The 111,653-nt window shown below is 39.2% G+C and overlaps 2 protein-coding genes across 4 annotated transcripts; both read left to right on the forward strand.

Moving 5' to 3' along the window:
• The first annotated feature begins 5,353 nt into the window (after positions 1–5,353).
• On the forward strand, positions 5,354–73,469 carry MERTK (MER proto-oncogene, tyrosine kinase). 3 transcript variants are annotated; one of them, XM_087717625.1, is made up of 19 exons: positions 5,354–5,563; positions 10,719–11,157; positions 12,449–12,549; positions 15,427–15,600; positions 19,292–19,378; positions 26,346–26,461; positions 32,446–32,629; positions 34,824–34,975; positions 42,928–43,081; positions 46,736–46,892; positions 55,388–55,473; positions 57,389–57,484; positions 59,850–59,930; positions 60,707–60,799; positions 61,996–62,114; positions 66,898–67,007; positions 69,324–69,483; positions 70,812–70,948; positions 72,766–73,469. In XM_087717625.1, exons 1-19 carry the CDS (start codon positions 5,494–5,496, stop codon positions 73,265–73,267), a joined length of 3,018 nt encoding a protein of 1,005 aa, XP_087573751.1. In that variant the 5' UTR covers positions 5,354–5,493; the 3' UTR covers positions 73,268–73,469. The 3 variants fall into 3 exon arrangements, with proteins under 3 accessions (XP_087573751.1, XP_087573753.1, XP_087573754.1); XM_087717627.1 differs by having other exon boundaries at positions 46,769–46,892; XM_087717628.1 differs by lacking the exons at positions 5,354–5,563; positions 10,719–11,157; positions 12,449–12,549; positions 15,427–15,600 and adding an exon at positions 18,859–18,907.
• A 5,980-nt stretch (positions 73,470–79,449) lies between these two features.
• On the forward strand, positions 79,450–102,972 carry FBLN7 (fibulin 7). Its single transcript, XM_014052335.2, has 8 exons — positions 79,450–79,760; positions 84,010–84,169; positions 85,258–85,428; positions 88,472–88,594; positions 89,390–89,527; positions 89,972–90,109; positions 97,435–97,573; positions 100,849–102,972. Exons 1-8 carry the CDS (start codon positions 79,677–79,679, stop codon positions 101,219–101,221), a joined length of 1,326 nt encoding a protein of 441 aa, XP_013907810.2. The 5' UTR covers positions 79,450–79,676; the 3' UTR covers positions 101,222–102,972.
• The last annotated feature ends 8,681 nt before the right edge of the window (positions 102,973–111,653 follow it).

The following is a 111,653-nucleotide window of genomic DNA, read 5'->3' on the forward strand; positions in this document are numbered from 1 at the left end:
GCTTTGTGTTATGTAAAGAAACATCAAATAATTCCAAAAATTAAATATGAGTGAAACAAACTCCAGAGGTTGTGTGAGAGCACACCTCATTGTTGTGTAGCCTCTGAAAATTGCATAAGAACAGAGTGTGCTTTTGAATAGCTGTTGCTGGATGTTGGTGAATATTAATCTGTCACTCAAAACATGATAGGCATGCCATAGATTCACCATCACTGCTCTAGGATTTCTTACTAATGAATTTTTATCCTTGATGAACAATTTATGACCTGCTTCTCAAAATATATGGGTAGCAACCCATATGTTCACTTCTTCCAGGCAAATTTTCTATAGCAGTAAAAGCAATGGAAACAATCATGAGAAAAGAAAGCAAGGTTAGTAACAAAGCAACACTGAACTGAAAGACTCAATCTAAACCAGTGTTTCTTAAGGTATGGTCCAAAACCCTTTCATGAGCTCACAAAATCAAAATGATTTGCCAGCTTGCGTTGGAAAAAATAGAAAATTAAAATTTCATCAAACAATTCTGAGTGAATGCATCAACTTTAAATGCATATCTAATTTCAAGCATTCACTCAGCCATAAACCAGTGACGTGCGGTGAAGCTTATGGCTGGTGAGGCAAAAAGAAAAAAAGTGGCTTGACAGTGGGCAAAAAGAGATTTAAAGGAGGAGAAGCTACCGGGAGGGGGAGGGCCGGTGCGGGGAGAAGGACCAGTAGACGATGCGGTGCTGCACAGGCTCCGGGATGAGCTCAAACCGCTCCTCCACCCGCTGGAAGGGCCACTTCTCTGCCACACACTGCGCCACGATGTCCAGCAGGGAGTCCGGGCTCTGCGTCTTGCTCAAGGGCAACACTCTGAACGCGGCATAAGCCGCGGCCAGGGCAGAGGGGAAAGCGGCGGTAGCGGAGGTGCTGGGCTGGCTGCAGGCCGGGGCAGCGAGCGGGCGGCGGCATCGGCAGCGGTGTGAATGTCAGCCTCGGTGGTGGCGGTGCACTTTGCATCACGGGAGCCGCCAAGTGCCTTTGCTGCAGACCCAGGTCAGCCCAGCACCATACCCGGGTCTGCAGCAAAGGCGCTTGGCGGCTCCCACGATGCAAAGTGCCCCGCCGCCACCGATGCTGCCGCCCGCTGCCCCGGCCTGCAGCCAGCCCAGCAGTTAAGTCTGTGGGCTTTACTTCTCAGTAGCCCCATATTCGCTTACCATGTTTGTTGGCCATAAATTCCCAAGTGGCTTCCATATGCAGATTGCTTTAATTTCCCATGTCGGGGGTGATAATAACAATAATGTCTTAATGCAGACTTAATCATTCTTAAGGGAGAGTTTTTGAAATAAGAGACCTCTAAGTCTTCTGACTATAGATGGTTCTGCTCTTGGCGGCTCCCACAATGCAAAGTGGAGAGTTGAACTTGCTCGGAGCATGAACTTTTCCAACACAGGCACGTTTTACAAGCAAGGCTCCTGCTGCTAGATTGTGCAGTCGCTCAACTGCAAGGCATGATTCGCTGCTCCCAGATCAGGAGGCGGGAGAATCACGTGCCTCCTTTGCATACGAAATTTTTCGGTTTTTATCCCTTGCTTAACTCTTAAAAGGCAAAAAATTCCTTATGCAAAGGAGGCCCATAGTTCTGTAGCCTCCTCCTACAGTTAACACTAAGCAGACTCAAAGTCACTGTGACTTGGAGTCTGGAAGCAACTACCTTGGCCTTTTTAATTATTTAAAAAAAAATTCTTTAAAATTCTTTCCTTTTCCTTATGACTGGTGAGGCCACGCCTCCCCTGCCTCCAGTGACTGCACGTCCCTGCCATAAACCAATAAAAGAAATCTTTGAATTTGTCTATCTTGTGCCTTGAGAAGAAAATAGCCCAACCCTTAAACATTAAGACAAACATCCCACACCCAACAGATCATGAAACTGAAAGTCCCAATCCTTTCATTATCTTTAGCAAGCCTTGTTATGTTATAAAGATTAAAATACTATAAGGAAACTTACAGCATCTCTCCATATTTTTTCACTTTCCAAGTTGTATCCATTGCTTTCTTTGTTCTGGTCCTTTGCCAAGTACCCCTAAACCACTAAGTCTTTTATAGATTTTGTTCAAAATTGTGCACATAAACTAGAATATCTGTATTTTGCCCAGGGAAATTCTTTGCATCACCCACTCTGAAAGCTTCATTTTTCTTTTTACCGTACTATGGTCTCAGACACCCGTAGAAAAATGTTTTCCTTAAAAACACTAAGTAATCTGAGTTTTAAGGGATGGGCATTCCTTTTGCTTTTTTCCTTGGTACGTGTCGGGGAGTTTCTTCAGCCTATCTATTTATAAAGGATGAATGCTAATTCTGTGGTAATCATTTACCACAGACTGTGAATATGATCAGAAATTTGAACTAATTCCCCAAAATGTTCAAAAATAAGTGCATTGTTTGTCACACTTTTGTGAAAAGCTCTCATATTCCAGCATCACCTATACAAACAGGTACGAAGAGAGTGCCTGCTAATGTGACTTTCCAAATGCATATGGTCTTTGCATAAAAGCTGGTTAAGTTTGGTTAAAAAGATCATATTATCCCCACATGATTTGATAAACTGTTGCTTGCTTAAAATCAGTGTACATTACCACTTCAAGATAGCTAAGATGAAGAATCTGACCAGCAGAAGGCAACTGTTTCCTTTGGTAATGTTGTCATTATCATTATCATCATCATTATCATCAGGCAACGGTAACAATAAATTTATTGTTTTTAAAGAATTTTCAGATTCCAGTACAACTACCAGGATGATTAGGGGACTGAAGACTAAAACATATGAAGAACGGTTACAGGATTTGGGCATGGCTAGTCTAGGGAAGAGAAGGACCAGGGAGACATGACAGCAGTGTTCCAATATTTGAAGGGCTGTCAGAGAAAGGAAGGAGTCAAGCTATTTTCCAAGGCATCTGAAGGCCAGACAAGGAATAATGGGTGGAAATTGATCAAGGAGAGATTTAACTTAGAAACAAGGATAATTTTTTGACAGTGACAACAATCAACCAATGGAACAGCTTGCCTTTGGAAGTTATGGGAGATTCATCACTGGAGGCTTTCAAGAAAAGATTGGACTGTCATTTGTCAGAAATGGTGTAGGGTCTCCTGATTGGGCAGGGGGTTGGACTAGATGACCTACAAGGTCCCTCCCAACTCTGTTAATCTGTAAACTACTTGGGAATTAAAAGAACACAGGAAAACGGGCCTAGTTTGGAAAGAAAAGGAAAGGGTCACCGTAGGTTTTCCAATTATTTTGTTAACTAGATTTCTCATCTGTGAGAGCCAGCATGTCAGCTTACTGTCCCTGCCTAATTTTCTAAAAAGCAAAACAAAACAGGGGGAGGGGAATTAAAGCATAAGAAGAGTACTCAATTACCCCTTCTCCAACTGCCTTTTTCTGGTTGAAACTGCTTTTCTCAAAATGTGCATTTCTCTCCTTATGGTACAGATTAACTCACTCAAATAAAAAACAGCCAGAAAGGAAAGAAGAAATTCTGAGGAGGATCAACAGCCCCCACCCTCCATCCCTGCATTCTGTGCTTTATATTTATTTTTCCCTCCCTCTGTTTCAGAGGAACCTGGCAGTAACATATGGCTGCTGCCATCACGTCTAGCTTGGTCCTTCCTTGCTAGCGGCAGCAGCAGCGTGTGCCTTTTCTTAGCTGCTGATTACTTCAAGATGTTAAACTGTTGCTGGGGCCAAAGGAGAGAAGCAGAAACTCAATACATTGCCAGAAGTACAGCTTAGAATAGATACTGAATTAGAATATATACTGCACATTTTTTCAAAAACTTAAAAAAGAATGTATTGGTTTCCTGTCCTCATTTTTATTTATTTGTTTTGACATGCACTTTACAAGGCCCCATGTTTTTGGTGTTCTTCTATTTTAGGAGAGAAAGATATGTATATCAGCAACTATAATAAAAGAGTCTTGGAACCCCTAAAATACTAATATATTTATTACTAAACCAAAGATACCTAATCTAATGCTAATGTAGCAAAATTATAGCAAATCTTTCCCATCAAAAAGTAAATAAGTTCAGATCCTATGAAAGTTCAGGTCAGATTTAAATTATATGTACCATTAATAAATAAATGTGATCATGTCTCTCATTTTCTCCATTCACCCTACCATCCCATTCCCCATTTTATGGAAGAATAAACATTGTGGATTGGGTCTTTAATGTGAAAGCTGAGAGAAAGCTTTTAACCATTTACTCCCTGGTGGGTTTTCTTTCTCGATTAATAATTTAGATTTGAAAAAAGTCAAATCTTTTTCAGGGGACTTTTTAGAAAGAGGACAAATAGAGCTCAAGAATTAGATTCTGGAGAACATTGATTTGTCTAACAAGTCTCACTTGAATTATTTTATAGTTATCTGGTAAACTTTTTAAAAGATGGTAGCTAAATTATACATAATGTATAGGGCAAGGTTTATAGCTCAGTGGAGAGCCACATTCTTTTTATGTGTGTTAGATTAGGAAGTATTATGATATATCCAAACTTCTTATCCTCAATCTTTCAAATCTTTTTGATTGCAAAGGCTATTGCATGGATTCAGTTCTGCTTCTTTTAAATTTCATATAATCCAATTTCACATTAAAGCTTCATAAATTCTAGATAATTCAGAAAGCCATATAGGTTTTTAGAAAGATAATATTTTAGCGGATATCAGGTTATAGAGGAATAATTCTCCAGTTATCAGAGGAACTGTAGAAGGAATCTAAATAAAACCTATTAAATCCCAACGGTGACTTAAATCCCATCATTTTATCTCCAAAACTATAAAAAGAATAGTTGAGATTCAAGAGTTCTTTATAACACCATAGACTTTCATCTGACCCGAAAATGTTTGTGCATAAACCTGCATAGAGGATTTTTAAAAACTTGGGAAATGCAAGTAACATTTCAAGGTTCATTTCTACAACAAACTCAAGGGTTGTTATAGAAATGAAGATCCAAAGATTAAAGCTTGACAAAGCAGTTCAGTGGTTTGCATAGCCCCGTCTGCTGTTTTCTGCAATCAGACTCAGAGCCTTCAGAATTCTGCACCCGGATCCTTATCATCCTTCCCCATCAGTCCCCATCAGGTGGCTACATCTCTCTCACTCTCTCTCTCTCTCTCTCTCTCTCTCCCAATCCCGCTATCCCTATGGAAAATTCCTCCCCTTACCCCGTCAGTGCCCCTACCCCCTCCTCCTCTATCCGCTCTCAGCCGCAGGGCAGGCCCATCCCATCCCGCGTAACCCACCTCTCGCCACCAGCAGCGAGTTGGAGGCGGGTCTTTCTCCTTGGACCCGCCTCTTCGTGAGTTGCCCGAGAACTTTGTTTTGGGCCAGCAATCTGGCTGGAGGGAAGTTTTGTGGCGGCAGCTCAGCGCCCGAGGCGATCGCGGGTCGGGGGTGGTGAGAAAAGAGAGCCTCAGAGTGCCCGGATCGTATTCCGAATAAGCCTGCCTAACCGCCATGGAAGGGTCTCGGGGGCTGCCACTGTTACTGCTGCTACCGCTGCCGCTGCTGGCCTCCACCGTGGAAGGTAAGGCGTTCCTCCCGTCTGCTTGGCTCCCACGGGCGGGGCGCGAGCAATTCTTTGGTCCCCCGTTATGGAAGTGGCGATGGGGGTCCCTGGATCCTCCTTTCCGCACAGGTGGCAGAAAGGCACTGTGCCTCACCGGGGGGGGGTCCTGAATCTCAAGGGGCGCCCCCAAGAGACTTCCCAAAGTGTGTTTGTGGGGGGGGGGGGTAGAGGACTGATGGGTCGTTATCTGACACCTGCAATTATACAAAGAGAAAAGGCTACTAACCGGTCCTCTCCGCAGAGGCTGGTGGACGGAATATGCAGGGATTTTAAAAACACCCATAATGAATGTCTATGGAAATTCTCACTCATCCAGGTTATGGTTGTCCCAAATATGTTTTTTTTTCCTCCAAAAGGCAGCTGGACTGTCTTTTTCATGAGAAGTGAAAGTTCTTCAAGAAAAAACAAAGTCCAAGATGCCTTTTGGAAAAGCACCTTTAGGGCACCCGTAAGGAATGCTGATTTCCATTTCCCACGTACCAAGTGTTCCTGACTAGTTTCTAACGCTGAGACAGGACTATGCCAGAACCAGAAAGCAAGACGTGGGTTTTGTCTGAACTCAACGAATTCTGAAACGCTTCCCAATACTACGGGGAGCCAAGTCCAAATGGAAACCTCAATTGGAGGGGCGCGATAGTTTTCTGGGGATGCGTGGGGCGAAAACAGCTGCCTGCCTGGCGCCTCTTTTCCTTCCTTGTTCTCTGGATGAGGCTCTAATTATCGGGCTGCACTACTTAGCCAGGCGCTGTATAGAGTCCAGCGGGAAGCGGGGAACTTGAATCCTCCGTGAAGTTATAAAGAGGAAGCTGGCATCTGCAGACTAAGCCCCCCTGAAGCCTGTCTCCGGGATGACCAGGCTGAAGCTCTTACTTAATACTTCCACTTCTTTATTCGAGTAAATATTCAAAAAGGCAGCTTAATCAGTAAAGGACAATGGTAGATGGGGTTATTGAAGAGTGCTTTGTTTGTGTCTATTTTGAGTCAGACAAATTTATGCCTCGGTAAGACGAATTCTGTGTTTAGAGAACCATTTGGTCAGGGTGAGATATGTACAAAGATAATAATCTGTAGTATTTTAAATTACTTGTCATGACCGGCAGAATGTCCTAATTAAACAGAGCTGATTTAGATTACAGTATTTTTTTATTAATGTTAGATCATGCACAAATAAATACATTCTATAAACTGTGCTTGCATTGATTTTATTGCTAGCTTTTCTTATAAAGATACTAGGAATAATGGATGTGTCCCACAGTGATGTGTTAAATGATAGACTGTATAGGAACTCTGGTTCTAAATCTCATAAAATTAACTTCTGCTCAGTATTACCAGCTTATAAAATTATTCTCACAAAACTTTATTCTGCATTTCTTGGATACAAATGTGACGAGCTGGAATGGTAAAACATGTACCAAACCTGCATTTAATAATGCATGGATGCAAGAAGACTGTGATCCGGTACTGTTTTTGGCATGGTTATAGGAAATGCATGCCAGCTGGTAATGTGACTCATCCCATATCTGAAGAAAAAAATGCCAAAGAAAAATATAACAGCATTAAAAGGCTAATCTACAGTAATCTATTTTGGGGATAGGAGAGAGCTATTCCTAAAAACCAAAACGAATTGATTCCTTTGGTGTGTGCCTTGAAAAAGCCCTCTGAAATAACAGTAATGAAATCTGGAGTTTGGAAGTGAAACTGGAACCTGTGCTTCTTCAAATCATAGAAATGATTTGGTTCCCCCCCCCAAAAAAAAATCATTGTAATGATTTGTTAAGCAAGTTCCCCATGGATTCCTCCCTAAAGGCAAAATCCATACTTCCCATTCAGTGAGGTGTCTGCACAAATGGTAAATATGCCAGAGATGCTTTGTCCATTCATGCTCTCTAAAGGCAAAGTGCCTGCTAGTTCTCCTCTGAAGACATCTTCAAGCAATGCCCATGTCCCGGTAAAGTACAGTGACACAAGCTACATCTTCAGTCACCCCCATTAACCATGTTAGCTGACCTGATTAGAGTGGGGTCCAGGACTATGTGGAGGTTCATGATTTGCCTGTGTCTGGTAAAATGTGCTTATTTAACTGTTGCTTAACTGCTATTGCTTCAAAAAAGGAAATCAACCCCCCCTTTTAATTAGACTATCCCATCTTCAATATTTTCTGTCTTATTAATTTCTGTTCCATAAGGAAGGTAAACTATTACTATATAGTCATGGACAAATCAAGAAAAGTGATAATGCCTCTTTATACTGCAATAATAAGGCCATACGTGGAATACTGCAAACAGTTCTGGTCACCATGATACAAAGTAAGATGCTGAGATTTTAGAACAGGAGTCCCCAACCCCCAGTCCATGGACTGGCAGCAGTCCGTGGCATGCCAGTAACCGGACTGCGCAAAGAAGCAAAGCTTATCTGTGGGATGTAGGCAGCCTGCGAAAGCACCGGCAGTCCAATCCATGGAAAACCTCTCTCCAGAGAATCGGTCCTTGGTGCCCAAAAGGTTGGGGGCCTCTGCCTTAGAAAGTGTGCAGAGAAGAACAACAAAGATGATAAAGGGCCTGGAGGTTAAACCATATGATGAACAGTTGAGGGAGGGTGGTATATTTACTTATGAAAGAGAAGAATTAGGAAAGACTATAACTGTTTTCCAGTATTTGAGTGGCTGCCCAGAGAAGAGGGACTGACATTGTCCAAAGCACCAGAGGGAAAAACAAGAAGTTATGGCTGGAAGCTTGTTAAAGAAAGATCCAACTTAGAAGTAAGGAGAATTTTCTGACATTAAGAACAATTAGTCAGTGGAATAAATAGTCCACCCAGACTTGTGGATGCTTCGTCAGTAAAGGTTTTCAAAAAAAGACTGGACAACTAATTGACTGGGATAGTATATGGTTTCCTGCCTTGAGCAGGGTGTTGGACTAGAGGACCTCTGAAGTCCTTTTCAGCCCTATGAGTCTATATTCTATGTTTTAGTTTTGTTAGTTTTCCCTTCTTTTTTGTCTGCAATTGTAGTGGGGCTGTCAGCAAAAATATTAAGGGGAAGTTATGCCAGTTTCATTTTTCTTTAAATAAAAAAACAGTCAAAATGCAGTAGTATTACCGTTTCCCTGAAAATAAGACCTCCCCAGATAATAAGCCGAATCAGGCTTTTGAGCGCATGCGCTAAAATAAGCTCTCCCCTGAAAATATTGCAACACAGCAGCAGCCATGAGGTGACCACGATTGCTACCTCCTGCACCTCAAAAATAACAGACCTCCCCAAAAATAAGTCCAAGTACTTATTTCGGGGGGGTCAAAAGAAAATAAGACCCTGTCTTATTTTTTGGGGAACACGGCAGAAAGAAACAGGCTGAACATAATCATATTTTTAAATTTTGAATAAGGTGATATGATAACACAGATGAGATCACATCATGTGATGTGATGTGATCTCATCTGTCCTATAAATTTCACTTCTTTTTTTAAACTCTAAAGTAAACCCTCCATTTCCAAAAATGGGCTGTCCCAAATCCAGAAGATAGCCTTGCTCCAGAGCAAAATAACAATGGGGATAGGTGAGATTAGTTTTTGTACTATGTATGCACATATTATTGAATGAGTCACATGTTGTATCTCCAAACAAGATGAGATATTAATTATACACTAGAAGTCAGCTGAAAATACAGTAAAGTTTTGACATAAACTTTAAAATCTGTACCAAGCCTTTAAAAAGAAGATATATTTGGGACAAATTCTGGGAAAACAAACGTTCAGAAGATCATGGATTCTGAAAAATAAGTAAAGATATGCAATTAATGTGAAAAGAAAGGCAAGTGGGTGCCTCTTTTTGGCACCTATCTGGCTCCTCTGCATTTTGGCAACATTTAAGGGAGAAGTCTGTGACTTTGGAAGGCAGATGAGGGAAAGTGCAGTTAACTTTTCTGTAAAGAAAAGTTAAGATTTTCTTCTGTTAAGATTTTCTGTAAATGAAATTTGCAAATATTCAGGGATTAATCAATCACAGTGTTTGGGTTTAAAACAGTGAGTTAGTAGTTTCACACAGGCAGTCTTATAGAAGTCCTATTTTGGGAGCAGGAATGATTTCCAATTTCATGCCTGCTTCTCTTTTGACTTTGTGAGAAGCTGGCAGGAAACATTGGAAATCACAATCACATGACCATAGTAGCGTGGCAGTGCTGCAGTGGCCACAACTTTGCCAATAGAACTGGTGTGAGGATCCCAAAAATTTCATTACACAGGCGTGAATGGTCCTGGATTTTATCAGCATTCTTTAAGTTAGTGGAATTAAGGCCCTTGATTCAAAAATTATTGTGCTATCGTGCACCGTTTGGAATAATTAAAGGTTACAAACAGATAAGCAGGCAAGAGAGTTTTAGTACTATATAGATTACCAGCATCTTGAACTGAACCTGCAAGCAAACTGGCAACCAGTGTAGCTCACAGAGCAGAGGTGTGTCGTGTGCTGATCTATGTGCTCACATGCTGTGCTACTACATTTTGAACAAGCTGAAACTTCCAGATGCCCTTCAAGGTCAGTCCCATGTGGAACACCTTGCATATTTGTCCTGTGGAACTTTAGTTTTGCTGAAGATTATATTTGCTGTTTATGCTGTGTTCAGAACATTCATATGTACAAATGCCCTGCAATCTACAGCCCGTTTCTTTGTGAGAAAAAATGTTAATAAATGCTTCAGATGCTCTTGGGTTTCTGTCTGTTCCTATATGTGGGTAATATATTTTCTAAAATGAAATGAAATAAACAAGCAAACCTCTAGCAAAGTACAGCAGTCGGGACCTTTTCTTCCATATCTCAATAGGACGTTAACTATCAGAGACACTCATGGATTAATAAAGGCCTTCACACAAACTTCCCCCACAAAAGCACCCTAGGTGCTTAGTAATAATTGTTCACATCAGAAAATAATCAAGGAAAGCAATACAGAAAAAAAAGGATACTTACAAAACTATTGTAAAAGAAACTACTACACAAATACAGAACCAAAATTATTTGGTTGAAATATGATGACGACAATATTTGGAGATAATATGGAGGGCAATGTTTTTGAAAGTGAACATGAAAAAATACAGTGATAAAATTATACCTCTTAATTTACAGGTCTAGCTAGTGGAAAAGGAGAAGCAAAGGAATTTGGCTTGACAACATCTACCAAGTCATATTTACATGAGACGGACTCGGTAGGTGTACAACCACTAGCCCAGTCTTTCCCGGCCTGGTTGAATCATACTTCTCTAGTCGATGCATTGTCACCTCCTATGGATTCCAGGCTTCTAAAGATCAATACAGTCACCTCATCAGGAGATCATGCAGGTCGTCTTCTCCAGTCAATTAAGTTTAATCCTACAGGAGGAACTATACTAATCGCTGAACATATGGATATCAAATTTAATTGCTCGATCAACGTTCCCAAGTCACTGGTCAAGCAAGACTTCCCACCTATTACCTTGTGGAAGAATGGGAAGGAAATTCTTAATGTTGGCAGCCACTATTACCAGTTTGACGATTATGAATTAACCACCATGAAAGCTGCTTTCAGGTAATCAATGTTTATTCCATTTAATTTTAATTGTTAACATTTTCTGGAGTTAAATAAATATGGAATGTTAGAATCCTAAGAGTAACCTGTTACTTTCCTTCTTCTGACCTGTTATAATTATGTCTCTTCTTCAATGATCCTAAAATCAACTTATATAGTTGCCTCCAGATATATTGAGACTATCAGACACTTGCTGGCTAAGAATTCTGAAAGTTCACATACGATACATTTGAAAGGCACATCAGATTTAATTTTAGGACTATTGTAAAAGAGTCAAATGTGAAACAAAATGGGGACAGTGTGTGAATTGATTTCATTATTTCCTTATCTGGAATTGTGGAACATTTATTTCATGAACATGCTTGAGATATGATTGAAGAGATTCAGAAACTACAACGCAGCAGCAAGTGTTCTCTTGCTAAAATATTTCTGTACCTTATGGGATGAATGTAGTCACTGCAAAGGAAATATTATCTAGAAATGTATTTAGAGAGCTTCTAACCAAACACAACATCCATTACTTTGAGTTTGGATTGTGTGAGCAAATACCCCCTTAAAATGCCCTGTGGGAATGACCTTGGGAGATAAGAAGAAGAGCTGTAGCCTAAACAATGGTCTGATAAACAAAATACAGATCTGAAGGAGGACCTTGTCTCAGAAGAAACCTTCCCTAGTTTTTCGGAGCATAAAAGCGAGGGATGGGAGAGGTACTTTCAGACTTGCAATGTTCAGTTAATGTAACCTTACAGTAAGGACAGACCTAATGGTCTTAGGTGTGCTTCTTATCTGGACTATTTCAGAAGGCTAACAATCCTCCTTTATTATCCATACATCTTTCCCCTCACTATACATACTAAGCAACATGAAATGCCAGTCCATGGGATTCATAGAATAACAAGTTCATCCCAACCCATGACCATGTTACTCTATCTTGTTACTCGCCCTAGCCCAGGAGGCTTTCTGAAGACCACATCTTTAAAACTCTTATCTTGCTCTTGCTCCTTTAGCACAGCTAATGCAAGTTGCAAAGTCCATTTTGGGACTATGAAGTATGAGGATACACCCCAGTATTCCCAGTTCTTGGAAACATTTTTAAGTGCTGAGAATGCTCTTTTTAAAAAGTTCCAGAGTTATTTCCCTTGTGGCTTGCCTTCCTACCATATTTATTTTTAATGAATCTTAAAATACTGCAGCATTTATTTCAGTATGAAGAAGGAATACCAGAGTCTTGACTAAGTCACAGAGTGAACATGATGGCCTTATAAGTCTTTTTTCCCCTTTTCTTCTCTAGTATACCCAATGCTCATCATTCTGATAAAGGGTCTTACAGCTGCAAATTGACAATTGAGAATGAAGAAATTGAATCAGATCCTATTTTGGTTTTGTTGGAAGGTAAGTTTAAATCGGGAATAAATACTTGTTGGCTAAAGTTGTGTGATTTTGCAAAACCATCTGACAGTGATAATTCCTAGAGAACCAGAGGTACAGAAGAAATAGATTAAAATAAGACAGGGAAATTATTTATAGAATAAATAAGGAGGTGGCTGAGGCACTTCTCATCATGCTAACTCATTGAAGATATTGACTGTCTCACACACACTCTCCCTCCCTCCCTCTCTCTATCAGCTTCTATAAAATAAGTAGGAATTGACTCCTCCTTGCCTCCCTACATAGATGCTACTTACTACAACTTCTAACATCCCGCATTTTATTTTATTGTCCTGATAATTGTAATTTAGCATCATCTGGGAAAACCCCATATTTCTCACACCAGTTCTAGATGGAGATGGGAGAGAAACTCTGCAGGCAGACAGTATTGTTTTAAATGCAAAAAAAAAGGATCATTACTACATTCTCATATTCTCCTTTGCCAGGGAAGAGATGGTTTAGAAATATAGTGGTATTACCTGAATGATAGAGATTACTTTGATTGCCCCTGAGCTATTTTTATTCTCTTAGACAACATCATTGGTTACATACTGGTTAAGAGAATGGAGACCATTCTCTTCCCACTTCAGTGAGCAAGTAATTAATGCATCTAACATGTATTTAAAGTACACTTCAAGCTCATTTCTGTTACAAACTTAGAAATCACAGCCTTGTTAGGTTAAATTGACTTCAAAAGCAGCCTTGGGGATTTTAACATTTATGGATTCCAACTTCCAGAATTTTATAGATAGCATTCTGGTTAGAGTATTTGGGGAATCTACACATCTTAAAATGGCTGAGGTTGAGAAAACTGACTTAAAGTAACTTTTCTCAGGCTGGAGCCCTACAAATGTGTTTATTGACTGGGAATAGTGGAAATTATAGCTCCTAATGCATCAGTTTGAAGCTGTTGGGGAGCCTTGGGTTGGGACATCATGGTATTACCGTATTTTCACCCATATAACCCGCGGGTTATATGCGGTTTTTACATGCACAGCGCCCCCCTGCGGGTTATATGCGTGGGCGGGGTATACGGAAGATATTTTACACGATCGGAGGCTTGCACAGGCTTCTTTCTCCGTTTCTTCCCCCACCCCGATCTCAGCTGTTTCCTTCTCCTCCGTTCCTTTCCTCTTCCCCAGCTTGCGCAGGCTTGTTTCTCCGTTTCTTCCCCCACCCCGATCTCAGCTGTTTCCTTCTCCTCCGTTCCTTTCCTCTTCCCCAGCTTGCGCAGGCTTGTTTCTCCGTTTCTTCCCCCACCCCGATCTCAGCTGTTTCCTTCTCCTCCGTTCCTTTCCTCTTCCCCAGCTTGCGCAGGCTTGTTTCTCCGTTTCTTCCCCCCCCATCTCAGCTGTTTCCCTTCTCTCTTACTCGTCGCGGGTTATATGCGTGGGCGGGGTATACGGAAGATATTTTACACGATCCGGAAAACCCGCGGGTTATATGCGTGGGCGGGTTATTTGCGTGGGCGGGTTATATGGGTGAAAATACGGTACATTTGATGATTTGCTCCAATATTGGGCAGAAAGATTTATCACCAATCCATGAATTTTCCACTTCAGATTTGCTGTAATAAAAAGCCAACAGCTAGTATTTGATGTTAGAGCCACGGAGGCTGTTGACCTGCACCACAAGATAATTGACTGGGCACATCTAGACTGAGTGAAAAAGGCCTTGGGGAATCACTATGACTCCCTTTCTTAATGCACAATTTCCATCTAAGTAGACAGAATTTTTTAAAAATTTCTATGGTATGAAAACAGAATAGAATGTGGATGGCAGTATGAGTCAAAGTCTTTGAGTCTTTATAATCACTTATATTATCTATTAATTAAAATATGGAGGCAAAGAGGAAATGTTCTAAAGTAGGGCTGTCAAACTCCCAGCCCGATGCATCATGCACTGGCCACGCCCATACCCAGTTTAGCGAAGGGGGGAAAGTCCTGATATGTCACGTGATGCCACCGTGATGATGTAAATTTGACACCACTGTGCTAACGGCATGCACAGGTTTTAGATTTTATACAGGATAAATCCTATCTGAAATTGATATGGATAAAGAATGGGAGTAGCAAGATTACTACCCCATCCTGCTCAGTTGCTTAATTCTTCCATGCAATGCAGATTAGCGGAAGTTATTTTGACAGTACTATTTTTGTGCTTAACTTTCAACTGCTCCTATCCATTTTGGCTGGTGCACTTAACTTTGTTGTTAATAAATCAATAAATAAAAATACAACAATTAGTCATTGTGCTGAGTATCAAGAATCTTTCCTTACCCTGTTTTTTAACTAACTCACCATTTTTAGAATATGTTCATCATTTATACGTATATGTATATATTTTCTTATGTGATTTTAAAAATTTATGTTTAAAAATACCATAATGGAAGATTACTCTATGAAACATTAAAATAAGCCACAACCTCCTTTGCTCTTGCTTGTTTTAAAATGGCATGGTGGCGGGAGAATTCTGGGAGTTGAAGTCCACATATCTTAAAGTTGCCAAGTTTGAGAAACACTGAACTCTTGTGTTTGTCCCTTGATCATATTAAGGTTGCTCCTCTATGAGACTGGACAGATATTAAATATGGGACTTCTTATCTCAAGTCCAAGACCTCTGAATGACTTTGCAATGAGAAATCATTGTACTTAATGCTTAAAGCTTAATCATATAAGCCCAGTCTTTCCAATCTGAGGAAATCCAGATGTCATGGTTTACAACTCCTGTCACCCACAGTTCTACAATGGAGAAAGCATCATGGCTTGGAGAGGCCACTGTAGTTCTACCTGTCTCTTGTTTTCAACTTCTGAGTAGTGCTTTTACTTCTGCTGCCTGCAGGACTGCCACATTTCATTAAGCAGCCCCAGGGGCTGAATGTTACCCGAAATGAACCGTTCAATCTCACATGTCATGCTGTGGGGCCTCCGGAGCCTGTTGAGATTCGCTGGCATTGGAACAGCAACCAAATCCCAAAGAAAACTGACATTTCTCCATCTGTGCTGAGCATGCCAGGTGAGTTAAATCCATTTGTCCTGCCGCAAATCTAGCATGAACGGTTTGCTATTTTGCATTGGAACAGGGGAATGTTAAATATAACTGAAGCGTGTAATTGATCATATAGTTGAGTCCTGGACATTCATTCTTGTTTATAAAATGAGCAGATTAATGATGCATTTATTTTAAAAGGAGTAGCCCAAATGGACTAAAACATTTTTTTTAAATTGCCTATTGCTATAGGGAGTGATTTAATAACAGAAAACTAAGAGTGTTTTAGAGCAATATATGTGTGTGGAGGCGTGTGCACATAATGGTATAATATATAGTACCTATTGTGTGCAGATGGATAGATGGATATTTTACATTAAGATGATCCTAGATTTAATTAGTGATGTGTCATAGTTAAAAAAACTAAAAGGATATTTACTATGTGTCAGATTAAAAAGTTGTTTTAAGATGGACAGCTGTACAAACGTTAGAAATCAATCAATCTTTTAGGCTTTTATATTGAATCCATTGGTAGATAATGGATTTAACTAATACTTTAACTAGTGATGCTACTACTATCAGAGTGGGCATTGGAATGTTATGAAAGCTGCTCCTTCCCCAGAAGACAACTCCAAACCATCGAGGCGGGCAAGCTGCTTTGGAGGCGGTCATATTTGCAAACCGAGATTATATTTAGCAATAGCAATAGCAATAGCAGTAGACTTATATACCGCTTCATAGGCCTTTCAGGCCTCTCTAAGCGGTTTACAGAGAGTCAGCATATTGCCCCCAACAATCTGGGTCTTAACTGGAGCCCGCCCCAATGGAGGTCCTAAAAAGGATTGGAGAAATAGCTGGGCAGCAGACAAGGAAAAGGAGCAGATCTCCTCACTTGGGTTGAGGAATCCAATATTATTGGTGCCGAACAAATTGAGTTTAAAGCGGGTTGTGCCACACTGGATCACTGCTTTGTCCTAGCGCATCTGGTCGACAAATATACTACTATACCAGGTGGCAAACTCTTCACTGCTTTCATCGACCTAAAGTCAGTGTTTGACTCAGTCCCTAGGGGTCTGTTGTGGTCAAAACTGCTTAAGAATTCTATCGACAGATGTTTATTGTTCTTAATTAGGTCCTTGTACAATCAGACCTCCAGCCAGGTCAGGTGTGGTCTGCAGGGAGAACTCTGTAATCCTATCCCAATTAAGAATGGAATAAGGCAGGGATGTGTTCTGGCTCCTCTTCTGTTTAATATATTTTTATCTGACCTGACCGGTTACATTGGACATAATTGAGTCCCACGCCCCGAAGCTGACAACTACAAAGATCCCGCTTCTTCTTTACGCTGATGATGCAGTTCTCCTTTCATTGTCAAGGCCAGGACTGAAAACCATTTGGCTATTAATTATGATAAATCGAAGGTATTAGTGTTTACTAGAGCCCGGAAATTGTATAACTGGGATATCAGTGGCAATGCTGTTAAGCAGGTTTTCCATTTTAAGTATTTAGGTATTCAATTTCAGAACACCGGTGCCTGGACTAGACACCGAACCCAGGTGTTGAACTCGGCCTCCTGTAGTCACCAGCAGATTTTAAGATTCTTTTATACCCAGGTGGCCAGTTCATTCCTTCTGCCCTACGTATTTACAAAGCCAAGACGTTGGGCCAAACCCTTCACGGTATTCCCATATGGATACGGGGCTTCAGGTATTGCATTGAAAGAACCCAGGCTGCTTTTCTTAGAAAACTTCTGGGCCTTCCCCCTTGTGTTGGTTTTGCCCCGATGTACCTGGAACTGGGCATTCGATCAGTGGAATGTATGGCCTGGATTAACACCTTATATGGTGGTTTCGGGTGCTTTTTCTGGCAGTTCCTGGCAGCTATCTCTCCCTGGCATTTGCAGACTCCCATATTTCTTGCTGGGAGAAAGAACTGCTGAAGAAACTACATCTGCTAGGTTTTACAGAGGATGCCTTGGGAAACTACGGCCTTAAGGACACCCAATTTAGGGTAGTCCAAAGGCTTGTGGACATTGATTTACAATATCTACGAGCCACAGCCAACAAAACTTGTTCCCCCCTGACTCTCAACCAACTTAATAATTATGGATTGAGGATGGCTTCCTATTTTTATACTTTAACCATTCCCAAGTATAGAAGAGCTTTTTCCCTAGCTCGCTTTAATGGCTTGCCCTCAGCACTTTTGGATGGTCATTTTAAGAGGCTATGCCCTTGTGACAGAGCCGAGGTTGAAACTGTGGAGCACATCCTTCTATTTTGCCCCATGTATAACGCAGACAGATCTAAGTTACTGTCTCTTCTTGAAATCGTCCCTTCTAGATCTAATGGCTGTAATTTGTTTGTGTATTGCCTTGGAGATGGCTCCTCATACATCACCTCTCAGGTTTCCAAATTCTAAATTTGATAGAGAAATAAATAATAGAGGCTGATAGAGGCTGATTCTAGGATAGTTAATTAGTAAATTTGATTGTGGAACAGTTTTTCTCCCAAATGTGGGAATCCGATGGAAAGTAAGATCTTGTGTAACCATAATCAGCAATTGACAGCAGGTTGTCAAATGAGAGCCTTTTCCAGCTCTCTTAAGTTTTGAAGCCAAAACTTTTGCTTTGCATTCTTCTTGAGCAATATTCTGGGAAAGAGATTTTGTGTGTAAGCCTCCCAGAATTGCCTTATTGAAGAGATGGACAGCATATAAATTTAATAAATAACTAAATAAGTTTTGTTGTTGTTAGGTGGAGATGGAGAGCTATGGTTTTAGACTGCACATAGAGGAAGGAATATATATATATATATATATATATATATATATATATATATATATATATATATATATATATATATATATATATATATATATATATATATATACACACACACACACACACACACACACACACACACACACACACACACACACAAATACACACACACCCTTGCACTTTAACTCATACCAAAAGTAAATCTAATTTTTAAGAGCCAATTATAGTCCTTTGCTGAGTAACCTTTTAAAAACTAACAGCTGAACTTTATAGTACCAGCTGAACAACTTGACAAAGTTGCAGTAAAATCACCCAAGAAAGGCAGGGTTGGAATGTCAAAGTTAAAGTTTTGGCAGTTAGAAACTGTTTATATGGTTTTAGTATATTTAGTATGTTAATTATTAACTTCAATGCACATACTTCTTTTTTTGGTACCAAAAACTAGCATGAAAGTTGCAGCTCTGCCTCTTGCTAGATTACTACTGAAATTCCTGTGGTTTACAAAAGGTTCACAACATTGTGTGCAGACTGTGCAAAAGAGGTTAGCTATGTTGTGTACGTTTCTTTCTGAATTCTTTGCTGTAATTGGTTTGCTGAGCTTTTCCAAGCTTTGGCATGGCTGTGGCCCAAAGTGGTAGCATAAGGCATTAAGATAGCTCTGTCAAATAATTCAGTTATATTTTAGGTTTAAAAAAATCCCTTAAAAAAGAATGAAAAACAAAAAGAATCCAAGCTTTCTCATAAATGCTACCCTTGTGGTTAGAGAAATGTTGTATTTCCAGAGAGATTTGCTCAAAATGTAAAATAACATTTGTTTGTAATCTTTGTTCAGGAAAGAAGCCAAATAAAGTTATAATTGATATTATTGTGTGCCATGATCATGTTTTCCCACTTAACCACATTCTCAATTTGTATGTTTGTTTTAATTTGGGTTTGCAGGTCTTAATGAAGCTGCTGTTTTCCACTGTGAAGCTCATAACAAGAAAGGATTAGCAACATCATCTGAAGCCCGAATCAATATAAAGGGTCAGTCTTATGTGTGACAGTATCTTTCTCATTCTAAAATTTTGTTAATGTGCAATCTGGAAAAAACATGTTGCATTTCTTGTTGAGGTCCACTGCTCTTAACTATAATTGTTTCATAACTTACCCTGTAAAGTTTCTTTTAAATTAAATTTTTATTTAAATGTATCTTCCAATGTTTTTGACAAGGAAGGGAGACATATGTATTTTCTATAAGAGGGGTTCTATAAAAGTGAGAACAGTGTTGTACTGTACTGAAAAAAACCTGTCTTTTTAACTGCTTTGCATTTCCCAAAGGAATCTGGTCTACCTGAAATGTACAAGTCAGATTCAGGAAGTGTGGAAAAATTCAGTAAATACTAGCAGTGATTTCATAAAATTGTTAAGATGGAAAATATTTTGTGGCTTAATTTATTCTGTGAATTAGGCCTAGACTAGCTTTTCCTAAGCTGTTACCTTTCAGATATATATTGGAAAAAGAAGGCATGATCGTCAAATAACTAATTGAAAAACCTTAGGTGTTCCTTTGAAGTTTCAGGAATTTGTTACACTTGTTATATTGGGTTTCCGTACTTTCTGTATTAGCTATACTAAAATTTCATCTGAATGTTCAGAGATACTATTAGTAGCATGAATGGATACATAGATTTGGCTGGTTTTGAACTATTCTGGATATTAAATAAATTGATTTAGTGTAGCCTCTTCTAATAGTATACACTACAATGTATGAGTTGGATCTCTAACTCCCAACATTTCTAGCCAGCAGGCCTAGATGTTAGGAATTTTGAAGTCCTAAAATATGATTAGAGGGTGATAGGTTGGAGAAGGCTAAGAAAGATATTTTTCCAAATATCGAACCTGGATAAAAGTAGATCATCCTACCCCACTTCCTAGTCGCAGAACTACGTAGGAGAATGTTACTTTTTAAAAATGCATTATTAAAATTCACTCTGATTTGTTTTAGAACTTTTTTCAACAATAAATTAAACACATTCCTTTTCCTCCATCTTTGATCTTAAGGAAAATTAAGAAAGAATATGACCTTATGGTAAATTGTTCTTTTTGGCCATAGTAGTGTGAAGTTTCCGCTGTTCGCCCATGAGGCCAATGTTGAGAAAAGACAGGAGACAAATTTTCTCGGGATGGAGCGACCCAGATTGGGGTCTGAGAGCCCCTTTTATTGAGATAGGACAAAGGCAGGAGGAGCAATAACATGTGATAAAAAACAGCCTGTAAAAGTACAATTTCTAATCTACTGCTTCAGGAAAGTTCTCTCTATATATGGTCAAATCCTGGGCGTCAATGGTAGGGCACATCTCAGAATGTTATGTTATGCATTATCAGGATGTTATGGTGTTCTCGGAGCCAGTTGTCTCCTGTGTGATTCAGCGTGACCCTGCAGGCCCTAGTATGAACTAGGCCATGGAGGACACACACCTGCACAAGGAACTATATTAAAACATCTCCTACTTTTTTATTTTCTTTTTGTCAAAAAGACTTTCCCTCTTCATCTGACAGGGCTAATCACAGCATTCTACACATAAACCAATAGAAAATCACATCATGGCAAAGGGTGGGCAAAGGGGGAGTAGAAAGGTATAAGCTGCATGGCATTGGGAGGGAAAGGGCAGGTGTGGGAGTAGCTGGCTCACATAGTTCATGTTACATGAGGCTGCATAGTGAGTCCTGGCCGTTTAGGCCGGAAAGATGTTTCTGGTGCGATGTTTTTGCATCCCTGTGTATATGTGTTTCAGACAGCAGAAACTGCCCTGCACACACACACCTGGAATGTTTTCCAACACTGTTTTTGTTTTAAAAGGCAGCGTCTCCTTCTTCGTCGCTGGGCATGCGGAAGGGATCTTTCCCCAAGAAGGGGGTTGACTGTTCATGTAACTCCATGTGGTTGACAATGTGAATGTTCTTCTGTGGAGCCAAGCTAGAGAGTATATTCTTACACATAGTTAATAAAGAGGGTAAACATTGAATACAGCAACACAACAGTATCAGCAAAGCAACAAGGGTTATAATGGTCTTGACAGTACTTCCCAACCAGCTAACATTTGGTAACCAAGAGGTCATCCAATCCCACCAGGAGTCCGAGGCCTTATATGTTTGTCCAACTGTTTGAACGGTATCATGTAATTTGTCCACACTGGTTTCAATTTCTCCAGACTGGTTCAAATAATGACAACAGGTGGCATTCAACCAAACACATAGTAGGGGGATCTGCGGCGAAAGACGGGGCAGCCGGTCGGGGGAGTGGAGGGTGCTCTGCCCTGTTCTCCAGGTCAGAGACAGAGACAGCCTCAAGCTGTGGTTCCTGTTGGTTGGTCATGGTCAGGCTGCTTCTGTGTTTGTGTAGGTGGTTGTATAGGTGGTTTTGGCAAATATGGTCTTACGTGCCGTCCTGGAATCCAAAGAACCTTGTCTTTTAGTTGGATTGCAGCGTAGTTCCTTTCCCAGGAAATCGGGTCAGCAGGTCCTCGCCACGTCAAGTCAGGCAAGCAGCGATAGTAGACAGGTGGATGGGAGGTGTCTGCAGTAGGTGGAGCTGCAAAATGACGAGTCGCTGCCGAGGATGGTGGGCTGCCGGTGTGTTGCACTGCTGGGAGGCCAGGGGGCATTTTCCCCTATTGCCAATATATCTGTCCAGGGCATGTTTTAATGTCTGGTTGGCGCGCTCAGCCAACGCCTGACCCTGGCTGTTATAAGGAATGCCAAATTTATGCACAATGCCCCATTGGTTACAAAAGGCAGCAAAGGCTGCACCTGTGTAATTGGGGCCATTGTCTGTTTTTAATTCTTTTGGGCGTCCCAGCGATGCAAAAGTCCGAATACAATGATTAATAACATGTTTGGTGGCTTCACCCCTTTGGGGGGATGCCATAATGTAGCCTGAATATGTATCAATGGAAACATGTAAATATTTCCAAGGAGCAAATGGAGGATATTGGGTAACATCCATTTGCCAAATTTGGCAACACTCTGTCCCCCTGGGGTTTACCCCCATAGGGAGAGGGTTTGCCTGCTGGCTACAGGTGGGGCATTGTTGAATAATGGCTGATGCCTCCACCGACGTAAGGCCAAATTGTTTTATGAGCGCTTTTTTATTCTGGTGAAAGTAAGAGTGGCTATCCCAAGGTGTGATAGCAGAACAAACATTGACATGGGGTGGGGGGACTGATGCCGCAGCGTCAGCAACATCATTGCCCTCCTGGAGAGGCCCAGGGAAGGGCTGATGACTTCAGATAAGGGAGACATGGAAAAAATAACAGCGAGAGGAGACAAGACCTTGTAAAGTGAGAAACAGAGACAAAAGTTGTGAATCAATAGAAGAAGAGAGATAAGACTCATACAAAGAGGTTATAATCTGAGTCACATAAAGACTATCAAGAATTAAGTTAAACGGTTGTTTGTCAAATAACTGAAAGGCCAAGATGGAAGTGGCCAATTCATCTCTTTGAGCAGATTTTTGTGGCTCTGTGAGCTGGGTGTGCCATGTACCATCCTCCTGCCAGGCACATGCTCCCCGATGTTTGCTCCCATCGGCAAAGACAGTTATAGCGTCTTTGATAGAAAAAAGCTGTTGAAGGAGGCTTCCACTGGAGTGGAAGGGCTTTTGTAATTAGGGCTGCTCTTGGGGAATCAAATTTGGATTGGGGAGGCCGCACTGCAGCGCTCCCATGGGTTGGAGAATTTTATTAACAGCCCACAAATCATGCAAAAAACGCCATTTACCAGATTTCTTTTCTATAACAAACACAGGGGTGTTATAAGGTCTGTGGGACATCTCTTTCCTCTTTCTCTTTGTCTCTCTCTTTCCCTCTTTTCACGTTCTCTTTCCCTCTCTCTGTACTCTCTACTGCCCAACCTGTCCCCATAATTTACCTACTAAATAGGCGCAGTTCCCTTACTGGATCCTTCGCTCACTCAAACACATACACACACAAACTTACACATGCACAAAACCATATTTCTCCATTCCAATTCGGATCCTATAAATCAATTGCTCTGTGAAACATCTGTGAAAAGAATTCCAAGGGCTTCCCGGGGGGCCGTGGCCTGCAGAGGCCCCGTATCAAACCCATCCCCTCCCTTTAGCTGAGGGGCGGTAACATTGTTGGACAGACCCTTGGCAATCGCCTTGTTAATCTCTCTAAGGTATTCGGAGGTCCAAATGGCATACTGAGAGGGGGTAAGAAGCATGCCTGACAAAAGGGTTTGGAACAGTCCCTTGCAGTATGGGGATTGCACCCCATAGGTGGAAACGGCTTGCTTAAGATCTTTAAGAGCTCTATAGGGGATTGAGATATAATTAGGCACAACCACCCCAGCCGCATTGGTTTGAAAGGTTACGGGGAAACAATCCTCTGCCAATTCCATGTCCCCTTGATTGTAAGCATCGCGCAGAGCGTCTTGGAGAGCGCTACGCCACACTTGCGGGGCGGGGGAAGGGGCGGAAGGGAGAGGAGAAACCTTCTCTTCCGGAGGGGCTGGGGGAGTTGGAGAGGCCTCGGAGAGGGCCATCGCCTGGCAAGCAGGAGAGGCGATCTCCTCGTAGCGCGGGGGAGATGTTGCCGAAGGCTTAAAAGCAGCCCCCTGCATATCTTCCTCATGAATTTGAAAGCATCTTACAAGAAGTCTCCAAGTAGTGAGAACTTCCGGGGGGCTCGAGGTTCCTTATGGAAATAAATTCCCAATTGGAGCCATAAGGAGACTTTAAGAGAGCCCCTCTCTGGGTAAATGGGACAATTCTCATAGATGTAAGCCAATAGAGAGAGGAAATGTTTTTTCGGGGGAATGGGAAGCGGATGGCCTGTCGCTTGAGAGATTGCAACAGACGATTTAACGATTTCCCGAAGCTCCTGCAGGTGTGCAGTCTGAGCCTTCGAGAAACCTGAGCCCATACTCACGATTGGGAGGGTGCTCCGTTCGCTAACGGCAGGCCCTGGTTGCGAGACTTTGCCAAGTCGGGGATGAGTGAAAGGCTGGTGACACAGGAAGATCACGTCGGTCACGTTGCATCATGTCAATCACGTCGCATCACATCAATCACGTCGGGGTCACCAAATGTGAAGTTTCCGCTGTTCGCCCATGAGGCCAATGTTGAGAAAAGACAGGAGACAAATTTTCTCGGGATGGAGCGGCCCAGATTGGGGTCTGAGAGCCCCTTTTATTGAGATAGGACAAAGGCAGGAGGAGCAATAACATGTGATAAAAAACAGCCTGTAAAAGTACAATTTCTAATCTACTGCTTCAGGAAAGTTCTCTCTATATATGGTCAAATCCTGGGCGTCAATGGTAGGGCACATCTCAGAATGTTATGTTATGCATTATCAGGATGTTATGGTGTTCTCGGAGCCAGTTGTCTCCTGTGTGATTCAGCGTGACCCTGCAGGTCCTAGTATGAACTAGGCCATGGAGGACACACACCTGCACAAGGAACTATATTACAACATAGTAGTGTATAAAGTCTATTTTCGATGCAAATAGCATCGAACAGCATTATACTGTCCAAACATTCATTTATACTGTTATTCCCCAAATAGCAAATAGCATCGGACAGCATTATACTGTCCAAACATTCATTTATACTGTTATTCCCCAAATAGTCCATCCTAATATTTTTTCATTTATTTGTTTCTGATTTATTTTGCAAGCTTGTACCACTACTATTATAAATCTGATAAAATTAGAAATAATTTTGAAAATATAACAGATACAGTAAATAAATAATAAAAGATAATAAAAGATAAAATGATCAGAAAGCGTGAATGCAATAATACTGAGTCCTATGTAGGTCTGTGAAGAAGCAAGTTCAATTTAATTCATTTGAACTTAGTAAGTTCCACTGAGTTAGCAGAATTTATATATGAGTAGGAATTTTAAATTTGTACACCTGTTAGATTCCTCCTCTTCTTCTCCTTCTTCCCTTTCTTTTTCTTTCTTCCTTTTTCTTCTTTTCTCTTCTTCTTTCCTCTTCTTCCTCTTCTTCTTCTTCTTGCCTGATGCACCCCTCCCAACCTCATGTCCTACAAATGCATTCGGACTTTGACTATACTAGCTGGGAATTATGGGACTATATCTGCCCTTGTCACGAAAATAACAGAAATGTAAAAAAAATATAAATAAACCTCATAGATTGAAATATATTCATTAATAATATGTGACAGTGTAATGGTTGGGCTGATGGACTTTCAGTATGCTTTATTTAATATAGTCATATTTATTGATTAATTAAATGTATATATCAACATCTCACTATCAAGCAACATATAGAAGTGATCTTAAGTTTGTAATCCTATTCTGTTAATCAGAAGGAAAACTGATTGAACTCAGACTACCTTTCTTTTCAGTAGATCTCTACAGGACTGCACTGTTCATTATTTGTTTTACATTTTTAGTTGGAGGGTTTCTCCTACAGGATAAAATCTAAGTTAAAAGTCAAAGTCCCGGGTAAGGGCAGAGTTCAGTTTTGGTAATTAAGCAGTCATGTTGAACTTCCCATACTTTCCTGGCTGGGCTATCTGATAGAATTGCTGGAGTAGCTTCCTTAAACTTGAATGTGTTGTGTATCATCCCCAGATAGCACATGGACTGGGGAATGAAGGTTATATTCCAAAACAACTGGAAAGTGCTTGTGTGGGGTTGGCTCAGTTAGGATACTGGATTTTTGTCAGATAAGGTTAGGTAGATCCCCACAAAGTTTACTGAATAAGTTTGGGGATCAGCCCAACTCAAGTTTGTTGTAAAAAGTACAATGAATAAGAAAGCTGCATTCATCACCTTGAATTCATTGAAAAAAAAGCTGAGAGAAAAATCAATATAGAGTAAAATGATATTGAGGGGACCCATTGAATCCAATATGCTTTCCAATATGTGGCAAATATCCATCCCAAAGATTTTCTGGACAAGCTGACAATCACAAAAGATAGAATTATTTATGAATATCTTTTTGTTTCTAATGCAGGGCTTCCATCTCCACCTATGGAGGTTCATGTTCTGAGCGCAAGAGCCCACACAGTGCTGCTATCCTGGGTCCCAGGGTTTGATGGTTATTCCCCTTTGAGTTCCTGCAGTGTTCTGGTAAATAGAAAATCATATTTAACATTATTGTAGTGCTTTTTGATGTGAAGTTTTATATAATGCTTACTTTTTTCTGTTTTTAGCAACAAGACTGCAGAATAAATAATTGGTGAGATTCTCCTGAGTGTATTGGGATTGCACAAGTGGTGGGATTCAGCCAGTTCGCACCACTTCGGGAGAACCAATTGTTAACTTTCTGAGCAGTTTGGTGAACTGGTTGTTGGAATAAATCATTAGGGCAGAGAACTGGTTGTTAAATTTATTTGAATCCCACCACTGGATTGCACTCTTCTTTTTGCTAAACCAGCCTTCCAGTCCCAACAACCCCAGTCAGTGAAACCAAGGGCCATCTTTTCTTGGAATGGTGCAAGTTATGATCTAGGGAGAGAGGAGGTGGGGAAAAGCTGGCTTAGTTAATGCAAGCAACTCCTCATCCTGAAGGATTGAGATGAACATTGATAATAGCAACAACAACAACAACAAAATCTTAGCAAAAATAATGAAATTCCCTGACAGCCTTCATTCCTTTATCCTTTCTGTTAAGAGGGGATGAATTCTTACGGAGATTTCATTAGTCTCGACTATATATGCTAGAAGGGAGTAGGGTTTGTTCTCTGTTTATGTACAAGCAATTTGCCCTGTCAATGTTGGTGGGAGTGTTTATTAGTCTGTTGTTTATTGTCTGATTGTTTGTCTGAGTTAGTGATTCCTGAATTGGGGTATTGTTAATGCTTGTAAACAATAGCATAAAAAAAAAGTAAAAAGACCAAAATGCCGACAATCAACATCCAGATAAATAGAGATTAACATGAGGATTAATACCAGACCAACAATCAAACAGTCCTTGGCAAGATATGAACAGATGTAGCTTTTTGCTGCTATTAAAGAGGACAGGTCTGTAGGGATCCCTCTCCCTCCAATGAAATTGAAGGCCTTCAAATGCTGGCCCTCTAGATGTGGATTCTAGTGAACATCATGGTTGAATCCATGAAAATGAAGCCAGGGCAGCTATTGTGATGTTGATCCATCTCTCTTCTCATCCTGTCTACTCCCAACAAGCATTTGCATAGGATGGAAGATGTCAACTTTTGCGAAGTCTCTGTATTTTTTGGAAACTGTGCCCCATTCAAGAGATCCTGTTTTCTTCTTCCCCTTTAAATGCTTTTGCTTCTTGCCAGATTTTTTTTAAAACCACATTGTCTGTGGGGGCATGTTGTTTATGCTGGCTTCCAAATGCCCTGCCTTTTTCCCACTGCTATTGTGTTCATTAGGCTGGTTTTAACTGCATTCCACATTCTGATTACTGGATTATTTGCTGTATAAGCTCTTCGACAAATGAATTAATGAACTTTTTGAACATCTATCCATTCTGCTTTTGTATTCTATCTATTCTACAGGATTCCTGTAATCATCAAGGGGAGGGGGAAACATAATCTAATGTTGCATAACCTTAGGCAGTGGCCACTTAACAATTAAATATCTCACAGCGGTGCTGTGTACATTTTTGTACACAGTCTAGCCATGTCAAGAACTGTGGGCTTCTGTGTAAATGAGTGCTACCCAATCATTTTTATTTCTACTGAAAAGTGGGAGACTTTTTTCTTTTGGCTTCTCTGAAACTTCTGGCTTCACAGTAATTGTTCTTATTTGTGACATTCCTGGAAGAGAGGGCTGCTTAACTTAAGTCCTTGAATTCCATTGGCTTCTTGTGAACTTAATCTAATTATAGATTGCCCAGGATTACAGCTTTAGGGTTAGGCCAGATTTAATCTCAGTTGCAGCGCTGCAGACTCATAGAAACCAATTCCATAATTTCACTGGGCCTACAGTCTGGATAACCCAAGTTTGATTATAGTTCATAAATGATAAAGGGAGAAGATATTGCTCGTATATTTTGCCTGAAAGGAAGCAGAAAGAAGAACAATTCTGACAATGTAAAAACACAGCAGGTATTTGTATTTGTTACTGTTCTAATCTCTCTCTGCCCTTATAGAGCTGTGCAAAGAAATATCTTACCTTTATAACATTTCTTTTTTTGAGAGAGACTACCTCTCCAGGGTCACCCAGTACACTAGAGGTATTAAAGGAGATTAGAATGGTTATGGTTCATCCAATATTATAGCTTTTACACTGTAATAGTGGTAATAATTGACAAATCAGATTCCCTAGTGTACTCAGAAATTATGAGCTTTTAGAAAAGAACATTTTGTGCACCCTGTGGCAAAGAAAACAATTGTTATATATATAGGATCCAATTAGATCAACAATATAATCTTACATCGTGATGCTCAAATTACTTCGGGGGTTTGATTACACATATTTCTGAGTAATATATAACTGAGCTTTTAACTCCAGATACATCCTTTTGGAATCTGAGTTAGGTTTTTGTTTTAGGACTTATCACTTTGGGATATTTGCTGTGTTTTTTTTAAAAAAATTCTCATATATAATTTTTATTAATACAGAGTAAAAACAATACAATCTTTAAGTTAAAGATAAATGAAGAAAAGTAATAGTAAAGTGAAAAAATCCTTAGTGTCTTCAAATATGGCTGAGAAAAAGATTTTTCTGAAAGCCTGGACTGCTGCTGATTAGTTGGATTAGCTAGTTAGCAGTCTAGTTCACTATATTGTTCAATGGCTTCCTACTGTAATACTGGTTATTAGCTGAAAAGTATCTCCAATCTCTTGATGTTAGTTGTACTGTGAGAAAAGTGTAAAACAGGAGTGTCAAATTGGATTTCTTTGAGAGCTGGATCAGGACTGTAGTTCTTCGTGGACTGGCCAGGGGATGGGACAGGATGGGATGGATGCCTCCTGCAGCACCCTGTCAGCCAGAACAGGGCATGAGGGGCCTGTGCATGGCCCCCACTCCCTTTTTGATGTGGATGGCCTGCATCAGTTTGCTGGCCAAAATGGGGCACACCTCATTTTCAGCCTGGACAGCTTCCTACAACACTCTGCTGGCCAAAACGGGGTACAGGAGTCACATGGTCCCCCTGTGTCCCATTTTTGGCCTGGATGGCCTCCTGCAGCACTTTGCTAGCATCTCCCCCGCACCCGATTTGGCTGTTAGAGGAACCGCAGGCCGGTCCTTTGCTATTTCCAAGTCAGTCCCACGGGCCAGATTTAAGCACCCAGTCTCTTGGGCCTTGAGTTTGACACACCTGGTCAAAAACATCTGAATACTACATTTGAATAGTTTGGACTAGAGCCATAAGGCCATTGCTCCTTATTTCTTTTGTGATTGTTTCTTGACAAATGGAAAACTCCAAAAAGTTGACAAAGTAAAAATTGTACAGTCACTTCCGCAGAGCAGGTTTGTAGTCTTCACCCTTTGAGATCATGCTATAGTTTTAAATAATTGTTTCATGCTGCCAAGGAAGTGCCTTCCCTTGTTGATAGCCAGGCCGCATCAGCATTTCCTGAAACGTGATTCATTCCATTAAGAAGCCAAGCCAAATGTTTTCCCTTTTAGTACCTAAATAAAACTTAAGGAAAAATTTCCTGGCAAATTTATGTGCAGGTGAACCTGACTTTTCAGTTTCCTGTGATATAGGCACAAAGTCCATTGAAACTGCCCTCATTGCCTTTTAACTCTTCTGAATAAACAGCTTTTAGGGACTGTCATAGCTGGTGGAAAATGCCTTTCTTTTCCGGATGTCATCATGTTGCTGGTATTCATACTGCATTGTTACTAAAGCTCTGGAAATAGATTAAAGAGTTTTTTTTAAAAAAAAATCAGCCTCATTCCAAATATTAATATTTTATATTAACTATTACATGCATAAATGAAAACTATAGGAATATAATTCTGAGTCAGAAAATATTAAAAATTCCAAAGTTAATTTTTAAAGCAGTGTTTGTAAAACATTCAAAAACTGGACTATAATTACTTAAATGTTGATGTTGGGGTGACTTTAACGCCCATCTGAAAGCTCATGTCCCCCCAGTGATAGAGGCACTCTGCCCCCAAGAAACCCTCCAGGCCATAAGTCATCTGACTTCAGCCATTCTAAGGATGAATTAACAAATTTTGCTGGCATTCAGTTAGCCCTTCTAGCAGCCCAACACAACAAGATACTTCTTAATGGGAGTACCCTAGGTGATCTGGCTGGCAAATTTACTTTTAGTTCCTTACGTGGGAGTAGTGTTATTTATTTTGTGCTGATATCTCAACGTTTAAGAGAGGCAGTCGGTGCTTTTTATGTGGACTGCCTTACGGAGAACGACCACTACCCCCTGGTTACAATTATTGAGCTTTTTTCAAATATACATCTCCCTAGGGGCCCTCAGATATTAGATCCCTATGTAGCCTCGTACACAAGGAGGATCAAATGGTCTCCCAATACTGAAATAAAGTTTCACTCCTTTTTACCATCTCCGGAGTGTCACAACTTGTATAATCAGGTACTAGCAAGTAATGGCTCGGAGATAGTCTTGGCCTTTGAATCACTAATTAACAGTGTCCAAAGGGAGCTTGGAGCCATCTGTGGGCCAAGTGGTCTATATCAATCACGAAGTAATTCTTGATTTGACAAAGATTGCCTGATACTTAGGAACCAGATTAAACGGGTTTACCTGCTCTACGGCAACCGAGGGGACTAACACCCACCAGAGGACTACTACCGCCTGAAGCTGGAGAACAAAGGATTAATTGTTAAGAAAAAGAAAGCTAAAGAGAGAGAGAAGTGGGACTGTTTTGGTCTGTGACTGTAAATAAATTATGTATGTATGTATGTATGTATGTATGTATGTATGTATGTATGTATGAATGTATGTATGTTTTAAAAGGTATCATGGTTTAGTTGTTATGTTTAAATCAAGTAATCTCTTCCATCTCCTTTTTTACTTGGGGGAAATTAAAAGCCAAAGGTATATTTATGACTCTTAGAAATGAAACAATAAAAAAATAAGAACATCTGGTTATAATTACCTCTCCATTTACTTGCCAAAGCATCTCACAGCACTGTTGAATGCCCTTTATGCTTTTCTTTACAGAGGGTACAATAGTATTTAATGCTATTATTTATTGAATGCTGCAAAGGCTGAAAAGAGACTGAATTGAAACGGTACCTATTTTTATGCATGCTTAAATGCATGTGTGTGTGTGTGCGTGTTCTCAGGAATAGGATTGGGAATCATGTGAAATGTATCTTCCCTTATTCATTGAGACATTGAAATGCCTATAAAAGGGAGCAAAGCTGATTTCCACTGCAAGTGGGAGTACAAGTCAGTGCCATCCTTTGGCTCTCTGATGATCTCTATAGTCAAATCTGATTGACTAAACAATTATATGACCTTGCCTCACTGACTATGTTATTCCTGATGGCCTTGTTGTGTCTTCTGAGAGAATGGCTTCCCTTACATTATAATAATATGAAACAAATTGCCAAATGGAGTACAGCAGCAAGTAAAAGGCAATGACTTTGGGGGAATCATAGAGAACCTAAATATATGAACATTTTGGGCTACTTAGAACTTTTCCTTCAAAACAATTTCATTCAACCTAATCCCATCCTAGTCTTTTTGACTTTAGTTCTAATCAGCTTTTGTAAAAATAAGCAAAGCTTAGATTGTTAACAGCATTACTTTCATTTACTGGCTGAGTTCTACATCATGGCAGCATTCCAGATAGGTCTAGGTCAGAGTGTCAAACTTGCGGCCCGCGGGCCAGATGCGTCACATGCTGGCCCTGTCCCCACCCAGTTTGGCGAAGGGGAAAAAGTCTCAATACGTCACGTGACGCTGCTGTGATGACACGAGTTTGACACCCCTGGTCTAGGTCATTCTTTCAGTTCATCCAGTGCTCATCATGGAGGAGTAGACTTTGCTACTTTTTGTCATCAAAATGATTTCAATGAGCCCTGGAAAAGAAGGACTCCTCAGCACCTTCTTAACACTGAAAATTAAGCATGGATAATTGAAGAGATACTTTCAGAGCACTCCTTCCTTAACGTATTTGTTTAACATTTTTTAAACTAGGTAAAAGAAGTGGATGCACCAAGTAACACTTCTATGATGATTTTTAACACTTCTATACCACCGCATCAGTATCTTATTCAGAATCTATCAGCCATGAAGGATTACAACATCGGTGTTTCTTGTAAGAATGAAGTAGGATGGTCAAGTCTCAGCCCTTGGATTACGGCCAGTACAACTGAAGGAGGTAAGATATATCAACAAGGCAGCATGATGGTAGTGGACAGAGGAATAAAGGATCATTTTCCAGGATATTTGTAGTAGGTCAGCTAAAATTTCTGATTTCTGGTTTAACAGTAAGCCCCTTTCTTCCTGCAATTTACTGAGATAACGATAGGGGCAAACAAAAATAAATGTGGTATGAAATGAGACAGATGCATATTCCAATCTGTACAAACAAATCCCTGGGCTGATTGAATGCTCAGAGGCACTTTGTTCTATAGAGCAGTATCCTCCTTCCTAGCCACATTTTTACATTTGATTACAATTGGTGGCTCATGCCAATGAGATCACTGGCAATAAGCAATGAGCCCCTCTTATTCCCATGCCTGTGCCATTTTGTTAATACAGGGCGGGGCATAACCTTTTCCTAGGGGGTCACAGCAAGATCGACAGCAGTTTACAACTTCCGCGACACCTCATTTTAAAGCCCATAAAAAACTGAATTGAATGAGCTATTAAATGTTAAATTTGCTTTAAGAATGGCTGGAAAATTCGATTCGGAAGAACAAAGGATCATTGACAGAATAAAATGCATTGCCTTTCAAGAGGCTCGCGATGCTGGAGCGACGTTTATCAATCGAAAATGGATTGCAAACAAATTGAAACGTCATCTGGATTGGGTTACTGATAATTGGAACAAAACAGCCCAAGAATGTTTCACAAAATTTGGAGAAGGGCGTCCTCTGCAACTGTCCCAAGAAAGCAAAGCCATCATTGCAACTGGCAGTCGCAAACAACGAAAAGGAAACCGAAAAGTGGCCCAAGAAATCCTTCAAATTCGTGGAAAACGAGTTGATCAAAGGACAATCGGCCGATATCGAGAACGAGAAGGTTTGAAGCCATTCCACGTCATTTGCAAACAATTGAAAACTCAAACACACGTTCAAGATCGGCTTTGGTTGTGCGATTGGTTGTCTGAATGGACCGAGGAAGATTTTCTTCATTTGGCGCCATCTGACGAATTCTTCGTTTATGCCATTCGAAAACCGAATTTCCAGAACGATCGAATTTGGGCTAAAGACGTCGACGACATCGCCAAACATGAACGATATCGACAAATCGTTCGCAATCCGACTTGCATCGGGATTTTCGTCATTTTCACAGCCAAGAAACTGCATTGGGTTTTGAAGGATAAAGGGGAATCCTGGGATGGCAGTTATTTCCGTGAGAAAATTTTATTGGAGAATGTCATTCCATTTCTCAGTGATCCAGACAATGTCTTGGTGGTTGGTGAGGCTGTCTTTCTTCATGACAAAGCTCCTTGCATGCGTGCAAATGCGACTCAGCAATTGTTAAAGGAAAACAATGTCAAATTTTGGGGCAATGACGTCTGGCCGGGAAATTCGCCAGATCTCAATCCGGCAGAGAACATTGGGGCCATAATTAAGGATGAAGTGGAAGCTCTGATGATTCAGGAGCAAGGTCAAAATCGATATTCGGTTGAAACTTTGAGAATGAATTTGGAAACTGTGTTGAAAAATCTGGAAAATCGAACGGAACTGTTTGAAGATTTGTTGTGTTCTTATCCACCTCGTTTGAATGCTGTTCGAAGGGCTAATGGTGGTCATACTGACTATTAAATCGTGTCAATAAACTCAGTTTTTGATGGGCTTTCGAATGGTGTATGAATTATTTGTGTTGTTATTACAAGTGTTGCTGTGACCCCCTAGGAAAAGGTTATGCCCCGCCCTGTATATGAATATCTGCACACTATATTCTGCAAGTAGCATATATGACTCTTTTTAAAAAGTTTATAAAATGAAAAGCACCAACAAAACTATGGAGTCAGCAAGATAATGACCTACAAGTAATTATTTTGCCTTTTACTTCCTTTTCGTTTTGAATGATACATACTCCATTCCCCCGATCATTAGTACAAATTGTTCTTAATGAAAATATATGTTGTGATTCTGCTATTATTCATAGAAGTATAATTTAGGGAGGATTGAACATATAGAAAGGGATGTAGGAAAATACCTTATTTGTAAAAGGCAGCCTGCTAAAATTTGAATTCCTGTCAATCCCAGCATGGATGTCATTCCCCTCTCTTGGTCTAGAGAACCAAGACAATAAATATTGTTTTATTTCTGGTGTTTTTTTTCCTGTTTCCACCCAAAAGATTAATTAGGGGTTTTTTGTATCTGTATTCTGTTCTTAAGCTCCATCTGCTCCACCTTTGAATGTCACAATCTCTATAAACGAATCCAGTTCTTCAGTAATGGTCAAGTGGATTAAGCCTCCTGCTTCACAGATGAATGGCAAACTTCAGAGCTACAGGATCTCTTATGTATGGCAAACATCAGAACGATCTGTAAGTATGAATTAATATTGATTAAATAGTCAACACTGAATATCCCAAAGAAAGGATTAAAAAAAAAACCTTGGGCAACCATCAGCCTTTTAGGTGGCATAAGAAATATCATGAATACAAGCTGTTTTCTCAAGAATCAGATTATAACCATCTAATTATGCCTTCTGTCATTAGCTACAGCTTTTCAAATCAAAGATCCAGAGATCTTTTTCCCCTGCACTTGATCTTGGCCAAAAATCCCAGAAGCAATCAGATGTGGATCACTTTACATGATCAACATCTGAAAGAAAGCTTTACATGATTTCTTATTTTTGTGTCTCATGCTGTGTGATATAAAAGGAAATGATCAATCAGAAATTGTGTCAAGAACATAAACTATCCATTTTCTCTCTTTCTAGTTGCCTCCTTTTTGATTCTCTCTCTGAGATCCTCTTTCCACACAGAGCAAGATACCTTGAAAAGAACAGATAGTTCTTATAAGGGGTAATCAGACTTCCTACAAAAGAAGGACATCATCTTTTTTTGTTCTCTTATCTCTATCCAGCAGGCATGGCCTTAACATCAAATATTGTGCAGTTTCTTGAGTATCTCTTCCTGAACAGTTTTTCTCCTTGGTATAATTCTTCCCTAAGAAGTCCTAATTGCAAGCTAAGAAGCTCAGCTCTTTGACCTAATTACAGTTACTCCTTCGCAATTTGGACTAGAATTGCTGTCCATAAGGGATGTGGTTGTAAAACACAACACTGACTGCATTCTTTAAGGACAGCAATCCCAGCAGTTCTGGTTGCCATGATAACCCCAACACCTGGGTCATTAAGCAGGAAGAGATAGGAGTTCCAGATGAAAAGCGTGGGGAGGGTATAGAGGAGTCAGGTGCTAGCAGGCAGTCCAGTGGAGTCCACTGGTGGGTCGGGAAGGGCTAGTAGGAGGTGGGGGATGCTGGGAAGCATGAGGAGGCTGACTAGAAGCTTATAGTAGAGAGTGAGAAGTGACTTGAACATTTCCCTCCCATTGACTTTGGTTGTGAGAACCTAGCAGATAAGAGTGCAAATGGCAATCAGGTGGCCAGATCATGGTCATGTTACTGTGGGGATACTGCGATAGCTGCAATTTTGTGGATCAGTCGTAATTCCCCCTCCTTCAATACCATCATCATTTTGAATGGCTGCTGAACAAGTAACCTGAGGACTATCTATAATTGTTTAGTACCATCCAGGAGGCTTGCCTGCTGCCACAAATTGGCAAGATCTTAAATTTATTATGTGCTGAAGGGTTTTTGTCTCTTAATTATTGTAGCCGATTCCTACCATTGAAAAATCAGTCTTATTGATGCTGGAAAAAGTAATTTCATATACATGCTGGCCTAAGTACTTTTTTAAAAAAAGTCCTTTGAATTAGATTGGTCATACAAGTTCCCTCTACCTGGTTTATATATTTCCTGAAGCAAATTCCTCACCCATACAGGTAGACCTTGATTTACAATCACAAGTGGGACTGGAACTTCCATCACTAAGCGATGTAGTCATTAAATGAGATATCACAGTGCAATGCCCAATTCCACAAGCTTTTTTGCTATGGTCGTTAAGCAAATCACCATAGTTACTAAGTGAATCCAGCTTCCCTCATTGACCATGCTTGTCATAAACTGCCTGGGAAGATTACAAATGGGGATATATGTTCTGAGAAACTGCAACCATCATAAATATGCGCTGGTTGTCCAGTTCCCTAAATCGCTATCACATGATCATAGGGATGCTGTGATGGTCGTAAGTGTGAGGACTGGTCATAAGTCACTTTTTTCTGTGCTATATAACTTTGAATTGTCGCTAAATGATTAGTCATAAATCAAGGGCTACATGTATCTCTTAGCCATCATAGAGGATATCATGGTGAATGATAGCTTAATTTCTCTCATTTTATTTAGATTTTATGGGGAATTGTTTTGTATTACAGTAATCACATTCAGATTGGTGCTGACCTCTCCTTTAACTATATAAACAGAAATGAATCCCTTTTCCATTGTGATCGCAGTCGAAAGATGAGATAACTGTCCTATATTGCACCTAAAATTCATCATGGTCCACCTCAGCCCTTTTATGGTATTGTAGGAAAATTCTGCAACAATGAATTTCTTCCTTTAGTAGCCTGGATGGCCTATTCCCATGATGGCGAACCTATGGCACACATGCTACAGGTGGCACATGGAGGCATATTTGCAGGCACACATTCCAGAGGGCCGGGGGGAGGCCATTTTCACCCTCCCTGGGCTTCAGGAAAGCCTCCAGAGCCTGGAGAGGGCACGAAACAGGCCAATTGGAAGTTCAGAAACAATCCGTTTCCGGCTTCTGGAGGGTCTCTGGGGGTGGGCAGGGAAGTCTGTCCCTAGGCTTCAGGAAAGCCTCCGGAACCTGGGGAGGATGAATACCCTCCCCTCCCCCGCACGTGTGTGTGTATCGTGCACACATGTGTGGGATGGGGATTGCACATGCATGCGCAGGTGGGTGGTACGCATTGAATTGTGGCTGTGGGCATGCACGTGCAATAGTGCACACACAATTTTGGCATGCCTTTACAAAAAGGTTCGCCATCACTGGCCTATTCTGTTCCAGCTGTGGCTTCCAAACTATCTTCAAAGGCAGCCCCGTGTATATCATAATGAAGTAATCCAGTCACAAGATGATAAGGATGTAAGTCACTGTTCACTTCCAGATGTGTTTTGGTGTTGTGCTTTTCAAATAACACTAAGTCAGTTGAACCTGAAGATGTTGCGTAGCTGGGAATCTTCCTCCAAAACTCTTCATCTCTGGCCACCCTCAGTATTGTGCTAAATGTGTTGTACAATAGAGAAACAACAGCTATGCTATAGAAATGAGGTTTTCTGGGTAAGCAGGAAAAATCAAAAGATAACACTTTTTTAAAACGTTCATTTCTCTACCCCAGATGACTTAATTTAACTTAAAGTTACTTTTCTAATCCAAAAATATAGCACAGATGATACATTGTACATTCATCCACATGGTATGAATATCTGCACAGAGATTATCACACTGAGCTATTTAAATATGTTACATTTTCCATAAAATATTATTTATGTTTGTTCTGTATTAAACTTTAGCTTTCTGTTCCCTTTTTAAGTAGTTCATTTTTAAGGATTTAGAAATCACAGCACAAAGATACTGAAATCAGCACAGTAGTGTTACGGTCTCCTGACTAACTCAGAGTAGAGACGCTAACTCAGCAACTTATATTACAGATGGTAAGCTAAAGGTTACATCCTGATTCTCAGAACAAGATATAAATCTGTGTGTCTAGCTCTCCCAATAAAATATGCAATGCCAACTTTTTTTCATATGGCTTTAACTTTTAATACAGTTCATCTCCAAATCCTTTGCTGTCTGATCAAAGGTTAGACATTAACTGGGAATCAATCTGGACTGAAAACTGAAACTGATTTAGATGCTAGTGACAATTTACTCTTCTCCATGACATTTAAATGCAAGTTTTAGAGAATTCTGGGCAACTGTGTGTCACTTGTTCCCTCTCTGAAGAGGCTTCCCCATTCTCCAGTTAATAGGACTCAGGCAGAAGCATCCAATGTGCAGAATACAATGTTTTTTTGGGTGGGGTGGGGTGGGGTGGGGAGGAAAACAAGCACAATGTTGTTGTTACACTCATTTTGTCCTTTCCCTGTCCCTTGACCCCTTTTGCTGACACTTCTGTGCTCAGCCTGCTCTCCAATGTAATAAAGTTATCTCTGTTCTTTGTTTTTCATCCTTATGTAAGAAGGTGAAGTCAGTGTAGGTTAAATATTTTTAAGTTTGCCTTTCCAAAGGTTTAGTTGGTGTTTAACAAGAGGAAAATGTATTAGGCAGAAAAATCTTTTAGATAAGATGGAGATGTATGCATTGTACATTTGTATATGTACTGCTAACCTCAAAATTGTTAAGAGATTGGACATAACAGAATAGCAGAGTTTGGAAGAGACTTTGAAGGTCTTCTAGTCCAACCCCTTGTTCAAGCAGAAAACCCTATGCCATTTCCGATAAATGGTTGTCCAATCGTTTCTTAAAAACCTCCATGGTTTAAAGTAGCTCAGCTTTTCTCAGCTTTCAATGTGAAAGTGAAAAAGAAAGCTGCTGCTTTAAGGAGTCAGTACTTAGGGTTGTTAAAGTAGTAGCACTTTGTTTCACACAACTGTTGTGAAAGAACCTATGTGAGTTCTGAAACATTTCCTCCAAATCGTTTTTTAAAGCATACCCAATTTCTTCAGTTTCCCATTGTCTTCTTGATAGATACAGTGTCAAACAGAGTTCTGAGCTGCAACCACTGTTTCTAAGAAACCAATCCCAAATAATTTACATAATTTCCAATGGGTTACAATGGTGTGTGAAGCCGGTCATAAAGGTCTTTACTGTAACCACAACAGGATTTAGGTAAAATGAAAAAGTCTTCATATCCATTCTAAATTTAAAAAATAGAGTTTCCTAGAGTCACCTTATAGGAGAGATGGGCAGCATACAAATTTAATAAATAAAGTAGATAAAAAAGTATAACAAATTATTTGTAAAAAAATGATCTATAGTGGTCATAAATACTTAATTTGTGCACTCTTACAAAGGGATATATCGTAATGAACATAGCTGAACTTAATTTAAATAAACCTTCAACATAAAAGGCTATTTTATCACTGTACCTTATGAAATTATTCTGAAAGCAATTATTTAAGTTGACATAACCTACTTATTCCAATTTTGTTATACTTTTCCTGATAATCCCAGCCTGTCCTTTTTTTAAAAAAAAACGTATTTTCCTTTTTTGAAATATCTTTGATAAATTGTGTTATGTCTGGTTACCCATATGACTATTGCTGACCAGAACTGGATCTGTTCAAAAGATAAGGGATGAGATATGGAGGAAGAGATTGTTTGCTACATTTTATGACAAGGTTGTTAAAGTTGTTAAAATTATTGAGACTTGTGATAAAGGGGAAGTCACAGCATATCTTCCTCCTTCCCCTTCCTCAGTGGTAGGTTGCCAATTTTCTTATTACCGGTTTGGGTGTCCTCCTGCCTGTGCGACGCTTCTGCACATGCACGCAAAAGCATCTGGGTGGGTGGGCGGAGCCTCCTGCTGCCGCTACTACCGGTTCACCCAATCCGGTTTGCCGAGCTGGCAGCAATCCCCCCCCTGCCCCTCCTATTTCTCCCACAATTTCGTCAACTCTAACTGGGAGCTGAGGTGGGCTGAGACTCGCCCAAAGTCACCCAGCCAGCTTTCATGCCTAAGGCAGGACTGGAACTCACAGTTTCCTGGTTTTTGGCCTAGTAGCTTAACCATTAGACCAAACTGGCTTTTTAAGTTTTTTGTACTTTGTATTAGTTTTTAATATGTATAACTGTAATTTAAATAAAATTGTTAATATAAAAAAGAAAAAAAATATTTCTGATAAGTTCATTTTCTCAGAGTTGCAGCCTTATCATTTTTTCTTACTTCCTATTTACAGAGAATTTTTAAACCGGTTTAAACAGTTCCTGCTCTATCCCTCTACCATGTTATTATACTAAACTAGTCTGTCAGCTGCGTTATGAGTCACGGAAAATGTGGAGGGTGGGGACAATTTACAAGGAGGTGGTACCTACAAGTACTGTTTTGGTTTCTTTTTCAGTTCTTCATTTGATTCATAGGCTGTATAGGAAATTTAGAGGAACAGAAATTTATTTCAAGTTGGGTGTGCTAATGCTATTAGATGGAACCGACATCTAGTTGGCAGGATAATGCCTAAATTTGCATATATATTTTTCTGTTTGATGCTATTATGAAATCTCCAAACACTCATCTCATCACAAAAGGCATTCCATCAGGGTGATATTGAAATCAGACAAAAAATATAACTTAAATATTTCTTTGATTCCATTGAAATCACAAATTTGGCAGGTAGTACTTATTGAAATAATATTTTCATTGACTATATTTATACAGTATTAACCTTTTTGAGATTTTTCAGGTCATTAGTGTTGTGGCCCGTTGGCTGCCAGCAGAGCTAGCAGCAGAGTCAGACGAGGAGGAGGTTGAGGGGGAGCCTGGGCCAGTTTCCAAGCCTTTGGAAGAAGCAGAATCAGAGGCAGAGCCGGGGCAGAGCCGGGGCTTTCTGTTCGCCCCCAGGTGGGAAGGCAGCTATATTTGGTACCTGAGCTGAGTGAGGGGGGGGACGACAGATGGGACCTATCCCAGATAGGTGTAGAAGAGAGGAGAGCAATGGAAGGCAATAAGCTGGCTCTCAGGGAAAAAAAGTCGTAGACACTATCCAGTCTCTCCCTGGCTGGGAAATAAATGGTAGGGGTTTGGGAGTGGCCTTTTGTCACAGACAACCATTCTTTTCCCCAGGTAGATCAGATTCCTTTGTCAGAACCAGTTTTGTTGGGTCTAATTGCTCTATATTTGAGGTGCCAACCGAGCAAGGGTAGGTTTCTCGCCCCGTTCCAACCGGTTCGGTTGGAACAGGGCCGACGGCGTCCTTGTGCACGCGCGTGGTGCACGCATGTGTACTAGTGTCTGCGCGACGCTCCAGCTGCTCCTGGAGGATCGCGCAGGCGCTGTATGCGTCCTGCGCATGCGTGGAAGCGCAGAACTCGTCAAAACTGGGTAAGGACCGCGGGCGGGCGGGCGGCCCCTTCGCCGTTCCTGGAAGTTACTTACTTCCGGGTTTGCCGACCAACCGGTTCGCAGGGACCTCCGCGAACCGGTTGAAACCCACCCCTGCAACCGAGTCTCCCTGCTGGGAAATAATAGGTAATGCATTTGCCTTAGCCAGTGTGAACAGGGACTGTTTCTGCTTGGCCTAATCATTGAAGGACTTTTTATCTTGAGTTCTCATGTGAACAGAGACTATTCGTGTCCTGTTTCAGAAGGGAAAAGACTTTCATTTGTGACTAATTATTTTTGGTTTGGTCTATCCAACATGAATAAAGACTGTTCCTACCCTGTTTTAAAAAGGGGGTTGTTTTACTCATGAGTAAGTGGTTTCTCATTGCTTGCGAAGGCTGTGTCAGAACAATTAGTAAGTATTCTTATCTTGTCCATGTGTAGATAAATCCTATTTTGCTCACTTGGGCTTTTTCTCAAGTAAGTAGACAAAGATTGTACAATATTCCAGGAGGTTAATTAAACGATTGTGGGCAAATATTGTTATGATATTACCAAGTTGTCTTAGGACTCCCCACAGATTTGCCTGCCCAATTTCTTTTCTTTTTCCTTCTGTTTTCTATTTTGTAGAAATTAAGTCTATTACTGTTTGTTCTTTTTAAAATAATGCACCAAGGATCAGTTTAAATGACACATCCGTTCTAAACCATCAGGGATTACACAATTAGCATGATGGAAGCAAACAAGAGATTTTCTGTTTTTGTCATAGGCAGGGAAGAAGAATGAGCATGGAATATTTTTTAAAAAATCAATTGTACAAACTGCTTCCTACAATGTGTTTTTGTGTTAAATTACACTTTCTTATTATTTTGTCTGCCAGCCAGATGATAGATTTGTAATGAGTTAATCTGATCATCCGCAGCTGTTTATTGTTTACAATGGGAAAAAACTTAGCATGGGTTCTAAACAGCAGTGAACTGTATTTAAATAACTTATTGACAACTTTTTAATTGTTGCTTTCTAGTGCTTGAAGTACTATAGTTACCAAGACAGCTACTGTACATAAATACTTATTTAATTTCATTGTACCATGTGCATTTAATTTTGTTGTACCATGTGCATAAAGTAAACTAATAAAGTAAACATAATAAAGTAAACTAACTAACTAAGCAATTGTGCTGGTATTAGCAAGTGTCTGTAAGCTTATTTGTAAGCAAATAAAGACAAAAGTTTATTTGCAAATCTGTCAGGTAGCTATGAAACTTGTCCACTAGATACTGGTAGAATAAAAAATATTTTTCTCTTCACAGAAGAATCACTCTTTTTCTACCAGTAAAGATACAAATTTCATCCATATTCCATTTATGGTCACAAATGTCACCTGCATAGTGCAAGTAGCTGCTGTCACTAATGGTGGAGTTGGGCCTTCCAGCGACCCTGTAGCAATATTCATTCCAAGCAATGGTAAGTCAGATTAATACAGTGATATGAATTAACAACTTGTTGAAATTCTAGTCATGTAGCCACTGTGTAACAATAGAACACTAGCTTTTTATATGAAATGCTCCAAACCGAGTATGAATTGAAATTCACAGCATCTATACTGCTATAGTCAATGATCTGTTTTACAGGAAGATTCCAAGAAAACGCATGTTAGAAAAGCCATATAAATTTGGTCCAGGAAATGAGAAACTGCTTTGAAATTGTCTTGAATTTTATGGGGAAAAAGTGTCCTCAGCATACCAATATATGTGTGCGTGCCTCTGTGTGTGTGTGTGTGTGTGTGTGTGTGTGTGTGTGTGTGTGTGTGTGCGCGTTCGTGCACTCATGCATACCATACCCATGGATATTTTCAAGTCAGTCTTGATTCCTGGCAACATCTGGACAAGTCCTTGTAGGTTTTTTTGGCAAGATTTTAGAAGTGGCTTGCAATTGTCATTTTCCTAGGTCAGAGAGGGAACAACTGGCCCAAGTTTACTCAATTGACTTCATGGATAAGGTTGCACTAGAACTCACAGTGTCCTATTTTCTAGTTTGCTGCCACTGTTTCCTTTTGTGGCTTCCTGGATATTTTAGTGAGGAAATTTTGGAATCCTCAGGTTAGAACAGAGATGCCAAATATTGAGGTTAGGGCCTGTAGCTGATGTTAAACAACTGGCTGAAGGTCCAGTTCTTCCAATTGGGATTACTGTAATGATGACTGATAATAGCCCCTTAAATTGGAACAGTGACAGAGAACAAAACTTGTGAGTAACTATCAGATTTTCCGTGAATTTTGAGCTATAACTATACCAAATAAACACTTCTCCCAAAAATTTAAAATGTTGAATTTCAAGCAGCAGTGAATACTTTGTCACCCATAGATTGGGATGACAAAGGTTTTTGGGAAACAATCAAATTCCCAATCTCCTTACTGATATTCTCCAAACTAATGAAAGCTTTTTTCTGGGCAAGGCATAAAAGTCTCCGAAGTGGGGTGTGGGAGGAGTCACAGCTGGGTATTGTCACGGCCCATCTGCCCGGAGACTGAGGTAAATCTTGAGGCCACACCTCTACCCCTCCTCTGACTCTCCAGATTAACCTCAGTCTTCGACCCAGAAGGAGCTAAATACCTGGCTCTTCTTGGTACGAGATTTTTTTCTTTTTCAAATTTATCTTATTGTTATACAACTGACCTTCTCTTGTGTGTTCTGCGATTGGCCTATGCACAGGAGCGGTTAGCGCTGCTGAGAGGCTCCTGAGCCACGGCCCAGCAGCAGGGATGGGGAGCCCCAGGCCCCACGCACATAGCACGACGGACAATGACTCCCTGCACTGCAGTTGGCCATTAGGTCTTCTCTACGCCTTCCCTCCCCTCCCTCTCCTGTCCGGGATGCTCAGGAAACTAGTATTAGAGAAGGCAGAGGTCATCCTGGTGGCTCCCTACTGGCCCCGACATCCCTGGTTCGCAGATCTGATTGAGATGTCTTTCGCCCCCCCCCCCCACTGGAAGATCCCTCGGGGGGAGGTAATCCTTATCCAGGGGAATCTGGTCCACCCAGACCCAGACTGGCTCCAACTGACCGTCTGGAGATTAGCAGACACAATTAAGGGATGTCCAGATTTCTACCAAGGTCATCGGGATCATCGAGGCTGCCAAGAGGAGATTCACCACTCGCATCTACGATGCGACCTTGGTCTCCTTCGCGTCCTGGTGCCACTCTGCTCAGGTAGAACTGACATCAGCCACAGTCCCGCAGGTACTGGATTTCCTCCAGGATGGACTGAAGAAGGGCCCGGCCACTAGCACCTTCAGAAGGCAAGTCTCAGCTCTGGCCACCATCCTAGGGGGAGTGGGCACACAGTCCTTGTCCCAACTTCCCATCATCAAACGGTTCCTCAGGGGAGCAACCAACCTCCAGCCCCCGGTGATTCACCGCTTTCCCTCTTGGAACCTGCCCACAGTGCTCCAGGCACTTCTGGAAGCACCCTTCGAGCTGCTGAGGGAGGTGAGTCTTCAGCTGCTTACACTCAAGGTAGTGTTCCTTGTAGCTATCACCTCCGCCAATGCACTGTCGGCCAGGGTGGATCTCTGCATCTTCCACAGCAACAGGATTGTCAAAGATGCCAAAGATTAACTCCCCCTTTCCCAGGGCTCAGAAGTTTATCCTCCCGGATTTTTGTCTAGTTCCCTCCAGGGAAGGGAAAGGTCCTGGCATCGCCTCGATGGCCATTAAGTGATCGGAGGTCCTCTTCATCTCCTTCCACCTGGCAACCAGGGAGTGGTTTCCCCAGCCAACATCAGGCTGGCCATCTCCAAGGCTTACGAGGCACAGGGGCTTCCAGTGCCTGAAGGCATCACTGCACACTCCACAAGGACTGCAGCCACTTTGGCAGCCTTGCCACCCAGGCTCCCATTGAAGATATGTGCAGGGTGGCAGCATGGGCTTTGCTCTCTCCATTCATCAGACACTATAGGCTGGACGCTTTTACCTCCATGGAAGCGTCCTTTGGGAGGAAAGTTCTCCAGAGAGTGCTAGATACTCGGGGGGACTCAGGCCCTATGGACCCTCCCAGGGACACCTAGCTTTGGTATGTCCCAGCTGTGACTCCTCCCACGCCCCACTGGTGTGGGATCAGTCACTTCCCGCCCGTAACGTAACTCAGGCAGAGTGGGCCTGAGTTAAGATAGTTACCGGTCAGTCAGGGACCAAGAGGGGAGTGGGGGGGCTTACCCTGTTCCTTCTAGATTTGCCTTGACTGGTCCATCGGTTAATCTGGAGAGTCAGAGGAGGGGTAGACGTGTGGCCTCAAGATTTACCTCAGTCTCCGGGCAGATGGGCCGTGACAATACCCAGCTGTGACTGCTCCCACACCATCCTTCGAGATATGCAGTTCAGGAAGACCAACTGACATTTTCCCTTCAACATTACTACAGAGAAGGTGTTCTAAAATTCCATTTGAGACATATATTTTTTGCCATGTGGAACTACAGCTGTCCAATCCGTGCTATTTTATTCTACTATTAGACAATCAGTGGATTCTTGGGTTGTTGTTTCAGAGATGCATCCTGATTGGATTCTTCAGTGACTTCAACAATGCATTTATAAAGTTTGGATACATGTTTATGTTTTATAAATGTTTTATAAAATTTACTAAATTCCATGGAGTCTTAGATCCCAGTTTTTGAATGAATTATGTGGTTCAAAACATATTGCACTAAAATGCACTGTTTTGTCCAGTTAAAAGATACAGGAATAACAGTTTTGGATCTAGAGGAATTTTTGTAATATCTGTATTTTACTCTTTTTTACATTAGTATCCTGGGCAATCTGATAATACTCATCTTTTAACCTTTTTTCAGATTGCAAGTCATTTATAATTCGTACCATAGAAAAATATTGTGCAACAGCTATGAAAATCAGAAATCAATCCCACAGTTATAACATAATTTTCATATAAACTATCACACTTGTCTTCAGTCCTCTCCTTTTCACTGTTTTAATACCTTTTATTTCTAACTTTTTGTTTATAATAATAAGCTCCCTTCCTTCCATGAATTTGCAAATAATGCCTCCCGCCCCCAACTATAATAAGATGTCAGTCTCCTTTTCTTTGTAACTTGTCTTATTCTTATAGGTTTTATATCTGTTGCACCTTCTACAACACTAGAATCTAGAAATACAGATTCACTTACAATAGTCCTTGGATTTATATGTGGAGTTGTCATCATTGGACTAATCCTGTACATATCTGTGATTATCAGGAAAAAAATTAAAGAGGAGAACAAATTTGGGTAAGTACCTAAACAAAAAACAAAATTCGTAAACTGAATCCTTGATATATGATTTCTAAAACGTAATTCATATATGAATCTGCAGTTCTTTAATATATAATAGGGCACTTGTGGCAAACACTTCCCCAGACAGCTAATATTCATGTCCACCTTCCATGGTCAAATGGTTCCACTTCATGTAGAGTTGCATTTTCTAACCAAAGAATCATGATAATTAAAATCTAATATATTTTGAGAGTAAGATTAGAAGTAGTGGATTCTCAGTGTTTGCAATTCCCTATGGCAAAACCTATGGCTTAACTCTGTACTAAACAGGATCTTTGAATAAAGATCAGTATAGTTAATTGTTATCTTAAGTTTGGTTTAAAATTCAGGCTTGGTCCAAGACTAATTATTGAGCTGTAATCCAATATAAGTTCTATTTTTAATATAGTGGAACTTCTGTGTAATCACATTCAGTGCTACGAGTAATTACCTAAGGGTGTTATGCTAGTGTATTGGAAATTACAATGACATAACTAATCAAGATGAATAACTCCAAAGATTGTTCTTTTGAGGCCAAAGTTATTTGAAAGTTAAGTGGTGGTTAAAAAATTCAGATTTATATGGCAGCAGGTGTGTTCAAATGTATATTTCAGATTAGTACACTAACAACTGCAGGTTGTGAGCACTGTTTTACTTTTCATTTATTAAAATCACTAAGATTGGAATAAGATGAACACTGCTTTAATGATGCTTGAAAAAGTAGTAAAGGAAAATACAGGATGGGAATTCATATAATCAGCAAGTTTAGATAACAGAGGTCCTGCTGTACAGAATGTTTGTGAAGCATGATTCACTTGTGCATGAGATTAGAAACAGCTTTGTGCACACTAAGTAACTTAATCTCTCTTTGTTAGTTTCACTGCAAAATACTCCATACAAACTCTGTAAACTCTTGATCTTTTTATTTCATTTTCTCAAATTTATGTCCCCTTCACTAAATTGGCGAGATTTATATGTTTGGCTAGGCAGTGTTTGGTCTAATGGTCTAGATCAGCGGTAGTCAACCTCGTCCCCACCGCCCACTAGTGGGCGTTCCAGCTTTCATGGTGGGCGGTAGGGGTTTGCTGTAACTCTGCTTTATAAATTTTATAAAGTAAAGTTACTTCCCTACTTTATAAGTCACCATCACTGTGGAACCGGTGGGCGGTTATAAAATTTTACTACTAACAGAGATACAAAAGTGGGCGGTAGGTATAAAAAGGTTGACTAGCCCTGGTCTAGGTGATTGGTCTAAAGGTTAAAGCACCAGGCCAGAAAGTGGCAGACCGTGATTTCCTTGAGTACGGGTTCCCCACAGGTCTTTGTCTTGAATCCGTCAGAATTCACCTTGATGGTCCATGACTGCTGTGCCAAGTCTGTGATGAATCATATTGTTAAATATGTGAATGACACAGAAAGAAAGAAAGAAATTTGGTAAATCAGCCTCAGATACAGATTGAAGCACCTAAACTAGATTTGCATATTGTGCTAAGGTATCTTTTTCAAATCATGGTGTGTTGAATGAGTTACTAAATTTACAGATTATGCTAAACTTTGAAGTAATTTGCTTGCATTTCACTCAGGCAACCTAAGATGCTTATGCTACCTTAGTAATTCATTTTTGCATTATCTTTATTGGACCTGGCTCTTCTGTTTCAAGTACATTTGTATTGTTGGGGCAAATGTACACATAGACGTAGGAAATATTAGCACTGAAATCAGGATGCATTGCATCAAATACAGAAGGTATGCCATATTAAAACTTAGTATATAAAATAATTACAGATAGCACAAACAAAAATCATTGACAAACATCCTGGTATTGACAAATTGTAATGTGGTGAATCAGCTTAAAAATATGATAGGCTATATCCTGTTTATAGCACATAAATTTTTGATCTCTAATCTTTTCCTAAATGGGAGGGAACCACTTTCAGTTACATTTTGTGAAGATCGTTTTATATAAACAACAAACACTTATTGTAATCTCCATTCACAAACCTTGTGATCAGTTCTTACCCTTTCCTTTTTAAACTTTTGAAAAAACTAGTTGTTCTAAATGTACTAAGAATATTTTTCATAGCATGCTTTTTTTGTGCGCATGTGCGAATCACGAATGGCTGCTAGCCCGTCTCTGCTCCGGCTAGGTGGACGGAAAAATACAGGAAACATCACCGAGCCTAGTCGGAACAGGTGCGAGAGGGAATCCTAAAGATAGAGGGGGATTCGGGGGCTATGAATAGGTGGCTGCCGGAGGGTTACAGCTCTCTGAACGGCCCCTGGGCTACACGACCGCCCCTGATAGTCCTCCGACCTCCCAACGACAGAGGAAATGGCGGCACGCTGACGGCGCTTCTCCCTGGCGGTTTCCAACGCGCCCAGCGTCTTTTGACTCTGCTACAAAGTTTTCGACCGGGAGAGGCCCCGAAATTGGATTTTTGGTGGACAGTGGTGCTAGAGAGGGGGTGGCTGGTGGCTGAAAGCGGACGGCACTGAGGAGCTTGGGTGGCTGGCGGCATTTGTTTTGCCCGCCGCTACCGCGGCGTTCCTCCTAGAGGCCCCCCCCCCACCGCCTTACCAGCTGGCGACGATCAGGATACATCTCAGCCTTTCCCTGGCCTTTTCCAAGCTTTCGGTTTTGCTATCTATGACGGAGAGGAGCCTGAAGGAGCCCCTGGACTTTTTACAAGCTTACCTGTTAAGGTCTGAATTGAACTGGGAGTTAAAGTGGGAACTGTCGTGTCAGAGAGAGGGTAGCAGCCTTGGATACCAACAGAGGGGATTGTTTAGCAGGCATTACGCCCCCCCCCAGGTATCTACCCCTCTTTCATACGATCCTAACGACTATGGAGATTACTCCCTTTATTTGGTCACCTTTACCATCTGACTCTCCCCCGGTGCCCTTTTGTTGGTCACCTGGTATTCCCCTATTGAGGCACCCTATCATCTGGCCGCCTCTAACTGTGGACTTTGGACCTTTCGGCCTGCTGGTACAGCTGTTTCTGACTATTACTTTCCATCATTGTCTTGGGGACTCTATCTGGAATACAATTTATAGAAAAGTCACCTGTTGCTCCCAATTATCTTGGACCTTTTGGCCGTTAAGAGGAGGACCCAACTTACCCCCCCGAATACCCCGCCCGGGTTATAGCTGGACTTCAGCCATCGTGAACATTAAGATCTATCAAGCCTTGGCAGGCTTCGCACCTTAATTCTAATTTTAGCGCAATTTTCTTCTATCCTTTTTCTTCTCTTGTCTCCTTTCTTTCTGTGTTTGGGATATGTCTGGTAGATATGTATGACTGTGTGAATGTGCCCACTTTTATTGCCCTATACTTGCTGTATTTTGTGTTTTAACTATCACGTGGGGATTGATTGAGTGAACGAATGAGTGTGTCTGATTCGGAGGGCCTGGCATGGAATGCGGGAGCTATAGGTGTGGGTGGGGGGACCACAGACACGGGAGTGGGTCGGAGCATTATGGTCGTAACGGGGAGGGGCAGATATGGCGGGGACTTTAGGGCTGGCCATTACCAGGGAAGGAGGGATCGCTACGTAATAGAGATCCCTCCTTCCGGCCCTATGAGTCCCACTCCGAGACCAGATGGCGCGAGTAACAAGGACCCTGGTCTCCGGCTGTTGTCGCTAAACGCCAGGTCTGTTGTCCACAAAGCTCCCCTCGTCCGGGACTTAATTTTAGACGAGGGGGCAGACCTGGCGTGTATTACTGAAACCTGGCTGGGCCCGGAGGGAGGAGTCCCCCTCGTAGAAATGTGCCCAGAAGGATTTCAGGTGCTTCATCAGCCGAGAGCTCAGAGAAGGGGTGGGGGTGTGGCTATTGTTATTCGGGAGTCTTTTGTTCCTCGTAGGATCCCTGCTCCGGAGCTTGTCGGGTGTGAGTCCCTGCTGCTGAAGTTGGACCTCAAGGGTCAAGTGGGCCTGCTGTTAACGTACCTGCCTCCCAACTGCGTTGCAGCAGCCCTCCCCTCGCTCCTCGAGTCGGTAGCCGAGCTGGCAGTTGAGTTCCCCAGGCTTATGGTCCTGGGGGACTTCAACTTGCCTACGCTCGGTGAACACTCTGATGGGGTGCGGGAGTTCATGGCTTCCATGACAGCCATGGGCTTGACCCAGATAATTCGGGGCCCTACCCACTCAGCGGGTCACACGCTCGACCTCGTATTTCTCTCGGAGCAGTGGAGTTGTGATCTTGGTCTGAGGGGTAATGAGATCATACCCCTGTCATGGTCAGACCACTGCCTACTGAGGCTTGACTTCCGGAGACCAAACCCCCACTGTAGGGAGGAGGAACCGACCAAGTGGTTCCGCCCCAAGCGACTGATGGACCCCTTGAGGTTCCAGACGGAGCTTGGGGTTATTCCTGACACTCTCGCCCACAATCCGGTAGAAACTCTGGTTGCTGCCTGGCACTCGGCAGCATCGGAGTCCCTTGACCGGATTGCGCCACTACGGCCACTCCGAGGTGGTGGATCCCGGAGGCCTCCTTGGTTCACCGAGGAGCTCCGGGAGAGGAAACGCCGAAGGAGACGCCTAGAGCACCTGTGGAGGTCCGATAGATCCGAATCGAACCGAGCACTTTTAACAACCTGCACCAAGGAATACATCAGGGCACTTAGGGCAACAAAAAGAGCATACATTGCCTCCTTGGTTGCGTCCGCCGAGTCCCGTCCAGCCGCCCTGTTTAGGATAACCCGTTCCCTCTTAAATAAGAGGGATACGGGGGACCCCTTGCAGGGTAGGGCTGAAGACTATGCCCAGTTCTTGGCGGACAAAGTTGCTCGGTTTCGGTCAGATCTGGACTCCACCCTTGCAGACCCAGCCGAGGCACGAGTGGACGACTTGGTAGACCAGCGCTGGGTTGAGTTTCAGGACGTTACCCCCGGGGACGTGGACAAGGCCATGAGGGCTGTGAGTGCCTCCACCTGTGTACTGGACCCGTGTCCCTCCTGGCTGGTAGCTAACAGCAGGGAGGTGACACGGAGCTGGATCCAAGCGGTTATTACCGCCTCGCTTCGGGAGGGGCACTTCCCCACCGCACTTAAAACGGCGGTGGTGAGACCCTTCCTGAAGAAACTATCTCTGGATCCAGCTGTACTTAACAACTATCGTCCAGTCTCCAACCTCCCCTTTATTGGGAAGGTTGTTGAGAAGGTGGTGGCCTACCAGCTTCAGTGGTCCTTGGAGGAAGCCGATTACCTGGACCCCTTCCAGTCCGGCTTCAGACCTGGTTACAGCACAGAAACCGCTTTGGTCGCATTGACCGATGATCTCTGGAGAGCCAGGGATGGAGGTCATCCCTCCATCTTGGTTCTTCTTGACCTCTCAGCGGCTTTCGATACCATCGACCATGGTATCCTTCTGCGACGACTGCGGGAGGTGGGGGTGGGAGGCACTGTTCTGCAGTGGTTCTCCTCCTACCTCTCGGACAGGTCGCAGTCGGTGTTGGTCGGGGGACAGAGATCGACCATGAGGCCCCTAACATATGGGGTGCCGCAGGGGTCGGTCCTGTCCCCCGTACTATTTAACATCTACATGAAACCGCTGGGCGAGATCATTCGGAGGCACGTGATAAGATACCATCAATATGCGGACGATACACAGCTGTATCTGTCCGCCCCGTGCCAACTCAATGAAGCGGTGGACGTGATGAACCAGGGTCTTGAGGCCGTTAGAGACTGGATGCAGGCTAACAAGCTTGTACTCAACCCAGAAAAGACCGAGTGGCTGTTGTGTTTCCCTCCCAACAATTTGGCTAGCATTCCATCACTCAGGCTGGGGGGCCAAATTTTACACCCCTCAGACAGGGTTCGCAACTTGGGAGTCCTCCTGGATCCACAGCTGACCTTTGATCACCACCTGTCGGCTGTGACCAGGGGGGCATTCGCCCAGGTTCGCCTGGTGCGCCAGTTGCGACCCTACCTGAATCGGGAGGCACTCACAACAGTCACTCGCGCCCTCGTGACCTCTAGGCTGGAATACTGCAACGTGCTCTACATGGGGCTGCCCTTGAAGAGCATCCGGCGACTTCAGCTAGTCCAGAATGCGGCCGCGCGAGTGATTGTGGGTGCACCTCGGTTCACCCACATAACACCTATCCTCCGCGAGCTGCACTGGCTACCTGTTGATCTCCGTGTGCGCTTCAAGATGCTTCTTACCACCTATAAAGCCCTCCATGGTAGTGGATCTGGGTACTTGGGAGACCGCCTCCTGCCGATTACCTCCTCGAGACCGATTAGATCTCATAGATTAGGCCTCCTCCGAGTGCCATCTGCCAGCCAGTGCCGGCTGGCCACTACGCGGAGGAGAGCCTTTTCAGTGGTAGCTCCGACCCTCTGGAACGAGCTCCCCGTGGGGATCCGTACCCTCACCACCCTTCAGACCTTCCACGTAGCCCTCAAGAACTGGCTATCCTGCCAGGCCTGGGGGTAGAGATTGATCTGCCCCCACCCGAATGTTGGATGAATGTTGTTTACTTTTTAATTATATGTAATGTTATATGTTATTGTCTGTATCCCCCTTCCTATGAGTTGTTAGCCGCCCTGAGTCCCCTCAGGGAAAAGGGCGGCCTATAAATAAATCTATTCAATTCAATTCAATTCAAATTCAAATCATGGTGTGTTGAATGAGTTACTAAATTTACAGATTATGCTAAACTTTGAAGTAATTTGCTTGCATTTCACTCAGGCAACCTAAGATGCTTATGCTACCTTAGTAATTCATTTTTGCATTATCTTTATTGGACCTGGCTCTTCTGTTTCAAGTACATTTGTATTGTTGGGGCAAATGTACACATAGACGTAGGAAATATTAGCACTGAAATCAGGATGCATTGCATCAAATACAGAAGGTATGCCATATTAAAACTTAGTATATAAAATAATTACAGATAGCACAAACAAAAATCATTGACAAACATCCTGGTATTGACAAATTGTAATGTGGTGAATCAGCTTAAAAATATGATAGGCTATATCCTGTTTATAGCACATAAATTTTTGATCTCTAATCTTTTCCTAAATGGGAGGGAACCACTTTCAGTTACATTTTGTGAAGATCGTTTTATATAAACAACAAACACTTATTGTAATCTCCATTCACAAACCTTGTGATCAGTTCTTACCCTTTCCTTTTTAAACTTTTGAAAAAACTAGTTGTTCTAAATGTACCAAGAATATTTTTCATAGCATGCTTTTGCAAATGTAGCTCTGCTGAGAACTTACTGCAAATCCATTATTTCTTTAGAGCAACATTTCTCAACCTAAGACACTTTAAGATGTGCAATTCCCAGAGCAAGTTCCCTTTGTTAGAGAATGGTACATTATCATATTTTAAATCCTACTGTAGGTTACTTTGTTTAAGTATAAATGTACTTTTTTTCAGAGCATGATTCTCTAATAAAGAAAGATGGTGCGTAGAATTTCATATCATGTGAACAAACTTTTATTCATGCAGTTCATCTTTCATTTTCATTTTCTCATCCCAGAGTATTTTGCCCCCCAAATAGTGCCCTGAAGAAGATTTGAGGGCAATGAAAGTAAATGTAGGCAGAAGAAATAGCTCTTTCTCCCTGTGCCCTGTTGCTGAAGCCGTTCTGTTGACAGAAGGCACTAAGGGAATATAACCTATTAAAACACCATTTATATATTAGATGTATATTTCCTTCCCATTCAGGAGACTGAAATTGTGAAATGCGGGTGTTTTTAAATTCTGTTTGCTGGACTAAGCTTTCTTTTTAGTATGTCACAAAAAGTTCCTTTTGAGTGCACTGGATATGCTGACTCAAAGGAATAGGGATCTCAGCTTACTTGGGTATTTCCTTCCTGGGGCTAGGGGTAGTTGGAGAGGAGGGAATGAGTTTAATTGGACAGTGGACAGAAGAGGAAGAAAGTAGAAGAATGTGCTTTTCATGAGGGGTAATCCTGAAACTATTTCTCCACTGACAGTTTTTAGAATCTCAATTGCGTTAACTGCCTTGGCCTCTTTATTTTTTAGAAGCTCTGGTTTCTTTTTAAAATGTTGCAGCTATAAGTCATGAGAGGGAAATTAACTAAAAGTATGAAAATGAAAGTTTTAGGTAGTACATTGCTATTAATGAACATCATTTTCAAAATGAGTATTTAAAGTAATTTTCCACTTCACCAAAATAGTTGAATGACTCAGCCTTTCTTTTTTTATGGGAGATAAATATAATTGTTGAATGTTTAGAGAGATAAATGAATGGAAACAAGTATATAACTCAGGGGGGAAAATGAAACATGACTGGAAAACCTGGAATTTCCTTTCCTTTTTCATTGTTTTTATTCAACCTGAGCCAAACACCTGCCCATAGTAATCCCAAAGGAAGACAATAATTGCTCATAAGGCAGCTGTAATCCCCATACCCACAATTCCTAAAGAATTCACAGGAATAAAATTATGATGTTATTATCATATTGTATTTCTTTCTCCACCAGGTATGCTTTTAGTGGACAAGAAACAGACCTGGCTGTAAATTACAGAGTCAAAAAATCTTATGGCCGCAGAACTGTGGAACTGACATGTAAGTTTTAGATAAATGTTACAATCCTTTATGTGAAGGGAGACCATTTATAAAATAGAGCATATAAGATGAGAGGAGAATTATGCATAAACACATATTCACACACACACACACACACACACACACACACACACACAAACAGAATAAGCTCAGGGATGAACTGTGAAATCCTTGGTGCTTTTTGAGCTTGGTTGTTTGCTCACCTATCAATAGACATATGAAGATAAACCACATTTACTGACCATTTAAAAGAGGCAATTAAAAGAGCTAAGAAGGAAACCAAAAGACACTTCCCCTCCAGCAGCCTACTCCCAGAGAAGCAGAGATTAATCAAGAAACTATCAAGGAGAAAACCACACCTCTACCAACATTGGCAGGCCAAGCTAGGGTATATAAACAAGGAGCAAACCCCACACTCACTAGCATTGATAATGTTACCTAGTACTGTATGTGTAACTGCCACTTGTGCAATTCAGCCATTTGCAGTACACTATATAAATCCTGTCTGGGTTTGTACTTCATACTAAACTATATAGTTAGTCATTAAATAAACCACAATTAGATGTATTGATAGGACTATAAATACTTGACTATGAAAGCTTGCGGCTAGCCAAGATATTACAGCATTTCAGAATGTTTTACTTGAAACATTTCAGCCTGTAATTCTAGAACTTGCAGTTTTCAATTCCTATGATCTGTTATTGAAGTCAGTTACATTTCTTTCCTGAAGCATCCTGAAGATGATTGCACTCCGTACACAGAGACAGCCATTTTTAATCTATTTATCTATAAGATATTTGAAGTTCACATCTGAAAATTTTGAGCACCACTATCTCGGTAGATATATTCCAGGAGTTAAAGTCACATACTTGAAGGGTGACCAAGTTGGAGAAGGCTGCTTTTAAGTTCTCCCTTGATATGGGAGAGGAGAGTTGGTGCCACACAGTAGGACCAAATAATATACAGAAGTCATTGACTGATCTATTTTCTAAATATGGGGAAATTCAGATCATTCATTCTGTCCCTCTTGGATCAGGCAATTTCTATGACATTTGTATGGACTCATGTCCCTAACTCATACTGTTATGCATGCTATATAATTATAGATATCAAAATTCCTTGTCCCAGGAATGGAATGTTCTAAGAAACACTAGAACATTCAATATCTTTTCTGGATCCACTTTTTCTGGAGATGTTCCAACAATTTTCTAGAAGTAAATATTCTGGGGAGTACGCAATTGTTCATGGTGTTCCATTGGTGGTCTTCTCCTGCAAAATCAATCATAGCTAGAGAGACTGTAATTATTCATACTGCAGGTGGAGAAAATCTCTTATTTGAATACATTGTCCCAGGAAAATTTACTATACATAATGCATTGGAAAGAATCTTCCTTAATAACCAGGCTCTCTGTAAGAAGAAAAGCTTCCTATCTCCTAAGGATGAAATATTTAATTCATAGCAACCCTAAGTAATATAAAGAAAACTTATCTAATACTGGAAACATTTGTAGCCATATGTTGAATAGCTCTAAATCAGGGGTGTCAAACTCAAGGCCTGCGGGCCACATCCGCCCACAGAGGGCTTACTTCTGGCCCATAGGACCACCCTGGAAACAGCGAAGTATTGGCCCACAGTGCCTCTGCCAATGGAAACAGAGCTCAGGCCACCACAAGCACCCCCAACATGAGTGATGTCAAGCTGGCCATGTCCACCCTAGCCATGCCCATTCGACCCCCTAAGGTCAAACACAACTCTGATGTGGTTTTCAATGAAATCAAGCTTTGAATCTAAATCATAAAATAGCAGTTCTCTACTGCAGGATTTAATGATGTCTTCCCGTATCAAGTATGCAATCAGGAAACCCATATAGTAAACATATATATCTCATATCTCATTTGTACATTACGTTCCCAGTGGGTAACCTAGGAGTAAGTGAAGAACTTCAGGAAAAACTCCACGATGTTATGATTGTCCGAAACAACTTGACCCTAGGAAAAATCTTGGGAGAAGGTGAGTACCATCCATCTATGCAGTTGTCATAACTATCAAGCAAGGCATCTTTCCTCAGCCTGCATAAACTGAGTCAAGTTTATGGTAAAAGCATTTCATTTGCATACCAGCTCCCTTAGAAAATTACCAATCAGATATGTTCCAAAGAACAGCTTATATTAAACAAAATAAGCAGGAGTCTTGTAAATTAAAAAATATGTTATTGTATCACTTAGTTTGTTAATTTATTATAGTCATGGGCCAGAGCAACTTATATATAAAATAATAATAAAACCGATACTTCAAAATTGAAATATTACTAAAAATAGCAAAATGCAGAAACTTTTCTTAACTTCAAACACTATTCATACTTTCCCCAAAACAGTTGTTTATGTTCCAGTGTAGTCAAGATTCAGAATCTAACTAGACTTTCTGAGATCTTCACTACATGATCAGCTGATGGATATATCAGTCCCACTCAAATATTTCTATAAAAGAAGCAGTACATGACCTACAGTTTGAATTTCCTTATTGCTATAGAGATGCTGTTGTTTGCAAAACCTCCCTGCCAAATAAGCATTGGCAAGAGAATTAGAGCAGGCCAATAAAACATCTCTTCTGGTATCTTTGAAGACTATATTAAATAAATATTAGCCAAGTGCAGTGCTTTTTCCTGGTCTGAATGGAAGGAAGTAAAATGGGCACAGGTTGAAATTATGTTGGAGGTCAGTATCTCTAGTATGCTGACATGGTCTGATCAAAGTCCAATGCATTAGACCAAAATCCACAATTCCCTAGATTGGCATTAAGTGATTTCCACCAAGCAAAAAAAAAAAAAAATCTTTTAAGTGATCAAAACAACCCGACTAATTGAGAATTAATTTAAGGTAAGAGCTAATACAGTACATACGTTTTGCAGAGTTTCAATTGATACTATTTCAGTCACAGGGCAAAAGGATGAATTTGGAAGTCATTGAGGAACCAAAAAGATGTCATTAAAAAAAAAACTATTTCAAAGGTTTCTAATGCCTACATATAAAATAGCTATAAGGTAGCTGTGGTATTACGCTGGCTTCAAACACTTTTAGCCCACTTTGTTATATAATTACTTCCTTTTGTACAGACAAATTTTAAGATGCCAACTAGACTTCTTTTCACCATCTCTTTTAATGATTAAATCTGAGCCTTCTAAGTGCCTGTAGTTTGGAAAACAATTCTGAGAAATGTAAAAATCTGAACCTGTTGAGTAACATTCTTTCTGCTGTTGCCATCTTTGTTTATATCAAAGGGGTCTCTTTGAAAGTATCCTAATTTCCATTTTGATAGTCAAAACTTAGGTTATTTTCCATGCTAGATGGGGCAGCTGATCTAAATCCTATCTGCTATATATAATGTTGAGATAATGGCTGTGCCATCTTCATAAAAAAGTAAAGCAATTGCTCTTTACTTTATATGAAAGTGATGTCAAATGAGGATTATATAACTTTTAAAATGTTGTAAACATAGTCCGTTAAGATTCCAGTTCAAGATTTCTTTCAAGTATAGTACTTTGTTAACTCTCACATGACTCTTTGTAACGTATATTGTGCAAAGTATTGTACAGTAATAATATTTCATTTCTAGGTAATAAATATTTAAATGTCATTAACCCAGTCACTCTGATAGTTTAGACTCTTAGCTGAAGACAAATTTCTAATTTCTATCAGACTCATCCTTCTATCCATACCCCTCTCCAAATTCTTTTTACCTAAATTCTAGTGATCTGCAATATCTAGTAGTAATGTCAATAATACAAGTGAAGATATCTGTCACACTGGATTGACCCTTTAACAGTTTCCAATGCATGCCCAGATTTGCAGTTTAACTTTAATACTATTAAAGTATTCACTAAATTCTCAAAATGTCATAATTGTAGCCCTTTGCACTGGCTATTCTGTGAACCTTTTTTTTTCCAGGAGAAAGTTCTCTTGTTCTGTTCCAACCACGTTTTTTATAAAACTTCTGTCCCTGCCACATTTTAATTTTATCCCTAGTTGGGCTGTGAAGCGAGAAGTAAATCCAAAGAGAGTGGGGAGGCAGAAGGAATAGTCTAAGAATGAGTTTGTAGAAGATCATTAATGGCCATGGTAGAGATTAAGATCATTTACGTCCTTTTTACCAATGTTTCAATGCAGATTTTACCTTTGTTTTTCCTGTGAATGTATGTAATCTCAGCAAACTCTGGATTAAATAGCTTGATAACATGAGATAAGTATGCTTCATGAAGCAGCTGAGCCTATCCCCATTAGTACTTTGTTGATCTGAAGAATCCTCTCAATCCTGTTAACTAAATTTTGAAATGGGATTTTAGGTATGGAGACAAACATGGTATTATTTCTCCATTTAGGGGAATTTGGATCAGTCATGGAAGGGAGTCTCAGTAATCCTGATGGAACCACTCAGAAAGTTGCTGTGAAAACAATGAAATGTAAGTATTGTCTGGTCTCTACAGATCTAAATTAATTTTTGTTTAAGAAATATTCAGGAGTATTTAAAAACATAGATAATCAAACAATGTTGTAGAACTCCTCCAAAAAGAGAAAATCCTTTCCAATTAAGAATCCAGAAAATTATGAAGAGACAGAAGGTTGTCTATTACTCAGTGATCTATTGTTAAAAGGTATATACTACTTTTCATTTTATCAAGTACAGTATATCAGAATAATTTAAAAAATAATCACATATCTTCTAGCAGTGCTTATTAAAAAGCTAATCTCTGTTTTGAGGATTTTTCTCTCTGATACTACCTAAGGAAAACAATCAGATTATAAAATAATCTCATATTCCATCTTGCATTCAATTCTATAATCTTGTTAGTTTCTAAGTAGAAGTTTATGTTTGAGAATGTAGGTCTTATCACAATTTAATTGTGAAAGTTGTGGTGTTTGCACATAATTTCAGTGAAAATTAGAAACTTGCCTTGAAACATTAAAGAGCCTGCTTCCAGTTATGCAATCGAAGCAACAACTTTCATTTAGTTATGCTGCATTCCTTTGTTCTGACATTTGACTACAATCATGAGGAACAATGCTAGTCTTAATTTTCACCACAATAACCTACTCATACATCTGATCACAAGGGATAATGTTCTGTTAACAGATGCTTAGAATAAGCTAAAGTTTCCTTTGAACATGCAAAAAATTGTGCTGTATTTAAAATATTAATTTCTTACTAAACCTTTTTATTTATTCTATTATATTTCAGTGGACAGCTTTTCCCAACGAGAGATTGAAGAGTTCCTCAGAGAAGCAGCTTGTATGAAAGACTTTGATCACCCAAATGTCATCAAACTTCTTGGTGAGTCAACTAGGAAACAGTGCTTCTTGGGTAAAAATATTTTATTCACAGCCCAATAGAAAATCATTATAAATGCCTAAATCCATGTTAAGCACTTTTTCTACTTATCGATTACATACAGAAAAAAATGTAAGCACAAGATAACTTGCATGCATCAGGAGATAATTGTACATTTCAAAAACTTCCAGAGGATGTTCATATTAGCAATTCATTGCTAAATTTGTTATTTGAACTATCACTGACAATATCTTTATCCATATTTGGACAATAGTAGATTAGTAATGCATCTGTATGAAATTTCAGCAAGATGTTGTACTACGAAGATTGCTAAATTACTAAAATTATAATCCAGTTTATTTGGAACACACTATATTGGAAAAGATTAATTTACTGAATTAGTCACCACAGTGATTTATGGCCTAGAAAATTAGATACAAACAATTGATCTTCTTTGATTCTAATTAAACAGAACTACCTCAGTCAAAAACAACATATCATTAAATATGTTTGCTAAGTAAGTAATATTAGAGGGGGATTGTTTGATATCTAAATCATAAACCCTATCTTCTACAAGAAGTAACCAAATAAATCAGGTAGGTGTTTAATTTGTTTTTGTATGGCTGTTTTGTTTTTCCCCTTGCAACTGGAACATTACTGTGTGCATTTTGTTGTCTTTATTGTGAGATCTTGAACCAATTCTCTGTTTATACTTTCTGGTCTGCTTTAATGATCGAAACAAATGAATTTGAAACTGGATTATCTTATAAAAGACAATTTTAAATGGTTGCTCCTTTAGTTTAAAAAAAATATTCTTATTCTACTTGATGTTATTATGTCAGAGACCTATATGGCTTCACTGTGACGATGTTTAGAGAATTGTTGAAAACTTGGCTGTTCTTCCAAGCCTTGGGGCAAAGGTTGAGCCCTTATAGGGTGCTTTTTTGTTATTTAGTGTTTGTCTTCTGGATGCTTATATTTTATTTCTTTTTATTGTTCATTGCTTTTAAAAGTGTAACTCACCCAGAATCATCTGGAATCAGGTGGCTCCTAAATCGCAATAAAAAAATAGTTGAGAGATGTGCAACTTTAAAAAGTAAACCTTTTTTAGCTTTACAAGTAAAGATAAAACTAGGTAATAGGCAAAAAAACTGAATTCATTTTCTTGATTCTTGATTCATTTTCTTTATCCTTTTCAGGTGTATGCATAGAACCCAGTTCTCAGCAGATTCCAAAGCCCATGGTGATTCTTCCATTTATGAAATATGGAGATTTGCATAGCTTTCTTCTTCGGTTAAGGATTGGAGTGGGTTCCCAGGTAAGCAACAAGATTGTAAAAACCCCTTGACACATGATGTCACATAATGGTCTTTTGATCATCAGTTATAAAATGCCTGTTTATTAAACAAACCTCACCAGCTTATTTTACATTCTCTCTAGCCTCCTATAATGTTTTCTATTATGTCAGCTTGCTTTTGATATTTTTTGCTGGGCATTAAAATATACTTTCAAAAAAATAATGGGTTATATATCCACATCCTTCAATGTGAAGCTTAGAGTCATCTTGGAATTAAGGGTGTTGCTGAGAGTTTTGTTTTACTTTTTAATAAAAAAATTAAAAGAATATTTAAAGTCAAACAAATGGGATAGAAACCCTGACAGGCACCAAAGGATGCTAATGTGTTGCAAAGCACTTTAGCAGTTAGCAGTTAGACTTATATACCGCTTCATAGGGCTTTCAGCCCTCTCTAAGCGGTTTACAGAGTCAGCATATCGCCCCCACAGTCTGGGTCCTCATTTTACCCACCTCGGAAGGATGGAAGGCTGAGTCAACCTTGAGCCGGTGAGATTTGAACTGCTGAACTGCAGATAACAGTCAGCTGAAGTGGCCTGCAGTACTGCACCCTAACCACTGTGCCACTCGGCTCTTAGTTTTCAAAAGAAATAAAACAGAAAAAAGCTAACAATCTAATCAAATTTACAGTTCAAAAATGTCTTTTGGCATTTAACAACAAGTCCTAGGAAACAAAATGACAGAGTTATCTTGAACCGGACAAATAAGTTACCACTGGCAAGTTTGTGGCACTAGTAAAACAAAAATAAAAAAATTAACTCTTGATCATATAGATATCTCTATGAAAATCTTTTTTTCAATCTGTACAAAAGGTCTTTCTTCATAAATTATTTTTTTTATAATTTAATGGCTGTCTACTATGTGATGTTTAAGTAATCGATTATTATTATTTTTATGTACAGAGGATACATTTTGCAAATCTTACGCAGATAATGTGTATGGCACTTCGTTCAGATTTTCCAACAGCATCTATTCCTTCCAGTGTTTCTCAAATCTTGGAAATTTAAGATGTATGGATTTCAACTCCCAAAATCCCACATCCAGTTATGACTGGGGAATTCTGACAATTGAAGTCCACACATTTTAAAGTTGCCAAGTTTGAGAAACACTGTTTTAACTCAAAGTTTAGCTAATGGAAAGAGAAGATCAAGTAGTAAATAACTCCTCTTCTTCTTTTTTGGAAACATGCCACCTCCAAGGAACAAGATGCAAGGAATCTGAACTCTGACAAAGCAGTCAATTCAAGGGAGCATAGAACCAATAATACCACAACTTTTTTTCTTTAAAAAAATAAAAAAATAGAAAACAAAAACAAAATGTATTTCTTATGTCTATGTAATTTATTAGAATCTACACTTCTCAGAGCAGCATTGACTTGAAACTATGAAATGTCACTGACATCTGTACTTGAATACTCACATAAAATTTAAAAACTAAAAAGGAAAACAAAAAGTGAAAAGAAGAATTGCTTAGGCCTAGCTCCCGAGCTAGGGTGATTTGGTCTGTGGTAACAGGGAGGGCCAGCAACCTGTCCCATTAGAAAAAGAAATAAGCCTTGAGGTAGATAACTGATCATACACAGTTGACCAGACAAGTACACAGTTTTGGAAGACAACTTAATTTACACATGCGATCATAATAAAAACGAGCTTTTAAGAGCAGTGAGTTTTTATCTAATACATTAAAAAGTACAAATAACAGTGTATTTGTGAAATCAGGAATTTCATAGTTTCAAAATTATTTTCTTCTTCTTTTCTTTACACTGAACACTTGTAGTGATAATGTAAAGCGTGGCACTGCTTGGATCCAAGTCTTCCTTCATGCTTTTTGTTTGTTTGTTTGTTTGTGTCCATACATCAATTTAAAAAAAAAAAACTTTGGCATTTCAGTGTACCAAACTGGTGACCCAATATTTATTGTATTTCAACCAATACAGTTAGATTATGTCTGGTTCAAGCATTCTGGCCCCAGAGCCTCCCCAGGACTTCCCTCCGATTAATTCTCAGCACCTCCCTGTGCCTGCTCATGAGGAGGGGGTCTGGATCCAACACCTCTCCTCAATTTTCCATACCCGCCTTCCCACCATATTGTAGGGCCCCACTTATCTAACCAGGGCAATCCCAGTATGATGGACTTGGTCATTTTTGCCATTACGATGAACCAAATGACTTCCCAATGCTCCCCCACATCTAGCCATACTGGCTGTGTGACGTGGGGTGCCTGGGCCCCAACAATGAGCCGTCAACCTGCTCTAATCGAACGGACTTGGCCATCTCCCCTACCCGGAGTCTTTCCAGATATTTTCAGAAGAATTGTTCTAGAGTTACTGCTAGAGTTGATGGGAGTCTGAAAGATACCATATTATATAGTTCCAATTTAGCAGGAATGAAAACCTACCTAGAACAGAGCATAATTAGTTCATTATGATTGTTTTGTTCTGGTTCAAAATAGTCATAAACTCATGTATCATATATTGCCTTGAGCAATTGCCTTTTGTAGCTTCCCAGCTACAAAATCTCCATCATCTTGGCTAGGAAGTGAGTGTTTGCCTCTAGATATAGTTATGATTTAAATATTTTTGCCTGGCATTTTGAACACGAGGTTGCCTTGTTTCAAGCAAAAGGCACTGTTGTTTTCCTGATCTTTGGGTTGTGTTTACTGGAATCATGCTGCACATGCCACAGTCCTCTTGCCAGAAAGGAACTTGGCATTTCCCCCCACAAAGCCTGACAGTATCGTCATCCACTTTGGAACTCTATGCCAGTTTTCATTTCCTGTAATTGAAAAGCCTATGGTAATTTCTACTGTCATGCATGGAGTAGATGTTGTTCTTGCACCAGAGAGAATACACAAAGATTTTAATTGTTATACTTTATGACAAAAGCAATTGCCTCATTTTAACCCAAACAAAGATATTGTAAAATAGGACCACACATTATAAAGCTTCAGCATGTGAGCCTGCCTAAATAGCAGATTAATGGAAAATAATGTTTTCATACATAATTGGGGTTTCCTCAAAGAGAGGCTTTTTTTATGAGCTGCTGTGTAGGAGTGAAAACTGGACAATATTCCTCCAACTTTGTCATCCATTACATCTTTCAAAAGAGCAGCATTTATGAACGGATTGAAAAAAAATATTTTTTATTCATACAAGAAAAGTTAGAACTGCTCTAAATATATTTTACTTAATCAAAATGCATATACTAATTTTCCCCCTAAAGCAGTGATGGGCAGTCTTTTCCTTGGTATATGGCAGTGGCAAAGAAAATTCTTCAGAAAAGCTTAGGCCTGAATTTTCTGCCTTTTAACATTTTTTCTAAAAAAATAGGAGCATTATTTCTAAGTGAAGATTTCCTTAAGACAATTTTGACTACTTGTAACTATAAGGCATGTGTAATTTTGGTAAAAAAAATATAATTTGCCATTTCCTTCTAAGATTTTTCTTTAATGTTCTGATAGATTCCTGTCCAAAGTACTAAAATAATCTGATCCTGCTTAAAATTTTGAAAATCACACAATGTCAGATACATCCTGCTATCTGTTCTGACAATACATTCAGATTACCGCTTGTTTAAGAAATTTAAAAAAAATATGATATGGCCATAATCCAGTGGGTTAATGCTAAAGTTTCAGAAGGTAATTTCGGAGGGAAGGCAAGAGTTACAAAATTCGGAATTGAGTCTTTTTCCTAGCATAAATAAGAACCTTCACTTTAAAAAGAAATATTACTTATCTTAAGCATAGTAAAGAATTTTATCTGGAGATTGCTAGTAATATTTCTTCCAAAGTGGATCACCCTTGTGACAGAAAATCTTTCTGTCTTCTTTCACTAATGAGAAAACACAAACTTTGATGAATTATTTTTGTTGTATCAGTTAGACTTGATCATATTTCATTGAGTTTTTCTTTAAATTTTGTTTTTATTAGCCATCTTGAGTTAAATAGCATCATCTAGTTGGGCATTTGGATAGGTAGAACCTGATTTTCTCTCTCCCCCTTTCCCTCTCCCTCATATTAATACATCAATTGATGTAGCAACCCAATTAAAAACTACAAATCTGGGCTTTGCATATAGGATTAAAAGCAAACAAGAACAATGAAATAATAACTCAAATCTTAAAAAGCATAGCATCTTATTGACAAGTTCATCAAACCTCCAAACCCAATAACCAAAGGAACATCCAGATCTTCAGGAATTTATCCAATGCTAGCAGGACCAGTTAATGTTTTCACTCAGAAGCCATCAAAACTATCATAGGCCAGACTGGGACGTGGTGGTGCGGTGAGAAACTACTTTTGAATTCTTGCCAACAAAAATGTACAGATATTTCCTTGTAGTCACCATGCAATGAGAGCAAAGAAGACTTTAGCTACTTTTCCTACCATCTTGACTATCTTAGTCATAGTGCAATCAGTCAATGAATTACTGTAATCGCAACATATTTACGTATGAAATCACTTTGATATTTCTTTTGGTATTTTAGTCTACTCTTTCTCAATCTATCCAAAAGGGTTATGCATTTATTAATGCCATTTGTTCAGAAGTATGTGTATTCCAAGTTAAAATAACATGAATACACTGCCTCTCGTAGTAGTATATGAAATAAGTTATCTTTGTATTCTAACCAACCCTATTTTATTTGTCTTAAATCATAAATGTATTAGACTTAATATTTCATTTGTTTTTAGTATGATGATTGATCAGTATCACATATTAAGAAAAATGTGCATCTTGTTCTTTTCCCAGTATGTTCCACTGCAAATTTTATTGAAGTTTATGATCCATATTGCTCTAGGAATGGAATACCTCAGTAGCAAACATTTCCTCCACAGGGACCTGGCTGCCCGAAATTGCATGTGAGTTCTGTAGTGTTTTCTTTTCTGCTCAGAATTCAGATTGATTTTCAGTCAGAAACTGTAAATCTTAAAGTGGAAAACAATATTTGGGGATCAAAATCTAGGAAATATAACTCTAATCAGAAATCAAGGGAAAGTATTTTTCAGATTATTCACTGCATTCTGTTTGAAAATTTAATATAGAATAACTACACAATGTAATTCTGTTGAGATTCTTATACTTCAACTCCATCTCTGAGTGTACTTTATTCATGATAGAGGAATTCCTTATAAAACTACAGCATGAGGCAAAAAAAACAACAACTTTGGAGCCTAGCTTTCTCTATGGCATGTTAGCTGTAAACTGGACTAGATGCACAGTTACAGTTCTAAGCATTTGTTTCCGTGAAACATATAGAAACTGTATTCCAGGGATTCTGATGTAATGAAGGGAGGGGTGCTTTAATCTTAGTGTACCATTTTCCCAACCGTTTTTCTCTGAATCTTGGGAAATAAATATTAATGTATATAACCTCTTAGAAAATAACTAGAGAAGAGACTGAAGGGAAAGAATCAAAGACACACACAAGATGCCACTTATACATGGAAGGTACAGCAGTAATATTTGTGGAAAGGATTTCAGGTTTGCTATTCAGTCACCTTGACTCTACCCTGATAAAAGGGATTACAGGATCATAAAAAGAAAAAAAAATGATTTCAAACTAGACATAAGGTAGCAGAGAAGGCATAAAACTATAGTTTCCATATCATCAGAGACATTAGTTCTGCTTTACATTTAAAAGTATGAGTTATTCTGTGACCCATTCAAGTATTTCACCTTATGAAGGAAATAATTTGGAATAAATTCAGAGAAAGACAGCAAATATGAAGATATAAAAAACAAGGCCTCTGAATTTGGCCTGAAATGAATAGTAGATAAAAGACTAGAGATTATGGTAGCGACCTTCAGATACTTGAGAAAGACACAGAAGAAACCGAAAGGTAGTTTTCTTACCCAGAAGGGCATTTTAAGTTACAGAAGGAGACATAACATTTTAAGTTACAGAAGGAGACATAACATATAACTGTTAAAACAAAGATATTGACAATTATTTAGAATACTGGTGAACGCTCTAGATGAGAGTTCACCAGTATTCTAAATAATTGTCAATATCTTGTCAAAACCGCTAGATGAGGTTTTCAAATAGCAGTTAGATAACATTTTCCAATACAGCAGAATCCTGTACTCTTAGTTCCATACACTGTGCAAGGGAATGGATCAATTGACTACAAGGTTACTACTAGCTCTGTGATTGTATAAAGCAATAGTAGAGAGGGCGAAGGCCATTTAAGCCTCCTTTCCCCCATGCTGCTGCTGTCCTTCCTGCCATAACTGTAGGGCTCTGGAAACTGAAACAAAGATCATTAGAAGCCAATGGATTAAACTGTTCTGATTTAGGCTTTCCCATTTTTTCTGTTGTGTATTCCACAGTCTATGCTTTTTCTCATAATAACCCTCCGTGAAAAATGGAGGGCAACAGTGACAAATATAAGAGTGAGCAAGGACTGAACAGCATGCTACATGCAGTTTTGTAAAAACCGCACCATTTGCTTCTTTAATTTGAGGAACTCTCCATACTTGCAAATAGTAGATGGTAAAGTAAACCACAATTCTGAAAACTGCTATTTTTATCAGGAGGAGGAGAAAAGTTAAATTTATCCTACTATATGCCCATTCTTTATTGCATTATCTCCATATTTTATAACATGCATATCAAAATCAGAAACAAGTATAAAAAGGATGGAAAACCACTCTCTGAGATTCCCTGATAATTACAGGTATAAGGGCAACTAGATTCTACACTAACTAGAACTACATTCTGCTTACCTCAGTCCCTTCTCCTTTTGTTATTATCTTTCAATGATAAACTAGGATGTAGGGGACACTGGAAGAATTTTTGTTTTTTTATTGATCTTAAGCTACTCTAGAAGCTCTTTACCTGAAGAACAAGGGGAAAATGCTTCAAAGTTGTAATACATTCCGTATCATCCTTAGTCTGATTCTTAATGTGTGTCAGAATCAGAAACAGCTTTAATTTAGATTTTTTTTGGGGGGGGAGGGCTGGAATCTTGATTGATTATGAGCCATCAAGTCAATATTGACTCTTAGCAGCCACTTAGATAGTTCTCCTCCAGAGAGAGACTATGTAGGAAAGTCATTTTGATTCATATCATCTCTTTCCCAAAGTATACAGACATATGAAGTAATGCTACATCTTTGAGGAGCCTCTTTCGTGTAATATGAATTCATATTAACTGGCATACATTAATGTACAGGTTGCGGGATGACATGACGGTGTGTGTAGCAGACTTTGGTTTATCCAAGAAAATTTATAGTGGAGATTATTACCGTCAAGGGCGTATTGCAAAGATGCCTGTTAAATGGATTGCTATAGAAAGTCTTGCAGATCGCGTCTACACAACAAAAAGTGATGTGGTGAGTAAATGAGAAGATGGTGTTCCAATTTAACAGTTAAGTCTGGCTCCAGGAGGAAAAATTTGTCAATTTGGATTGACAGACTTCTTATTATAATATAGGAAAAGGACTATATAATTGTGCCCCTGTTTTTTTCACAGCGGTATTTATACAGAGTAAACTGGTTTGAGAAAAAAAGGCTTATTCTTGTGATATTTATTTTGGACCTATTCATTTTAATAACATAAATTATTCAAAAACTTTCTGTAGACAACTAGGCCCTAATATACATCACTTTCTTCAGATTTTACAAAATATTATTTGTTGCTCTGTATCTTCCTTCAGTTTTCTAACAAAGATTAGTTATTAGTTATCTAACATTATGTTAAAGAAAAAAAGCTCAAACTAGTTTACATTTGAATAATTAATACCTTTAAATGCCTTTTAATGCCTTTAAAAAAAGGTGCGATGAAGCATAGTGATAAAAGTAATTGTTTGATAATACAGTATCAATGTATCAAGCTGCTAATACAAGTCATAATTAAAGTACAGAAAGAAATTACAGTACAAAAAATTGAGGATCCTATCCCTAAACTTATTAGTCAACTAAAGCTAGGGATGCAGCTCCCTCTAGTGAGTGAGAATATTTATCAATGTGTCAGACAAGTTCTAGAGCCATTAATTGTCCTTTTCTGTGATTATTTTGTAGGTGCAAGTTACCAGCAAAGTTAGGTTAAAGAACAAGCCTGCCACATACAAAATTATTCCTATTGACTCCTTTAAAAGGTGGTAAACATAGTCTAGATATCTGTGAGAAGAAATTAAATGCAATTCAAAAAAAAAAAGATTGACTCTACTTTCTTTAAAAAAGTACAGCCAGTTCCAACTAGCAGTGGTTCTCTATTTCCAAGTATCATTAACTGAAAAACTTTCAGTCTCATATGCCAGAAATTAAATTGGCATGTTTCTGCATATTAACATTGATACAATAGTATTAAAGTACACTTTTCGTCAAAGAATTATTAGTTAAAATTACAATCCTAAAACATTAGAACTGGAAATTAAATATCTTGGTCAGTTTCAATATTTACTATTCACTCTTCTTATGTAACAAAAAAATGTAATTTGCAATGAGATGACGTTACTAGGAATTCAATATCATCAATATGATTTTCAATAATACACCAGAAAAGGTAGCATAGTTCATTTTAATGAACAAAAACAATCTCAATATGTTTAGTGGGACTTATTCCCCAAAAAGTGTCTATAGTCAATTATGAGTATCATTAAATTAAGTACTTTTAAAATGCTATTCAAGTGAGTTATTCCTCCATTTTCTTTTCCTGTAGTGGGCATTTGGTGTTACAATGTGGGAGATAGCAACTCGAGGGATGACTCCATATCCAGGAGTGCAGAACCACGAAATCTATGATTACCTACTTCATGGGCATAGATTAAAGCAGCCAGAGGGCTGTTTAGATGATTTGTAAGTATTTTGCAATTGTGATAATAATGAAGCATAATTGTAGCGCTTGAATATGTGGCTTGCTTATGGCAGTTGTTATATTTACAACTTGGAAATCTGGAAATCAAGAGGTGGTTTTCCTTTGCTATAATAGGCTATTTTGCCTTTTAGCTTTTTAGACTATAAACAATTGCTCTATGATAAAATAAAACAACTAAAAATCTCTAACTGCAGCCACTGTGTTAAAGGAGGGGCTGTCCTGGGTTTGAGAAGCTGGTCTCCTTGCAAGATTCCTGACTAGACTATTTTATTTGCAACTCACTTTAAACAAACCTGGTGTTGCATCTCCACTTAGTTCAGGGCACTAACAGTAAAAATCCACAGCAAAAACAAATCGGTGAAGATCTAAAAGCATAAAATATGGTTGAAGACAAAGCAAAATCCTTCATAGCTTGGTATAAAAGAGTTGCTTATGGTGTGATGCAGAGGTGGGTTGCTCCCGGTTCGGCTCGGATCGGGTGAACCGGTAGTGGTGGCAGGAGGCTCCTCCCACCCACCTGGACACTTATGCGCATGCGCAGAAACATTGTGTGCAAGTGCGCAAGCACACATGAGCAAATTGGTAGTAAAAAAAATGGAAACCTACCACTGGTATGATGGGTGGTAAATAAATTTAACAAAAAAAAGAGAAATAAATTACTAAGATAATATATGTTCTCAGGCCAGCCTTTCTAGAGACAGTATTCAACAAATGGGATGTCAAACTCTTCTTCCCACAGTTGCTTGCTTCATCTCATCCAGCAATGATGATTTTTGGCTGTAAGATTAACAGGCTGATATGGGAAGAGATGCCCCAAATCATTTGAATATCAGCTTTCGATTGGGCCTAAAAACAGACAGCTGATGTAGATAATAAAGCAGTTGTTGTGCTCAGCCCATATGGGTTTCTAGTTGCTGTATTTTGGGTTACATTTTACAAATTGTTTTTAAAGGCAGTCTTGCATATAACTCATTGCGATATGCTGAACTGATTTAATATTTCTAAAATTAGGCAAAGAAGCTATGATTCAAAGTAATTCAGGTTTGTCACTATTGATATGTTCACTTTGAAATGGATTAAAACAAAATTATGTTATCCATTCAATTGTAATACATTACTCCCAAAGTTAGCTTAGTTGTCCTCAAAGGATTAACTTTGTCGCCTTTCTATTTTTAACATTACCGGGTATCTTAACACAGAATCAACCATCTTTTTATAGGATATTCACAAATGAGTGTTAATATTACATGTGTTAACAGTGGCCAGAATTGTATTTGCACAACATTGGAAAGTGTGGAGATCCCCACAGATGAGAAGATAGTGTAAAAAAAAAAACCTAGAATGTGCAGAAATGGATAGATTAACCCTTGAAATTAAAGAGAAGGAAGATACGGAATATTTTGAAACATGGGATTTGTTTTATCTATGGTTAAACAACAGAAACAGAATTTAGAATATTTAAAATGATTAGCGAAATATTAATTTTACCATGAGGAATTATTATGATATATTTATTATCTATATGATTTAGTATTAACAATTAAGTATTAATATTATATGGAAAAAATACTATTATTATATGATCACTACTAATGAACATTATTATGATGAGGACTATTGGTTAAACTAACTGTAACCAGACATCACACTGTTTATACAGACATCAAAATTGTTGCTCTTTCTTATATAGTAAAAAATATATATTAAACAAAACAACAACAACAAATGAATGTCTGCCTTTCTCTTCCTTTAATAATTATCCAGCTTCCTTCTTCATGGCATTTTCTCATCATTTCAGGTATGAAATCATGTATTCCTGTTGGAGGACAGATCCTGTGGACCGACCGACCTTCTCAGAACTTCAGCTTCACCTGGAGAAAATATTGGAAAGCTTACCTGCTCTAAGTGAACCAAGCAGTGTAATTTATATTAACACAAACTTGCAGGAAGAGGATGCGAAAGACCTAATGGAAGATGACGAGTTTCCCCAAATAGACACAGTCCTTGATCCAAATGAAATCATACAAGCTTGTTCCCAGAGACCGGAGCCTACAGTAGTCACTGTGGATATCCATGAAAGCAGTGGAATGGGGGATAGGTACATTTTAAGTGGAGTCAATGAAGAACACTGGGCCAGTCTGATAAGAACAGAGGAGGAAGATATGTCATTGCTTCAGTCCATTTACACACAGAATGGGAGGCAATGGTCTCAAGCCAGCACACTCCCTGTAGGAAGTTCATTGGCTGATGAACTGCTCTTTGCAGATGATTCTTTGGAAGAGTCTGAAATTCTGCTGTGAAGAAAAACTAGCACTCTCTAATGAACTGCAAATCAGAGACCCTTCTGAGCTAGAAGTGCTCTGGATAGCCATTGGACAGTCTCATCATGGAAAGCCATTCCTATGTAGCATGCTCTCCAATCTTTGTATAGCAGATAACTTTAGAAGAAACATTTTTATCTTTATAGAAATTATATTTTAATAAACAAATGTGGTAATGGTCTGTTTTATTTATTTTGAACACAACTTTAATATTTTTGGTCTCATTCCTGTGACAGGTTCTTTCATTGATGGTGTGTCAGTAAATTATCTTCTGACTCCTTCACAACTTCTATGTTACAGGAGATGTTGACAGATATTAACACATACACAAGCACATGCACACAATTTCTGACCACTTGTTTTCATTGAAAAATATGCTGATTCTCTTTTTGTCAGCATCTTACACAATACATACAACACACACACACACACACATACACAATTTTATCCTGAAAACCTCTCCCAGAACTGCCAAGTCTTCCCTCTGTTGCATCCCCATAGCAAAGAAGGCTTAGATGTCATTTGAGAAAAAGGAGGTTCCTGACTGAGGGCAGGGTGCAGAGATTGGGAGAACAGTTCGGAGGGAGGATTAAATCTGCTCTATTTGTGCTGCCATCTACTTCTGAATCTGTTACACAATGCAAGTTTTTTAAAAAGTGTGGTATTTAGTTTGACCCTCTTCCTGCTACTTGGAAAAGGCAAGGCACATATTTTATTACTGAGCTCACATCATATTTTGTTTTAGATGTTTTCCCCCCCAAAAATCTGGTCTACTCTTCTAGTAGAAAATTCAATATTTTGCTCCATCCTGGAATGGAACTATTCCTAACACCAAGAATAGAGCAACACTTTTTATCTTCTCAGTTAAAATTAAACTAAAAATTGTAAATGTTAAAATAAAGCCATCTGAGATGCTCTATCACCTTTCCGACAGCTTTCCTGTGAAAGTTGGTGTTCCTCAAGGAACGACATTATCACCATTGCTGTTCATTCTCATCATGAATACTATCACAAAAGAAGCACAACATGCCATCCCCTGGACCTTGCAATATGTGCAGACATGGAACAACCACCGTACCCAATTTGGCCTGTACCTCAACATGAAGATGACTCACTAGAGAGCAGCCCGAGCACTTCCACCATACAAGTCAGCAGTGAAGATCTAGTGAAGACCAACACTATCAATTACTTAGGATGCCATCTACAAAGTGACAGCAGCATCAATGACAAACTGCATGCAAGAGTGAAAAAAAGCATGGCTACATTGGAAGGAGATCCCTGGAGTGCTCTATGATTGAAGCATGCCAATCAAATAATGGTATGCTCAGTAGATTTATATGGTGTTAGCCAATCACCAAATGCATTGAGTGCTCTGGATACATCATGGAGATGCACATGGTTTATTGGTCACTAGGTATTTCTCCATGTCAGCAATGTCCACAGTATGGCAGCACATAGGCATTGCACTAATATCTGAGAAAATGTGGAAGAAAGACCTACATGTCCTACAAGCAACACCTCACACAGTTGCCTTCATCACCTTCCACTTTAATACAGGTGGCAAGTGCCCGTGTGGAAGTCCAAAGCAAAGACAGCAAGGCACAATAAGTATAGGCATGAAAATCGGGTGAAAATTGGATCCAGATGCTACATTTGATTGTGCAAGATGGCATTGGTTGAATCTAAAAAGTGGACCCTGCACCTGAGGAAATAACACTAGGAAGATGATAATAAGTGAGATACACCAACCATTTTCAACTAGGCACTTTAATCTACCTGAGTAGACATGACACAAGAGTTAATTGAACACCTCTGGATTACAATTCCTATCACCATTTGGGGGAAATGGTGCAAGAAATTGTTGTGTCACATTGAAATCAGCAAATCTTTAAGTAGCTTTATATAAGGGCTTTTTGAGAAATGCCTGGTTTAGTCCCTGCAGTTTTCTTGACCAGATTTTTCAGAAGTGGTTTGGGCCTGAGAGAGAAATGGACTAGAATTCAGTTACCCAGTTTCTTGCCTGATGCTTTAATCACTAAAGCAAGCTGGCTTTCTTGATCTAGGTTGTGAGGCAGTCAAGAATATTTCTGCAAAGTTTAAAAAGATGGTTTGTAGTTTTAAACATTAAAAGGGAAATACAATTGATAAACCAGGAAAATGACCTGGTGAATGTTTCTTTATTGATTTACAATAGTCTTGCAGAAATCTGTGATGAGATAAAGAAGAGAAATTGTATCCTTCAATATATTTGATTGAATTACAATGCAAGATTGTTGGAAGGAATGCAATTTTTTAAATCAGGGCTAAAGTGAGATATTTTTTGTTTTTGTTTTGCAAAAAAAAAAAAACCACACCTTTTTGAACTTTCAGCTAACACCAGAATTTTATGTATTTGTTTATAAGTAATAGATGGAATATGGTACCAAGAGAATTTATAGAGGGTCTGGTAAATTTAAATAACAGAAGACTATTGTTACTAGAATCGCATGACTTGCAATTATGCTGGCATGCCTTCCTCTGGTATGGCAGAAATATGGTGCACAATTATTTCCGAAGACATAATGTGGGGAGTGTGTTGCTTAACATTTGGGAAAAAATTAAACTATAACATAGGGAAGTACCAGTTTGGCTCTCTCCAATGGTGGCAATAATATATCCAAATCTTATAAATTGGGGAAAATTGTATGTTACAAGGATATTTTAGATGAAAGGGGTGATTTTAAATCCAGACAACAATTGCAGAGTCAAGGGATGGGCATATTTTCAGATCCAATCAAGGCATGAAAAAGATGTTAAATTATGGGGTGTAAATAAAGAACAAACAACATTGGATAAAAATTTAATGGATGAAAAATCAATTAAAATATATAATTATTTACTGAACTATAAAATGGAGAAAGAGATAGTTAAAGAAACAATAATTGCCTGGGCAAAGAATTTTGGATACAATATAAAACTAGAAAAATGGTTAGAAATTTGGGAGAAAAACTAGAAGCTGCCATGACCTATAAAGAAAACCTCTACAAAATGTTTTATAGATGGCATTTGCCACCTGCAAGATTGGGCAAAATGTATAAGAGCTCCTCCGCCAAATGTTGGAAATGTAGCCAGATTCCAGGAACATACTACCACATGTGGTAGATGTGTAAGGAAACAAGGAATTACTGGGAGAAAATTTGTAATTGGTTAGAAATGATAACTGAGCAACATCTTGAGTTCAAACCAAAAACATGCTTTTTAGGTATACTGTCAGAAAGTTATGACAAAGCAACTATATACTTACTGTTACATATATTGACAGCAGCAAGAATCATATATGCTAAATATTGAAAAAATGTGAACACCCCACTGGATGATAATATAATTAGGAAAATTTGGGATTGTGCTGAAATGAATAGATTAATCTTAAAAATTAAAGATAAAGACTAAATATTATAGGATATGGAATAAATTTGATGAATGGATAGAGACAAGAAGTAGAAATGAGAGGGAAATTGACAAATGTCAATAACTGTTCGTATGTAAAATAAAGATGCTATAGAATTATGGATATAATATGGAAAAATTGTAAATAGGTTAATGTAAGTAGAAATTTAGTTAAAGCTCATTTTCTTTTTTCCCCCTTTGGTTGTATTGTTATAATTACTGTAAATATATTATTGTTATAGTTCTTAGCTTGTTAAGTACGACAAGATTTGCTATTGATTTTTCTTCGGTTTTGCTTTGTTTGTAATTGTTACCCTGACACAGCACTGTATTTTCAATAAAGTATATTTAAAAAAGAGAATTTATAGAGATGAAGAATTCTTAAATTTGTTTATACTGAAGTGATGAAGATTGAAAATAATTTCTTAATGTAATTTTCTTTATCTTGTATTTTTTCCTGCATTTTTATTCTTTTGTTCCATTCTCTTTTTCTAATTTTAGTTTATATTGCCGTAGTTTTTGCTACTGTAATTAAAAATTCTTAATAAATTAAATATATTAAAAACTGATTAAAATATATAGTATGGGTTGGGTTTTATTTGTAAAATAAATAGGTTGTGAAATAACAGGCAGAGATGCACTTTTCCCATTGTCTGCAAAGGGAAAAATGGAACATGGACTATATATCTTTACTTTCTCTTCTTACTGGGAAAAAGTAATTGCGCAGTAGGTGGTGCTAGAGTTAAGGATAAATTACTACTGCTTGTATTGCATAAGAGAGTACTATACCTAATCTGAAATGTAGAATCGGCTTTGGGGGGGAATGCTATTATTTAACAGAAGCAAATTATCAACACAGCAAAATGTTGCTTTGATTTTGATATTAAATTATCCCTAGGGGTTTTTTTTGGGGGGGGAGGGCGGAATAGAAAATAAATATGTTGTATGATAATCGCAGGAAGAACTTTTTGAGGCTTGGGGTGGGGTATTTCCTAGTCTGCAAAAACATTCCACCTTGTAGAATACAGCAATAAAATGCTCAGGATTGAATATCAGTCTGAACAGTTTATTATTTTATCCCTGGGAAATTAGAGTCAGCATGAAGAGTTTTTTCAACTGGTTTTTAATAGTTAAGGACAACAGTAGGACAAGAGCCTACACTGTACATTGCTGCACAATAAGAGGTGGAAGGTTCAATCACATAGTTGTGGTGGCCATCTCGACTGCTTCCCACCAACCTCCTATGAACTTTCTTGGAATGTTGGTTGCCTGGTTGAGGGCATGTGGAGAAGGAAAGTGGTGATTTCTGGAAATAGGTCGGTAGGTGTAATGGGCAATTGGAATAACCTTGAACAACAGGAGGAAGAGCCATAGCCAAGGCAATGGTCAGATGAAAAAAAATCTGGGGCAGAAATGTAATTTAAGTAAGTGTCTTGGTCATGACTACCTTAGTTTTCACAAAGATACAGTAAAGGGAGAGGGACATTCAGACTTATAGGTTACAGTTACAGTAACAGAATCTTGCAATGAAGAAATATTAGCATTCATAACTCTGGCATCCTAGTCTGATCTACCTTGAAGAACTGACAAGGGGCATGAATGCCAAACAGAAGTTGTCACTTTTTTCCTTGATAGCCTGCACTGCTTCACTGCGTTTTGCACAAAGGGCAATTGTATCTTTTTTTCTTTTCTTTAGTTGTCTTCTACAGTAGTACATTCTCAGTTTCTTAGAACCAATTCCTTGCCATATGCAACTTTCCTTTTATAGTTTTACCAATTGCTGTTCCATATCTACATACAATTCAAAGTGCTGAACAACATTAAAAAGGAACCTAGTTTTCAGAGATTCCCCTGCCATTCCAGTCTCCCAAGCCATTGCAGGCCTGTATGTCTTTCTCTCTCATGTGTCCTTATTTTATTCTCCATGTCTTTTTTGAAATAGATAGGGCAGAGAGAGAGGGAGAGGGAGGGAGGGAGGGAGAGAAGAAAAAAAAGAGAGAGAGAAGGTTAATGGGCAAGTCAACATCTAAATAAATCTCAAAAGCATCTTCTAGAGCAAATAGGTTCTGCAAAGAGGTAGATTTGGGATTCGAAAGAATTCTATGCCTCTTAAATAAAAATCACCAACCATATAAGCATGCTTGCATTGAGTTGTTTCAGTTTTGCTTTGCTTCTCCTTTGAGTCCTTCTGTTGAAGTAACAAAAGTCCCACAATTGCACAGTAGTGAATTATTTTGTGATTACGGAGTTAATTGTCTAGAATCAGGTAGAAATTAAATGAATATTATGATAATAACCTGGGTAAAGGGACCAATTTAATGACTGTTTGAGATGCCAGGAAAGCAGGAGGGGCTATTTTATACAATCGTCTAGAGAAGAAGAAACAAATCCCAGGAGAAGATGCAAAAGCTCTTGGATGAAATGAGAAAGAAAGACGTGGAAGCGCAAAAGACACCCAGGCTCTTGGTCCATCCCTCTCCTGGTTCGATCCAATAGATTATTACAGGGACTCCTTGGGCAGGAGAGGACATGCCAAAACTCTTAAGTAATACTATAGTCCCACGCTCTGAGCAGCAGGTTGCGCGGGAGATGCGCCCTCTCGCCCTGCCCTGCCCTGGAGGCGCTGTGGGAGAGAAGAGCAGTACTTCCAGCAAACTAGCCAGCCCCTTCGAGAGGCAGCGATCGCAGGTATGAACTTAAAGGCGGGGGAGCGCGGCGCAACTCCCCCTCTTCCAGGGACCTGTTCTGCAGCCAAGGCCGGCGGCGTCTCCGAGGAGAAGCGGAAACCGAGGAGCGGGGCACTTCTAGCTGGCTGGGGAAAGCTGCCGCGCGCCTTAGCTGCCGTTCCCGCTGCTCTCATCTCCAGGCTGGGCAGGAGAGCTCAGTTCGTGCGGAGAAGCCCTTACTCACACTTACTCCACTTTGCTGCCCCGGCCAGGCGCAACGGTAGCAGAGCACAGCCATGATTTCCGCACGGCGATACAGTCTCTGCAGCCTCGTCCTCGTCTTGTGCCTAGCGGCCGGTCAAGAGTTGCAGGTTTCCCAGGTAAGGGGGCTCTGCCACGCGTCCCTCCTTTCCTACTAAAGGTATATAAGGTAATGCCATACCTTGGCATTTTCTGCAGTGAATGGATGGAACTGCGAGAGGGGCTTTTTCTTTTAAAGAATTTGAGCTGTCTCCTCTTTTACCTGTCCTTTGTCTTTTTGTTTGTTTGTTCGCTTTCTTTTTTGGCCAAGGCAAAGAAGCAAAGGTAAAAAGTGACTGGCTAGGTTACCTTTTAGTACAGCCTCACTTCAGATCAAGCGGGAAGGGAGACAGGATGCTTCCAGACAAGAGGAGCCTTGCTCTAGCCCAGGGTTTCTTAACCTTGGTAGCTTAAAGATGTATGGACATCAACTTCCAGACGGTTGCAGCCAGCCAATAGCAGAATAACAAAGTTGGAAGGGACCTTGAAGGTCCTCTAGTCCAACCCCCTGCTCAAGCAGGGAGCCCTGTTCTAGATAAATGGTTGTTCAATCTCTTCATAAAAATCTCCAGTGTTGAAGCATCCACAACTTCTAGTTGTTTACTGATTAATTGTTCACACTGTAAGGAAATTTCTCCTTAGTTCTAGATTGGTTCTCTCTTTGATTAGTTTCCACCCATTGCTTCTTGTTCTACCCTCAGATGCTTTGGAGAATAGCTTGACTCCCTCTTCTTTATAGCATCCCCTCAGATAACTACTATCATGTTTCCCCTAGTCCTTCTTTTCATTAAACTAGACATACCCAATTCCTGCAATTGTTCTTCCTATGTTTGAGCCTCCAGTCCTCTAATCATCTTTGCTGCTCTTCTCTGCACTCTTTCTAGAGTCTCCACTTTTTTTATATATCATGACGACCAAAACTGGATCCTGTGTTACAAGTTTGGTCTTACCAAGGCATTATAAAGTGGTATTGACATTTCATGTGATCTTGATTCTCTGTTCTCTCAGTTAATGCAGCTTGGAACTACATTGGCTTTTTTGGCAGCTGCATCACACTGCTGGCTCATATTTAAGTGATTATCTACTAGCACTCTAAGATTCCTCTCACATTATTACTATTGAGCCAGGTACCACTTATTCTATAGCTGTTCATATAAGTTCTCTTGCCTAAATGTAGTTATGTAGTTACTTTTCTCACTATTGAATTCCATTTTGTTAGCTAGGGCCCAGTGTTCAAGTCTGTCAAGATCCTTTTGTATATTGAGCCTATCTTCTGGAGGGTCGGCTATTCATGGTGTTATCTGCAAATTTGATGAGTTCACCTTCCCCTCATCAAAATCATTGCTGAATATATTTTCATCATGATGAAGATATTTTAAAGTTCAGAGTTAGGTCCTTTAAGAAGGGCACAAAATAGAAGTGATAGAAGATGCGATGATAGACTGGCATTTAAAACAGCAAGTCAGAAATTTGATCAATAACATTGATACAATCATTTTTATTTTATTAGGGAAAATATGGAAATAGCCTTGCCATCACAGATATCTTAGTTCCATGAATGTTAGCCTAGAGGAAGAAATGTGTTCAGCTCCAAACATGCTGGATTTATTATTACTTTCACAGTTGAATTGGTATTATCAGCAGCTATCAGTAGTTGCAAGAGAAATTGCAATTTTTGTACAGTATTTGTTCATTATGTATCTACAATCCCTTGTTAGAAAATCAAATCAAATATTGCTCCACAAATACCTAAACTAATCACTCAAGTTACTACATATTTAGTGATTTCAAGTCACATTGCTGGTATACTAAAAACAAGTTATTTAGTGTAATAAGGTTTACTGTATTTAAGTGTATCACAACAGTTTAAGTTAAACATAATCCTTTCTTAAAAAGATTTTATAACAATATACAGCTCGGCTTTTGCCTTTCTTGGAATATGCTGCATACCACACACAATAAGCATCTTGGACAGGAAAAAGCCTCGCTAACTATTTCCTAAGCCTGGCATAAATGTAATTTTGCAATTTTTAAAAAGAAAAGTCACATATAATGACTCCAGTTCCCAATATTAGCATTGACTGTGAGTAATGGTAAAACTAATTCACAACAAATTCCTTTTTATAGTATCTTTATCTGTCTCTTGCAGCTAAATCACTTTACACAAGTTCATGAATGCCTGGATGCAATTGTGTGCACATGTGAATATATTTGTTGAGTGATAAAACAAGCAAAAATAAATCTATACGCTGCTATTGTAGAAGGAAGGGTAAAACTACAGTTAAGATGCAGTTAGGAGTATCGGTATAGAAATAACATTTCAATGCCATAGTTATCATTGCTTTGAGAACAATGCAGCCTCTTAACATGAAAGGGCTTTCTTGGCTGCTTTCTCTGAACATGTCTCAAGGCCAAAGTACACAGGAATGAACATCTTGGTCCAGGACAGCAATGCAAAGTTGTGCAGTGATAGTAGCTGTTCAGTGGAACTCAGCCTTATGTCCTTGCCTTTAATTGGCTGGCCAGTCATTGATGACACGTTTTCTCAAATGTCACTCAAAAAGGTCTCTGAATTTTCCTGCTGATCATTATGACATCCAAAGTAGAAGGCTGCTCACTCATACCCATTCCTGTTTCTTCATGAGGCTCTCAGGATTCAGTAGATCCTGGTTTTGATCTGAACTATGCAGAAAGTTCAATCAAAGGTTCGGTTTCTGGTTGTTCTACTCCATTTTTCAGGCGTCAGTACCCTGGCAGCTTCTCCAGCCTGATCTCCGCTGTAGACTGCAACTCCTAAAATTCTCGTTTTGCATTTTACTGGCTCTGTGGCAGAAAATTCTGGGATTCATCTCAACACAGCTGGAGAGTGTTGACCAGATTGAATCAGGATGCCTTAAGGACAAGACACATGAGGACAAGATAGTTCCAAGGATCTATTATTGTCTGTCTGGGATATTAATGAGTCAAGGGCTAACCTAATAAAATTTTATTTGCTATATATAGAAATTACAGTTGTACCTTGTCTATCCTATTGTTTCTTGACAGTTTCAGCTAGAACAAATTATAATTTGCTATATAACACCAGAGAAATTGTGTAGAAAAGCGACCCCCAACCTTTTGGACACCAGGAACCAGGGAAACATGGTTTTGCACACTATTTAGATCCTGCACATGTGCAGATGAAGTTTCATTCACTTGCATGGCCCAGTTCCTAATAGGTCAAAGACTGGGACCAGTCCACTGCCCAGGGGTTGGGGAGCCCTGGTATAGAATGTACAAATGCACTTCATATGTATGTTGGACATGTGAACAAGAAGGGACATTTTATCACGCATGGTGGACATGTAAACAAGCTAGGAAATTTTGGATTTAAATATATATACTAATTTAGAGGGTTTTAAAAATTGCTCTACAACCGAGTCCAGAAGTCTTCCTCTTCAGGCAAATAGTTGGGAAAAAAAGTAATGAAACTTTATTTTTCTGTATGATAACCTTAACCAGATTGTTGGATGCACAAAATAGAAAGACCTACTATGGAGGAATAGTTGGCGCAGATGATGGAACTTGCTAAGAGGGCCAAACTAATTTCTTTGATTAGAGACAATATCTAGGTTTATTGGTGACTGGAAACTCCTTATGAACTATGCATAAAAGAGAAAAAAATCTTATAATTTGTGGTTTTGAAAATTAGACAGGATAGAATATGGAGAGAGTCAGAAACTTTAGAGAAAGAGATAAATTTATAATTCTATTCATAACAGCTGTGAAGAAGACTGGAAGTTACTTCTTTGTATCCCTTTTCTTTATTTTTCTATTACTTTTTCTTTCATTCTTGCACTTACAAGTTTTCTATTTGTTTTTTTCCCTTGCTTGTTTTATATTAGTGGTTTTTATCTTTGTTTTTAATTTTTTTTAAATAAAATTATTTTTATAAAATTACAATCTAATATCAGGTAGTGCCAAACTATTATATAGCAGTGATGAACAATATTATAAAACATTTGTGTCAACAGCAGCATTATGCATATTCTTTTGACACAATGAATATCTTACAGATTGGTGAGTATGTTGTTTTGTGTGTGTTCATTAGGAAATGCCCAATATTACTTTTTCAGGTAATATTATGATTTTCCTAGAATGGCATTGGACAACTTATTCTACCTGCAAGAAATTAAAAGGCTACTTTTTGTCTCTTTAAGGAAATGCAGATTATAAATAATGTAGAAAAAACATTAGAATACATCATTTTCAATATACATTGAATGTTATGGTTTGTACATGTGACATGTTTACATGTATCAATCTATTATTTTTCTTTCTTTTCCATAGAACTGCATGACAAAACAGCAACTCCTGGCTACCATCCGCCAAATGCACCAATTTCTCAAAGGCCAGGAAACACGGTTTGTTGAGGGACTACGCATAATGAAACACCGACTCACAACTCTGCAGAACACTGTGACTAAAGCTATCCCAGACCCTCAAACTGGTAAAAATAATAGAGCTTCTTCAGAGGATGTGGCAGGAATCTTGTTCAGGTTGAGCTCATTAACCAAAGTGAAATTATAGGATAAGGATGGACCCTCTTGGCATCCTACATCCATGACTCATGCTTTCCTAAAAGCAGCCACCTCACACTTTGGCTGACCACACAAAACACAAAAATAGTTAGCTAATGTGTAGGTTGGTGTGGAAAATCATATAATGGAATCTTTAAAGCAGCCGAAATATTCCAAGATCTGAGAAAACCTCTGTCTCTATCCACACACAATAGTTAAACTCCTGGTTAATTGAACCAAGATTTTTCCAGATTTCTTCAAAGTCCAATGAGGGTGACCTATAATGTGCGATATCAACTTCCAATATTTCCTGGGCAGCACAGTCATTCAGGAAGGTAACACATTTGAAGGGCACTCAGGGTGCAGATGGTGTATTTATTTATTTAATTCATCCAATGTTATAAGTTATGCAAAAACACTTAACCACCACAGACAAATCACTTGACACAAGTGCATACAACATACTGGGCAAAAATGTGATTATTTCAGAGCTGGATATATCATGTAAACTCATGAATTATATAGAGATTGTGAAGCATCTAAACAGATACACTGAAACAGGCTTAGTGAAATTGCAAAAAAACCAAAATGTTCTTTCTTCAAAAAAAAAAACCCTATCAAGATTTTTATCACACAAATGCAAGCTTTCCCAAAAGAGTCAGTTCAAATATGTTATGTTTATTATCTATAATTTACAAAATAATTGGATTATTTCCAGATAATTATGGTGTTTGTAAATCATGAGTTGAATATTTCTGGGGGATGCATAGTTTAATCTCTTCATAATCAAATTATGCAAAGTTTTAATGATATGGACAATTTGAGCATCCCTAAATTAATCAATTTACAATATATGAATTTGAGATTAGAAAGGCTTGTGAGAAAGGTGATGTTTGAGTTGCATTTTAAGATTACTAAATCTCATGTAGACACAGATCTCATGTGGTTAGAGAAGGTCTCTGGATGTTTGTCTTATTCCTACTGACCATCTCTATCTTCTGCCAAACTCTGCTTGCAGTGTTCTGTCCTAGATTGGAAGCTCCAGTGAATGGCAAAAAATTTGGCACAAAGAATTTGGTGGGACATGAAGTCCATTTTAACTGTGATCCTGGATTTCAGCTTGTTGGTTCCAATTCTCGAGTGTGTCAGCCAAATGGCAGCTGGACTGGAGAAGTTCCACACTGCAAAGGTACTGTCTTCCTATTTCTTGGCTGGGGCATAGAAACCTCCCATCTATTTGTCAGAATACCTACAATGTGTAGCTAGAAGAATGCCATCATGGCAATCGTGCCACATCACGTGTCTATGTACAGAGTTGACCTAGACTAGAGGAATATGCTAAATAGAGATCAATCAAGGTAATATTCAAACTGCATAGACACAACTGATGCAAGTTGTTCTCCTTTTGTTACTAGTAGCCTGGCAGGGAGTGGAGGGAACCTGTTCACTCTGCAACTTTAGTAGGATATTTGAGAACAGGAGGGGGAAATTAAATTATTTTAATTTCAGAATAAGGAATAGTTTAGTGGCATCATTGGAAGCATCCTGAGAAAGCTAATCCAACAACATAATTGCAAGGAACTATATCATATATTCTCCTGTGTAGTTCTATTAGTTTATTCTTTCATTCTGGCAACACTGTTCACCTTTAATCATTCTTTTTTGCCAGATCATATAGCTGATCAGCTAGGAGAACCTCCATATACTATTTCACCCAAACTTGTACAAATAACATTCTCTCATGTCTGAATTATACAAGTATTAGGCTTGAACACAATCTGCTTCATCCCAAAACATGGCTTGAAATGGCAAGTGATTATGAGTGAAAAAAGACACTTGCTAAATAAGGCTATTATAACTGCTAATAGGTGCTTTTGCCAATCTAATCTAGTACCAGACATAAGTGAATTGCTAATTACATCTTGGGATACCACTTATTTAAATAAATTAGCATTACATAAGCTCTAGAGCCACAATTACGAAACTCCCAATCAGCAATTCCTCATTAATTTAATGTATGTTTACGGTATACAGCCTACAATTCTGCTCTTGGTCTTTCCCTTGTGTAGTTAAGGGGAATAAAATGCAATAAGCTTTGATTTCTAGATGTTTTCTTCTTTCTTTCCTTGCTCCTTAGCTTTTGACAGCTATTACCCAGATGAAGTTTTTCCCCTCTCTCTTTTGTCTCCAAGCCAGAAAAAAATCATAACTTCTTAAATTACTGTCTTTCAGACTGCCATTAAAATGCAGATGTTAAAAAAGAAAAACTGAATTTTCAGAATGGTATTAAAATGTTATTTGAAACCCCTGGAATTGGGTGGGGATTTTTTTTAATCAAATCTTTCAAGATGTGCACAAAAATCAAATAAAGCTTCACAACAAAAATGAAGCATTCTAGCTAAGTCAAGTGAAACCATTAAAAAAAAGGAAAGAGTATCAGGGGCATTTTTTGCAGGTACATAATAGGAAGACGGAGAATATGATTGTCAGAAATCTTCTGCTGAATGACTGGAATCACAAATAGGAATTGGGACATAAAGACATTCCCCAATGCAGAATTTTGAGTGAAGTCCCTCTTCTGTCCTTTGAAATGCAGTCTTTCTTTCCTTCCTTTCGTCTCAAGCACTGTCCTAATGTAAAGGGTGTGTCAAGTTAAGGATGGATGAGATGAACTTGCATATACATCCATACATATGCCCAATGTGATGGAAGAGGAGGAGGAATTAGCTTGCCTTTTCTTGTTGTTGTTTTGCTCTATTTTGTTTAAATTTTCACACGCTCCTTCTTAGTGAGATTAAATTTTTCAGGCCCCTGCACACAGTCTGCGTAGCCAGGGCTGTTTGTTTAAAGGAATTCTTTCTCATTGTGCAAAATGCTAATGCACCATTGAACCTGTGCCTAAGCTACTGTGAGAAGGCTGCTTGCACAGCCCTCCATTGTGGCTGAAGATATGGAAATGTTGCCTTTAAACAGATGTGACCCACAGCGTTAGCCCCTTATTTCTATTCAGAAGCGAGGAATGAATGAAGACAGTGCTCTGTATAATCTACATAGAATTTTTTTTTCACAGTGACTCTTGGGTTATGCAAAAAGGATTTGGTGGCTGACCTGTGGGCAAAAAATATTGCTTTTGAAACCACCTTAAAGTGTTTTTATACTACAGCCCTCAGTACCTGTTCCCTCAGGGGGCCAGATAAGAATTTCAGCTCATTGGAAGTTTCGATATGTGGGTGAAACAAGAGGGGGTTAGTTAAACCCCTTACAGTGATTATTCAATAACTTCATGGTTTGAGGACCTCCAATTATTTAAAATATCCTAATAATAATAGTTGGGCTTTTGGCAGATGCAAAGCTACAGCCATCCTACAAAGGCCTATTTCTTCAAGAAATTCCACACCACACTCATTATTTCAATGGATAACAAACTCAGGAAAGGCAAAAGGCAGATCAATAGGAATGACGGAGCCATCCGGCTTGCTTCTTCAGAGAGAATTATGTGGGGCTTTGCTCCTTCTTGTAAGATAGTGCCTTCAAAAACTAAATACAGGCTTTTCAGTTCCCATCTCTTTCCTGCACAATTACAGAAGAAAATGTGGGATCACATCTGCAGTTGTGTTATGGTTCTAAAGATCTTTCAGCCTTTTAGAAAAAGGCTACTATTGTGGAGATGCTCCTTTTGATACCACTACCACTATCAAGAGGCAGGTTGAAGTTTCCACTTTGACTGATGCCAGCAGGACATGATTTTGGGTTAGAAGCCGAGAGTGAGGGCCTATCTTTGCAGAATGAGCCAGAGATTCCCTCTCTTCCATGTAACAGAATTAGCCTCGATAATTTTGAGATAAAATCATAAATATTGCCATTTAAAGCACAAAAACCTCTGTGAGTCTTTGAAGTTCAAGATCCAGAATGATCCCCTCAGGGAAGAGAAAGGATATAATTTCCCACCCTTGCTAGAGTGGGTGGAACACTCACTCTGCTGAAGACGGTAAGAAGTACGAGTACCTAAAACTACAACTCAATCCACACCTTTTATGAATTTGTTCAAATACATGTGTGCAAAAGCCAATACAGGGACTACATTATCCCTTTACCGTATATCAATTGATTTTGCTTCTCATCCAAGGACAATTGATTGTTTTCTGTAGGCAACATTTTATATGCTTACACAATGCAGCTTGTGAGCTGAAAGAAACAAATTTTCTAAGTATGTAATTTCCTTCTTTAATCAGATATTAGTCTGTGCGCAAATCAATGCCGAAATGGAGGAACATGTATAGAGACAGGTGACCAGGTTCAATGCATTTGTTCACAAGAATGGACCGGCCCCAATTGCCAGTATGAAACCCAGACAGGTTTGTATTTTTCTGGGGGAGGGGTTGAGGGTTAAGGATGGTAGAATTGAAATGTTTCACTCCTCTTTTCTTTTATGCACCAAGGGAAGATGCATAGTATGCGGCAAACAATGGTTAGCTCAAGTCATAATTTGCTGTTTAAATTAGGATTTGCTGCAAAATGTATACTTGCAATTTCCTCCATTTTTGCAAAAGGCAGAAGAAAACCTGAATGTATTGTAGAAGAGGGGGGGAACTACTCTTTGTATAAATATGAAAACAATCATAAGGAAAAAGAAAGAAATAGTATGAAGAAAGATTAGGTCAAGAGGAAGAACAATTTTTATTTGTTATATTTATAGCCTGTATTTCCTCAAGAGCAGCATATAGCATTTAACTCTACAAGGTAGAGAATGACTGGACCAATTTTCCCCAGCAAGTTTTCACTCTGATCTCCCCAGTATTAGTCAACACCTCAACTATTACACCACACTGGACCTGGTTTTCCTTTCATTAAATTAATTTTTATCGAAGAATTTTACACAGTAAAAAAAAAAAGCACAGTTTTAAGAAAGAAAGAAAATAGTGAATAAAGAGAAAAGAAAAACATGTTTTCAGCAAAAAGTATATAAAATTAGAGCAAACCCCTCTTGCTAATAACACTAAACTAAATGATGTCATTTAGTTTGGTAATAAAACGTCTCCATGAAAACCACCAAGTTCAGAGAACATCAAGGACCCAACTGGTCAACCCTGAGCTACAAATATTTCTTAATATTTCTTCTATCGGTAATTTCTTCCTACTTCTTTTTTCAGTACCTCCAGCATGGAGCATAACAAATGACCCAGCTTTCAGTCGCAAGCCGCGGTGTGCCCAATTAGATCGAATGCAACACTGCCGCTGTGAAGCGGGCTTCCATATGAGTGGCACTACAGAAGACAGTATTTGCCAGGGTAAGAGATCATTTGAACGATACCCCTGAACAGAAAAAGTGATGAGCTGTTCCTGCTTCCAGATCAGTTTAACCCCAGTTTCAACATCAAAATCTACTATTGGTAGCACTAGTATTTCATCTCTGTATTTTACACCTTCGGGTGGTCCTGACCAGGAAACCAGCATCATTACAGATACAAAATGTCATTTGAATTTTTAACATCAGGATCTGGTTGTTTTCGCAATTTTCTTCTAGTCAGTTTTGCTCCAATTTTTAAAAGCAATAGCTAATGGCTAAATCATGGTTACACTTATCTCTCCTCCCCCTAACAATATGAATTGCATTATCTTTGATATCAGTGCAGTTATATTCCAGGAACACTTCTCACTCTTCTTGCTAACTCAGCTACATAATGATGTATTTTGTTCCTGCAAGAATGTCATGTCAGTTTCTTTCCTGGCAGATGTGAATGAATGTGAAATTTACAAGCTGGAGGGAGCCTCTCGTCTGTGTATGCATGCTTGCATCAACACTCCTGGCTCTTACCACTGCTCCTGCCCGCCTGGATACAAGCTCTTCAATGATGGGAAAAACTGTGAAGGTGACATAGAGCTTTTCTTTTTACTAAATAATGGAACAGGTGGCATTTAATAGAAGCTACATAACTTTCCTCCCCAAACATAGGCTTCATGCAGCATGTCATGCTGCAAATATGAAACGTGTGCTAGAATTTGCACACATAGCTCATCATCGTCACTTTCTTTTGCTTTGGCCTAAAACCTGTTATATGACTTTTACTACTTGCAAATCATCCTTTATAGTTTAATGTTTTATAGGACCCGAGCTAGTACAGGTAGTCTTTGACTTGTGACCCCAGTTGAACCCAAAATTTCCCATTGCTAAGCAAAACAGTTGTGACGTGACTTTTGCTCCATTTTCCAACCTTTTCGACCGCAGTCGTTAAGCAAATCACTGCTGCTGTTAAGTGAATCTAGCTTTCCTCCATTGACTTTGCTTGTTGGAAGCCAGTTGGGAAGGTTACAAGTCCTAAGTGAATTTCCCATTTAGGAGTTTCTCTATCCCTATGGGTTCACCCTTGTTTTCAATTTCAAATATGTTTTATTTTCATTTTCATTTCATACAGTCACATATATACTGTGCATAACCGGGGCGATATAACATTGAGCAATAAACACAGCCATCCTTGTCAAGAATACTCCCCAAAATACAAACCCAATATACCACTTCAACCCTTCATACACCCTTTCTTTCACCCCGCTCCAACTTTCCTTTCTCCCCTCCAACATTCCCCTCTACCCTACTTCCCCTCACCCTTGTTTTGTCAACTTTCTGTTTCGTAGGATATCTCACTTCTATTAAATATCACAATGGCTAGGAAGAATCCTAGGTTCCTTCCCTTCTTTCTTCTGCTCCATTCTCATCTTTGCCTTGGACTGGGCCCTTGTAGTTACTCCCAATATTTTAGCCTCCTTCTCCTTTTCTCTGAGTCCAACCTTAAGTGGAAAATCAGTTCCAATCACTAGATTGCATGGCAAATTATGGAGAACTCCTACCATCATTACATGGTCTTTTTCCTGTGGCCTTGGACTTTAACCAATGTGATTATCCCAGTTTGCCCAAACTCAATTGTAAGAGGCTCTTTCCCCATAGATGCTGCCTTCTTGACTCAATGATTTAGCAATGTTCATCTACTCCACAGTATCTACCATACTAAGCCTCTCACTGTAAATCCATTAACTTTTGCTGGGATCATATTTTTCTTCCCAGTAATGCTTGCACTACTGCAGCCATTCCTTTTCCCCCTGGCTTTTATAGTCTCTGGACAAATAGCCACTTTTCCCACAGTTGAAATAATTATGAGTTTCTCTGACCTCCCAAGGCCTTCCTGTAAGTTGGGTAGAAGCTAAAGTCTTCTTTACTCATTCTACCTTTCTCTCTACCAGCTCCTTAAAGTTCTTAAATTCTAGAACAGGCTTTTTTATTCTCCTCTCTCCTTCTGTATCTTCCCTTCCAATATCCTCTGACTTTTGTTCTGCCTGAAGTCCTAAGCTAGTTCAATTGCCTTTTGATTGACTCTGGGCTGTATTGTTACACCCAAGACATTAATTTGATATAAAGTACTTGTAGAAAATGTTCTAAACTTAGTCCTCTACCACTCTTTCCTTTCTTACTTTGTCTGGCCTCAGTCTTCCAACCAAGCCCACAACTCATGAACTCCATGTTTGTCTTAAGGTGTAATTTCTAAGCTCCACCTATAGGGAGTGGCATCATATCTGTATAGAATTATTCCTTTGACATGAGAGTAATCCACTACTCTTGCGGGAAAACTACATATAAGGTTCCCTGTTAAACATGGGCCTGGTCACCCATTCACTTTCAGACCATTTACAAGAGGTAGCCATTCTTTTGAACATGGTTAAATAGGGTATGTCTTCTTCCTCTGCCAACTTGGGGATTTTAATGTCTTTGAGACCACCTCCACTCTCTATAGACTTTACACACTGTAGGGCTGAGTATGCCTCTTCTAGTGATTGTATCCCTTTAAGCAGGTCTAACAACCTCCTAATCTCTTTTCTTGCCTCTCTTTCACTCCTTTCCCATTCCAATCTATTTTTCCTTTCTTTCTCCCTCTAAAGCATCTCCTTTTTTAAATTTCCCTCTGCTGCTGCCTTATCAGTTTTATGATATTGGCTCTAGTATCTCTGCCTAGTCCCATTTCAGGCTGGTCTGCCATTTGCTTTGGCTTTACAACAGGAGCCTCTTCTAAGGGAGAATATGTCCCTTCTGCCTTTTCCATGCCTTTTTATTTGGTGTAGGCTCGGATAAGAAGCTTGGTTTCTGCAGTCAAGATGCTGGTTAATTGTTGCAAAGATTGAACAGAGTAAGGGCCAATACTTTTACTTTGCCAAAGTACTTTCTTAGCCAAAGTTTATTTTTTCATGAAAGTGTTTAAAACAGTCTAAGCCACCCACACTTGTGGGCTTACCACCTTCTGTTAATGTCCCACTTTTTATGAATATCCTACTTTTTGGATATCCCACCTTCTTTGGATATCCCATTGCTATAACCACTTTATCACAGGTTCTTTTACCTGTACCCCAGTTAGTGGGCTCCAAAATCCAAGAGTCAATACAACCACACAGGTACCTGGTAACACATACACACAAGTTTTCAAAGTCTAGTTGTCAGTGCTCACATACTCCACTCCTTCCCCTTCTACTACACCTCCTTCTACCATTCCAGTTACTACTCCAAGTCCCATTGCTGGAGAGAATTAGCTTCACAAACACACCTCTCCCTTCTCCCTTCTCCCTTCTCCCTTCTCCCTTCTCCCTTCTCCCTTCTCCCTTCTCCCTTCTCCCTTCTCCCTTCTCCCTTCTCCCTTCTCCCTTCTCCCTTCTCCCTTCTCCCTTCTCCCTTCTCCCTTCTCCCTTCTCCCTTCTCCCTTCCTCCCTCCCTCTCTCTTTAACACCGGGAACTGCCTCTCTGCTCAGCTTTTATAACCAACAGTTGCTGAGCTGCCTAGGAAGAGGGCTTAACTTAAAGAGACAGAGCTACAGTAAAACAGCTTCTGGCCAATTTGTAGGCAGCCTGTTGTCTCACAATGTTGATGCCCAAATGGGATATAAACCATATCAAGAATGAAAGGAGGGCTGCAATCCCCATAAAAACTTTTGCCATCTTGACTTTCCATTATCATAGTTCGCAGACTTCTGTGATTTCCTGCATTTTGATGTGGATTTGATGCCTAGTTAAAATACAACAGTTTGGGCATCAGATTTCCTACAGATAAGACATTTGTGATGCACCATAATGTGAAATGCTAGGTGTGAATGCTGACAGAAGAATTCCCTCAAATAAAATATTTGTTGTATTGCAGTTAAGGTATGTGGGAAGGTATGGTGGTGAGGTGCCAAGAGCTGTCTCAGCCCAAAAAGGGACATTGTACCATGAAGTATGTGCTCAATTCCTGGGCTTCTATAGAAAATTGACTTTGAATGATGACAGAAATGAGTTAATCTTAGTGTTGATTCAGTTTCTTCATTTAAATGAGTCTGAGTCTTAAATGAGAAAGGCCTGAATTTAACCAGCTTTAAAGTTCTTAGCAATCACTTGAGAAAACCATTTTAATCTCTACACCTTTCCTTGGTAAAGTATTTTTACAGTAGAAACAAAAAGTGTTGAGAGGAAACTCAAATGGATACAGATGACTAAAAACTGAATTGTGATATGATATTAATTTTAGCAGAGAAGTACCTTCATCTTACACTAAAACAGAGTTAGCTTGAGAGATCAGTAAAATGGGTACTGGGTAGAAAAAGTGAAGAAGGAAAATTTCTTCCCCTTTTTTCATAATACTATACAAGAGCTGAATTATCTCCTAGAATTATGTCATAAAAGTTTTGGGATGGATAAAAGAAATACATATATTACATACAAAATAGTTAAATAAAGACATTCTCTGTCATCAATTGGTGGTTTAATAAGTTACTTGAGTAACTATATACATCTATTCCTCTGCTTATGACATTAGGCTCAGTGGTGGGATTCAATTTTTTTTACTACCGGTTCTGTGGCCGTGGCTTGGTAGGTGTGACATGGCTTGGTGGCCGTGGCTTGGTGGGGCATAGCAGGGGAAGGATACTGTAAAATTTCCATTCCCTCCCCACTCCAGAGGAAGGTTACTGCAAAATCCCCATTCCCTCCCGATCACCTGGGACTCGGGAGGCAGAGAATAGATGGGGGCGGGGCCAGTGAGAGGTGGTATTTACTGGTTCTCCGAACTACTCAAAATTTCCGCTACCGGTTCTCTAAAATTAGTCATAACCTGCTGAATTCAACTTCTGATCAGGCTGCTTACTGGCTGAACAAAACGCCAGCCAGGTTTTTCTTATATTCATTCTCTCATGCATAGAAAATCATCCCACGGTGTCATCACTTTGCATACATAAGATTCAACTGTCTCAATCTGCTTTTTCCTATGTACATGTATGCCTACATCATGTATAGTAATATAGTACAAGCTTTGAAAATTGATTGAAAAGTGCTTTGGATTTCATACTATAGGAGACCATGGGAAGGTAAAAATGTCAAGGTGCAATCTGTTACCATACAAAGATCCACTCTTTTTTTTTCATACTTCATGTATGAAAATACTTCATGAAAATACTTGAATACTTTTTTCATACTTCATGTCAGCTGTGACTAGGGGGGCATTTGCCCAGGTTTGCCTGGTGCACCAGTTGCGCCCCTACCTGAACCGGGAGGCTCTCACAACAGTCACTCGTGCCCTTGTGACCTCTAGGCTGGAATACTGCAATGTGCTCTACATGGGGCTGCCCTTGAAGAGTATTCGGCGACTTCAGCTAGTCCAGAATGTGGCCACGCGAGCGATTGTGGGTGCACTGCGCTTCACCCACATAACACCTATCCTCCGCGAGCTGCACTGGCTACCTGTCGATCTCCGGATACGCTTCAAGGTGCTACTTGTCACCCATAAAGCCCTTCATGGTAGTGGATCTGGGTACTTGAGAGACCGCCTATTGCCAATTACCTCCACGCGACCCGATTAGATCCCATAGACTAGGCCTCCTCCGAGTTCCATCTGCCGGTCAATGCCGACTGGCAACTACGCGGAGGAGAGCCTTCTTGGTGGCAGCTCCGACCTTATGGAACGATCTCCCCGTGGAGATTCGTACCCTCACCACCCTCCAGACTTTCCGCACAGCCCTTAAAATCTGGCTATCCCGTCAGGCCTGGGGCTAAAGATTGTAACCCACCCGAATGGTATGAATGTTGTGCTTTTAATTATGTATTGTTTACGTGTTAAATGTTTGCTTCCCCCCCTTTGAGTTGTAAGCCGCCCTGAGTCCCCCCAGGGAAAAGGGCGGCATATAAATAAACTTAAAATCAAATCAAATCAAATATATATGGCATATGCAAAAAGGGGCTGGACTACCATCCTGATTTTCTTTTTAATGCTCCTGCTCCATGTAAGTCTGAATGTAGCATTTTTCATTTTATTAAGAAAGCATCTTTATTCCTAAGAATACCTTGAATTCCCAGCCATTCTCAAAAATAAAATGGTGGATAGTCACAGCATGATGAGATGGAACAATATTCATCTTCTTAAAAAAACAACAACACACAAATGATTGCCGACATGTTAAAGAACAATGGTTACAGGATCCATGTTTCTTCTGCATATCTAAGTGCTTTGTGGTTGCCCACATCCACCCTGGCAGCCACTTCTGAACATGCAAGCCTTCCGAGAGAATCCACCGAGAATAAAAATTATTAATTTGGCAGCTGTGACTGAGCAATCGAATCACCACCTACTTTTTGTATGTGTGCAACACATTAAAAAAGTAGAAATTTAATCACATCACTGTTGTCATTTTGATGCTTTTCACCCCTCTGAAGATGCCCCTAAGCTACTACCTACGCACCATAAACTGCACAACTTCAAAAGATTCTCAACAATAAGCTCTTAAAAGACCAAATATTTTTGCTAGCCTTAAAATTTGGGACTCTCTGGTATAAATAGGTTAATAAGGAAGCAATCTTATGTAAACTTACCCTGCTGCCTCCTGCTGCATTTTTTCCATTACTTAAAGTTATTACTATTCTTAGAAAACTATGTATTTCTTATGTAATGCTAAGATGTTTTGCTTTGATATAAAACTAAAGTGCACATCTTAATGCAACTTATGGCTCATAACATTTAGATGAAGTCCCACAGACATCCAAAGATTGTCTAAATCAGAGAGGGGAAAAATTAAATGAATAATAATTGGTGAGTGAGGAATCCTATTAGTTATCCTGAATTTAGTTTTAATTTTGCTCACACAGACACTTCTATGGATTGCAGCCCCTAGCACTTCACCCAGAGGCCAATTACAGCCTTGATGTGGAAAAAGTGAAGCTACAAAAAGAATAGATTTCAAGGGGGTTTCAGCAATGCTCAGATAAAATCCATAGAAGTCAAATAAAATGAGGAAACAAGTACAGTTAAAAGCAATAGTATCTAAAGTATGCAGTTCAAAACAAAAATAGAAAAATGCCATTAGATCTATCCAAGGTGCTTTTCCAGATAGTAGAAGTTTGGTGATTCTGAATTCTCTGACCGGCGTTTAACGGTGATGATGTGATAAACAATTAGGTCACTTAACTGTAATAAAACTTTACTTGAGCATTAGTCTTGTTCTTGAAAAGGGGATGTATGAAAGTGGAATGAACTGCCTCAGGAAGTAGTGAGATCATCTTCACTGGATGGTGTGGGGATATCTAATACTCTGTACTGAAGAGGGCAGAGGAGAGGAGGTTATTGTGTTTTCCCCAAAATAAACAGGGTCTTATTTTCTTTTGATCCCCCCAAATAAGCGCTTGGCCTTATTTTCGGTGAGGTCTTATTATTTTTGAGGTGCCGGAGGCAGCGAGCATGGTCACCTCGTACTGCTGCTGCGTTGTAATATTTAGGGGAGGGCTTATTTTAGCACATGCGCTCAAAAGCCCGATTGGACTTATTGGACTTATCATCCGGGTAAACAGGGTAGCTACTTGTCCATTCACACAGAATATGCTCTTGTTTAGGTATGGCAATGGAAATTTTGGCAGCAAATTCTCAGCCATGGTCCAGTAGCAGATCATATATTTGATTTCTATGGATTTACATCAAAAAGGTCTCAGGCTTAGTCTTTGGCAGCTCCATATAGGACAGTGCAAGAATTCTGGAATTCTTGCACTGGAATCCACCCCATCAATATGGAGTCTACAAAAATTGATGGACCATTAATCTGACTCCACATAAGGCAGCTTCTGTGTTTCTGTTTGAATTGACTGTCTGCCAACCTCAAAAGAGTTGAATCTATTTCTCTATCACTCACTCTTCTGTTTACCTTGCAGATATAGATGAATGTGCACTTTCATTGCACAGCTGCATTAGGGGAACAACATGCATTAACATCGGAGGAAGCTTTCAGTGTGTCAAGCCAGAGTGTCCCCAGACTGGTGGAAATGTCAGCTATGTGAAAACATCATCCTTGTAAGTAACATCACCCTCCCACCAAAACGCCCAGGTGGTGCAATGGTTAGAATGCAGTATTGCAGGCAAACTCTGCCCACAACCAGTTTGATCCTGATCAGCTCAAGGTTGACTCAGTCTTCCATCCTTTTGAGGTCAGTAAAACGAGGACCCAGATTGCTGGGGGAGATACGTATGCTGATTCTGTAAAATGCTTACAGAATGCTGTAAAGCACTATGGAATGATACATAAGTCTCAGTACTATTGATATTGCTATAATAAGAAATCAGTTTTCCCCCAACATGATGCCTTTCAGATGAGTTAAATTACAACTCCAGTTGTTTTCAATCACTGAGAAACAAAAATTGCTTCCACAACAGAAATCTGCATTAATCCATTTTTTTAAAAGTGTATATTTTCTGTAACAACTGGCTAGCATTATAAAAATACAACTATCATATGCCCTCCTCCTGTTAAATAATTCAAAACACCATTATTTAGTAGTGGCTTTTAAATGGTGACTAACCACTTAAAGCTTCTCCATTGGTTCACTTCTGACTGAAGTTTTAGCATGAAACTGGCATCATTTATAATTTCCATTATGATTTCAATACCTCATAGGGATGTAATTTTGGCATTTTTAAAGTGTCAAAATGTAATTCTCATGCATCAGCAGATAATAAGAAAAGGCTGCTATGTATCCCACTTTTTGAAGATATTATTTAATTTCACTTTCAGCAGCTCTTCTGAGATTTGTCAGAGCTATAGTTCCTTGAATGACAACAGAGGTCCCCAAACTTGGCAACTTTAAGACTTGTGGACTTCAACTCACAGAACTCTCCAGCCAGCATACAGTAGCTATGCTGGCTGGAGAATTCTAGAAAGAATTTAAAAGAAAGAAGAAAGAATGTGTGGCATTATCTGCTCTACCATGATAACCTCTGATTGTCAGTTGGGTTCTTCAATAACAGAAAAAATACAGTAAAGAGGAAATCATTACTGGTCAGGAAATCCATAGTGATTATGGGTTGTGAAATGCCTTGTAAAACAAAGATTAAAATTAATAACTTGATGGTGAAGCTATTTTTGCTTGTTTGATCATAGACCAGAAAAATTTACAACTTGTATCTTGGTTTATTCAGTATAAATATTGTCCCTCTGGTCAGTGAGATTATTTGTTATGTCTTCTTTGATATGTGGCCAAAATATATATCATGCCTTAATGAGTCATTCTAGCCAATTGAGAAAATGCAGCTTTGTTTAAGTTTTGATAGCATCTTTGCTACAAACTGGCTAATGTAAGATACCTTTAAGCTTCATTGATTTGGATGAGAAAGCTAATCTTATGATTCAACTGGGTTTAAAATAACTTCATTTTCTTCTTTTACTATAAATCATTGCTATCTTAGAAAACCTGTGTTATTAGGCCAGAAATAAAATTGTTCATGTAACAAGAATTCAAATTTAATGTGATGTGTAATAATTGTATGCAATTATTTTAGACCATTTTATTCTGATATACTGAAAGAAATCTATATATAGATGGAGCCAGAGAAGAAAACAAATGTTATGGAGATGTGTAGCACCCCAGCAACCATATTTCCTTAAAGGTCCTCCAAATTTAGAATTACTGCACAAAAGAGGTTATTAGAGAGAATTTTTCTGCCCCCACTGTTGTATTCTTAATGAAATTGGACAGTTTCCTAATTCTAAATATAAAATATTTGGAGTTGGGGAGGACGTTGTTTTCCTTTCAGATAAATACAAATGTTTATCCATTCACTGGTACCCATGGATTCCTAAAGGAAGGGCACAATCATATGTTCAAATTTTATCCAAATAGATCTTTTTTTTATTCCTATCTCAATATTTTAATCTACTATTGCTGCCATTCCACAGATGGAAATAGTTTTGCACACATAAATTCCTTTGCTAGTTGGGAAATCTTGTAAACAAAGTCTGCTTTTATGTCTGCTAATCCAAAAATATAACATCTGGCAGAAGTATATTCCCTATTTACAAAGTTCAATATAAAGGGGGCTGTGTTTCTGTTTTGATAATAAGGAGAAACATTATCCCCATTTATTTCTAATGACTAGCTACATGCTATGCCTGGTTATAATAAGACCTTCGACACATCCAACTTCTGTTCTCAAGGCTAAAGAAACATGAAAGCTCTCAAGTACTACATAACTCACCATCAAAGTTATATGAAAAGGAAGGGATAAGGAAGCAGAAAAAGTTAAAATTGTAATTCTTGAACTTTCCTGCTTCTTTTTTATTTCTCATTGTTATGTCCATTTAGGTAGTCCTAATAAAGGCATAAAAGAACCAGTTTTGATGTAGTTAAGGTATTGCATTAGAAACCAGAAGACCATAAGTTCTCATCCTGCCTTTGATATAAAGCCAGTTGGGTGACCTTGGGCCAGTTACTCTCTCTCCATCCTAGGAAGAAAGGAGTGGCAAACTACTTCTGAAAGTTTGCTAAAATAACTGCAGAGACTAATCCTGGCAGAGACCAGGAGTAAACAGTGATTCAAAGGTATCCTCCACTAAAAAAAAATCGAGTTAGTTTGGTGAAACTATGAGTTTCAATCCTGATTTAGGCATGAAAACACTTGGGTGACCTTGGGCTGGTCATTCTCTCTTAGCCCTAAAAAAGGAGGTAATGCCAAATCACTTCCCAAATGTCTATGGATACCTGGAAAGTGAAAAAGCTTCTTGGATGACTTTAGAATTTAAACAGACAGGCACCTGCCATATCATACCCCACATCTAACAATTGTCAACAGGAAAGACAAAATAGTCTGGATAGTGGACATGGCAGTAACTAGAGACAGCAGAATAGAAAAAAAAAAGAACTGGAGAAGATGTCAAAAAAGAAAGACGTACAAGTAGAAATAGAATGACTGTGGCAAAAGTAAGCAAAGGTAGTACCAATAGTGATAGGCATCTTAGGTACAATCCAAAAACAACTGGAGCACCACTTGAATACCATCGGCATTGGCAAATTCACCATCAGTTGATGACAAAAGGTAGCTTTACTCGGAATGGCTTACATCCTGTGGCGGTATCTGTAACATCATCAAACATCCACATCTGCCTATCCCAGGCCCTTCAACAGGACAGGTAGACAAAAGTGCCAAATCCAGTCTGAACATCTGGCAGGCTGTGTGACACACCATGATGATAATGGTAATGATTGATAATGATAATAGCTATTTTCAAATTATACATTTGAATACTTCTTCTTAACCAAATCCTATATTGTTGCTTACTTTATTTTTCTTCACAGTCAATGTGAACGGAATCCATGTCCTATGGACAGCAGACCATGCCATCAAGCCCCCAAGACAATCTCCTTCCATTATCTCCCTCTGCCATCCAATCTTGCCACTCCCACTCCTCTCTTCCGCATGGCAACTGCTTCGGCACCTGGACGACCAGGTCCTGACAGTTTGCGGTTTGGAATTATAGGAGGAAACAGCCGAGGACATTTTGTGATGCAACGCTCGGACAGACAGACTGGAGAACTCATGCTGGTACAAAGGCTACAAGGGCCTCAGACCATAACAGTGGAGGTTGAGATGTCCGAGTATCTCGATCGCACCTTCCAAGCTAAACATGTTTCCAAAATTACCATCTTTGTATCAGTTTATGAATTTTAAAGAAAGTTGGTTCAGCGTGGGAGGAAAAACAATTTTTCATCAGAAATTTTCGTTTGGTTTCACCATTGGCTCCCATGTCAAAGACTCTAGAATTACATAAGAATGGCATCAAGCATGGCTTGGCTTTCTCACCCGAATTAATATTGTCCACTTCTTTTCAGCATTGCTGGCATGTAGCCTTTCTGCTTCTATCCTAACACACCTTTAGATGACCCGAAGCCCTTCAAAGAAGGGGAGAATAGCAGTGTAACCTATCTATCAATTATTGTTGCTCCAGCCACACTTTATACCCCATCTAGCTTCAACCTACTCTTTGTGACCCAATGCAGCATATTGTACATATAGATAGCCTGCCTTTAACAAGACTACCTGCATTCCAAAAAAAAAAAAACCTATAAGAAAGGAGAATATAAGATCCTTCTGTGGACAATGTGCCTAAGCAACTATATTATCACAGTAAGAGAGGTCATTCCTATTTTGTAACATTGCTACATAACATTAAATGTTGATTTGCTTGGAAAACAGATGCCTATCAATGGATAAACCATGGAGGTAAATCTGATTTTTATCAGACTTCTTTTCTAATAAATGCATGTTCGACTAGAGCAGCATTTCTCAAGCTTGGCAACTCTGGATGTCTGGATTTCAATGTCCAAAATTGTCCAGCCAGCATCTTAAAGTTGTCCAGATTGTGAAATAGTGGACTAGGTGCACATTTCCCTAACAGAAGTGTTGTACTTCAGGATCATAAAGCTTGGAAGAAGTTAATTGTTGCTGTTAGTTGCAAAGTCATGTCCAACCATCGCAACCCCATGGACACCATTCCTCCAGGCCTTCCTGTCCTCTATCATCCTCTGGAGTCCATTTAAGTTCACACCTACTGCTTCGGTGACTCCATCTAGCCACCTCATTCTCTGTCATCCCCTTCTTCTTTTGCCCTTCAGTTTTTCCCAGAATTAGGCTCTTCTCCAGTGAGTCCTTCCTTCTCATTAGGTGGCCAAAGTATTTGAGTTTCATCTTCAGGATCTGGCCTTTTAAAGAGCAGTCAGGGTTGATCTCCTCTAGGATTGACTGGTTTGATTGCCTTGCAGTCCAAGGGACTCTCAGGAGTCTTCTCCAGCACCATAGTTCAAAGGCCTCAATTCTTTGGCGCTCAGCCTTTCTTATGGTCCACCTTTTACAGCCATTATATCTGCCACAAATTCAATGCTGTACTCCAGAACTCAAATTAATAGTTTCTGTTTCTACCCTGTTTCCCTGAAAATAAGACCTCCCTGAATAATAAGCCGAATACGGCTTTTGAGCGTATGCGTTAAAATAAGCCCTCTCCTGAAAATAAGCCCTTTCCAAAAATATTGCAATGCAGCAGCAGCCATGAGGTGACCACCCTCCCACAACTCAAAAATAATAAGACCTCTCCAAAAATAAGCCCAAGTGCTTATTTTGGGGGTCAAAAGAAAATAAGACCCTGTCTTATTTTCAGGGAAACATAGTATCTCTGAAAGAACAACTTTCAGCAGAGTTGGGGGAAAATAATTTTCCTGCCTGAATGATGTACTTAATTTAATGCCATTTAATATTACAGCATTATAAAAAGTAGTATTTTACACTATTTTTTGTAAGCTAGTAACATTGATTTAGCCTGAGTTTTACTTTCATTTGTTAGCCAAGAAATTTAGCAGTATAAAAACGTGTTTGTGACTCCACCAGAAATATGATTCTGCTCTACTACAATAAAAATATTATTTCCTTTCAAATATTTTCTTTGGGCAAAGAAATGTAGGACAAAAGGCACTTATTAAACACAATTTTTGTATTTTTCGATGAATGTTTTAGATTTTATTTTTATCTTTAGATATACATCTTGGAACTGGATCACAGAAACCTATATATTTAGTCAAATTTGTCTTGTGTATTTACCGTATTTTTCAGATTATAAAACACACATAAATTTATAAGAGGAAAACAGAGGTATTTTGCCTCTGCGTGCCTAATTTTTGGGCCTTTTTATGGGCCTTTTTTGGCTCTTTTCCAAACTTTTTTTAGCTATTATCAAGGCTTTTTTGCCCATTTTAGGGTCTTTTCTGGCCAACTATTGGGGGGGGGGATTTTGAGGCTTTTTTCTGCCCATTTTGAGGCTTTTCTTGGCTCATTTCAAGGAACTTTTGTGGCCTGTTTTTGAGGCTTTTTTTCAGCCCGTTATTGAGGCTTTTTTGGTCCATTTTCTTCTGGAAAAACGGGCCGAAAAAAGCCAAAAAAATGGGCCAAGAAAAGCCTAAAAATGGGGCATAAAGCCTCAAAAATGGGCCCAAAAGAACTCAAAAATGGGCCGAAAAAAGCCTAAAAAATGGCCGGAAAAAAGCTGAAAAATGGGTGGAAAAAAGGCCTGAAAAAGGTCAGTTTATAAGACACACAGACATTTTCACCCCCTTTTGAGAGACAAAAAAGTGCATCTTATAGTCCGAAAAATATGGTAGTCTCCAGACTGGCTTTTTTTGTGCATGAATAAAAAAGAGATTCTCCATAACTATCAATAACATACAACTTCAGTAAACTTTAGAAGTCTGTAAATATATAAAGGCATTTGAATATATAATCAGCTTTCAAGTTACAGTTGAAATAGCAGGCTGATGAAAATAAAATCACAATAGAGATACTAGTGAGAATTACATAGGAAAGCAAATCTGGGCCAACAATAAAAAATGTTTTTTTAAAAGTGATTAATGTTAGATCTAGCTGTTTTATGTCCCTTCACTTCCTTTATGGAAAGCTATCGCAAGACATTTACATCACTAAATCCTGAACTGGAAGCCCACAAAACCAAGGGAAACTGAATGCACAGGCACAGTCTGCCAGAAATACTGCCTTTTCTTCAGGAATCTGAGAAATTTTTAAGAGATGTTTCAAGTTATTGTTACATTATTACAAGAAAGATAGAGAAATATAACTTCATGAACATAGCCTGAGATTTGATGGAGAACTGCAATTAAACACACAATTCTATAATGGATTCAGAACGGCAAAGCATCACAGTAAACAGATAATTTTAAAATGGAAATTCCTGGGTACTTGTGTTTTTAAAAATATTTCTACAAAATAGAAGTCCCCTGAAGCAAGTGTTCCTGTGCTTTGGTTATCTCTAGTTTCTTAAAACTTCTAATGCATTAATCAGTGGCTTCTGGGGAGATAAGAAAAGCCTGCTCTTTACCAGCATTTCCCTTCTAGGGTTCTGCTGAATTTGATTTCATTTTAAAACAGCCATCTCTTTTCTGTGCCTAATAGAGGAAGGGACTAGAGTAGTCCATGTCTGTATTTGATAAAGGACCGTATCTCATTTGTGGAAATGTGCATTGTTAGTCTACCATATAAACTACATTCACAACACAAGTTTTCTGTTAAGGATTTTTAAGAGCTTTTAAGAAGCCCTAAAAAGCCTTCTCTAAAGCCTTTCTCAGCTTCTCTCTTTCTCTCTGCCTCTGTTTCTCATAGGGAAAGAAGTAATCGCTTTTCTGGGCCACTATAGTGTCCCCGAATGCATACTCACTTCAAAGCTAGAATGATTCCAGTTTTCATTTAGTTGCATATTCATGTCTGCATGGTAGCAATTATACTCTAAGGATATTAGTCATGTTAAAATCAAATCCACTCTACCCTAGATATGTTGTTCTTGGTCTTCATATGTTTTGTTGGTTTGGATCAAGCATGTTGTATAAATCCAACTAATTGAAGTTTATGCAATATACCTTGCTAAAGCAAAACATATTTAAATGAACTCAAGCGCATTTTGCAGACACCAAAGGCACAAAATACTAGTAAAATTCAGTGACAGTTTGTAATTTTCAATCACATGGTTTTGCAAGTATCATTTTGAAATAAGCCCTAAATAAGTGTTCTAATCCCTTTGCTGGTTTATACTGCACATAAATATCTCCAACATTTTTTTTAAAGCAGAAAATTGCCATGTTATAATGCTACAACCCTTGGAAAGTAAAAGTACTTTAAAAATGCTGTTTCCTATGGCAGAAAGTAGACTCTGTTTTGATTAAACCTAGTAACTATGTTGTGAATAGATTTGTTCATTCAAATGCATTTTAATCTTCTTGAATTCCTCAATCATTGTGACGCAGTTGTACAACTATTTTGTGAAATAAAAATGAAGAATTGGGCAATTGCTATGCTTATTATACATTCATTCTCAGAAATAAAGTGTGAAAGAACATGGTATCCTTGGAATTTTGAATCCTGAAAGTTTGAAGTTCTTTAAATTAGTAAGTTTGTGCCAGTATATTTGATTTTTTTTTTAAATGTAGCTGATATCATATAATCAAATATTTAATCTCCTCTCCAGTTCTGTAATGAGCTACCATGTGGAAGCAACCAGTGTAAAGATAGCAGTGGTGGGTTCCTACCAGTTCAGACCAGTTTGGCCGAATCGGTAATTGTTTGGCAGCCTGGGTTGCTGAAACCAGCAGCAACCCAGGCCTGCCCCACCCCCAAACTGGTTCTCCAGGCAGCGCCATAGGCACCGCCATCTTGTTTTTTGGTTCTGCACATGTGCAGAACAATTTTCCTTGTACTGCGCATGAGTGAACCGGCAGTAGTGCCTGCCAGAACCCACCCCTGAAAGGTAGCTTTTGAACAGTGCTCCTGTTATGTTGCTTTGAACCAGCACCATAGCTTATGGAATTTCCTTGAAAACGTATGGTTTCATGTGTTTTCAAGGAAATTCCATAAGCTATGGCGCTTGTTGCCAGTTTGACTGGCTTCAAAAAAGAGTTGGAACAATTCATGGGAAGTCAAGAAAATCAATAGCTATTTGATGTCAGTGTGACTACTTCTGAAGAACATCTGCCAGGAGACTAGCAGATCCCATGTGCAGTTGGTTGGCCACTGTTGTCAACTCGCAAAGCATCCCTGGCCTGCTCTCGAGTTGCCATAGAGGGGGAAAACTGATGGAGCAGCACGGCAGCCAAAACCAGAAGCACATTCCATACATACCTTTCTCAACGCTGTATCCCAGGTTACCTGCAACAGCCAGAGGGCTATAATCTCTGCAGCCCGTGAAAGTGCTCCATTAGAGTGTGATTTATGACACACCCTGTTGGGCCATAAATTATGTGGGGTCAGAGCTGGCTTCATTTGGGTATGTGCAGACATGTTGCTCCTAATAAATAACTGGATTTCTTTTGAAGCTTGGCTCGAAGCTCATGATTTAATTAGGGTATCCGTTGGAACCCTGGCAACTGTGAAAACAAACTATTGGACTAGATGGGCCAGGACTTTTTTCTAGCAAGGGATTGCTTATTTCCTTATTATAATTGCACAATAATTCACTTTTTTAGAGATCGTGGATCAAAAATCATATCTCATGAGGAGAATAGGCATAAAAATATCCCCTTAGGTTAGTCTATGACCATAATAAAGATTTGATTTTATATGTTCTCCAACCGTAAGCATACATTTTCCTTAGTTCTTCTTCGTTATTTACCATCTTAAGCCTTTCCAAGATTATCTTTCTAAGGAGAAAAGTGGAAACTACATAATGATGCTCAGTGTTGGGAAGTCAAGTCTTATGAAGAGCAATTGAACAATATGTATCTGTTTACTCTGAAGAAGAAAATATTAAATTGTCTTCAAATATCTAAAGACATTTCACTCAGAAAAGGGAACAAATTTGTTTTCTATCATTCCAGAGAATAGAAAATGAGGCCAATAATTCTTATTTATAAAGAATAAACCATAAAACTGTCAGGCAAAATTCCATTCCATTTGGAAGGACAAAATATTTACATTTATTATTTGGTTATTTTATTTTGCTATCTGTTAGATTTTATTTGTGTGTCCCTTTGAGATGAATTTAAAAGAATAATGATTTAATTATGTTTAGGCTTTATGTCTTTAAAAAGTCTAAATAAATTATTTATTCATTCTTCTGGAATGCTTGCTCAATATTTAGTTGTGGAATGCAATTTCAAAATTCACCCGCTTATAGCAAAAGGCTACCACAGCAATCTATTTGTCATGATCCAACAGGGCCAGGTTATGCATGGAAAAAAAATTCCTTGCCAAATCATTTCATTGCAGAAATGGACGGAAGCCATGCATATCCTTTACTAAACAATCATCCTTGAACGAGTTAAGAATTCAGAAAAATTGAATCTAGATAGTTGTATTTGTTTTTTTCCCCATCTACTCTGTGCATAGGTTGCAAGTATTAGGCCTATGTACCACTGTGGATGCAGTTGCAAAGAGGTGCTTTTAATGCACAAAAACATAAATGTAGCATCTATCTGCAGTCTTAAGTGACGGTGCCTTTTCCTGAAATTACATGATGTCCCTTTTGCTACCTAAATGGTTGAAAATATGTATTGAATTATCTGAATTCAACAAATTTTTCTGGATGTCTAAAATACTATTAAACGTCTACATCTTATTCAGTATTATATATATGGATTCAGAATAAGTTTCTCACATCAAGCACCTAGCCCACAATTTTCTCCTGTACAGAAGGATCAAGGATTTCCTTTATGGAGAAATAAAATTTAAGGTTACTGGTATATTGTTTTCTCTCTTCTGACTTCAGTGTAGTGGATCTCTTAAAGGAAGACTATATTGTTTTTTTAGTTTCTACAACATGAGTTGCCTTTTTGCTATCCTTGGTCCTGAAAAATTGCATAATGTATATCACTTACAGTTGCTGAGTCAGACAACCCCCTTATAAGATCAGCCAGATATCTATCTATATAGACCCATACCTGATTTTGACATTCAACTGACTTTTTCTTTCAAAGCAGTTTTCTCCCAGATTGCCTTTGCCTTTAGTGAGAAAGTGATTAGATTTTAGAAAACTTGCTCTCTGCCTTCCTTACACTAAAATTATGTGCTCCATTTTCCAGCACTTGTTGGTTGTTTCAATCAAAAGTTGCTGAATTTGGCTAACTTAGGATGCTATCATATATTGCATTATACAGTATAATGTCACAGTATAGATCAGGGGTAGTCAACCTTTTTATACCTACCGCCCACTTTTGTATTAAGAGGTTAGTAGTGACATTTTCTAACCACCCACCGGTTCCACAGTAATGGTGATTTATAAAGTAGGGAAGTCAATTAAATTTTAAAAAGGAAAGTGTTTCAATATTGGACAAAACCCGTACCGCCCACCATGAAAGCTGGAACGCCCACTAGTGGGCGGTAGGGACCAGGTTGACTACCACCGGTATAGATAGTCCTCGACTTATTACCACAATTGAGCCCAAAATTTCTGACAGTTGTTTTGCCATATTTTATGACCTTTCCTGCCACAGCTGTTAAGTTAGTAACGTGGTTGTAAAGTGAACCTGGCTTCCCTATTGACTTTGCTTGTCAGAAAGTCACAAAAGCATCACATTGCCAAAGGATACTGCAACCATCATAAATACATGCCAATAGAAACATCATTTGGGCTATGATTTGGGTAGTTTTGCTTATCAAAGTACAAATATTTATCTGGAGGTAATGGGAATTGCTTTAGTGTCATGGTGATATACAGATATAGTGGTGACAGTTTTGCTTCATAATCTTGCTAAGAATTAAACCCCATTCGACCTTTCTGATGACTGGAATAATAGAATCTTGCAATGAGAAGAGAATCTTTTGTGTAAGGTCCAGCCATTAGGTCCATGAGACATACCCAAAAGTATGTTAACTAAAAAAGCTAGAGAATAGCCTGCAGTGACTTCAAAAAAATATATTTCTATCTCAAATGCAAAATGCTATCTAGCATTCCTTAAGTGATCTGTTTCTTCATTCCTGATTATTAATGTGACACAACATGATATAACAATCATCTGTGGGGTTGATGTGTCACCAGATTTTACAGTTTGTTAATCCTGAATTACTGTATCTCACCATAGCAATTTGCAGGAAAGATTGTTCAATGAATGTTTATGTTTTGAATGAGCTCATATGGAAACATGGTCTGCTGAATGAATTTTAAATGATTAGGTTCATAAAAACATACTAACCCCCAAATAGTCATTTACAAATCACAATGGAGGTTCATACAAAACCAGACAAATCACATTATGTATTACACTACACATTATGTATAGTGCGAATCAGATTCATGCAACAATCAGGGAAAGAATAACCTCTGTTATAGTTTTCTGTTTGTGAAATGTCTGAACAATAGAAGATTTTTCAACATTTCTTAGTACTCTGAATAGAAATGTTCTGGCTTCTTACATTCTACCCCAAGATAAGCAATATATCTCCAGAAGAGGAAGCTACAGAAAGTAAGGATAATGTTTAAATACACTAATTTTGCAGATGGATGCACATTTAGAAACAGTGGTCCTGAATTAAATAAAAATTCACTGCATCTCACTGTAATAGTGAAGATTATAAAACCAATCTGAACACTCAAGTTTGCTGCTCAGATGCAAAATGTTCATATTCTGCCTTAATTCCTCTCTGTGTAATTTCTTCTGCTTTTTTCTTTTCCATTAATGGGCAGCATATAAAGTTCTTTGCACCTCCTCACATTGTATTGTCCTTTGTTTTGCCTCTTTATTTTCCTCTGGGCCCTCCAGTCTCTGTAGAGGAAAATGGCCTTCATTTGTTTGACTGTTTTCTCTGTTGCTGGCTGCAGAACTTCCAACATGCACATGATTTCTCTGTTTTTCTCTCCCATTTGTTTCAAAGACTGTCGCTTTATCACAAATTCTAGGGAAAGGCTCAAATAAAAGTTGAAGAAGATAGCACAGATACCTGCAATTTTTCTAAGCACCCTGCTCTTCCACAATAAATCAAATTCATTTGTACTATTAGAAATCTGGAACAAACAGAATGCAGAGAAATATATGGAATTGCAGCCAAACCAAACTTATTTTTAAAAAGTCCATGAGTATGAGTCAACCACACAATTCTCTGGAAATGTAATTAACAGGAACAATAAATTACAGCATGCAGTTGAAGACTTGATTTTGGCGGCATAGTAGCTTCCCTTGAATACTGCAGGTTGGAAATACATTCTGGTGTTCATGTGCCTCTTAAATGCTAATAACAACAATATTTTGCTTTCTTTAATGCAGTAAAAGCAGGGTTAACTTTACTGGCAAGATGAAGCACCATCCTAAAGAGCAACAAAAACATAGGCATCCCCTAAATGGCAGCAAAGAAATACAGAAAGTTTAACACTTTGATCTCACTGAGTACAGTAGTTGTCTTTTGTTGCACAAGTCTGGTAATTCTCAGGTATTTACTCCTGCTGATTTGGGCCCATAACAATGATACCTGGTCAAATAAGAATCACTTAATTATACAGCAGTGGGCAAATGATGCTTTCTAATTCTAAAGCTTCCTTCTTATTTGACGAGTTATCAAGAAGAATCTTCCTCCTCCCTCCCTGTTATTGTTCACCAGCATTCCCAATGCACATTTTTTATGGATTGTTCTTTTTCATCCTTCTTCCTATTAACACTGCTCATCATTAACACTGTTCATTATTAAACACTGCTTAACAATCATGGAATTGTTATCCTTAGATGTGAGAAAAATTTGCCTGTCCTATGCCTTCGATCCAGGAGAGTACGTTGCTGTCTCCCTTGGGAAGTTAGAGTTGAGGATTTGAAGACACACTTTCTTAAAGGCCAATCTAGTCCTACTGAAATAGCCTCCCTTCTGAGATGAAAAATCAATGCCAAAGCCAAAACTTTTTAAAAAAACAATTCTTTCTTAAAAGAAAATACAAACTAAACTCATAAAGAAGGGAAAGTAAACAGAGAATAAAATACAGAAAAAATACAGAGTACAGAAAAATAATATGGAAGAAAGGGAAATAGAAATAAAGAATTAGCTTCTAATGTTCATCACAAATCAGGAGTGGGTTCCTACTGGTCCTTGCCGGTCCTTGTGGACCGGTTGGTCGGTGAACCCGGAAGTAATTAACTTCCGGGAACGCCGATACTGGTCCTGGCCTGTCGCTGCAAAGCGCCCTTGCTGACAAGGCAGCGCAACCCGCTCCGCATGTAGAAACAGCAAAAGAAGGAACAGGAGAGAAGTTCCAAGTGGGGCTTTTCAAACAACTAAACTCCTCTCCTGTCCCTTTCTTTTGCTGTTTGAACAAGGGGTTGCGCTCCCTTTTCTTTCACAGCCACCTCATTTCCAATTGGGGGAGGGGGGAAGAAATCGATTTTTTCTGTCCCTCTCCATGGATCACCACCCCAATTGGAAACGAGGTAGCTATGAAAGACAAGGGAGTGCGACCCGCACTGCATGTACAGAGAGCAAAAGAAGGAACAGGAGAGGAGTTCCACATGGGGCTTTTCAAACAGCCGAACTGCTCTCCTGTCCCTTCTTTTGCTGTTTGAACAAGCCACGCAGGTTGCACTCCCTTGTCCCGGCTGCCACGCTGCCCGCCCGCGCCTATGTTTTCCAAGGCATGGAGCGA

The sequence above is a fragment of the Thamnophis sirtalis genome, unplaced genomic scaffold (genome assembly GCF_051295495.1).
Source record: "Thamnophis sirtalis isolate CommonGarterSnake01/CBP01778 unplaced genomic scaffold, rThaSir2_p1.2 scaffold_6, whole genome shotgun sequence".
NCBI classification, from domain to species: Eukaryota; Metazoa; Chordata; class Lepidosauria; order Squamata; family Natricidae; genus Thamnophis; species Thamnophis sirtalis.

What these genes read in the sequence shown, in the direction of transcription:
- MERTK (XM_087717625.1), top strand. Translation starts at nt 5,494, where the DNA reads ATGGAAGGGTCTCGGGGGCTGCCACTGTTACTGCTGCTACCGCTGCCG. An exon ending in TGAGTTCCTGCAGTGTTCTG is followed by an intron (nt 26,462 to 32,445) that starts GTAAATAGAAAA and finishes TTTTTAAACTAG; the next exon opens with GTAAAAGAAGTGGATGCACC. An exon ending in CTGGCTGCCCGAAATTGCAT is followed by an intron (nt 67,008 to 69,323) that starts GTGAGTTCTGTA and finishes ATTAATGTACAG; the next exon opens with GTTGCGGGATGACATGACGG.
- FBLN7 (XM_014052335.2), top strand. Translation starts at nt 79,677, where the DNA reads ATGATTTCCGCACGGCGATACAGTCTCTGCAGCCTCGTCCTCGTCTTG. An exon ending in CCAGTATGAAACCCAGACAG is followed by an intron (nt 88,595 to 89,389) that starts GTTTGTATTTTT and finishes TTCTTTTTTCAG; the next exon opens with TACCTCCAGCATGGAGCATA. An exon ending in AGAAGACAGTATTTGCCAGG is followed by an intron (nt 89,528 to 89,971) that starts GTAAGAGATCAT and finishes CTTTCCTGGCAG; the next exon opens with ATGTGAATGAATGTGAAATT.